The sequence below is a fragment of the Columba livia genome, chromosome 2, assembly GCF_036013475.1.
Source record: "Columba livia isolate bColLiv1 breed racing homer chromosome 2, bColLiv1.pat.W.v2, whole genome shotgun sequence".
In the NCBI taxonomy this organism is placed as follows: domain Eukaryota; kingdom Metazoa; phylum Chordata; class Aves; order Columbiformes; family Columbidae; genus Columba; species Columba livia.
In genome coordinates this window covers 2,569,663-2,713,841 of record NC_088603.1, presented here as the reverse complement: position 1 = coordinate 2,713,841, position 144,179 = coordinate 2,569,663, and the positions used below count along the sequence as shown (strand labels likewise).

At 40.1% G+C, this 144,179-nt stretch overlaps 1 long non-coding RNA gene across 2 annotated transcripts; it reads left to right on the top strand.

The window, feature by feature from the left end:
• Nucleotides 1-63,530: 63,530 nt before the first annotated feature.
• LOC135578390 (uncharacterized) lies at nt 63,531-131,637 on the top strand. Of its 2 annotated transcripts, none has more exons than XR_010469898.1 (3): nt 63,531-64,474; nt 70,844-70,919; nt 131,539-131,637. It is a non-coding gene; the product is annotated as an uncharacterized LOC135578390 (long non-coding RNA). The 2 variants fall into 2 exon arrangements; XR_010469899.1 differs by lacking the exon at nt 131,539-131,637 and adding an exon at nt 107,269-110,735.
• Nucleotides 131,638-144,179: the final 12,542 nt, after the last annotated feature.

Here is a 144,179-nt window from a genome sequence, read left to right as displayed (position 1 = left end):
AGGTCACTCAGGCTTGCAACGGTTTCAGTCCAGCAGTGTATGGGAGATCCATACTTCTCTTGTAATGGGAGTAGTTTCCATGCAAGATACGCAGATGTTACATTTTATTTATAGATATGTGTATATATAGTAGTTTTTCTTGCTACCAGGATAAAAACTACTGTGAAGTTCAGTCACGCATCAGCTGAGGTAATTATTTCAGTCCATGAGGATTCAGTTGTGTGGGGTCAGGTAAGAGCATGGGGCAGCAAGAAACTCTTGTGAACCTGCTTAAGCTGATTTTTCACGGAGAAGGTTAAAAGCAGAAGTGCCAGCAGAGCTTTTGTGGAAAATGGAAAGATTCGGGACATATTGCACCAGACTGAGAAAGGTCAGCATTTCTGGCAGACGGTGAGGCTGGTGTTCTGATTCAACTCAAACAGAACCATTTCTTCCTCAGGCTCCCCACTGACAAATGCAGTAGAGTTTGGATTCGCACGGGGAAAGTGTCTTAGGAAAAACAAGACCTAGCCATCCACTTTTGAACTAAACCTGAACCCGAACTGGACTTGGATTTGAATCTGGAGAAAGCTTAATTTATTTTTCTTCTTTTATCTTTTTCCCCTTCCTTTTCCTTTTCCTGGAAAAACGAAGCAGGAGTTACAGATTTTCAAAGTCTAGAAAAAAAACCTACAGCCTTGGTCATAAGAATGACAAAAGGGCACGGGTTTGGGTACTTGCTCAAATTAATCTCTCATATTTCTAGTTGTATTTGAACTAACAGTGGTGTTTTCTGGTTTGAAAATGACCTACTGTGTTATTTGCTACAAGCATAATATCTGTGCCTCAAACCCAGCATGGCTTATTGTTCTATTAGGAACAGGGGTTGCAATAGGCATGCAGAGTTAGAATCATAGAATCATTTCTGTTGTAAGACACCCTCAGGATCATCAAGTCCAACCATAACCTAACTCTAGCACTAAAGTATGTCCCTAAGAACCTCGTTGAAATGCCTTTTAAACCCCTCCAGGGGTGGTGACTCCACCACTGCCCTGGGCAGCCTGTTCCAATGCCTGACAACCCTTTCCATGAAGAATTTTTTCCTAATATCCAATCTAAACCTCCTCTGGCACAACTTGAGGCCATTTCCTCTTGTTCTATCACTTGCTACGTGGGAGAAGAGACCAACACCCTCCATGCTACAACCTCCTTTCAGGTAGCTGTAGAGAGCCATAAGGTCTCCCATCAGTTAGTGAAAGATTTGTTAAAATTGTACCAAAAGTCACTGCTACACCCCAACCATCAGAGCTTATGCATGAGAAACTTGTGCTTTGTGTTGCCTGACTCCCTCCTCCAGTATCACTAGCAGCAGCCAGGTTTCTACTGGAGGGTGATGGTCTTTCTCCAGTCCCACCTCACTTACTGCTCCCTCCATTTGTTTTTCCAGTGAGAACAAATTAGTAAAAGTGTCTGTGAAGGAACATTATGGTTTAGGGGCCCAAGAATACCTTAAGAGTGACCTCAGTCTGTACGTTTTATTCTTCACACTGTCACTTGTCCCTTTGGCAGGAGAAAAAGAATTGCAAGCTGAAATCCTGACCCCTTTGGTGTCAGTGGCATCGCCACTGTTGACATCTGAAGGAGTAGAATTTTCCCTATTAATTGCACAAGAATCAAATTCACAAAATATTTCCTTTGAATAACATATCTATTTAGAAGTCCAAGATTCTGTCTTACTCTTAAAGAATTAGCCTTTGGAGCAATAAAGCTTCTCTTGGTTGTAGATAGTGGAAGATCTTTCATCAGGGACTGCTTTATCCCTTTTTCACCCCACATAATGAGATCCCTTGAATTTCCTTTGATCTTTCAAGAAAGGGGTAGTTAAGATAGATGTTACTGACTCCTGCTAGAAAACAAGAACATTTATATTGCATAAAGCCACAAATGTATCTGCAGATTCAGTATCTGTGGCACAGTCCAGCTTTGACCTCGTGGTGAAAGATGGCCTGTTCACAGTACAAGAGGGCACAGCATCATCCACTGATGTTCAAAGAGTAAGTGAAGCCCTGTGGGAGGAAGCATTGGAGAGGAAAACAAATAAAGCTCAAGGAAAGGACAAGACGTGATCTCATGACATACATTTTCTCTTGAACCACCTGGGAGATCTCTCCAGAAGCAGATTGTGTTCCAGTCAAATAGCACTGCAGCTGCTTCTTTTGGCTGAAAAAGCCAGGGCCTGCCCTTGACAAGTAACATTCATGAATATAATCCAAAACAAAGCATTTAAAAATAGAAAAGTTGACCTCTGTCTTGTGTGACAAGCTCTGTGATAGAAGAACCACATGTAAAAAGGACTGAGGACTGACTCCTAGACTAAAGGCTTATCAGCATGCCGCATTGAACATGGTGTTCAGCTCTGCAAGCCAACACTGAATGAGCTAAATCTGGACCTAGAGGGAAAGACATTGCCTTACAATGATACCTTGCCCAAGTTAATTAGCCTCTTGGGGAAAAGAAAAACAATATAATTATTCTTCATAAGACAGATGTACAACTACTGTGCTCTGAAACAGTGTCTTAGTACAGTGCCCTTCTTTGCTGCAGGGGATGTTGAGTTTTCTCATAATCTGGGGCAGGTACCACTGCTTTGTTGTTTCATTGTCCAGTGCAGGTTGCACTTCACCCTGTCTTTGGCCAGGGAAATCATCACCATCCCCACAGCCTTGGAAGGATCACATGGAATGGGACACTTTAAATTTCTTTGCTGTGATCAACTACCTCTTATGCAGGAGAAAAACTTCCCCCAGAAGGGTGCGGTTCTGCTGGAAGTCTCTTGGAACATGAGACTCAGACTTTGAAAAATGTGAGTATCCTTCAGCCTTGCCTGAAATCCCGAGCGGAAGCCAGGAGATATTTATTATAAGTGAGCAGGAATAAACAACTCCTTTGCTGCAGAATGGCAAAGACACTGAGCACAGTGCCGCAGTCAAAGCCGCAAGAAGTCAGATAAGTGAGCACCATTAGAAGAGTGTGAGACAGGTTGGTGAACCCCCTGTACTAAATGGGTTATGAGGGACTGAATGATGATGCTGAGCAGCTCATGCAAGTCTTCCATAATCTAGGGTTGCAGTTTTAATCTGATGAGAAGGTAGATGTGGTTTTGGGGTGATGGATGAGTCCCTGTGAGTCTTTCTTGGCTGAAGATGAGCCTTCAGTGGAGAGACATAACACCTGGAGCATATTTGAAGGTACCAAGTCAGGTCTTCACCTCTCATAGTTTGGCAAAGCTCCACTGAAGTTAACACAGATCTCCTGCATTTGCCCCATTTGAAGATCTGGCCCAGACCACTTAGTTTTTCCTACTTTCAATGTAACTATGTGTTATGCCTCATGAAAAAGGTGAACAGTGGCTGCTGGCCAGAACATACCAACCTTTTGGAGTTCAGAATATGAAAATAAACGAGTGATACCCAGATGAGTATGTTATATGTATAAATATATATATCTCTCTTTATATATATATAGATACATATATTTGCACAGTTCTCTGCCTTGGCTGGGACTAATTTTGGAAAGGGGACAGCAGTGAAGTTATTAAGAATCTCCACTCATGTTAAAATACCTCTTTAGTACAACAAAACATTCTATTGTTGAACTGGGAAAAGATATTCCATAAATCTCCTGAAGTCAAACACCATGACGGGAATATGGAAAAACAGATCTATATATTAACTGCTCTTTTAACAGCATTATTTGACCCTTAGAAAAAACAAACAGAGGAAAGAAAAACGTTACAAGCCTAGAAAAAAATTCTCTGACTCTTATCAAAAGCACATTTGAAGAGAGGCCTCGGAGGCATCTATTGTTTAATGGGCTATGCTTGATTTATTGATGATTATGTAGCAAAAAAAATTTAATGCAATCATTCCAAGTCTATGAGAGTTGCAGGTCTTCAATTTATTAGACCTTGGATTCGGCATATATTTTCTTTTTATTTTTTTTTCTTCATTCAAAGAATGACCAACAGTGTGAAACAGTTTGATGGGCAAGTCCCTTGGTGCCGAGCTATACCTCACTCCTTTTCCATAAGTAACTGGCCACACGAGAGCAGGCCTGCAGTTTGAGTTTACACAGCTGTATGCTGGAGCGCAGAGTTCACTGCATTTTTTTTTAGGCTTCTTTTAGCAAAGGCAAGAAAACCACGTCCCTCCGTGCCCTCCTCATCTGCACAGGGGTTCACGCTGCTGGCTCTCCCATTGCTTGCACGCACGTGTGCACGTGCAGACACATATGTGTCTACAGCCCTGTTTCACCCACAGAATTTATAGAGTCACCTCTTTTTAGCTACAGGAAAGGAAAAAATCATCTGAGACAGAAGTGAAGATGAAGCGTCAGAAAACACTGAGAGAAGGTCAATAGCAGTGAGATGATGGTCATTTACATTTGTCATTGATATGAACTGGGCCAATCTAGAGTTCCATCTGTCACCATTTTCATCAAAGCATTGATTTGATACAGATGGACAGGGGCCAGAGGAGGCCACAGAAACAATCAGAGGGATGGAACACCAGAGGAATAGGAAGAATAGGAGACTATGAGGACAGGCTGAGAGAGTTGGGGTGTTCAGCCTGGAGAAGAGAAGCTCCGGGGAGACCTTATTGTGGCCTTTCTGTACCTAAAAAGGGCCGATAAGAAAGAAACGGACAGATTTTGAACAGGGCCTGTTGTGATAGGACAAGAGGTGATGGTTTTAAACTAAAGGAGGGGAGATTCAGGCCAGACATGAGGCAGAAATTTTTTACACTGAGGACGGTGAGACCCTGGCCCAGAGAGGTGGTGGATGCCCCAGCCCTGGAGACATCCCAGGCCAGGCTGGACGGGGCTCTGAGCAACCTGAGCTGGTGAAGATGTCCCTGCTCATGGCAGGGGGTTGGACTAGATGAGCTTTGAAGGTCCATTCCAAACCAAATTATTCTACGATTTTGTGGTTCTATGTTTGGGCTCAGCATCCCTCTTCTGAAATTTCAGAGTCCTAGTCTTTCCTTTCCTCTTTTAAACCCACTTAAAATGCAGAAAAGTTCATTTTCCCTCAACAAGCAGAGCTGTTAGTTAATTTTTGGGGATCCACCAAGATAGTCGACATAGTAGAAGCACATACAAGAAACAACCACCACCTTGCAGACCTCATCACCTGAACAGACATGTCTGGCACAGTTCAGAGAGAAAAGTGAAGGGTAGTGACTAGTAAGTTACTTGCTCCATGTGACACAACTGGCCAGAACAAGGGAAGAAGCCACAAAGTCCTGCTGCTGGTCCTTGCTATATTCCAGAAAATTATTAATGCACGGCTACTTACTTTTCACAGGATGTGAAAAAAGTGATGCTTCTAGTGTGTTTGTAGCACCAAACAAACTTAATGAAATTGAAATGCTGGCTGTTGGCTCAGCCTGAAATTATTTGTTTTGGAAATTATCAGCAAAAAATAGAGTAAAATAAAAGAAAACAAAAATCAGTACAAGTAGAAAGAAGCTGCGTTGCTGCCCAGATGAGCTCTCAAAAATTATAAATGAGCAGGATTAGTCTTTAGTGCTGTGGGAGTTAATGACCATCCGAATCATGGGAGATGTAGTCTGCCTTGGGAGTCTGTCCCGCAAATGAGAACGAGACCAGGAGGTATATACCAAGTAAGCCCCATAGGAGATTCTGGCAGCAGTGCAGGATAAAATTTCTCAGCTGGAAGCATTTCACTTTTTGTATATTGAAGTTTTCAATGAAATGTCAAAATATTCCACAGAAAATAGATCCTTTTTTTTTTTGTGGAAAACACAATTTCAGTGAAAGCTCAGTTTGCTTTTGAAAAATGGCTTTGGCAGAAATGTTTTTTCTGGCTACTATTCAGGACAATGTGGTTGCTCCTCCCAAACTCTTCCTTCAAAATCCTGCTTAAAAGACTGGTTTTCTGGGATAACTACAGAAATTGAATGAAAAGAGATACTTATTGAACTGCTTCTGTGCATGGATCACTGTCTTGTCATGCTAAGAACCTGGTTTCATATATTCCTTATCCTGACATGTTTTTTTCTTTCCAGATGTCTTGTCCCAGCATAGATTACAATTTAATTGAGTCAGATACCATCTCTATGCTTGTATTGTCTTTAGTGAGATGATGTTTATTTAACACCTAGGATGACAGTTCAATAGTACGATAGAAATTGATAATTCTAATGTCAAAACTGTGGCTTGAATTATTGTGGCCTAATTCATATATCCCAAGGTAAGACAGTTGAAATCCTCATCCTAAAATGTACCAGGTGAATCCCAGTCTGATTTTTGGAGAACTTTTAAATGTGTCCTTCATATCTCCTTGGTGAAGCTACTTACTTTTTGTGCGTTGACTGTCAAAGGACCCTTGTATGACACCATGACGTGTTGACAACAGGTGAGATGACTCTCACTTCTTGCTTCTACTGGATCCTGTTGGATGGCTTTGGCCTGGAAAACAAATCAAGCAAAATCCAGCAGCAAAATTTTGTCTTCAGCAAGGAAGTCATAAGTGAAAATATAGACTAAGTGTTCAAAGGAGATAGGATAAGAAAATTTGTTTCAGACCAATAGAGATGTTTACTTAATCTCTACTGAGATTTGTGACTAGGAGAGATGAGCCCGGATTTTTAATCTGGTTGACTTCATCTGTAATGTGATTTACAAAATGTAGACTATTTCATAAGATACCTGTTTTCTGCATCATGCAAATAGAGGATTAAATCATGGAATGGAATGGAATGGAATGGAATGGAATGGAATGGAATCTAAATCTCCCCTGATGCAACTTGAGGCCATTTCCTCTCATCATATTGCATCTTAAAGAAAAAAATAAATAAAAATAAAGTTAAAAAATAATGAAATGAAATGAAATGAAATGAAATGAAATGAAATGAAATGAAATGAAATGAAATGAAATGAAATGACTAAAAAAGATAAAATAAAATAAACATATAAATCTCCATTTAACACTTGAAGATTCATGAAAAGGATGTCCCTGCTGAATTTTCTGGTTAATGACACTTAATGAGACATCTATATCTTACAGTGACTCCAGCAGGCCAGAAAAAAACACATCTCCATGGGCCTCAGGAGGGAAGACAGCTGGACGTGTACCTGGTGCAGAGAGTCTCTGGATGTAGTGATGATGGAGAAGTTACTAGGCATTGAAGAAAGCACAGAATGACTGCCCAGATGAAAATCACTGATCACATGAGTCTTTTTCTGAATAAGTGGAGGAGAACCTAACAAAAACATAGAAGCCTTCATGTGCACCAAAAATCACTAGAGAGATTATGAGAAAGAATAAAAATTTGGAGCCTTGCAGAATAAAAAGTGCGTAGAGTGGAAAAGGGCGATATTAGAAGGTTAATGCTATAAGAAATACTCCATAGACTTTTGGAAACTGCCTATTTAGCCCACTGTTAGCTCCTCCATTATCATAGTCTCAGTAGAAGCTCGGAGAGAATTTTCATCTGACATGTAAAGCCATAAATCACAAAATGCCTTGATGGGCTGGGTGTAAAATTTTGAATAGGAGAAATAGGTATCTCTGATTTTTTCAACTAAGAAGGGAAACTAATTCTTGTAATTTTAGACATCTGAAAGCTGATTTATCATGTAGATAATTTCTAGAGGCAAGCCAGTGAAGAAGGACAGGCACTGCAAAAAGTGATGAATCCTGCTCCTTGACTATACAAGCTTTCATGATAATATTTTTTATGCAATAAAATCAGGCATTCTGGTAAATGGCTTTCATAGCATTAGTAATATTTACAAATCAGACTCAACTTACAGGCTGGAGAGTTGGGTGGGGAATAACCTAATGAAATTTAACAAGGGCAAGTGTAGAGTCCTGCATCTGGGCAGGAACAACCCCAGGTTCCAGTATAGGTTGGGAAATTACATATTAGAGAGCAGTATAGGGGAAAGGGACCTGGGGGTCCTGGTGGACAACAGGATGACCATGAGCCAGCACTGTGCCCTTGTGGCCAGGAAGGACAATGACATCCTGGGGTGTATTAGAAGGGGGGTGGTTAGTAGATCGAGAGAGGTCCTCCTTCCCCTCTACTCTGCCCTGGTGAGACCACATCTGGAATATTGTGTCCAGTTCTGGGCCCCTCAGTTCCAGAAGGACAGGGAACTGCTGGAGAGTGTCCAGCGTAGGGCAACGAAGATGATTAAGGGAGTGGAGCACCTCCCTTATGAAGAAAGGCTGAGGGAGCTGGGTCGCTTTAGTTTGGAGAAGAGGAGACTAAGGGGGGACCTCATTAATGTTTATAAATATATAAAGGGTGAGTGCCATGAGGATGGAGCCAGGCTCTTCTCGGTGGCAAACAATGATAGGACAAGGGGTAATGGGATCAAGCTGGAACACAAGATGTTCCGCTTAAATTTGAGAAGAAACTTCTTCTCAGTGAGGGTGACAGACACTGGCCCAGGCTGCCCAGGGAGGTTGTGGAGTCTCCTTCTCTGGAGACATTCAAAACCCGCCTGGACATGTTCCTGTGCGACCTCACCTAGGCGTTCCTTCTCCAGCAGGGGGATTGGACTAGATGATCTTTTGAGGTCCCTTCCAATCCCAAACTAACTGTGATACTGTGATACTGTGAACTACTATGCACACATATTCCTTAAGGTAGGACATGTGACTAGAACCTGAGATAATTACAAGATGAGAATTAACGAGCGTTCATTTACCAGTCTTACCTCTTTAGTGGCCTCCGGTCACATCCTATCTTGTGTACATGGAAGGTCTTTTACAATGTGGTCTCTAAACAACCCAGTCAGGAGATGACAATAATAGAACCTGGACCTCTGCCAAGCACAATAATGGTATTTCCCGGAGTATTCACAGAGTTTCCAGTTCTTCAGACAGGGTGTAACATGGTAAACCTAAATATCATTATATTTAAATACCCAACTGCAAATATTCTCAAGTGACTCACGGTCCTGGGAGCTTCCTATTTTGCTAAGGTGACCCAAAATACTTTTTCTTAATGAGGCTTTATTGTCCGCAAATCTGAAATACTTCTTCTGAGAACCAGACCCTTTCATGATTTCTTAATTTAGATATACCAACAACAGAGAAATCAAACAGAAGTGTTATCGAAAAATCTGACAATAGTTTTATAGATCAGGTAGTTTAGTGCTGGGAGACTGGTTGTTTTGGAATTGATATTTTGAAAACGTCTGTCCTTAGAATAAGCACATCTATGCCTTGCTAGTGCTTGTCTTATGATGTGACAGGCCAGCAAGAGTTGCCCCAGTGTCTAAGCAAAAAATAAGCATATTTGCTTTTCTTTCAGTGACAGTGCTGATAGAGAATCTTTAATAATCAGTCTACTACTGATACACTTAAATAGCTGCTGTCCTCCAGACCTCTGGTTTTGTTATTTTGAAGTGAAAATATCCTGGGGGTTCAGAAGGTATTAGGGGAAAGGCTGATAGATTTTCAGTGTCAATTCATGTCTTGTTTGTACCTGAAAGCAGAATACGCTGTAGTCCTGAAGGGATTAACCTGCTGTTGTGTTTGCTAATTGAGGGCTGTACTAGCAGTATTATTTCAGATACTCACACCGGAGTTGTATTCTGAGTAAATAAATACACAGACACTGTAAAACCCAGGGAAAATATTAGTAGATTGTCTTAAAATATTATCTTTGATGCTTTGGCTCACAATATTTACACTGCCACCACCCAGAAACTGCAAACTGTTTCCTATTTTCTTTATGACAGCTTGGTGAGGAATCATGGCCATGACTCCCTTCTCAATATTTATTCCATCATATGGATAATGAGACCTGATACCGCTCTCTGCCCTCCTGTAAATATATGTGACACGCATGACTGGGTCCTGCAGGAGCAAATCCCTTCCTCCTTTTTATCACTGCACTTACAGCAAATCAAGATGATTTGCAAGTGTTGTCAGATGGCTGAGAAAACTCTCAGAAACATGTTCTCTGCCACACTGGCCAAGAGGTGTGATTTTTTTTTTTGGTAAGTTGCATTTGTCATATAGTACCATCTGGTGTATAATAATATCAGGTTATTGTAGAAAGGGTGCTGAAAAAAATAGCCAAGAAACGAAATTAAGCTAATTTCTCACATCCTTGCTCTTCAGAATAAAGAAATCTGTTTTAGACAAGAAAGGGTAGAAGATCTGTTGGAAATGAGAAGCTGAATGGAGCAGAAGTGGAAAACATTGATCAAAGACTCAAAATGCCTCTTATTTTATCTGGGAGAGCTGTAACTGTGAGCTGAAATGGCAGAGCAAGAGAAGTTTTCAAAGAGGTTGGATTTAACATAGCAAACTGGCTTCACATGGATAAGACTGAAGTACCCAACTAAATCTCCGGGAATGACAAGGTTCATCCTCTTTCCAGGACTGTTTGACTCTATAAGTGTCCATGTATGTCAACCACCTCCTTGCTTTGGCTGGAAGCACTTGTCCTGGGCAATGGACAGATATTCCCTCCCAATATGCTTTGCCTACTAATGGGCTACAGATAAACCATATTTTATTTCCCATTGATCACAAATCAGCAGAACTCTGGCCTTTAACTACATAATTACTTTTCTTTCACAGCAAATGGTACCTTTCTGACTGTGTTTCCTGTAGAAACACCATCATACCAGCATCTCCAACTTAATTTTCAGTGGCAAGCTCCGTCATATGGGTACGTCAAGGACAGGGAGATTAAAATAACAGCAAAAACAAAGAAGACTGTAAAATCCAGAGCCAAACTCCTGATGTGGTTCAGTGTGGTTTTTGCTTTAAATCAAATTTCTGAGGCTGCTGAGGCTCAAATTGTGCTATTAAACAAGATGCGTCACCCCACCCTACCTCATTTCCCCATTTCAAATAGAAGATTCAAAATTCAACCCACCTAATAAATAGCACTTTATGTAAAGTCTTAGAAAAGCCTGTGTCAGATGCATGCATATAAGAGGAAGAGTAAATGGCCTCTCAATTTGCTAACATGTATTTTCAGAAAAAGTTCAGTCTTTACAGATATTTAGATGCTGACCACCTTTCCTTTTATTTCAGACACCAGCCTGATTTCCCTGAAGATTTTTTCCATATGCTGAGAGGGAAATAGTTGTTTTTTATTCCTCATACCTGTTTCTAAAAATACAATTACTTTGTTGATTTCTGGTGCCTTTTGAAAAACTGCAAAAACTGGAAGTGTGCAACAGTTGTCTTTTAATAAGGAATCAATAATAATTATTAAAGTCTTATTTTAGTTCCTGTCTTCTAATTTTTCAGCTATTTCCATATGAGAAAAAAATCTCACTACCTGGTCTCTCCCTACTACCTTGAGGATCTTTTGGTTAATTTCAAACTTGAAAATGAGGTAGAGATTTCAAAGGTTCTGCAAATGTTGTAAAAATATGTCTAGCCAGAGAAAACAAGGCTGCGGTAATAGTATTTGTCCTCAGGAAATCCACCCAGAATAAAAACTATTACAGCAAGCTCTCATCCTTTGAAGTTTATTTGACATTGAACAATCCAGGAATGGGACTTTCCACCTGTTCATTTTCCTGATGTTTTCCGGTTATGATCTGCAGTGATCACAGATGAGATAGGGGAATCATAGAATCATGGAATCACAGAATCATTTTGGTTGGAAAAGACCCTCAAGATCATCAAGTCTAACCATTAACTGAGCACTGGCACTAACCCATGTCCCTGAGAACATCATCTCCATCTGTCCAACCCTCCAGGGATGGTGACTCCACCACTGCCCTGGGCAGCCTGTTCCAATGACTGACAACCCTTTATGGGAAGAAATTGTTCCCCACATCCAACCTCAACCTTCCCTGGTGCAACTTGAGGCCGTTTCTTTGTGTCCCTGTCTCCCCTCAGCTCCTGTTCTCCAGCTGAAGCCCCCAGGTCCCTCAGCTGCTCCCATCACACTTGTGCTCCAGCTCCTTCTCCAGCTCTGTTCCCTTCTTTGGACATGAAGTCACTTTGAGGACAGAGTTCATGTCTCACCTCCTACTTCCAGAAAGATGATCCATGAACAGTACAAGGGAATGATTGCTACTTAGCTCCCCTATAATTTTTCTACCCATCTCTTCTTTCCCTTCTAAAACACAGATTTCCATGAAAATATGACTTTCCCATGAGGAAAGCTGAGGTTCCTCTACTACTGGTATCAAATGGACCAGCTCTCTTTGATATTTCAGGAATTTGGTTCATGCCAAAGAATATGCTTTTGTCTGGCAATTTGGCCACAAAGGTGCAAGGCTTCCACTTTGATTGTTGGGAATACTTTGTTCTCGGGGATTTAGAGCTTATTTTTTAATTATTTTACCATGCCAGAGAAAACCACAGTGTAAAGTTTGACTACATTGCATTCTGCTGAAAAATATGGTACCCATTACCAGAGAGCACTGCTTATTATTACACTGCCCTTTGCAGTTTTGGTTGGTTTTTGTTTGGTTGTAGGTTTTGTTTGTTTGTTTGTTTGTTTGTTTGTTTGTTTTTTCTTGTTTTACCTTCTTCTTTCTTTTTTCTTATTTCAGTACACATAACTGTTTCACAACACAGAGAATTCTCTTATTTCAGTTGATTCATACACTTTAAAGCAATTACCTAGCAAGCCAGCAAGTGTAAAAGAAAAATGCCATGAAAAAGGAAATTAAAAAAAAGGGTGTTCTAGTATTGAGGCACAGATTTGCAAGAGTGCACTCATGTTAATGGCTATTCATCACGAATCTGGGGTTATGTCCTCATGTTGTATATCAGATATGTATTCGTATGTTAAAATGTAGATAGGGATTAATTCCACTTAACAATTTTTTTTCCCAACTTTTAGACTGATTTAATGTTTTTTTAAAAAGAGAAGAAATGTGAACACAATGCTTCTTAATGAAAATTCAAAGTTTGGAGACACTGGCTGTGAAGCTTTCATGGAGTCATATGTCCCACTTTCAACTGAGAAAAGCAATGACTGGGAGGCACTTTTCAGATTGCTGAATTAGTTGTTTGTTTGATGACCACGTCTTTAACACTGGAACCTATATGAAGGCAAAAAGTCCTTACCTTCAGTTTTTCACAATACAGAACTCTATGGCAGTCATGTGTATACCAGTTTATAGTGATGATCCACCAGCTTCCAAAAGTGAAATTAACAACAAAAAGCAACAACAAAAGACAGGTGAGATTTTCAAAGTAATCTTTTGGTACAACAAAAATGTGGCATAAGGCATTTAATGTTGAGTTCGAGTCTACACCAGGATAACAGTTGCTTTTGTGAAGCTACAACATGATGTCTCACCATGACCTTGCAGATCCACGAAGATACTTGGTGTGTTACTTCTCAAAGCTTGTTGGTCAAACAATGTCATGACTGCTAGATGTGCTGATATGACTTACTTGCTGTTACATCATTTTATTAGCTGCAGTCTGTTTCCCTCTGATTAGTTTTTCTTCTTCATTTATTATCTCCTAAAAGGGATGAATAATTGTTAAAAACACAGTGTTCTCCAGGAACAGTTTTGGGTTTTTTTCTTTCTTCACATGGCATGAGGTGTGTGCCAACCTCAGATGCCATATGAGAGTCTTGATCTGTGGTATAGTTCCCTCTTTATTCTCAGTATCATATTCACATTAATTTATTCTATTCACATCCTTGTCCCATTGCCAACTAAATTAGTAATAGAGCCAGATGGAGAGGAAAAAGTCCTTTAACAAAAATTAATGTGTCCTGTTTGAAATGTTATATCATGACCAGTCTATCCTTAGGATTTAAAGAATGGGTAAAAGACAAGGTCACTCAACCAGAGAGATTTGAGAACAAGTAATGATTTATTGCTTGTATGCATAACAAAGAAAATTAAGAAACTGAAAAAAAATGCACCCAGTGCCTCAGTGTGGCAACAAAAGCCATTCTTCAGAAAACAAGTAATTCAGACGCAATAAGCCATGGATAGTATGTAAAAAAAAAAAAATGAGGGATAGTTAGAGAAAAAAGGGAAGGGAAGGGAAGGGAAGGGAAGGGAAGGGAAGGGAAGGGAAGGGAAGGGAAGGGAAGGGAAGGGAAGGGAAGGGAAGGGAAGGGAAGGGAAGGGAAGGGAAGGGAAGGGAAGGGAAGGGAAGGGAAGGGAAGGGAAGGGAAGGGAAGGGAAGGGAAGGGAAGGGAAGGGAAGGGAAGGGAAGGGAAGGGAAGGGAAGGGAAGGGAAGGGAGAAAAAAAAGAGAGAAAGAGAGGGAGAAGGAGAGGAGAGAGAGAAAGAAAGAGAGAGAAAGTGAGAGAGAAAGAAAGTGAGAGAAAGTGAGAGAAAGCGAGAGAGAAAGAAAGAGAGAGAGAGAGAAAGAGAGAAAGAAATAGAGAGAGAGAAAGATGGAAATAAATAAATAAAGAGAGGAAGGAAGGGGGGAAGGAAGGGAAGAAGGAAGGAAGGAAAAGAGAGAAAGAGAGAGAGAAAGAAAGAGAGAGAGAGAGAGAAATAGAGAAAGAAAGAAAGAACGAGAGAAAGAAAGAAAGAAAGAAAGAGAGAAAGAAAGAAAGAGAGAAAGAAAGAAAGAAAGAAAGAAAGAAAGAAAGAAAGAAAGAAAGAAAGAAAGAAAGAAAGAAAGAAAGAAAGAAAGAAAGAAAGAAAGAAAGAAAGAAAGAAAGAAAGAAAGAAAGAAAGAAAGAAAAGAAAGAAAGAAAGAAAGAAAGAAAATAATATAGTTTTTAATTTATCTTCATGGATTTTTGTCAGAAGGGAGCATTATCATCCTCCACTGTGACCTTCCTCATAACAGGGTGGATAAAATCAAAATTGTCTGGGAAAGGCCTCAAATTAGGTGAAAATGAGCACATCACAACATGACAAAATACAGGCTAAGGAGCAAAGTACTCATTTGCCCTCTCTTACACTCATGATTTATTAGTGTGTGATTAATTTTCTCTCTTGTCCACTTTGTGTATTGTATGACTGCCCTTTTATAAGATTCCAGAGGTTTGTTTCTTTGGAAAAACTGACTCTATCTTAGGTGTCTCAGTCATTAAACTAATTCACAAAGCCAAGTCCAGGTATAAAATGGGAGGGGGAAGTGTTAAAGTTTACCTTGAGTTTGACAGTGAGCATGTGTGTGGGAATGAAGCAAAAATTAGTTCAAGTGATTATAAATATGTATGTTTTATTCCTCAAACAAACTGATAGGCCTATCAAAATAAAGTAAATGTATTTCTGCACCACAAACTTTGGTGACTCTGAGTGACAGTGGTTCTGGTAATGATGATAAAAACTCAGATAATTCCCATCCCTTCAGTGGTGTTGGCAATTAATGTTATTTCTTGGTCTGGAGCTTGAGCCCAGGAGGAATCATTATAATCATATGCTCTGACCTGTTCCATAACACATGCCAGGGAATTTCATGCAGTAATTCTTGCTTCAAGACTATAACTTCTTGAGCTACAGCAAATCTCGCAGACTGATTCCAGTGGTGATTTAAACACATCCAGTCATGGAGAATGCTATGTATTCATTTCAGGAGCAGTTTTGACAACCTTTTTTTTATTTTTAGACTGGTGCGATATATAATAATTTCATAAGTTGGATTACAAACCTGGAAATATTCTAAGCATCTAACTCAAAAAAAAAAAAAAAAAAAAAAGAAAAAAAGAAAAGAGAAAGATTTAGGAGCTGAAAACAAGACTTAAGATTACTTCAGACATGAATGTCCAAACTCTAATCCAACTGTCTCTGGTTGTCCTATCTGAGGATCTGGCTCTGCTGAGTACCTCCTGTTTTGACCTTAAAATCCTCTACAATTCTGCTTCTGGGCACACCCAGAGCTCCCTTAGCTGGAGCGGTAAGCACTATGGATGGGATTCATCTCAGATAACATCAGGAATGTGAAATGTTGACTTCCAAATCTGAACTTCCCTTATAGACATCACGATAAACAGGCAATTCCAGAAAGCAGATCTGACACTTGTGTTTAATGTTTCACTTTCTGGATCTTCTGTTTCACTTCTGTTACTGTAAAGGGATTGTGGGGTGACTGGAGCAGATTTAAACGTCTCATTCTGAGACGTCCTTTGTGTTGTGACATGTATCCTGTCACTACTGGCTGTCTTAAGTCCTGATAGAGCCCTAAATATATCTAGAACAGTATTTAAGGTGCAGTGATTGTGCTCTGGGCCTACCTTCATCTCTCCTGATGGACACAGGACCTCCACGGAGCTGCACTGGGAAAGTGCCTATTCTTGCATAATAGTGAAAAGGTTAGAAATAAAATTCTTTCTGCTGTCTGAAGAAATTAAAATCCTAGCATATTAAAAAGAATTCTATTTTGCACCCTTTCTTTCCAGCCTTAATCAGCCAGAAACCATGGGTACAGAATTCAAGGATAATGTGCAAGGAGAGGGAAGTTTAGTCCTGTAGTCTAATGGTTCAGATTCTCAGCTGAGAGAAGCATCCTACCTGATATTTGAAAAAAAGCATCTATTTTCCTCAGATATTGCATCCTAGTAGACTGCTTGTTTGTTTGTTCATCCTCCCACTCAGGAATATCTGGCTACAGATGCCATGAATTTCTATCACCTCTCACAAACATCTAAGTGACGCTTGTTCCTGAGCTGCCAAGATATATGTATACTTTCAGTGGGGAGTGATTAATCTCGATCTCTGTGGTATTATATGTTTCACACACACTGGCAGGAAGTTCCCTAAATGACACAAGTTCCTTTGCCCTGTATCATGTGCCAGACACGCCGACAGCTGATGCTGAAGCAACGTTTACAAGGGATTGCAAATGGCTTTTTCATGCACATTGACCCAACTGAATCACCAGGGACACCAGCTCCTCGGAATAAAATTGCCTGTAGCCGGAGATTCCCTGCAGTCCACCAGAGCAATAAATAACCTGAAATTCCAGTGCTGGGCACCAGTGCCTAGTGTATTGCTTTTGATTGACTGGTCTTAACTGTAAAAGGCTTTTCATTTGAAATTTTTCTATAAGGTCATCCAGATGGTGAAGAGTATGGCAGGAGATTTGAGCTTGGGCATTCTCATGTTAAAGTTCGTCGTACTGGGCTGAGGAAGTTGAGCAACGTGGTTTGTTAAGGACAGCTGGTCTGAGAAGAACATGTATTGACAAAGAGGGCCAAGATGACTGTTTTGCCTGCAGGAGTCAAATGCCAGGAAATGAAGAAAAAAAAGACAAATTGACTATTTTTTTTCCATAATGCTCCTCAGCTGGCAGAGTGAGGTATACAAAGGTAATCAGTGGGTCAGACCATACAGATATCTGTTAGTACTTCACTTCTGTCTACCTTTAATTTCTTTTGGGTTTTTTTGTACTGTCGTGGTATCTTGGGTGGTAGATTGCAAAATGAAATAGACTTTGCAGAAAATAATCCCAAAACAAAGAACACATAAAAGCTTTCCAGGTGAGAAAGAAGCTATTGAAATATAATGCTCTGGCAAAGCCCAGTTCTAGTATGAGAAGGACTGTATCAACATAGACCAATTTCTGTTCCATTGGGAGCATTGACAAAGACACCTGGCAGAAAAACACAAATAAAAGTAGATTTGGACGCAATGTAGAAGCAGTGTAGTTGCTAGCTCTAGAAAACCAAGACAGGGGAATAACATTTAGGAAACACTGACGTCAGTTTTAATCGCCTCACAGCAAGCTTAGGAAGTCAGAACCAGAAACACACATAGAGAGAAGGTTGTTGGGGGAAATCTTGAAAGTTTCTCATTATTCAAACCAACAGTGGTGGATTTTAAATATTTTGAACATTTTTTTCTGAGATTGTTATCTCATGTATTGTGCTCTAAGAAACTAGTTGTTACCAGCCAAGAAATGAAACCGAGACTTAACTGGAGATCTTCCTGTCTTCCTTTCAATGTACAGAATGAATTGCACACACTCAAGTGTTATTTTATTCTGCTTTTTGGTTCAGATTGACAGCCAGGCTACCAAATGTGCTACCCAGCAGCTATTAGAGGTAAGTTTTCAGGTCCTTTCTGAATAATTAAAGTAGAATTGAGCAGAGGGCCTGCACACTAAAGAAGACATGTCATTTTGCCAGTCTGTGGTGGATTACTTTACAAGAGCTTTCCATCCTGAAGTTCTTAACCTATCACTTCAGCTATCAACATTCAATATCAGTGATTATGATATTGACTATTCAGAGACTGGAAATGGTGCCAAAGACAAACCTAGTTAAGTTCAGCCCAATAGAACTCTGTTGGCTGGATGAGCTACTTCAAGGTCACTAAAGAGTCAGAGCCCACAAATGCCTCTCAGGGACCAGTCAAGAATCAGGCTCCAAGCCTCTGGAGTTTAAAGTTTTATAATCTGGTTATTTTTGCCAGAACTGTGAACTTCTTACCACGTGGTTGGTAATAAAAATAGAGCTATTTCGTTTCTTCCTTCTTCCCAGACTTATACAGTATTGTCCCATTTCTTGTCCAGCTTTGCTGTTTGAGAGAAGCTATTTTATCTTTCAGGGTTTTAAAGGGGGAATTCTCCAAAATTATTTGCTGGGAAAATGTAATCCTTATCCCTCTTCTATTGATTGCCAGACTTCTTCTCACTTGGCTTTTTATTCTATTTTATGAATTTTGTTTTGTTTTTCTTTTATTTTCTTTTTTTTTTTTATTTTTCTGTTACTCCCAAAAGTACTCTTGTGTTGTCACCCTGACTAATCCTCTGAGATATCTTTTATTAAAAATTGACTGTTCAACCAGTCATACACAACCAGGTAAATCCTATTAATTCATCCCCTGACTTGTTAACATATCCCCATCACTCATCTTTAATTCAGACATTAAAACCCCTGACTCTTTCAGCCAGGGGAGTCTTCTTTGACACAGCCACTTTGCTGCTAGCTTTGTTTCAGCTGTTTTCTAATCCAAGCAAGAGAAGGAGGGCATGAGCAGAGAACAGACATATGCACTTAGTTACATACACCCTGCAAATAAGCAAAAGGAAAGAGTATAGAGCAGACTTGAGGCTAAACAGTAGACCTGCATGCCCAGTCGATTGACAGAATTAATCTTCAGGGCTGTCAGGTTTCACATTTTATTTTATGATGACTATATTCATCACACACACAAACCTTCATTACATTGCTGTTTTGGATACAAGTCAGACGGAATGAACAGCTTGACCTTGGTCATAAACCCCACTACTGAGACAACCTGAAACAGACCAGAATTAGTTATGAACCCTTTAACTCTCTCTTTCATTCTTCTGCTCCCTCTCTGGCTTGATTAGTTTCCACCTGTTTAGTCTTCATGGAAATGTTGACTTTTATACTTTCCTGTCTGGCAAAGACACCTCCCTTTTCCTTTTTTTTCTCTCTTTCTTTCCTTCTTTTTCTCTTTCTCTCTTTCTGGGAACTGAAAATTAAACTTAATGGTGCAATTTTAAGGTTCCCAACAGACAAAACAATTTTATGGGCCAAATGAAGTAGTCTTCCTGTGGAATACTCTTGTTTTGAATGGAAAGCTTCAGTTAATGTGATAAAGACCAAAGAAAAAGTTAATGGTATGCCAATATTCCTGTCCACTTTTCTTTTTCCAATAAATAATAATACAAAAAGGTAACATCTGAGGCTTGCCTAATTCCTCGACTCATTGGCTTTGCTGTCTGTAAGGGTTTTTTAAATTGTTCTCTGGCCCACCTTTTTGCCCACTGGGCCACTATGCTTGTGACTGGCGTTCAGCACTGAGTTATACCTCTCAGGAGAGCAAGTCTTGGCTTTGGCAGGGCCAACAGGCTCATTAATTATGCCGTAGCAGACATTTGGCAGTTTCTATAAAGAAAGTTCCAGGGCTGACCTAAATTGGATACGTAAAGGTTCCTCAACCCTAGGAAGGGTGTATCTTCTGTAATAGCATGAAGGTCACTGGCGGGACAGTGCCTCTTACTGTAAAGGTCTGAATTGAGCCTGGGAAAGATGAATAAAACCAAAGCCCTGTGGCTCAGTGATGTGGTCCTTCTAAGCCAAACATGATTGGATCCAAGCAATAGTTTGGTGGGAGATCTCCAAAGACATCCCGGTCTCTACACAAAAAGCCTAACACATAAGTCAGAGAAAGCCACTCCTTTTCTTTGAATGACTGTTTCTGTAACTCCTAAAAGCAGTGCCTTTTGGATAAGCAAGTTTTTGACCAGATGTGCAAAAATAGGGATGTATAGAGAGGGATTTATCCAAGTAGTTTTAAACATTTCTATTCTGCGTATTTTCAAGTGCAGACAGCATCTATTCCTAGGGTTTCTCCAGCAGTTTCAGGTGGAGGTAACATCTCACAGGAAAACCTCCATCACAAATTTTAGGAAGGGAGCTGACAGTGTAAGATTATCAGGTTCAACAAGACCGTTTCATGTCGTGAACTATAGAAGAAAATTGTTGTACGATTAACAAGCTGCTGGGTCTTGTTGAACAGGTGGCAGAACCTCACTTTGCCTAGTCCATAAAGTGCTTTGAAATCCTTTGGGGAAGAAGGTGCTATATGTATGTCAGATACATAGCCTGGAAAACTTGATGGCTTGGGGTTTCAGTCCCTTAAATGGTCTCTGTTGGCTTGTTGGCTGGTTTATGAGGAGGGTGGAGAAAAAGGGAAATGTTCTCCACTCACATTCACTCACATGGAAACATAACTGACAACTAGATGACTGGGCTTTTTGCACTGGCTGTTTTACACCCATTTATCACTGTTATTTTTCGTCCAATTGTTCCCCAAAGATTTTGATCTCCAACAGATAGAAACACAAGCATATGTTTTTTCCTTCTGCCTCCTGGGAGGGTGGAGGTCAGAAAAACAGAATTCTTATTTTCTTTTCTGCTTCCAGTACTATATCTAATAGCTTGTCAGGAGAATAAATTAAGATCAAATTAAGTCTGTCCTGTTGATCAGAGTCCAGTCATACTCTGTAATGAGATGGCTATGGAAAAAGGGAGTAACCTGTCAAGGTATTAAATGCTACTGTATTTCGTATGGTGCCAAACTGTACTTGGACTATAGATACATTGACGCTGTTGCTATAGTAATAAGAACAACACTAACAATAATAAATCTATATCACAGTGTCATGGACTGGTGTCACCGTAGGGCACTTTTAACTCTTTCAGCAAAAGCTACAGATTGTCCAGTATTTCAGAGGTCAAAACATTAGCAACATGAAAAGCATCTTCAAAATAGACAGTTACGCTGGCATGTGGGATTATGTAATCATAATTACTCTATTTAATTAACCATTGTATTTAACAAAAATAATAGCAATGTTATTAATAATAATATCTACCCTGCAGTGGGAAGTTATGCTACACATTGTGTGTAAGATTGCTGTTTGATGCAGACCAAAGACCATGCTGGGGACTGGGGGATAGTTAAATAGTCTGGATTATGATGGGCCATGACTCAAAGTCACACCTTCTCTTTAGTGCAGCTATAACATAGAAGTCTTTGCTAACACTGGAGACTGCATTGAATTTGTTATGGTGTAAGGAGAGAACAACCTTCACTTCCAAAAGTCTATGTTGTCCTCTTCCTTTGTCTGCCTCCACAGATTTCAGGTCTAAATCAGGCTGGATTAAAGTGGGTGTAGTAAAAAAGTGAAATTTCTGCTCTCCCTTAAAGGCAGTAGCAACAAAACCACTGACAGGATTAATCTCAAAGCTTTGCCTAATTATAAAGTAATTTACAAGCCCTAGTTGTAGTCTTTCTTATGTGCACAGAAAAATATCTGTACACCAGTAAAAACTGATAGGAATGTTTTACCTGCCATCTATGTGTTATTATTAGATTTTGTCAAATATGAAAAAAAATTAATAATTTGAACTTTCCCCCTTATTCTGCCAGTGAAATATAATATTAAAGAAAAAGGCCAAATGTCTTTGGAACATAAAAATTTGAAAATGGTCTGCAGGCATCTGTATAATCTAATACAACTTAAACAGGAAAACAATAAGAGAATTATAAAGGTTTACTACATTTGATAAGAGAGAAAGAGAGAGAGAGAGAAAGGAAAGGAAGGAAGGAAGGAAAAGAACGAGAGAGAAAGAAAGAGAGGGAAAGGGAAAAAAGGACCAGAGTCTTCCTTGACCAGAGGGAAGAAGGGTTCATAGATTTGAAAATGCATGCAAAAATGTATTAAATAGATCAATATAAAGAAATAATAGATTACTTTCCTTCAAGTGTTTATATATGTGTGCATATGCATGTCTATATATGTGTTGACATCAGTACTCTGACTGTGACAGAAATGACATCCAGATCAATTCTGATTTTTGTTTTTTTTGCTTTTTATTGATTTTCCATCAGTATGTTTCTAATACCTTCAGTTGATTTATTTCTGACTTACAATATCAGAATTGTTCTCCCTTTTCTTATTAATTACTATTTTTAAAGCTTTTGGTATAGTCAAATAAGCTGTATTCATTTTGTTACATGTCCCAACTGTGGTCAACCTCACTTGCTGGAGGGCTTAGTAACATTTCTGTTTGTGCACTGCCAAGGCAAGTTTAATTGTCCTTCAGCGATACTGCACACTCTAAGCAATTGTGTGAAGATTCATGTAAGTACAAGCACCACAGCGTATCTAAATATGGATTTAAAACCAAGACCAGCATAGAGGCAGTTATTCAGGTATTCCTTTAATACACTTCATCGCAAAGTTTAGCATTCTGGGCCACAATAAACTGTCGTTTCTATGTTGACATCACATGTAAATTCTCCATAATCTCTCCCTCAGACATTAGCTACTTGGAGACAGAGTAAAATACAGTTACACTTTTCCAAGTGTATTTACTGCCTGCATAGCACCAGAGGGATTAGCAGCGGCTCCCTTCCAATACTGTATCTGATTCAAAGGATATCCAAGGAAGATCTACTGGCAAACCCACCCCTGGCAATCTCTCCTCCTTTGCTGTTCATAAATCCTAAAGACAGAGGATTGTATCTTTCCCTCTGTGCTCAGAAAGGCTCTTTCGGAATTTCCGGATTTCCTTTTGGCTTCATTGTTGTCCTTCTCAGAGGACACTCGAGGAATCCTGGTTTCACTGGTAAACTTTATCGGTTCAATCATCTCTGAGGGATGAATACGAGACAGTCAAGCATCACTGAGCAGTAAGCTCCTCAGCATGTAGCCAAATCATGAATTTTGTTTATTGTCACTGCTATCTTCTGGTTGGAGTTCAGTTACAGCATCCAACCAATATCTGGAAAGATAAAGCCAAAGTAGCATTGACACTGTATGTAAAAAACAGGTAGCAGTGAGAGGAGAGCTGAAGATGATGAATAGTAGAGATTAGAAAGGAAAAAAGGAAAGAAGAAAAAAAGGAAAAAACCCTTGTGTGTAAGTTGGCACCAGTAACCTGTGATGTCAGAGTGATGTCAGTTCAGCAGGCGGTAACTTTTTCCAGTTCAGCCACAAACCAGGCAGGCCTTGTTTTTGTTTACTTTTCCTCTCCACTCTGAAAAGGCCAGTGATCTCTTCACAGATGGGGGCTGTGAATCACACAGCCCTCCAGGCAGCTCAAGATCTGCCTTGCATAGGTGGGTTTGAATATGCAGAGATGAGGGCCTTGGTGTCCCAAAGGATGGACAGGAACATCAACAGTGGATGGGAACATCAACAGCCATGGCTTCATCTGTTCTGAGATGACTTTTTCCCTTTCCCCCCCCTTCCCCCCCCTTCCCTTCCCTTCCCTTCCCTTCCCTTCCCTTCCCTTCCCTTCCCTTCCCTTCCCTTCCCTTCCCTTCCCTTCCCTTCCCTTCCCTTCCCTTCCCTTCCCTTCCCTTCCCTTCCCTTCCCTTCCCTTCCCTTCCCTTCCCTTCCTCCCTTCTCTTCCTTCCTTCTCTTCCTTCTCTTCTTCTCTCTACATTTCTCTTTTTGAAAAAGATAAAAATCTCTACAACTTGAGACAAAAGATTAACTCAAATAAATGATATCAGGAGTAACAGTAGAATCACATACAACTGTTTTTTTTTTTCTTTCTCTTTTCATTAATCAAGTCAGTTTGGCTTACCACAAAATCACTCATTTATTTGTGCTCAGAGGCTCAGTTTCTTAAGCTACATCTATATTTAGAAATGAAGCATGCCTACAAACTATTTTCTGGCCTTGAAAACAACTAATCCAGAATAGTTTGCATCCCCTAAGCCCTCTTTTCATCCCCTTTGGGATGACCACATCCACAATCTTTGTTAAGAATAGTTTCTGCCTCATGCTAACTCCCAAATCATGCCCAGGAATTAATTTTGGAGATTGATAGGTGGTTTGGGCCAACAATGTACTAAGGACATTATTAACAATTTAACAGTGTGGGTGATTGAGTTCCATTGCCTATGAAAGTTTCCTGGCACTATTTATTACTATTAAAGATGTAGCTTCGCAGCCCAGTCTTTACAAAGACATATAGGAATGACATGTTTCTACTTCATTGACCAGTTAGGAAAATAATGTCATTAAAATACCAGGTGGGGCTCAAAGAAGAAATTAGGGGCCTTAGAAGCTGGGTTTGGATACATTTACTTAAAAAAGTAAATTCTTGTGCCTCCTCTTCTCTGTTTCTTTTAAACATAGATCAATATCTGCATATGCACTGTGATCATTAAAATATAACAAGATGCAGTGAGTGTACTCAGTGCCTCCCTTTGGTGGCCTAGAAGAGACCATACAATAGTCTAGACATGAGGAAGAAATATTTTACTCTGAGGGTGGTAAAACACTGTGCCGTGTTGCCCAGAGAGGTGGTGGATGCCCCATCCCTGGAGACATCCCAGGCTGGATGGGCCTCTGAGCAACCTGAGCTGGTGAAGATGTCCCTGCTCATGGCAGGGGTGGCACTGGATGAGCTTTGAAGGTCCCTTCCAACCCAAATTATTCTCTGATTCTCTGCTTCTGTGATTCAATTCACAAGGTTTAGAAGCTTCAACCTTCTGCTCTAGTGTCAAATGTTAAGACAAAAGGGGTATCATTTCCCTGCACGAGACCTTCGCACCTGATGAACAAGGGCTCAACTTTAGTAACTGAGAACAGACACGTATCAGACCTTCCCCTCAGTTTAACCTCATCCACAGGTTGTGAAGGGCACTTCACAAGCCTGGATGTTGCAGCTTGTGACTGCAAAGGAACATGACACACGTTATTACTCAAGGAGGAGACATTATTTAAAAAACAGGAGCTGATATATTTTGTTTTCTTTTAGCGAATGTTATTTAAACTGGACAATGGGGAGACTTCCCCCACACCCCAGAGGATCAGAAATGAAATTCCTTTCAGCCCTTAGCTCTCACATTTGGGTATGACTCAGATGGTTAAAGTCTCCCCTCCCTGCTTTCAGCTTCTCAGCCACAAAGAGCTAAGAAAAAAAAAAAAAAACAACAAAACAAAAAAAAACAAATTTGTTTCTAATAAGGAGGGAAACCATTCAGATGCAGTAAGGAAAGAATCTTATTCCAGCAATATGATCAGTCTCTTGTTTCATATTTATTTTTTTAACAAAGATTTTTTTACTTTTTTTTTTTTCCTGTCCTTTTTACACATCTCACTTTTCTGGTTTCTCCTTCTCTTGATCTAGTATTACTTGATTTTGTTTTACACTAATTAATTACTTTCCCCTAGATTCTCTTCTCAGCACAAACTTTTTTTATCGTCTTGCAATAATTTCTGTATTACTTCAGAGATATATTCCATCTTCAATTATGTTCATCTTCCTCTGTTATCTTGACCATCATGTCTTTCAATGGATTTAAAACTTTTGTTTTCTTGTTTTCTGTCAAGTTCATTTCCCTCAGTTATTTCGCTCCTTCCTCCTATCTTTCAAATATTCAGTCTCCTTTTTATTCCTTACATCAGTGGAGACAAGTATCCAACTCAGATATGCCATCCAAAAAACTTTTGCAGCACTGGTATCAAAATATTCATTTCAAACCACATTTCATGACAGAAGAAAGAGATTTTCACAAAACTTTTGAAGTTTCATAATAAGCTTTTGTTTTCCACAGACAATTTCAATTTCCAATGGAAAATAAAATTAAATTCTGTTTAGTTAGAATGTCCTTGTATGCTTCACTTCTGAACTGAGCTTCAAATACCATATTTATTTATTCATTTAATAACTCTAAAAATAACAGTTATTTTTTTTTTCCTCTGGCAAATATACCAGTTTCAGCTCTATATTAATTTACTCAGCTGAGAGTGGAATGTCTGATAGGCAGCACAGGAAGAAAAAGTGTGAGAAAAAATAGACAATAGGTAATGTATTTCAAGAGGATGTGAGAAATCCAGAATTAAGTCATTCTAATGAATCAAGCAGTGTAGGTCCATGAATCTAGTTATTTCACATCCTCTTGGTGAGGAAGCATTTCATATCTCCTTCTCTTTCCCCACCACTCTTTCATGGATGTTTGCAACAAATTTTTAATAGGTTTCAGGTTTGCTCTGCTTTCACTATTTATCAACAGAACTGAGATTTTCTAGCCAGGCGTTGTTACTTCAACCAAAATACTGCAAATATTTGTCTTTGATAGGAAAACAAAGGGTGTTATTTTACTTTTTCTATAGATGAAACAAATCTAAAAACTTACATGGAAAATGTCATGTCTAATCAGCAGCTGAAAAACCTTCTGCCTCAAGAGCTGGGAAATAAAAAGTCAGATGAGACATGCTGTTTCTGGACCAGTATTTCCCAGTATGCTACTTTTTAGTCTGCTGTTTTGACAAATGCTACCAATAAATGCATGCTGAGATAGACAATCATTATGGTCTTTTGGCTCCAGAGAATACAATTTTATTTTTTCCTTTTTAGGAACTCCATATCTATGTTAAAATTACATTATTTCTTATTACTTTTAATGGTCTTTTAGACTATTATATAGATATAATTATTTATTTAGTATATTAACTTTCTTTTTCTTTGCTCTACATCTTAGATTTTGTCCCGTTTTCATTCAGGGTTCACTTCATTGCAGTCCAGGGATGTGCTAGTGCATGATGGCAGACAAGAGGAGGTCTGCAAGACCCATCTCATTACTTGGTCAGATAAATGTCTTCAGCAAAAACCAACATGAAGAGCAGGGAGAAGTGGGTCTGTGAATGGAAAGTGTTTCTTGCAGGCTGGGATGTCCAGTGAACCTAGAAAGAACTCCATTTTTTTTCCACCCAGAATACTTGGAACCGACCTCACCTTTAGGAGGCTGCCAAATGTGTTTTTCAGGATGACGCCACGAAGACTTTCATGGACTTTTAATGTTTTTTTTTTTGTATTTGAAGGTGAACTTTCCTTTGACAAACAGCCTACGTAGCCAGAATAACTAGTGAGAACAATGAGTCATAAAAAGACTGTTATTAAAAATGTTTGCTTTGTTCACATCCTGAATTGATTTCCTCTAATGATTTCCCTCTGACGGCTGTGGTCAAAAATAATAACAGTAATAATAAAATCAGAGAATATGCACCTTCCTGGTTCTTCTAACAGAGGCTTTGCTCTCCATGTGTTGACAGAGCAGCTCTGCAGACAGACCAATATGTGAATTCAAGTAATAAAACTCAAGGAAACATTAGGATATTACTGCTTTTTTGTTACTACTACAGAGCTCGCATTATACTGGTAACACAGAGGTTATAAGTGAGATCAGGGTTGGAGGTAGTACAGGGACTATTTATGGGGGGTGATTGTTTTTCTCTTTGTGTGTTTGCAAAAGGATTTTGTTTACTATTTATTAAACATTTAACTTTACTATTTGCCATGTAATTGTGTAGAAAATTAGATTTTTAATCTGCCTTTTTCTTCTGCAAAATTACATGTATTGAATTGTCACTCTCTTCCCCCATCTATTTTTTACCATCTGTAAATATACAATTACTACACAATTATATAACTCTGCAATAGCTGCATAACATGAAGATATTATATCATTTACATTATTGCTAGAGCTCTTCAACGACAATTAATAATACAAATTATTTTTCTTTTTCTCATTATGTGGAGATCAAATAAATCAATAAAGATGCATAAAAGTTGGTAGATGCATAAATAAACACATAAATATACAAATAAACAATTTAAAAAAAAAAAACAAACAAAAACAAAAAAAATATAACCCAAAACAGACTTGTGGCTGTATTTTTTACAAATACCTAATACTTTAGTTCACTTCAGTGTGTTGTCTTATTCAATATTTAAAATTGGATGTACTGTAGCAAATAGTATTGTGATTCAAAAATTCATCTGAAAGGGTATTACTAACTTTAATCTTCCATGATTTTTCTCTTGAAAAGCTTTGGTCATTATCTCAAGAACATAAAATAAGTTGGTGTAATCAAATCAGTACTTGCAGTGAGAAATACTCAAAGAGAACAGTTCAAAAGCAAGTTGTCATAGGAAAATCTTAGGGTCTGAAACACCTGATCACCTTCCAAAGGATATAAGCAAATTGAACACAAACAGTACTGTAGACATGTGCATTAATTTCTGGAGGGCATGACTATTTTAGTAAAACTCACAGAACAGCAAACTATAACATTATTAAAATCTAACTTTTTTAACACACAGTATGCGTTTATCCTGTGGAATTCAACTGCCACAAAATAATATACAACCAGAAGATTTATAAGATATCAAAGAATCTTGAACATAGAGGATATTTAGCTATTGAACGATACTCATTTTTGTAAATTTGCAATGCTCAGGAGCAAGGATTTTTGAGGAAATATTTTGCCTTCAGACAATTATGTTATCCCTTTATCCAATTTCTTGCTTCTCTTAAATAATGTTCTTACTGGCAATTGGAGCACATGGAAAAAGTGATTCTTCATCTCCCCTCAATTTTAACATTTGCAGAATAAGAAGAACAACTGAACTGTTTTTAAAGCTGCTTTGTTGGTACTGGGGATGGTTGGTATATTCATAATTCAATGTACCTGCCTTTATTTTAAATACTGGATTAACATGGGATAAAATTGTACCCCTAGCTCCCACATCCAAGTTGCTCACATCTCCATTGACTAGTAAGAGAACCTGGATAATATCTTTACATGTACAGCCCTGTATTTAATGAGAGATTTCTGTTTCCACCCATAAGACTGAAGCACTGTAGTGACCATGATATATTAAACCTCGCCAACCTGCCCTGTCTCATACCCACATTTTCAAGTCCTCCAATATATGAGGAAGGGACTTTTGTGATGATGAGGAGAAAGTAGGTTCAAAAAAAAGAGAAAAGAAAAAAAAAAAAAAGGAAAAATAAAGTGAGTCCGTTGCTAAGTTTCAGGTGGATTTATTTCCGCTGGCTAAGAGGTTTTCTGAGGCTGAGGAACATACAGCTCATTATCTAGATTAGTGTTATTACCTTCATTTTTCAATAAATATACCATGTCAGGATTTATAGCTTTTCTGTTCTTTCTGTGAAATGCAATATTTCTATCTGCAGGTGCCAGTGCCTCGGCAGAGCGACAGGAACAGCGCAGGGAAGGAAACGCGCCGCTGCCTTCTGCAAAGTCTTGCTCCTGTTTTGGGCCAGGGCTGGGACATTTTTTGGCTAACCCTGAGCTGAAGCGAATGGGAATGAAATAGCAGACACCTCGTTTTAAGTAAATGACCTGCTCTGGATTTCTTTGATATATTTACTTGGGCCTCAAGAGAGATTGAAATGCTGCAGAAAAGAGCTGACTGAACTTTTCTTTATATTACAATAGCTGTAAAAATGCTTGTAGTGCCTTCTTTCGGAGGGGTGTAAGTAGAAACTGCCCCTTTGTCCCCTTCCTCATTTCCAAGGCCCATAGAAAAGCTGCCCCTCATTCAGCTGGAAGATCCCATTTCATCCTTCGCACTTCATTTGTGCTCTAACCCCTCTACTAAATCTTGTAACATCAAAATCTTGCATCTGAACCATGCAGAAATTGAGCCCTTGCACTGTTACATTACAATTATTAGTGATGATATTTTTGGAAGTATAGAACTTTTAATTAAGTGCCATTTTTTCACCAGCTGCCTGGAAGTCTAAGAGATAGGAACAAATTTAGTATCTGATGCAAGGCAGTATCTGATGTGTCCCTCTCCTACGTGCTTCTGGTTTCTAGCTTGATACCTGTGCTGTTGGCGAGTTGTCCATGTATTATAAAGTTCTCCCTTGCTGTGGTCCTCATAGAAGCACATTTGCTGTCCACAAGCCTTTCTGAAATAATGGTTGATAAAACTTATTTACTCCTACAGAGCATGGTTGTTATCAGAAATTTTAGAGTGATTTTAGTGCTGGCAAAAACACCAGGATGACAAGCTTAGAAGAAAAAAATCCTCCTTACCAACCCAGACAAAAAGTAAACAAGGAACATGGAGCAGACACTTACCAGTATAAGGACTTTCAAATACATCAGCAAGTCAGAATTAAAGCTTGGCCTTGCCAATATGGAGCCCAGAATGGAGATCAAGCACTGTAGAAAACTCATATTTGGAATAGATGAAGAACAGAGAGGCTAATACAGTATTTACATGGACCAGAAGGTTGAATTAGTGCGCCCAGCCTGCGTACCGACACATCTCATGCAGCATACAGAGATGCCTACTAAGGGTGACAGAATCATATTTTAATTCCGAAGGGCAGGACAAACAGTGAACTTAAAAGAGGTGAACCCCATGGCTGTGGCATAGGCTTATAAGAGGTTCAGCTGCCCTGGTCAGCTGCTGGGTGCTGGGAAAAACAAGACTAATGCATCTTAGCTGGCTTCAACATCTCAATTTAGGCAATGGAGTTGATGCCATATTGCTAATGGAGAAGACAAAGATCCAGTGATGGTGACTCAACTCCCTGTTGAATCTGAACTAGAGAGACCTACCTGTTTCCAGTCCTTGTAGATGGTATGTAGTAGCTGAATTCCTAATCTAATCACCAGAGTTAGGTGGAAGAGTTAGAAGGGGCTCATCTAAGATGCGAGGTTCACAGTATACTTCAGAAAAGCCAGACTCTGGGTGTTTGGTAGTGGACTCAGTTGCTGAGAAGTTTGGTCTGCTCAGGCCAAATCCACCCAAAACACATGAACAAGAGTTTGGACTAAGGCATCAAATTCCCTTGGAGTTTGCTTTTGTGGGAAGATCTGGAGGTCTACTGGAGGTGGCCTCTTGAAGTGATCTTTATTGTAAAGAATGTGTATAGCAGATCAAGAGGCTCAGGCCCATGGGTAACTGTGTGGTGAACTTGCCAGTCTTCCTTGCCAAGCAAATCTTTGACAACTGTGTAATGATAAGCAGAAACAGTGCTAATTGAGGTTGTATTTGTAGCCATGGGAACATCTTTGTAATGGGACCTTGTGCTTCCATGAAATGCCAACAGAGAACAACAGTGCTCGCCAACGTCTGGCCTGTCTACTGCAGATGATTTTAACTCCCAAACCACGTTTTCTATCTCTGCCACCATATTTCTGTGGGAATTTCCTTGCTATTGATTAACTTTCTAGCATATTTCTTCTTCTGGACAGGGATATAGATTTGAAAAAGCAACCATAGATTATCCCTGGGGCTGATTTTCACTTGTTCCCTGTGGCATGTGGGCGTTAAAACAGACAGAATTTGCCTCTCCCTTTTTCCAGTAATTCATCTAACCCCACTGGCTTTTATTAGGCCGATAATTTTTTTCCTCCCTTCCCACTCAATTTCAAGTGGCTGCTCCCCCATCCCTAGCACTGGCTCACAAAACGTATATGGAAAGAGAAAGAATTTACGGTTAAATTCTTTGCTTTTCTGTTGGTACATGCAGTGTGTTGACTTTTGTTTGGGCTTTTTCTTCTTCTTCTTCCTCCATAGCATGAGGGAAAATGAACAGTTTTCCTTTTGTATTTTGACTTCTCCCTTTTATTTTCCACCTTTGGAGAAAACCTTTCTGATCTTAACAAATATGTAACACGTCTACAAATGAATAACCAGGCTATATACTAAATGTTTTCCTGGGTGTTCCCTTCTGTACCAGACAATTTTTCCCTAGTTGCAGGAAGGCAGCCAAGATAAGGAAATATTCATCATTTCTGCACTGTATTATTTCAGTGGAAACAAAGAATCACACTGTGCGTTTTGTGTCGGCATGCGTGGATGTGTACATTCATTGTAGGCGCTGTCTTTCTGAGTCCAGGACTTCAAAATAGCTTTGAAACCTTCCAGTTCTTCATTCGTTCATCTGAAAGATACCCAGATAAATTAGGGAGACTGTGGTTACAAGTTTTGTGTTATTGCTCTTGGCTGCTAGGCCAAATCTCTGCATTTCTGCACCCTGTATCCACAACCTTATCCCCCCCGCCTCAGACACACACACTTTGTCTGCACAAATGTTTCTGTGGCCACTCCTTGAACCTGGCGAAGGAATTGATCCAGCTGAAGAAGAATCCAGGAAAGAAAAAAAATGAAGTCACAATTTATTTTTTCCACTGGATCAGTTCTCTGTTTGGGTTCACTGCATGGTTATGAAAAATGTTGTGCAGGAAGAGCTCTGGGGATGACTTGAGGGCAAGAGTGAGAAAAGCAGGAGGGGATGTTTAAACTGTGATTGACACCACACAAAAAAGCTCTTGCAAAACTTCACCCTAATTCAAAGTCATCTGAGTTGACCAGCTATGGGCTACCAGAGATTGTGATATAGGAGATCATTATGGAAACATTAGTATGTGTCAGACAGCCTCTCACTATAATGCCTGCTTGTATTGGGACTCATGCTCTGGGATTTGTTTATATTTGAGCAAAGGTCTCCTCTGAAAATTATTGTTAAGTTTCATTGGGTTGAAAGGCAGAATAAAAAAGTTCAGACACCGCTTAAGTCAGGTTAACTTCCAAAAATGGCATCTCCTAGGTCCTGCATTGGAAACAAGAGCAAAACCAGGAAAACAGAACCTGTTTTCCCTGAAATTTTCCAGCCACTTGAGTGCAAATGCTTCTCAAAACTTGATGCATTAGGAACAACATCCACAGAGACAATGGAGAGACAAAGCAGAAATCAGTCAGACTTCTTGTATACCTCTATGAGCTAAATTCTGCTAAAAATCTTGCTGAAGAATCACTGAAGTCATCAAGATATTTTGCATTTGCACCTTGAAACAGACATTGACTTTTCCAGCCTTACCCAAATTACAAACCACACTCCAGGTGAGAGGAATCTAAGATGAGCCATGGAAGAACAGCGTGAGTGAAAATTACTGTCTCATAGGACAGAAAATGTGAAGGAAAAAAACCCATGATGTAGTAATCATAAAGAGGGGCAACCAGATTGTGCTTAAAGGCAAGATGAAGAGTTGAGTATCCTCCCAATCTCATTCACTGTACAGAAAGTGTAAATGAAATGCTTTTACAGTGCCTTGAACAAATAATCAATAATTAGCAGGTGTTACCACACTCTGGTAGTTAAAAATGTCACTGTGCATGAAAAATATAAATAGCTCAGTATTTTAACTCAGGCAGGGGAAGTTCTCTGCCAATTTTTGTCTCCTTCCCATTTGTCCAAAGACAAACTCCAAGGTTCTACTGGCCCAGCAATTCCCGGCCTAACCCTCATTTATGCATTTTCAGTGGTGTTACCTAAGGGAGTAAAGGTTGTGAGATCAGGACATTACCAGTGAGTAAGAAGGTCTAATCAGGAAGGAAGGCTGTGGTAATGCAGTTAGTTCGGCCTTTAATGGCTGGGCAGGTACAGAGCAGCAATCAATGAGATCTCTCCAAGGACTGGAACCATATGTGAAAAAAATTACACATACTTCTTCCTTCCTTGAACATCAGTTCATAAATGCTCTTTAATTTCTGGCCAAAATAGAAGACCTTTACACTCCTAAGATAGCAGAAAGGAAAAGGAGAGGCAGTAAGCAGAAAAACTCCCATGATATATGTCATCCAAACCCAGATAAAATTTCTCTTACATGAGAACTATAATTACAGTGGTCAGACATCTTCAGCATCCTCCAGCTAATCTTAGCCTCCTGTAATGAACACAGGACGCATAGTAATGTGACTGACATACTTGGAAGGGAACCATGAGAATTAAACTATTTGTTGTGAAGAAAATTAATATGGCTTCTATGTAATGGACTTTGGTGAAGCTATATCCTTTTTTCATATCGTCTTGTCACATTTTTGAGAAATAAATGTGTTTAAGGTAATAGACCACAGAGCAATATTGCAGTCAGGCAGTGGAAACATGGAAGAAATGCATAGGATGGATGGTTATGTAATAAAGAATCGTAAAAAGAGAAAATGTTGTAGCTGTGGATTAGTCTTCGCAGTTTTAGGAGTTTGGGGTTTGTCACAGAAGACATATCCATACATAGAAAGCAGATTATTCCTCCGGTGGGATGGCTATACGTTAATCAGCTGCAACATATATCCTATATGACATTCTGTTTGTTGCAGCCTGGCAAAGAGAGGAGCTATGGCTGGAACAGAAGATGCTTGCATCTTGAGCTGCTTTGTTTATGCTTAAAATGTGTGATCCCAGTTATTACTAAGGTGTCCCTTCTACAGTTGGACAAGCTGTAGAGGACTTCAGGATTAGTCTCTCCAGAAGTCACGGTTTTGTCACCATTTTTTTAATGTATCTGGCTTGGTACACTCACAGCTCTCACCAGCATCAGGGATGAATGAACTGTATTGCCCACATACCACGGTAGATGATCCAAGAACAATCCAGAGGTTAAGGTACAGAGCTCAAATATGGTTTTAGGCTGCATGAGAGTTCTGGGCATGCTGTGAACACATGCACATGCTCCAGATTAGAAGCCAGCTCCTTGCTAGAGTTATAACTAAGTTTTTTCCCCAGCACGAATCAATCCATTCTTCCTCCACAATACAGTAACATTATTAAATTTCTTCTCAATAGCTGAAGGAGATTGTAAAAAATCTTAATGAGTACAAATGGGGGTTTTGACTCAGAATGTGGAAGGCTGGCGGTGAAGTAATATGAAGCTTGTAGAGTAGAAAAGAGATATAATGATGCCAGAAGTAATGAGAAAGGAAAAAGCAATCTCCTTTACTGGATGAAAGTTTAGAAAGGGGCATATTTAGGTCAAGACTTGCAACAGTTGCTGCAAAATGAGAGCAAGTGTTAATACAGCTGCTTCTGGTTCGTAGTGAGATTGGATGCTGGTCTGTATCAAGCAGGGATGTTTCTTGTGCCTGAACCATCTCTTGGGCAACAGTCTCATCTTGACTTTTTTCAGCGGTGCCCAATGACAGGATGAGGGGCAATGGGCACAGACTGAAACACAAAAGTTCCATCTGAATATGAGGAGAAACTTCTTTACTTTGAGGTGCCAGAGCCTGGCCCAGGCTGCCCAGAGGGGTTGTGGAGTCTCCTTCTCTGGAGACATTCAAAACCTGCCTGGACACGACCCTGTACAATCTGCTCTGGTGACCCTGTGTTAGCAGGTGGGTTGGACTGGATGATATCTGGAGGTCCCTTCTAGTCCCAACCATTCTGTGAACAGTAGAAACAGCTTCAGTCAGAGTTTATTGTAAAACAAGTAATTTTATCTGTCAGGAACAGCTCGTTCATGTCTTGAGAAGTACTTTTAACGGGCAGACAATCCCTCATACAACAGTTTGAACATTTAGCACTGTCCATAGGGTGAGATTGGTCATTCAGGATTGGGGGAATCTCCAAATTTCCATTGGCTGAGAAGTTCCCCTGATGCATAACTGATACTGCTTATAGGGGTTTTGTGTCTTTTTTTTCTTGGCACTTAAGAAAATATTGTCCCTCCCAACACCATTTCTCTGCCCTGGCAAACATCATGACATCGGGCTTCAAAAACATGGGTGTGGTCTAATTTATTCAATTCTTCTTCTCTTTCCTCTGGTTGTTCCTGAACATTAATTGTATAGGGACTGGGGTAGGAGCAGTGCGTGCTCTGAAGGCTGCCAAATACAATGTAACCAGCCAAGTGAAAAATCAAAAAAGGTCAAGTTCGAAAGTCTAAGCAAGAGAGCTGGAGGTTTTCTGATGGGTTTGACATCTCAAATGGTCTGATGGATGTTTCCTTTGTTTGTTCTGTGACCACGCAAAAGGACTATAGAAATGCAGGCAGAACCCATGATCTACTATTCTTGGCTGGTCTGTAGCTAACGTATCTGGTATTATTTATACATTTTATTACTACTTATGCCACATTAAAAGGTAGTCCCTCCCCATGAGTTGCGCCCTTGACGCTCTTTAGAAATGTAAAATACACACAACTAATAAACAACTAGCTTCCATTATTACTGCAATATCATCTTCCAACTATGGAAATAAATATAAAGGACTTCAATTCTCCACCCAAAAGTCCACCAGAGACCCCTCAAAACAACCTACCTCTTAAACTGTAGTCAAGCAGGCATAGAGAAAGTATGTCCTCTACTTTTAGAGTGAGTCACACCATGGAGCACACTGCAGATAAAAGTGGGTGTGGTGGCTGAAGAATGGAGGGCAGGAAACAGATGTGTCTGTGGCTTTTCTGTCTGGTCAAATGGGATTGCTCAGGGACTGTTAATGAAGGCCTGGGATAATTCTCTAGCTGGTGTAAATTAAGGAAATCTTGCTGAATTTGTGCTGATTTACTCCAGGTGAGCATCAACCCCAGTTTATGTTTGCATAGATAATTTGGAGTCCAATGCTCGACCACTGTGAGGATCCAAATCTTTCGATGGTTGGTCCTTAGCTCTTCAAATAAACGCTCAGTTTAAATCATTATATTTATATTTCTTCTTTATCTGAATCAAATTTGGTAGTTTTCTGAAATAAGAGAGATTTAAGGAGAGAGACTGAAAATCAACACCTGGGAGTTCAGGGGCAGCTGTATCTCCTTTCCAATACTGAAAACAGGCTGCTTGTCTAATTGTCAAAATAATGAGGCAGTTTCTTTCCACAAGACATCTACATTTGAAAATTACTGGATAATTGGTTTCATTCAGGCCGCAGGATCAGCACTGGAAGGAGAATATAGTAAGTCTCAGTTCCAACTTCCCAGAATTGGCTCTCCAGCTCCTCCTTGGGCAAGATTTCAGGTTCAACTTCTGCTTTTTCACTGATTATTCCATCAATGGTAAGGACACTGGGAAGCACCTGATGAAGAAACACAGGCATAAGAAGGAAGATCCAAACTAAACAGAAGTGGGAATAGGGCAGCCAGCTCTGCAGAACATTGTACAACTACAGTCTTTAATTTTTTTAAGAAAATTTTCCACTTCTTCACTTAAAGGACACATCTGGCAAACATTGTAGGAGTGTTAACAATTACAAAAATGAAATATCTTTGCCTTCAATTTTAGTTGACAAAATAAATATAAGAATTCCATTGATCCTTTTAACAGGCTATTGTATTATTCTTTGGGATATAGTGAATTTCCAGCCTTCCAGCCTATTCTAATCTTATACAGTTAAGGGAAACTAAACTTGAATGGCAAATCATGAGGTCTCTCCCCACTCTGTATCCAAAAATACTCTCATAAATACCTCTAGGAATTGTTTTTTATCCTCTGGTGACTCAACAGGATCCCCATAAAAACTGAGGGCCACATTTTAGATGACGTACTATGCTGTTTTATGTGGATGGACATCAACACTGAGACTAGTCACAAGGAACATTTGTGCAGCCTTTATTCCCAATCACTGACTATATTACCATATAAAGCCTTTTAGCATGGGGCAGTAGGAAATCTGAATTGCTTAATACACCCTTGAACTGTAGGTCCACCTTAGGCATCATAGTAGGTGGTCTGAAAAGTCCCTTTTTGATGTTGACTTAGGAGAAATAAGAGACAATTTCTGAGGTTATTCTTGTCTGTGCAAAGTTTTCCAGAGCATCTTAAGTCTTCCCCAAGCTTAATCAGTTGCTATGAAGCTTTGCTAGAAGGTAACTGTGTTTTTTGTCAGAGTACACTTCACAGAAGGAAGAAAAATCCACCAATTTTTTCACGTAGTCATTGTGTTACCCTGTACCAATTCCTCCTTTAGCTCTCCTGAATCTACAAGATGCCCACAGAACTCTAAAAATGCTTAGACATCTGGCTTTCTGAAATTCCTTTTGCATCGTGTTGACTAGCGTACCCTCTGATCACTTGAGCTTCCTTAAGTTTTACATTCACTCATTGCCAATACTTGTCCAATAGATTTTGGCATAGGAATTACTATTTTATTTTTTGCTGTAAATTTGAATTAGACTGATGTAAAGAAGACCCATTATGTAACACAAAGTCACAGAATCCTCGCAAAATTAGGGCACTGAATATTTCTGCTGCGTAGGCCTTAATTTTCTTCTCACTTACCCCAATTATACAGTATCAGCAGGGATACTCTTTGCTTTGCACGTTGATGACAACAGCCAATCCTAAAGCTGTCTTTTCTCACACAACAGGAGAGGAATTCACATCACGGATTTCACTGTCTTGCGAGCTGAGTGTCTCTTGTGGCCGATGAAGATGTGGTCTAAATAGCACCAATTTGCAGTAGAAATGTGCGGAGTTTTAACTGCATCTGAAAAAGACATGTTCTAGTTATTTGGAATTCTTGAGTATAAGGGGTTGGAATTCCAAGAACCACGTTCACGACACATAAATTTTGCTGAATTTGTAGAAAATGCAAATATGTAAAAAAATATTTTAAAAAGTTTTCTTCACTATGTCACATGGTGTTTCTTTTTATTCTGAGATATTTTAATTGAAAAATCTACACTGAAGCAATGAGGAAACTTTGGATACTTCAAAAGGTCTTTTGGAAAATTAATGTCTTGCTTCAATTTACAAGAACAAATTTTGCTAATTTTTACAAAAATAATTTGGGTTTTTTTATTTACTTACTTATGTTGAAAAATCCAGAAACATTAAAACTAAAATGAAAATCAGAACAAAAAAACCCAGATATTTTTCTTTCTAATAGTGAAGTAAAAAATGTTTGAATATCGAGAAAAATATATAAAATGTTTCAAGAAATAAAACTGTAATACACCTTACCCTTCGAAACATTCCCTGAAATTTTCATAGAGTAAGAGCAAGCTAAATAAAAGAAAAATTAATAAAAATCTAGCCTTCCTTGAGTTACTTAAAAAACTACATAACAATTCACAGACAGCTTCTTGAAGCATGTGCCCAGCTAAACTTGCCCATGGTCTGCAGGTATGGTGTCAATACTGTAATTCTTCCTCCCCTCCAGCCTTTCATTTCTTTTTGGAATGTCTCCCAGAACATTTTAACTCTTTTCCTTGATCCCATAGCAACTCTGTGATTGTTTGCAGCTGACAAAAGTTGAAGACAAGAGATGGAATATCATCAGAGGAAACTGGACTTGAAAAGCAAAAACCTCTAGTGCTGTAACATGTCAAGATTGCCCTTAGGAAGTCTAGCAGGTTTTCTACACCTTACCTAAAGGAGATATAGGTTGAATGCAGTATAGTAGGTAAAGCCACCAATAGGTAATCTTCAGAAGGTCCGTGTACCTCCAATCTGGACATTTGACAGCTTGCATGCAAGCTAAGTAAGCAGTGTCCACAACAGAAATTAAAATGGACAAGTCCCTTTTTACCTTTCTCTACCTAGACACCTGAGCTATCCAAGAAACACAAACTAATGCCTGTATCTGGGGTGATTTCTATTCCCATGTACAATGCCCAGCCACAACAGACCATGTCCTTATTCCACCCACTCTGTTGGTAGCATCAGAGCAGCCAACCTACAGCCTCACTCAACCCCTCCACATCCCCTGAGACACTGCTCCTCTGCTCGCCTTTTCTTGTCAGTCTTATGATGTCAAAAATCAGTTTTGTTTGCTCTACTGAAGACCACCAGCTGCCTAGTTTTCAGACCATCAGTGCCTGCTTCATTTGTGCCCTTTTGTTCTCATACAATAAATGGACGTTTGTGTGGATAACCTTCTCCTATTTTTGGAGATTGTTCCCCAGCCCTGATACTAGAAAACAAATCTCTCTTCCCATATTTTATTTGGGAGTGCTAAAAAGCCATGATGTCTGATTTACTTCCCTGACAGACTTACCATTCCACAGTTTATCCTACTGATCAAGCCCAAGGTTTGGCACCATCACATACCTACAGCTGGTTGGTCTATATACAACCCACAAAACAGCCACATAGTCAGAAATAATCAGGTTGTGTAGTATATTACACATAAGCCCTGGGTTCATTGTTGACTTTAGCAAAGGTACTACTGATACTACAGAGCAAGTGTCAAGCAGAGCAAGTGTGGGGAGCAAATGGTAGGAGTGGAAAGGACATGATTCCAGTACATCACTCCAGCTGGTTTCCTCCTTGGTGCCCTCCTGTACAGGTGTAGAAGGGGAAGGTTAGTGAAAGGCAATAAGTACCTTTTAGTAATCCCAACAGGTGGCCCACCACCTTATTTACAGTTTCTTTAATAATGCTTCTAACATGATGGGTCTCCAGGTTCCCATAAGAAAAACTCACCCCACCCTCTGTCTTTTCCAAGAACACTGAAGCAAAAATAACGATAAAAACAAAACAAAAAAGAAAAAGCATACACCGCAACCACAACCAGAAACATACCTTTTCCATCTCCTCACTGCTGCCTCACGATCATAAAAGTGGCACTTCTTATATGCCTATACCGAATGGTTTAGCAGCCATACAGGGATAATAGGAATTACCCTTTGAACTTCGAACTGACTTCTAAGGCAACCTACCTGGGTGTTTTTCAAAAGGCTACGCAATATTTGGGTAATGGAAAGGATCTAGCAGAAAGTAGTCAGGTGCAAATGGCAAAACAGGAGAAGACATCTCACCCATGTTTTACACTTCTTTTGCAGGTCACCCTGCTGACAGAATAATTCAGGAGGTGAGGACTGCTCAACCCAAGGAAGGCAGAAGAATCCACTCCTCCAAGGTTATTTACGGAGGAACACACAGGTGAACGTACGGAAAGAGTTGAACTTTATGGAATAGGGAACAATTGCATTGACTAAATAAAACAATTTCCATCCTGTGACAGAGTGATTAATAGGCATTAAGGAACTTCACGAAAGTGGAAAATTCACTCAATAGCACATACACGCACACAATGCTAAAAGAGGAAACAGGGAACTCCCTGCAAGTAGGGACATCATATCACTGCACACTTGAACAGGGGAGATACTGACTTTGCAAATAAGCAGGAAATCTGGGCAGAGATGGAAGAATAAAGAGCATCAACTTGTGCCCTCAGTTACACCAATGTAAATTCAGTGTCATGCCAATGGGGTCACTCGAGATTTTCCAGTGCACAACTGACAGAGGTGAGATAAAAAAGAAGCATTTTCTTCTGGTCCATGGTCTGAATGTGGAAGAGATTAAAAAGATTGGCTTCATTGTTTTAGTTTAGACACCCTCTGTGATCTAAGGCATGTCATGCTTTCTCTTGGCCTAGGTTCATCCTACCCTATTGAATGGAGATAGCCGTATTTCACTGATGGTCTCAAGAGACTGCAGGATTTTGGGGCCACAAAAGTCTTATGCAAGTGAAATCTCCTTCTGTGGAGACATTCAAAACCCACCTGGACACATTCCTGTGAGATCTTCTCTAGGTGAACCTACTTTAGCAGGTGAGTTAGACTAGATCTCCAGAGGTCCCTTCCAACCCCAACCATTCTGTGATTGTGTGTGATCCTGTGACATCTCTGGGGAAAGTGAAACCCTGATTTTAAGTCAGGGTTCTGGGGTTCATTGCAGGACAAAAATAGGTTGCAGTCCTAAATTAAAGTTGCAGATCTTACTAGAGGTTCATCCATGACTAGCTGTGGAAATGGCAGGGCGCTTGTGACCTTAGATGAAGAAGATCAAGAGTAATTGTATTGAGTAATTTCTGATTCACATCTATATAAGTCAGAGTTATCTATCATTCAATTCCTGCTTTGTGGTTGACAGGACTGTACCAGTCTAATTATATGGTTCCAATAGCACCTTTAAATTGCATTCTCAAGAAGAGGAAAGAGATGTTCCTTTACTCCTCTATCCTAAGTGACATATTCTTCTCCATTAATGAACTTGAACACATTAATGAACTTGAACTTCCAGCCTTTGTTTGAGGTACTTAGGTTGCAAACTTGAGCTGTCATTCAGGTAGATGGCTTTCAAAATGTGGATTTATGTGACTATATGAGAGCATACAAGAGGCTTGTTCCAAAACAGCTAGATCATCCTCTTCTATTTCTAAAAAGACTTGCTTTGTTTCCATCTATCTTTTACAGTGAGGATGATGCAATAATTTGCCTGGTCTATCTTTGTGACATCGCATACAGATGAAACAATCATGGCTTTTCAATGAAATGTGTTAACTGCCCTCAGACTGGTTAAGAAATAATTTCTGAGGTTCTTTTTGTGAGAATTTTCAAAGCTCAAATTCTGTTGTTATAGATAGCACAAAACAGAAAACAAAATGGTGATAGCAAGTCCAATTTTGGGTATACCTGCTGTTTAAAACCAAAAGTGATGTGAGCCATTAGGCTAATTGACATCTTGGCAAGCAATTTATTTTATGATCTTGAGAAACTAACACACAATGTAGCAAAAGTAGCAGGCTAGAACCACGTCAGTTAAACAAGGCCAGCTGGAAAGCTTGTCAACTCTGTTGCCTGCAGAGGAGGAGATTATGGAAAGGAAGATCTGGAGTGTGGTCAAATGATTTAATGTTACAAACAGCAAACATGCAAAATGTCAAGGAAAATAATTTGTTTGTCCTTTCAGACTGCCATTAAAAAATAAAAAAGTCATCTTGTAAGTCAAAACAAGCGATGGGGAGATGGTGTTTTTCAATACAGTTTGGGAGACAAAGATTTGGAAGAAGTCAGGGTCTATTTGTCAGTCTACATCAGAGAAACTGGCTGATCTGTTACTTTTGTGGGAATGATCAAAAGAAGAAGGAAACAGTGAAGAGGAAAGACAGCAGAGAATGATAATCTTCCCTTCGATGTGAAGAACTTACTCTAATTCCTCATCATTGGTCAACATCGTTCTCCAGAGCCCAAAGAATTTTAACATAAAAAAAAATCCTGCAAGGGAATAAGATGGAAGAGAAGGTCTGTCTTTTGTCCCTTCTTCAGTAGTCTACTCAGACTTCCATGGAAGTCCAAACACTGAGCTGGTAATAGAGAGTCAGGGAAAGCCTCAGGACCTGCTCTGAAAACATTTTTCCAGTAAACAGTGAAACATGGGCCTTTTCAGAGGGTTTTAAGTAACATTATCTCAGCGGAGAGTGATTCTAATATCCTCCCATCCTCAAATTTCCAAGAATAGAATAGATATCTTGAGGACTTGATGTCTTGCCTGCTTTTGTCAGGATAAACTCAAAGTCATCAGTATCATGAAGTTTACATAGAATTATACTCATACTGTGTCAAACTCCCTAAATGCCACTGCAAGGTCTGAAATCATAAATCCTGCCCACACAAGTGAGCTAGGACTTGAGCAACCTGTCTTCAATTCGTGCGAAGAAAAGTGTTTTTCTTACTTCACTGTCTCACTAGCATTAGCAAACTGTTTGTATCTCCTAGTAAAAGTTTTATATAATATTTTAAAGGTCAGGGTTTATGGGTAGACGTCTTTTGTATAAAATATTACTTTGTGTTGGCAGTACTATCATGAAATAAGTTGTTATTTTGTAACTTCACTAAGTAGGAGGAAGGATATTAGGGCTGGATTCTGCTTCAGATTAAAAAAAAAAATAATAATAATTTCCATGACACTTTATGTAAAAGCTTGTGACTCTCATTTAGCTCGGGTTAGCAGTTTGACAAATTCACCTTTTTAACTGGTCTACAAATATTTTGGGTTTTTTATCTTCCAGGACACAAAACCTTATGACTTATTTTAGGCTTGGAAAAATTGTAAGACAAGATTTTCCCATAGTAAGAAGAATTTCAATATCCATACACACATACAGAAGAATGCTGGGTTATTCAAGAGCTAAATAATTTTCTTGAGCTTTTATAATCCTTGTTCTTACTTATCAGTTCATTCAGGTCTGATGGTGGGTTTAAAAGCAATTCCTATGGAGCTTTATAGGGAATAGCTGTACCTTTGAGTTTAAAAAATGCAAATGGTAAAAGATCGTTGTTTATGAAAATGGGGAATGATGACCCAAAGTGAAATCCCACTAAGAACAAGCCCCTGATGTCTTGAAATAAAGGCAGTGTCAAACGGGTACCTAGGTTATCTGTTAGAAAACTTATGCTAAAGGGATAAAGTCAAAGATGAGCTATCCTACCTATGGAGTAGGAAATATCAGTTGCTTTTGAATAATTTATTGTCATCATTTTTAAATGACAATTTGTTAACCTTAAAAGTGGTTCAGTTGACAGGGACTGGAACCTGCAAAATACAGTACTTTAGCAAGATACCAACTTTAGCAAGATGAGTGTGAACACACATAAGCACAAATTAACAAAGAATACAGGTCTTCTAGAAATCTGAATACTTACTTTGTTTTCCCTCTAATTTAAGAGCACAAGCCACCATTCCTCACCACAGAATCACAGTATTACGGAATTGCTGAGGTTGTCAGGGATGTCTGGAGATCATCTAGTCCAACCCTCTGCTCAGAGCAGAGTCAGTTACAACAGATTGTCCAGGGCCCTATCCAGTTGGGTTTTGATATCTCCAATGATGGAGATTCCACAGCCTCTCTGGACAGACTGGATTAGTGTTCAACCAGAGATGAGCTTTCAGATGAACTTTCAGACGGACTTTCAGGTTTCAGTTTGTGCCCATTGCCTTTGTCCTGTCACTGGGCACCACTGAGAAATATCCGACACCACCTTCTTTATTTCTTTACTCCCCCCACCATTTATTTGTACACATTTGTAAGATACCTCTGAACCTTATCTTCTTCAGGATGAAGATTTCCAATTATTCCAGCTTCTCTTCCTATGATAAATGCTCCTGTCCCTTAATTGTCTTTGTGGCTCTTTGCTGGACATGCTCCACCATGTCCATATCTTTCCTGGGGAGACTAAGACTGAGCACAGTGCTCCAGATGTGTCCTCATCAGTGCAATTATTATCAGTTCTAGGGATCTAAGTGCATTAATGGATAAACTACTAGACCAATGAGCATCAGTTTTCAAAGAGACACGCCAAATACAGTCAAAGAACAACAGGTCACAAAGAAAAATGGGTAGAAGAAGACAGAAAAAGGTCATCTACTCCAACTTCTTGCTCTGAGAAAGAAAACACTCTACTTACACAATTTCTGACATAGGATGGTCTAGAATTTTTCTAAAGCTCTCTGATGAAGGAATTTTCACAGCCTTTCTGGACAACCGATCTCAGCACTCTACTGTCCCTATTGTTTCTCATAATGTTTTATTTAAATCTTAAATAAGCTGGGATGACATAAGCGCTGACTGCCAGCCCTATTCTACCTCAGAAAAAAAGTTGTCTGGGATATTAATGAGATTTGTGGGTAAAATTCAGGCCCTAGAGCAAGCAATTTGCTGTGTATTGCATGCTACACCTACACTGTGAGAACATTTCTGTGGGTACGTTAGTATATTTGGAAATAACTAAATGGAACAAGCACCTACATGTTTCATTGTATACATACATACATACTTAACACTCTTACTGTAGACAAAAGCAGATAATTTACTGCCAGAACCAACAATGAGTTTTCAGGAATGAATCATTAGATAATTAATCTTTATTACTTGTGGGCAACAAAAGAAGATTTCGGCCGGTAAGTCTTCCTCTAAGCTTCCCAAATTTATGTTTGACTAGTTTCTCTTAGGAAAAGTCTTTACATGAACATTAAAAGATGACTAATCCTCATTTGATGTTGATGAGTGGAAGACAGGCACATCAAATGGGATTAATCTGATTAAATATATCTGTATGCTTTATGGTGCAAATCAGCTGTCTTGGAGTGAGTATTGTCTGATATTTGAAATTTTCCAAAGACACCTGGGGTCAGCAGATACAACACAAAAACACCATTTCGGGAGCCTATGCCCCTCTGGAAGGTGGAGGATTGAGGCAATACCCTCATGCACATAATGTGTCCATGTTTAAATGGTGGATCACATCAGAGGGTGCTGGATTGTGAGGATTTCAGGATGCAGGGGCTTCCTCCTGCCCCAGTCTGACAGAGGAAGGCAGCCTCTGTGGTTCTGTGTGCCCTGGTTCAGAAGGTGGCCAGGCTATATGATGAAAAACTGCAAATGCACTGAGTCCTTTTGTCATGTTTCTGCTTGTTTAATCTCTTGAAGGACATGTAGTACAGCACCTGTAAATTTAGGGATCTGTCAGTGCTGGTATCTTTTAGACTAAAAATCATAATTCTGGGAGTGGGTCATATAAGACAGGCAAAAAACACTTTAAGTGTCTTTGCATTGCCCAATAGCAATCTCAATCTCTCCTCAACTGTCCTTTGACATGGAAAAGTTGTGTTTAATTGGATTCAGGAGGACTAGCTGGAGGAAGTTCAGATGGGATTCATCCCAGCTGATTATACTCTCAGTCTTTTTGGTAAACTTAAAAGGTCAGTTAAACCTCAAAGTAGATTATTCTCAGGGCTGTTCCCTTCAGCACTTCCAGTTTTAATTCCCCCATTTGAACATGATTTAGTATATCTGTACAAATACACAGTACAGTGACATAGCAAGAGAATTCCTCTCTCCACCAAAATTTATGTACTAAGTAGAGCAAATAACTTGTATTTAGGAAAATAAGAGGATTGTTATCCATACTTTGTAGGTGAGAGGTAGAAACGGGAGGAGGATGCTATGATTTATCAGAGTTGCAGGACAGTCTATAGTAGAGTGAGAAGATCCATCAAGACCTCTTAAGGCCTTGGAAGACATGGTAACCACATGTTCCCCTCCATGTGGTTGAGTTTCACTTCTTTATTGAAACTAGTGCAGGTTTCCAACATGCAGCTGATTTCAAGTACCCTGAGGGTTGAAGTCTGACAGATCATGCCGTAAAACAAAGAGCAAACCACTTCACAGAGGGCTGTGGTTTTAATCATCATTATGTCCCGTGCTGCCCTCATCTTTCTACACCAGCTCTAATCTGTGCTGCTGCATCTGCAGATAAGACTTAGCAGAACCACTGGTTTTGAAGGATAATCTGAGAGATGAATTCTTCATGTTGAAAGCCTGGAAAGCAGTCCCCTGTGTGTGTCATTAAGCTGTAGGCAAAAGCAGATGCAAAGGTTAGATTATCTTTCGGTAACAGCCTAAGTAAAATGCAACAATGTTCGAGGTGGGACAGATGAAGAACTGCTGTGCAGTTGAATCTGAATGAACAACGACTGTGGTAGAACAGAGATTCTTCTGAAAAAGTGAGTTTTGGAGTTTCACTTCTCTGCATAGGAAACGAGTGTGAGGATTACACCATCCATGCCTCCTGCAAATGAAGATGATGACACTAGAAAGAAAAAAAATTATACATATTATGTTTGCACTTTTTCCAATTATTATTTTCACTGCTGAACTAGTACTTTATTTCTTGGCACATAGGAAGAAATGTTGTCTCTGGAGTTTCTTTGGATGTTTACAGGAAATAATATTTCTGTGAAGTCTCCTTTCCAATCACTGACTAGCTCAGACCTACTTCTCTCCTATTTATTTTTTTTATTTTAAGTGAAGAAGAGTAAGACCTGTCAATGTCTCTCAGCAGTCAGTCGACAGGACAAATGCTAAAGAGTAAAACCAACCAACAAAATGAACAAAGTTCTTGAAGGTCTTTGTCACCCACCAGTTTCAACCTTAGGAAGCATCCCTTCTGATTACTGACCTGACATTATATCCTTAACCTTTCCATAGGTGCTACTGGATAATCAACACAGCTTATAGTTGCTGTCATTTTAATGGTAATTATGTAGTATGTAATGTATGATTTCTAGGAACAGGCATTGTGGATAAGTATTGTTTGTTTTGGCTCTGTTTCTATGGGGATAAACAGAAGTAGTGTGATTAATTTCCATTCTGTTGCCATGGTTATTAACAATAATGAGGTGATTATTACTGCACTGTAAACCTTACAGCAATTCCAGCACTGCTATAAAATAGAGAGAAGGAGAAGGAGAAGGAGAAGGAGAGAGGAAAAAAACAATGAAAGAGCTGTACCATATCCTCAGCCTAGGCAAATCAGCACTCACACTTTGCCTTCGATGAGAATCAATGAATTAGAAGATGTGTTCTTGGAGAGGCTGGACTTGTAGACAGAACAATGTTAATAAAACAAGTGATATATGAGAACCCCTCACTGGCTTCAGCAGAGCTGTGCTGATTTGTACCCACTGAGATTTGATCAGGACAGAGATTTACCAGCACGAAGGTCCCACCTGGTTCACATGGTCCATGGAAACACACCATAATGCTCTGAGTATTTTCTGGATCAGACTCTATCTTATTAGTTTCACTATAAAATGTGGTGGTAGTGTGTGTGGGGGTGAGAAACACAGGCAAATAAAAATAAAATAAATTTTTAAAAAGCAATAGCTCTTCCTTCTGTGCGACTAATAAGCAACTCCCACATTCCTAGTACCTGCTCAGCTGGCTCTATCGCATTGCACTAAATGATTTGTATTCCTTCTGGAGACATTGCCATGGTGTTGGAACAATAAGTAATGCTCATTTAATCAGATTGTCCCCGTGGGTGAAATTACATTTTTCAAGGATTCTGCAGTCTTAGCTGGGATGTTTTGCAGACTTCCATCTTTCTGAGTCCTGGTATAGGTGCAGAAAGCTCACAATTGGCAAATTGCAGCCACTGGGCAGAGTTGTTGTTATTTTATGGCTAACTGGGATTCAGCATCAGCCTTTTCACACAAGTCTTGGAATGACAGAAACAGGATGAGAAATTGACTGTTCACATTCTTTCTCCCAAAAGCCACAACCTGTGCTTTGAGGCTGTTAGTTTTCCATGTTTCCTTTTCCAAACCAGAGGAAATTATTTTGTATATTTGTTTCTTCCTTCCCATGTGTCTCATTTCTGTTTGAAAGTGCAGAGACCACCCTTCCCATGCAATCATTTACCTTTTATGTGTTCAGGATGCCAGCATTTAGCAAGACAAAAATCAGAGCCTAGCTGCTTCCCAGCGTTGCTTGTCTGCTGAGGCTCCTTCAAAGTAAAGAGGACAGCAGGTCAGATGTTAGAACTGGCTGTCAAATGCTCACATAGAACCATGGTAAAAAAAAAAAAAAAAAAAGGCTGTGTGGAGGTTTAAAAGCCAGATGGGGCCATCAAGTGTTTTCCCTTTCAAATGGGCCTCTGAGTGTTTACCTCCAGATCATATAATGGCCCAGTGCCAATGGGAAAGAGCATCATCACCTCCTGAGAACACATGGTAGACTGGGCACAAGTCACTTCTCTGCAGACAGACTTCATTGTGGGCATCCACTTTTCTGGGAGACTCCTCACACTTTAAAAAAAGGATCCTACAAGCCAAGTGTGCAAGAACAACCATGAAGGGCAGAAGGTGAAGTGTTCGTCTCCAGTGCCCTGGATATAAGGGTGGTTATCTAATCACCAGACCAAAGTTAACAGATACCAAGTGATGAGCTTTAGTGTGGATGGCTGAAAGGGCCACTCAAGTCCATAGCAAAACTGAGGCTAGGGTCTTCTCTCCTTCTACCTTGCCACCTCTGTGTATCTTCTTCTGTATTTAGAGGATGAGGATAACATATGGATAGCAGCAGAGTCAGGGAGTGATACTGAATGTAATACTGAAACAAGAGGGTTACCTCCAGTGCTACAGTCCACCAATGCTGCTATTGACAGCACAAGACCCCGAAGACCTTTTTCTTTGGAGGTGTGCAACAGGTACAGCTTCCTCACACTCCTGTTAACCTCTCACTAGCCCTCTGTTTCACTATGAAAATGTGGATATGACCAGGTACAGCTCTGGTCCACAGCATCATATGAAAGTGAAGGATCCTATCCAGAGGCACAGTTGTGGTTGTGCCGTCGTCTTTCTTGGTCATCGAAACATAATGTCAGAAAGTTGCCAGCAGCTTTAAGGCAGAATAAAGATTCACCTGCTTTTGTTACAGGGATGTGATAAAATGGGAGAGAGATTGTATCACTGTGTAATGCAAATGTGGGGTCTATCCACATGCAGAGAAACGAGGGTCAGGCTCATGCCTGAGTCCTCTCTATTCCTCAAACAAAAAATACATCATTGATAACCCTCAGGTGAAACTCAGCACTTTTTAGGATGGACCTGTATCTTAAAAAGCCTAGAAACTAAGTAGATCAGGAGAAGGACCGTAAGAGAGATTAATTTTAAACCATAAAAACCTACAGTAACAACAAATAAAATGCACAGATATTTACAAGTGGTGATGCAGTTCCCACCTGCTCACAAGTGCATGCTACGACTTTATACATGCCCACACGTAGGCACATTACAGACACACACACACACACACACACTCTGCCTTTTGTAATAACCGCCCTGCTTTGTTGCGAACACATGGAAATGAGAGAGACTCGCAGCCTGTTTCATTTGAAAGGGAAGGAAAAAAAAAAACCCAAACTTTCCAAACCAAACTTTCAGAGCATTTATTTCTAAGAGATGCAGCACGATTTTTCTTCTGGTTGAGATGGGGGAGGGAAGGAGATGGGGAAAAGAAAAGAAAAAGAGGGGGGAGGGACGAGTTCGTGGTTAGATGGGAGCTCCCACCCATTTCCTTTCCTTGCCCTTCCCAGGCATGTCAGAGCTGGGAGCCAAGACAAATCAAACTCTCGGGAGCTTGCAGACAGACAGCACCACTTACCGAGAGAGTAATTACAGCCCTTGGAGACGCATGAGGGAGGGGATGAGTGTGCAAAAAAAAAAATTAAGAAGGGGGCAGTGCCCTCTGCTGCCAAAGTAAAGCTGTCGATGATGAGGATTTTGAGAAGTGAGCGGGACACAGCGAGAGAGGACCTCTGGGGGTTTGCAAATAAACAGTCAGAGCACATGGCAAGGGGAGAAAAGTTGACTGAGGTTCATCTGAGTTCAGCAAGGTTCATCTGAGGTCTCTCCTCCCTGCTCAGCTTACCAGAAAGTGAAATGGATACTATTATGCCTCTTGCCCTCACGTAGGCATTAGCTTGGATTCATTAGCTTGAGCAAGCTAAGGCCCTTGGAGAAGTGGAAAGAGCTGTTGTTGCTAGGGAAAACTGACTGCAGAGCAGCAAAACTCCTGTGGTAGGTACGTCTGGGGCTTGCAGTTGCTGCTTTGATGGAGCCTAGAAAGGTCCAAACAGCACAACCAGAGAAGGGTAGGTTCCCATCCTGACTGCACAGGGTGGAGACTGTGAGGCCACCTAATATTAGCCCTCTGAGTGCCCATCATCCAGATTGTTCCTTCAAAACAGGGAGCCTGAAGCCACCAGCCACCCCAGACCAGAATGAGATGATGTCTGGAGGAGACAAAGGGTGTCAGATATCCCCATTCTTCTGTACCAAGTTTTCCTTAAAGGTCTTTCTACCAGTGCCACCAGCCTAAAATCCCCTCTCTTCTCTCTCTCAGCTCGTGGCTTCTCTCTTTAGAGATGAACTTTCTTATTGGCGTTGCAATATTGCTGGGAGCTCTCTTCTCAGCTATTGCAAAACTGAGCAAGGTGCACTTGACTCCTTAGGGAGCAAAGAGACAATTTGCATCATGAGGGCGACATGATACCATGTCAACAGCTGATCACTGACATGTACCTTTGGTTACAGTTTGTCAAAATAGGGAATTCTAGCATAAAAATAAGTCTACAAGCCCTGTCACCAAACACCCCAAACATTACAGCATTTTGCTAATGTCCTTCTATGACATAAAATTATAATATCATAAAAATATACATGTGACCAAAATATAACATGTACAGCTGTATATGAATAAGGTCATCATAGTACTATTGTCTGTTCAGTTTTGGAAGTAATTAGAATCACATTTTTGAGACCTTTTTCTTGACACCTGGGGAGTCAAAACTTTTCTTCAGAAGATATTGGAGGCAGATATGACTTCCCATGACATTTAGGAAAACCATCAATGATAAAGAGAAGTGCAACAGCGTGTATAGAATTTTAGATAAGTCATACAGGGCAGTGAGAAAAAAATAACTTATTGAAAACAGTTGGGAGCAGATTTCAACAGATATCAGGACTAGCACATGTTGAGCTGATGTTCTGGCTGACCCAGGAAGAAATTTCCAGTCTGATCTTGCTGTCATTAGGTGTTGAAAATCCTGAAAATCTACCAAATTTTCTGATGGATGAAATATTCCAATGCACAGGTGTAAATAGGTGAATCCCTTATTTTCATATCCTCATTGTCATTATCGCCACCACTAACCCCTTGCAGTTAAAGGTTCTAGTTTTCCACATTTTTTTTTACAATGTGTCTTATCACTGGCCTTGTCCTGTCCGTCTTCTTCCTCTATTGATTCCATCATGCTTCCAGACCATCTGGTTTTCCTGTCTTACTGCACACCTGTCCAGCTGTGAGTGAGAGGAGTCCAAGGGTTGTTTTCTTTCTCCTCACCAGACATGCACTAGGAAAGGAGCCTGGTCTATATGCTACAATGAAAACAAAACAAAACAAAATGAAATGAAACAAAACAAAACAAAACTGTCGCTTTTGTCATCTCTCTTTTGCAGGCTACTAGATAAACATACATATACCAAGTGTGAAAGAGATTTCCTACCCTGGCCCCACAATTTTCTATTATACTGAGTCATCACACAGAAGACATCTCAATTTTCTTTTTCTTTCCTTCTCTCCCAGTCAGTATTGCACTCCTGGTTGTCACATATGCCTTACTTGGTGTAACTCTATGGAGTATCAGACAAAACTGCTTGTGCACCCAGTAAAAGTGCACTCAAGAGGCTGTTAGGGTGTTCAAGAAGCAGGAGGGTGCCTTCTTGCTGTATCCATAGTCTCTGAGCTGGTATTGGTCTCGTTTAATCGCAATGCACATGCCTAAGGATAACAACAGACAATCTCCTCCATGGCGTATTTTCTATAAAACCAGAGCTGGCATCCTGCACCCAGAAGGTGTGGTACTCTAAGTGCAAAATAGACAACAAGACACAGATGAGTACTGTTGAAATTGATGGTTGCAGAACAAGGTTGGAACCAAAACTCCCATTTCAAGGGCAATTCTGAAATTTCAGGTAACACCTGCTTTGTGGTGGTGTGAGCAAAGCCACGAAATTTCAGGGCACTGCCTGCTCATCAAAATCAACGTGATGAAAACTGAATAAGAAACATTGGGAGTTAAAGCAACTGCAGCCAGAGCTTCTGTTCACACCTGCAGCTTCACAGTTCATATGCTCTGTGTGACAGGTTTCATCCAGATGGAAAGACCAGGAAGAAAGTAAACCCCTAAGCAGTAGTTTACACTTCTCTCTCACTCATGGATATATTCAGAACCATGCCAGCTGACAGGCCAGAGAAGAGGATTCTCAAGTTTTGATGTCCCTTGCATGGCATGTCCACTGCACACCATGTAAGGAGGAAAGGACTTGAACACTAAGTTGAAGTAAGGGAATATACCTGCTCAGAGGGATCTATTAAGTATAGGATCTACTAACTGCTATTTAAGGCCAAGGATATTGTGCTATTAAGTGACTCCTGTGTGTATACAAACCCACTTGAAGAACAGATAAGTACATGAAGCCATATTAAAATTCTGTTCACTGCCTTGAGTGAACAGAATGAGCTGCTTCTTTTTTTTCAATACTCTGACACTAAAGCCACTGACCACAGCCTGACACCCCTGCTAGCGAGTACTGTCACAGACATACTTTCTTTTCCACAGCCTGCAAACGTTGGGCAAACCTTATTTAACTGCAATCGTGGCCGGTCAACAAGGACCTATTGCTTGGCTTTTCCCAAGCTCTCTTGTCTGGAGCTGCTCTCTTCACTGCAGGGTGCCCTGAGCAGCTCTTACATGTTACTGGAGTGGTGTTTTCATGTGTCCCTGCACGGACCAATTGACCAGGGCAGACTTAGGATGTTGCATAGCTGGCCTTTTTCTTACCAGTAATTATCCCCAGTTAGGATGTACCTGAATACCCTAAGGGGAGTAATCTGCAGTGCTGCTGGAACTTTCTGGCTGTTAAATCATTAGTCGTGCAATAGCATTGGGCTGCCCATTTTACTATCCCTCTCCCCATGATGAAAAAAAAATCTGTGTTGCATCTAATTCATTGAGTCTTACAGCATGGATGTCATGCCCATTAATGTCAACCTCTGTCTTTCCCCCTATTCTTTCCTTAGCATGCACAAAGCAGAAATAGTGGACACTGTTTGTTTGTGGTTTTGCTCAAAGGAAAAAAGTTCTAGTGTAAGAACAGTCGTCAATGGCTCACAGAGCAATGACCATTGGATAACTTGTTTGGAAATTCTAGCAAACGGTCCTGGCAAAACAGAGTTTCGGAAAATAACAAAGAAGGGCACAGGATGCAACGTCATGATATATCCCTCTATAAAACAGCCTTGAAAGGCTGGAAAATTATTGGCATATCCCTCCTGCTGAAAAGACAATAGCAGTGAGGGCTTGGCATGATGTCCCCTGAAAAAACATGGAAACTAGACATAAGAGCAAAAGTTCTGGCAGCACCATGTTTTCCTTCAGCCGCCAAGAGCTAGCGGTATTTGGAACACACCACAGCAAAATATAAAATACATATATTCGAAGAAGGAGAAAGTGGTATGATTTTTTCCCTTGTTTCAAAAAGGAGCAAAGAACAGCCTGTTACAGCTTCTCCTGGAGCTGAGTCAAGAGAAAGCAGTTAATGGTCTGTTACTATCACAGTACAAATACTCATCAATCACCTTCGTAGGTGGCAGACTCACATTATGTTAGATGCTGTACAAACACCAAATTAAAAAAAGAGGGTGTCTGTACTGAAAGCGCAAAGACCACGCTCGTTAAGCCAGAATCTTTGATGTGGGAGGGCTGCATTGTACGGGTTCACACAAATACATCTGGAGCTTTGAGATGGATGCCAGGGAGAGGGTCACAGGGCTCAGCTTGGAGTGGGGAGAGTCAGGAGTGGAGAGCTTTGGGTGGGAAGGCAGCACAACTCCCTACTGCAGTACAGGACCACTGCATATTTTGAGATTTCCCAAAAGCAAATGCTGTCAGTAGCTGGATTTTGCATCAGAACAGGTTGGCGATCATGCATGGGGTCCTGTAACAGCAGCAACATCACAGCCCTGTTTACAAGTTGCAGAGGAGGACCAAGAGAAGAAGGGTCAGGGATGAAATTACATTCTGTGTGGGAGACTGGGTTGAAATACTAGAGCCCTTGGAAGATGTGGGGTTTATGTCACCAAATAATGTTTAGAGGATCTGCTTTATTAGCACTGCAAGAGAAAAAAGCTCAGTTTAATTTATTCCTTTTCCTCTGGAGTACAGTTTAGGATTCATGCTGTTCCCACAGGATGCCAACTGATAAAACAGGAGAGGTACTGGAACATGTTAGCATCAGCAAAACAGAAGTTTCTCTGCTATTACTTGTTTGGTCTCCACACTACAGGTTGCCCAGCATTTCAAATCTCTGTATTGTGTCAGTTCTGGACACCAGTTTTGTGCAATCTTTTAGCTACTGAGTTTAGTGAAAATCACCTTTGGGATCTTTTATTATACAGCTGAGACTTCAAAGGCTGCATGTGGTAGCTATTCTTTAAATGGACTAAAACACTTTCTTACCTTTGAGGACCTGAGTCTAAGCAACTTTGTGGACTTGTCTGCCAGTTAATATTATAAAAAGGGAATATTTCAAGCCCCTTCTGAGCCCTTTCCCAGGATAAACGTATGAACATCACTCTCACCTTTCTTCTTCTTTGTCTGACCACTCTGGTTACAGCTGACTACAGCCCATTCCCCAGGAGACTCAGGACAGGACTGGAAACCCAAGTCATGGTTTCTCCACCCATCTGGGATAAGAAGGAGTCACACCAGTTGCTTTTGGCTGCTCAGTGTGCAACTTGGCTACAGCCACATTTCCGTGGCTTGTTCTCTCCCGTCTGTCTTAGCTCTGACACCTCTTTTTTTCTGCTTCTTCCCAGGCCACCTAACTTTGTTTTGTCTTGTGGGATCCTTGTCATGTTTGTACACACAGTATAGACACTGTGGCTTCCCACTCTCTTGTCTTGCACTTGCACTGAATCATTCCTTGGCTTCTCTGGTTTCTCATCTTGGCTTTTCTCAACTATCTTATTTGGCCACTGTCTCCTAAAAATCAGGTCTGAGTCCCTCACTCAACCTCAGCATTGGTCAGATAGGACAAAGCCTGAAATAGAGTTTTTGTTTATTTTCCCAAATGAAGATGAGATGAATTTGATAAAGAATTTTAAGATGAAGTGCCCTCACATAGGTGATCACAGGATGACACAAATTCATTGTATGGCTGCGGTCCTGTGCAGTCAAATCCTAAGAAATGCAAGCCTTATCCCAATGATGACTGAGGAGACTGAAAGAGATGGAAATATTTTTGCTGCAGTGACCTTGGGCTTAGGTCAGCCTCTCCTCAAAATCAATGGAAAAAAAAGAAATTATAAACTTAAAGATCACTGGATTTCTTCTAAATCCTGAAGTTGAAACACTTTAGTGAAAAGGATTTCCTATGCAATAAGTCTGAGACCTATAGAGGGGTTCCCACATATTAATGTCTCATTGTTTCAATGACATCTGGCCCCCGTGCAGTTTAGACACATGGTTGCTCTCAGGTTCCTTTATCTAGAATCCTCCAACCAGCTGTGTCTGGTGTCTCGATACCAGAGCAGGCTCTGCTTGCTTCTGAAGCTGGGGACACATCATGTAATGAGATCGGACATGGACCTGTAGGAAACGGTCCAGAGGAGGCCACAAAAATGATCAGGGGGAGGGAACACCTTTCCTATGGGGAAAGGCTGAGAGAGTTGGGGGTGTTCAGCCTGGAGAAGAGACCTTACTGCAGCTTTTCCAGACTTAAAAAGGTCTGAGAAGAAAGATTGGGACAGACTTTTGAGCAGGGCCTGTTGTGATAGGACAACGGCTGATGGTTTTAAACTAAAGCAGGGAGATTCAGGCTGGATTTGAGGAAGAAATTTTTGACACTGAGGGTGGTGAGAGTCTGGCCCAGGTTGCCCAGAGAGGTGGTGGATGAACCACCCCTGGAGACATCCCAGGCCAGGCTGGACGGGGCTCTGAGCAACCTGAGCTGGTGAAGATGTCCCTGCTCATGGCAGGGCTGGCACTGGATCAGCTTTGAAGGTCCCTTCAACCCCAACCATTCTATGATTCTATAATCTCTGTAACTGTGAGATCCTTCCCTCTCTATGCCTTAGAGCTGTACAGATGAGATCAGTGGCCTAAGTAAATAAAGACTAGGTAGGAGTTGGGTTTCATACACTGCTTAAGACTATGTCTGATAATTCCAGTTCCACACTGAAAGTGTTAGCTTTGTTATCTTCTCAGTCTACCCTGTTCATAATTTCCTAGATTTATTATGACAACCTAAGTATTAAAACCCTTACTGCAGTCACATCTATATAATCTACTGCTTCTTTAAATCTGTCATAGAGGGTAGTCAGGCTGTTTTGTCCTCTTATCATGATAAGGCATCCATGATATTTTCATTAGCCACTCATTATGACACCAACACTTTGTGCCTTTTGCAAATAGTTTATATATGCATAACTGAAAGTATATATATTTTTATATACATATGTATATTATATACATGCAAGCATAGATATATGGTTGTAGGTATATATGTCTGATAATGAAAGCCTAACAACAGAACGTATTTCATCAGGGTCCTCATTTAACCTTTAGAAAATTAAGCCTTTTCTTTCTCCACCACAATTCAAAGCTAAAACCAAAATGGGAATCTCTGCAGAATACAGTTGATTGTTTAGACTTGGATTTCTAGGCCTGACCCCTCCACATACCTCATTGTCCTTTCTAGCATCCTGTATGCCACTGGAGTATGTTTATTTTATTTTTATTTAGCAGTGAGAAATTCGACATCCCTGTTAATAATTAAAAAGTAAATCTTTCTACAGCAATGTTAATATACAAATACATAAATTCTGTGATTCTTAAACAAGATGTTCAAGCCCAACAGGGGCAAAGCTAAGAAAAACTTTGGATTGTGAATCATAAGCAGAAATACATCCTCTGCCCTGTCCACATGTTGAGCAAAATAAATCTGTTCTTGTGTGAAAGACCTACACACTGAGTTTATTTTTGAACTGCAAAACATCCAGTGCTGCATTACAATGTATGCATCTCACCTTAGTCTGGTAGCTACTTTTCTCAGACATTAACTAATTAAAGCTCTACTGCCAGAAGTGATGATTTTCCTTTTTATTTTGGGAAAAACATCCATTAAAAGGAAAAGAAAAATAGTTTTTCAATCTTGTCTCCCATATCCTCAAAATTCAGAAAAAAAAATGTTTTCTGCTTCTCAAAAATATTAAGTGCATGATTCACAAGAAACATGAAATAAAGTAAACCCAACAATTGATTAATAAATCTCCTTGTGCAGCTTTGATCATCAAAAACCTAGTGCAATATAAGACTTTTGTCCTTATTTACAGAGAAAGAGATGATAGAATTAGTTGATAAAGTAGTTGTGCCAATCTTCACAATATTTAATAACTTTTTTTGCAGTTACACCTTAAAGAAATTAGTAATTTTATGGGAAATTCACCTCTTTTTAAAGCAAAACAAACAAACAAACAAACAAACAAACAACTAGTTTTTAGCATTGTCTTTTTTAGTCTCACAATGTTAAAACAAAACCTGAGGAAGTCAAACATAAAAGAAATATAAATATCTCCTATTTTTTGCTATCTATGAGTTAGATTTGTTCTATGAGTCTCCCCCTTGTTCAATGAGAAAGGTATATTTATACAGAGAAACTGGTCCTCCTTAAATCATAAGGGATGAATCACCTTCTGCATTCTTCACTTTCTCTCATTTAACTGTAAGAGAAGAATAAGAATTCAGATGAAATACCTGAGCTGGATTTATGGAGACAAGAATCATCTCACTAGATGTAAAATGCCGTGATGGAGTCTCTTTTGGAAGTGGTCAGCCCTGGGGTAAGAAGCACATTTGGTTGTGGAATATCTAGGCTTCCTTAAACATTTTTACTTAGGCCCAGTGTGATTTGAGAATCTCTGAGATAAAGGTTTAATAAGAAAAAAACAGTAATTTCTTAGTGTTACAAGGGGAAAACTGGGCCACAAAATTTATTAATAGCAAACATTTTCCCTGCTGAGCTTCTAATTTGATTGAAGGAAAGGGGTTTCTGCAAATTAGGACATTCAGAGTGAAATATCCTCACATTATTCCCTTAGCTTGGCTCTAAGTTTTTAACATTTTACTGAAAAACCCTTTTTTATGTCCCATAAATCAGCAACCTCATTAGTGGAGGCAGTAACAAGGATTGTCCTTGTTCCTGTGTTCAGGCATGGATAATACTCTTCCATGTTAGCTGGAAATGTCATCTACTGGATTGGAATCTCTGAAAGACCTCTTCTGGAAGAGGAGGCAGATATTTGTGCAATATCTAAGATACCTATCTTAACTATTATTTGTTATTTTAGTGCTTTGTTAACATAGTTATTTGGCTATAAGGATTTATACTAATATTTCCATACATTGTGCCTGTAAACACATCAAGTGAGAAGAGTGTTAGTTCAGTATCACTTTCTGCTACATGATGTAATCATATTCAGTGGGGTTATTAACCAAAACTTGAGGTCTTCCTCTTACCTTTTTATCTTTCAGCACTGCCCTGCTCCCTTAGAAGAGTGATATTATTTCTTTGCATGAGTTTAAACACAGAGTGATTCTACCTTTATATAATTTAACATGTATTAACGAAGACAGGGGTAAAAGTAAATTTGATTGCCCGTGTCACCATTAAAAGAGTAACTCAGACTTTTACAACGAAGACATTAGAAAAAAATCAGGGATTTATTTTGCCCCACTTCCTTACCGACCTTAAGCAAAAACATAGTCTGTCTAGACCCTAGACTCCTTTATAGTCTTTGGAGACACAGACAATATAGAAAATGGAAATGAGGATGACACTCACTTTATTTTAAGATAACCGAATGAAACAAGCAGGATTTTTTGCTCTTACAAAGTATGCATTTCCCTTCACTGATGATAAAAGGAGGCTGAACTGTTTGGCTTAGGTGCAGTTATCAACACTGCAGGTAGCTGGGGTGACATTCATACCATCAGTGCAGAGAAACTCCCACTCCTAAGCTTCAGTGAGATGATTCCCCTCTCAAATGTCCAGTTTAAGACAGTTGCATAGACAACTTCTAGACAGTGAGCTGTCTTCTTCTTGGGTCTCTACAGGTATGGTGGCATCTCCTCTGGAAATGCATCTCTCCACAGAACTCAGCGGGAGCTGGCTGTGATTAACCTTAGGTGATGTCTAGAGCCAGTCAAATAAAATCTAATGTCAAGGTTATGAAGATGAATTAGTGACACAACCAAAGGTAAATCTCATCTGAAGTCTCACCTGTTATCAGACATCCAACCTGTCTCTCGCCACATATGTATTCTTCTCAATTTTACCAGTATTTTACCAATGTAATATTCCTTATAAAAATCTTGAACTTTGAAGGATACTGTGAATGTACAGGGTATTTTTATAATTCTTGACTCTGTATTGTCTGCAAACAGTAGAAGAATGGGACAGCTGAGGAATGCAGCCTGGAGACACAGTAGTCATAGATACGTTACGTTGGATGTAGGACAGAAATCAACCATGCTCATTAGTACTTAAATTGGCAAAGTGCTACCAAGGTAACGGCTGTCTCCACAATATTGTTGTCTTGACTAAACAACTTACCCTAAGCTCAGTTGAAATAATATGTTTTTTCACCTGCAGGAGTGAAACATTCAAGACGACATTCCAAGACGGATCTGGTTAAGGTCATAAAAGTTTTGTGGTAACCTATATATTATTTTTATGCATATGCTTAACACGATGTATTTTATGAATGTGCTAAAGTGCAATAAATCACCTAAAACATAGTGTAAAACACTTCAGACTCTTACCAAGGTATCAGATGCTCACACATATTCCATACATCCATAGACTCATGCAGATGCACAAGCATAGAGACCTGCCACCTCCTGAGTACAGTTGACAGATGGGAGTACTGCTTGCTTGTCTTCTGTGTGGGAGGTCATGAAAGTAGTCGCTGTGTCTGTGATGGATTAGCAGTCAAAAAGGAGACAGACAGAGCAAAGGAAGGGCACAAGTCCAGCACGACTCTGCAGATGACCAGCATGAGAAGTCTTCAGGAAAACTGAAACCATCAAATAACTCTGCTTAGGGTCAGGATGCAGAGTAGGTGAACCCCTGATTAATCTGCTATCCCCAGTTACTTTGGTTTTATGATTCTGAGACTTGAATGATGTAGATTTATATCTATATAATGAGTTGGCTTCATCTGTTCAGGTATGCTTTTCAGATATAGTAAGTGTTGCATAAGTTTAGAGGTTTAAGTCAGGGTGGAAAAGCATTCAAAAACTGTGTTTATAGGACTGGAAATATCTGGAGATGAAGGTGATCCATAAGTTTTCATATCTTGGACACTTATCATACTCTGCAAGATACCAGACATGCTGGAAAAATTGGCATGAAAGAAATTCCCCTCTTTCATTCAAGATATCAAATTAAATGGGGCCACAATGATCCTTTCTGAAGTTAACATTTACAAAATGTTACAAATAAGTTAAAAGGAAGAACTTGTTGTAGGATATTGGGCAAATGTTCTGCAGGTTTGATATCCTGCTCCAGTGATCATCAGTGAAGAACACTTATCAGTGATATAAACACTAACATAAAACCTGGCTGAATGACATAGAACCAGAAAATTCCTTCCTTGTTCATATATCTTTTTAATTTCACATAGTTCGTACTGAGAGCTGTCTTTTTTTATACTCCTGAAGCATATCCATGACAGTTTCTTGTTGAATCTCAGAAATTTGGGTTGTCATCACAAACAGTATTCAGTCTTTTTGCATTTCTACATCTGAACCAAAACATGACCTCTGTGTTCAGCACAGCTTTCTCAGAAAAACATTCATCGTTTTGTAGCATGTGAGAACACTATAGAAAGATTATGTCTTAGAGCCCTAAATGTGTAAGAACCAGCTTAACAAAGCTCATGAAAGGAAAAGAGCATTTCTTTTACCATTTCTACAGCACTGCCTTTTGACTGACTCAGCGCTTGGTAGTAAGCACAAAATTAACATGACAGCAACTGGCACCAAGGAACAGCTCTTGAGATTGCTACTGATGATTATGGTTGTCCAGGAACTCACAATACCCATACCATTAAGTTTACTATATTTATGGGAGGAATGATAGAATCAAGGAATAGTTTGGGTTGGAAAGACCCTTCAAAGCTCATCTATATCAACCCCCTGCCATGAGCAGGGATATCTTCACCCAGCTCAGGTTGCTCAGAGCCCATCCAGCCTGGTCTGGAATGTCTCCAGCGACTGGGCATTCATCACCTCTCTGGGCAGCCTGGGCCAGTGTTTCACCACCCTCATTGTAAAAAATTTCTTTCTCATGTCTAGCCTTAATCTCCCCTCCTTTAGTTTAAAACCATCACCCATTGTTCTATTGCAACAGGCCCTGCTCAAAAGTCTGTCCCCATCCGTCTTATCGACCCCTTTTAAGTCCAGAAAGGCCGCAGTAAGGTCTCCCCAGAGCTTCTCTTCTCCAGCTGAACACCCCAACTCTCTCAGCCTGTCCTCACAGCAGAGCTGTTCCAGCCTTGGATCATTTCTTTGCCTTCTCTGGCCCTTCTTCAACAGCTTCATTTGTGTTTTGTGCTGAGGACCCAAAACTGGACCAGCACTGCAGGGGGGTTTCACCAGAATGAAGCAGAGGGACAGAATCACCTCCCTTAGCTTGCTGACAAGGAAGACAAGGGTAGCATGCGAGAAAAGGAAAACACCACCTCCTATTAGCAGAGTCCAAAACGCTAAACATTACCCAAGCTTTCTTCTTCCAGAATAATAGCTGCTCCTTAAGAGTTGAGGTCTTAGTGGCACACCTGGATAGTACTAAAGCAAATGCAGCAGTTCAAAGAGCTTCCTAGGTGCCATAGGCACCTCCCCACATCCTGCTTCTCCAGGCACCTTGCTCTAACAGGCTACAGGCTTCATGTGTCCCCGAAATCACAAGCCAGCCCCAAGGGAAGCACAGATAGGTGAGGTGGTAGGAGAGCTGGAAGATAGAAATGTCCCAAAAAGTTTCATATCCTGACAATGCTCTACCAAAACCAACACATTTTCACAGAGCACTTAACTCTCACCCATAGTTGATTTCCAATGGAAAAATACTCCACAGGCAAACTCGTGACCACATCTTGTAAAGGGCCAATTCAGACACTGGTAAAATTAATTTGGGTTCTTTTAAAGTGGGATTTCCATAGAGAACAACTATTTTTTCCTTGCTAAAAAAAAAATAAAATAAAATGTTTATTTTTCCTAGAGGAAACTCCCATTGACTTTGGCTGACCTCAAGTTTAAGCCCTCAAAGAGGACAGTCAGAAAGCTCTAAAGTACAGAGTTCTACACAAGTTAGAGAGATAGCTCTGGGTGGATAATTAAAGAGTGAGAGGTTCTTTTCACTGGGGGTAGGAGTGAGTGGAAAAGGAGAAGCAGAATGACAGAGTTAATGGCATAAAAGGGTCTGGAGAGCAAACACTGCGGCTCCGCTTTAGGTGAAATCAGTGCTTAGGCCTGTTCCCTAGGATACCGTGTCCCTAAACTGTGCTCACTCATGGACCAATTTAGCAATAGTCTCAGGTTTTCAGTTCCTGCAAAACAAAAAATCTCATAGATTCCCAGACCCACAAGGGCCAGCAGAGGGTACGGAGTCGGCAGAAGTGTGTAATATAAGACAGTGTTTGCTGGTAGCCTGGGATAAGCCCAGATATTAGCCCTGCCTGTCAACTCAGAAACTACTTGTCTGAACACAATAAGAAGGAGTGATTTACTGTACATCGATGGTATCACCAACCCAATGAAGGGATCACCACGTTGATTTGGAGTCACTCTCTCCATGCCAGCAAAACTTTCATCTGCAGGCTTTCTAAACACAGGAGGGGAAAAAAAAAAAAAAAAAAGGAGAAATAAAAAGAGAAATACAGTACTAGGCGTTGGTGCCAACAGCTGACGCTTGGGGCTGGGCTTGGGACGTGGCTGGTAGGCGACATCTACGTGTGCACAGACAATGACGCAAGGAGGAAGGAGACTGCGACAACGGCAGGATGTTGTGTTGGTGAAGAAGGGGAGGAAACCCCGTTCTCCCCCTTCTTTTTGCTTTTCTGCCGTTCTCGCCAACTTCTCAGCACGTCAGTCCTAAATTTCAATGAGAAAGAAACTCCTGGCAGGAGCTGGTAGGAAACTGTTGACCTTCGCGAGCTGCTGACAGGCTCTAGCGTATTTCCAGGTTACCCATAATGGTGTGGGGCTTGGTGTGAAGGATTTGCCTTCTGCCATGAAAGCAAGACATGTGAGTATATACTTTTGATCTGATTTATACTATAGCATTTTATGAGAGATCCCTGACTGAGACGAAAAGCCCAAGAAGGAAGTTTTGTGTGCCTCTTTTGACTGACCATGAAGCCACATTGCCTTTAAAAAATAACATCTGGAGCTCCTTTCTGAACTGGATTAACTAGCATCACACTTCCCCATTCCTGAATCCTGCTGTAGAAGCCCATGAGTTCTTGTTTTTCTGTCAGCAAAACAACCAAACAAAACCAGAAATGTTAGTAAAGAAGTTTTTCTGCATTTACCCAAACATTTTTCATCTTTTAGATTCCTCCTCCCATCCTCTTCAGTCAGAATATTTTCTGGAGCAAGATCCAATGACAGAAAAGAGGTAGGATTCATCTTGCCTACACTGAGATACAGAATCATATAACTTTAGTTGGCAAAAACCCTTAGGATCATCAAATCCAGCCATTAACCCAACCCTGGCACTAACCCATGTCCCTGAGAACCTCACCTCAGTGTCTGTTCAACCCCTCCAGGGATGATGACTCCACCACTTCCATGGGCAGCCTGTTCCAATGTCTGACATCCTTTTCCATTAAGACATTTTTCCTAATTTCAAATCTAAACCTCCCCTTGTGCAACTTGAGGTGATTTCCTCTCATCCTGTTGCTTGTTACTTACAAGCAAAGCCTGACCCCCCTGGCTCCAACCTCCTTTCAGGTAGTTGCAGAAAATGAGAAGGTCTACCCTCAGCTCCTCCAGGCTGAACACTCCTGGTTCCCATCAGACTTGTGCTCCTGACCCCTCATCAGCTTCATTGCCCTTCTCTGAAGTCATTCCAGCACCTCAAAGTCTTTCTTGTAGTACTGTTTTTTCTGTAACCCAGTTGTCTAAAACTCTCAGTCATCAATAGAGTGAAAGTTGCCTCCAGCAAAAGATTCATTTCAAGTGCCTGAGGATGAGGTGGGACTTCTGAAAATACCAAACACCAAACTCCTACATTTGCTCAGCTGAATCACATTTTGTGTTCTATTGACTAGAATTATGTGTGCCTCAATTCAGTTGCCTGCATGTAGTCATCTAGTGATATTTTGGATGCCCTAGTACTACTACTTCCCACATTAAGAAGGCTGGGAAATAGGCGCTGTGGAACATCTAGTAGGCTCTCATTTCTTCACAAAATGGAAGAGTACAGGCAGGTCCTTATGCTCCTCATCAATCTTTGCTGTTGCCTGAGCTAATATCCTCTTGATCACAAATATTTCAGCAGTTGTGAAGCTTAAGTAAGACACCTGTAACAGGTCTAAAATCAATTGATGTAGGTGTCAGGAGAGAGGTGTGCAAAGGACTACAGACCTTTCCGCAAAAGTTTTAAAAAGGGGTTTGATTGAAAAACCCGTATTTTTAATGCTAGGAATGATAGCACTTCTGTTCCAGGTGATCCTGCTCTGCTCTGGAGCAAGGTATGTTTAATTCTTACCGAAATCTTATTTAGATTGCTAAAGTTTGTCTCCTCTTCATAAAAGTATAGCCATAGTATCACAAAGGCTGTTTTTACTGGTGTAAATTGGGATTTATTTTGTGTTTCTGTTGTTGTTCTTGTTGTGTTTGGTTGATTGGTTGGTTTTGTTTTGTTCTTTTCCTTCAAATGTTAAAAATAATGGAAGAATAACTTTTCCTTTAGCTGGCCCATGGAAATCCAGTGCTAATGCAGTAAACATTTTGCAAGGTGATTAATATGAACAATCTCAGTTTTCCATTTCAGTTGGTTCCCTGTGTGCTGCCAAGTGGAGGGGGAAAGGGAAGGATCCTTCCAGCAGGAAGAGCACAGCAGGCCCTGTCCAAGGTTCTAGCCCAGCTTCCCACCAGCAGAGTTTCCTGATAACCCCACTCCAAATTTATACTAAATTATACGAAATATAGATTATATTAAAAATATACAAGATTGTGTATATATATATATACACGATATAAATTATGCGAAATATATACAAATTTATATTAAATATGCTAACCCCACTCAAAACTTATACTAAAGCCATCTCAGAAGTGGCGTCAGGCTGCACTGTGGTTTCAAGTCACACAACTGAAATCCAATCAGACACCTTCTTCTGGGATTCAGAATCAGTATTTATGCATTATGGGTTTAGCTTCATACGAACTGGCAGTGTCTTTAATGAGCTGGCTAAGGATGGGCAAAGGAGGAAGAAGAACTGAAAGTAGGACCTTCTAGTTTCTATTTCATCTCTGTTGTGTTTCTGTTGTTGTCGTTGTTGGGTTTTGCTTGTTTGTTATATATATATACACATATATTTTTATATATATATATATATATAAGGAAATGAAAAATAAGGAAAGATCCCAGCCAAGAAAACAATAGAAATCTTGACAAAAAAAACCTAATTACATGAATCTTAAATCAATATTTGCAAACAAAGAGAGGAAAGTGGCATTTCCTCACCAGTGGTGACAAGCTCTCATGGAACTGGAAATGGAATAGGATGTTTTGATAGGATTTAATGATTAGCATCAAAATCTGTCGTAGCTGTCTGTTGAGAGCTTACTTTTGGACTTGCGACACAAAAGTCCTCTCAGTGACTGGATTTTCAGGAGGGCAAACATCTTTGGGGGTAGTCCTCTCCTAGTCTGGAGAGGACACTGATCTTGCTTCCACGATTGCCTGCTACTGTTTCTTACCAGCAATTCCTTGGTTCTCTATGGCTCCTTGGTTCATCCAAAACCACGGTAAATATCTATCCATGCATCCTCTTGTCCCTGCTGAGGTCCCTGCCCCTAACTCTAGCTACTGTTTCCTCAGATTTGCCATCTGAGAGGTTTTGGTGTAAGATCTCTGATCTATCTTAGGTAAAACAAGCCATTTCACTAAACCACTGCTGCTTAACCTAACCCAGCTCATTTTGACTGAAGTGAGTTACAGCATGATAGAATGGGTAGGTTGCCTGGCAAACCTAAAACATCAGTAATGTCCAGAAGGATGGGATTGATTTTCACCTCAGGTGGTCAAACTGCTCTTGGATGCAGTTTCTTTTTTTACTGCTGCACTATGTCTCCTGTTGAGATGATGGTGGCTTCGGGCTGTCCCCAAGTCATCCCTTTTTTCTCCTGGCCAGAGTATGATTGGCTACAAGCACCTGAATTAAATAATGTGGTTGATATTGGCTGTGTTCATTTCCTCTCCTAGGACGTAGAGCAATTGATTACCTCATCACCGAGCAGAAACAGCCTTGTTGCTGGATTTACACAAGCAAACCTTTCATAGTGCCTGGAGGTATTGATGTTCAGGAAAAAGGACCAAAGCTTTCTTAGATTTTCCTCTTTTATTCCATGTCCTTGTATGTATTCTGATACACAGGCAATGGAAAGAGTGAGGCTGCCAGAAATATTCAAGCCTCTTTGCTGCAAAGTCATCTTTCCAGGATAATCTCCCTGTTTCTGCAGTGTGGGAAGGAGCAAACATCCATTTTGCAGAGCGGTGTTTAAGACTTAGGCTAATTTGAGCCTTGAGAAAATGAGCAGAAATCTGTGAAGGAAAAGGTAATTTAAGTTTCCAAAGCTCACTGTGGACATCTCCAATAAATGACTGTAGGCTGTCACTGTTCCTCAGCATTAAACCCTTTTTATTTCTTTATATTTTACTTGAATTATCTTGTAGTATAAATTGAGTGGGTCTGGATTAAAAGTTGGAAGAAAGCAAATTTTTCTTTCATATACATCAGGAAAGTATGGTGCTGTTCTCCAGAGGCATGATTCAACACTTTTTGTTTGCATAATTATGTGTCAGAGCAAAATCAATGTATGATGCTACTAAATAGTACATAGCTGACTGTAGAAAAATTGCACTCAGAAAATCTTTGGAGACAACATCTTTAGCAGTCAGGAATTAATGAGCATTTCTTAAAACCACCACAATCTTGGACCTCCCAAGAGTCAGAACCAACAAAATGTCTTATTGCATTGACAGGTACAATTAAACATATTACTTTCAAGGAAGAATGATTTTCTGTTTCATAGAATCATAGAATTATTTTGTCTGGAAGAGACCCTCAGGATCATTGAGTCCAACCATAACCTAAACTAAGTCTAGCACTAAACCATGTCCCTAAGAACCTCAGCTAAACACCTCTTAAACACCTCCAGGGATGGTGAATCCACCACTGCCCTGGGCAGCCTGTTCCAGTGCCCGACAGCTCTTTCTGGGAATAATATTTTTCTAATATCTAGTCTAAACCTCCCCTGGCACAACCTGAGGCCATTTTCTCTTGACATACCACTTGCTACTTGAGAGAAGAAGGTTGCAAGGAAAGTCAAGTGATGTAGGACTTCTGATCTAAATAATTTCCCATGAAGAACTGTAAACCAGCCGAACTTGAACTAGAACTGTAAACAAGCCAAACTCTGTTCTTCAGTCCTCCAGCAGTTCAGTTTGAAAATCATACAATATTAAATGTCTCTGATTCCAGCATCTTTTCCAGCCTCTTTCTTTATATCATAATTTTCTGGATTTGCTATTTAGTGCAGGTTCTGAAGTGGGACCTAGAAGTCTGGCTGATAATTGTCTTGGGTTTGTAAAGGTTTATCTGCAATGTACGTATCCACTTTCACTTTGCTCCAGTCTTTGGGGTAACCTGGTTGACGAGTTGCCTCCATTAGGATGCAGGATTGTTGAAGCATGCAGGTTTCACAGCAGCTTCTAACGAAAACATGCTTCATTTTAAGTAGGACCATGAATAACCAACCACAGTGACAAAGGAACTATAGCTCTTCACTTCCTCATGTTATTACCCACTTTGAACACACCTTAAACTCTCTTTTAACAGAGACTGCCTTAAGAAATGCAGATTTCCTTATCTTCTGTTCTCTCCATGCATTATTTATTTGAAACATGAGATCTGAGTCTTACTCTGTCCAGCCATATAGAGAATCCCTCTTTAGTAATTTATTTCTTCTTAAGCTATCTCACAGTCAAGTACTTAAGTGTTCAGAAGCCATAGCCAAGTGAGGCATCCCTTAGTTATTTTTTTTCTACCATCTTCAAGAATTCAGGCTTGCAAAGCCTGTTTGTACAATGAGTTCCACAAAAGCTGGTGCTCGCTAAGCCTGGATAATTTCCTTCACTAAGTCCTAAGGATGTTTGTTTTTTTGTTGTTTTGGTTTGGCTTGGGTTTTTTTTGGTTTTGGTTTTGGTTGGTTTGGTTCTGTTCAGTTTGGTTTGTGGGTTTCCTCTGTATAATCTCATGTAAGGGTAAATGTAATATGAGGAAAAAAAAAACAGCTAAAGGGGCAAGAAAGATTTACAACCTCTGTGAAGTTCCTAGTTTAGAAGAAAAAAAAAATCAAAACAACCCACTTCTTGATAAGCTTATGAATTTTCATACTCTACACAACATGCTAACTCAAATTATTGTGAGGCAATTTCACATTCTGCTTAACAACTTCACTAGGCACAAAGCAAAAATTAATTGACTTCTACATTTTTACTCATTTGCTAGTTTGTACATCACAACAGGACGTTCATTTGCTGAGCTGTGAAGTTCCAGTAAATGAAAGACGTGCTTCTCTGCTGCCTTGGTGAAATGCTAGAGCTTTTCCAGCTTGAAATAGTGTAAACAGATTGACAGCCACCATTTCTGCCGACACTCTGGGAACTGAACAAGTGGCCTCTAGAACTAAACCCAGAAATTTCTACAAGATGAGCTCATGCTCCCCAGGTAGAATTCTTATGAATGCACATTCTCTGAGCATCAGAGCTCACTAAAGAGGTGTATGACACACTTACCAACAAGATACCAGAAGGAAAAATTGTGAAAGGGAATGATGACTAATAACATTTTCTTTTACCTTGCCATATTTCGGGGACTAAACTGGTGCTGTGTTGGAGGTGCATAAGTGTTTTCTCTACATAGAGGAGATGAAGAACAGGTCTAGTGTCATAAAAGAACAAGTAATTAATCGGCTCAGAGTGTTTTATGTAAGCATTAAAGTTTTAAGTGCTTCGTATTTGTAGGGCTTGTTATTCCTGGATATTCCTTCCAAACCTGTTGAGAGACATGAAGCAAATTTCTGGAAAGCTTCCCTAGATTTTCTTAATGTAGAGTAAACCTCGTTGTGTGTCTGCTTGGCTTCAGTATCCCAAAGATCCTGTACTGTAGCAACATGAAAGGTGACTGGATTCCAACAACCTCTCATGTTTGTTTAAGGTTTGGGACTAACACACCCATCTGACTTGACTTAGTTTTTATTCATCACTTCCCTACACGTTACACCCACCTCTTGCATTACACTCCCTGTATAGGCCAATATTGCTTTCAAAATGGACATTTTTTAAGACAAATAGAATGTGTTTTTATTTTCTCTTCTCCAGTGACACTGGTCAGACATGGGCTGACGTGCCTGAATCTCTTGGGGCCAGAGAGCTGTGCAAGAAAACCCCAAAATGAGTAAGTCTAAGCCCACCCAAATAGTGAGGACTGATATTTATCTGCTGCTGGTTGAGGTGAAGCAAAAGCCCATTCCCCAAAATGAATTACAGATGTATTTGTTGGGATAGGATTATAAAAAAAAAAGACAGAACTGAGACTATATCTCCAAAATGAAGGCTACAGACATGGATACCAACCTCAGAAGCAAGAAAAGGGTTCAGATTGGGTATTAGGAAAAAGCTCTTCACAGAGAGGGTTGTGAAGCAGTGGAACAGGCTGCCCAGGCCAGTGGTGGAGTCACCATCCCTGGAGGTGTTTAAAAGGCATTTAGACAAGGTTCTTAAGGACATGGTTTAGTACTAGAGTTAGGTTATGGTTGGACTCGATGATCTTGAGGGTCTCTTCCAACCTCAATGATTCTATGCTTCTAAAAAGGACTGTGTTTTCCATATGAAATTAAATAGTCAGTGCCTGAAAATGTGAGGGCCTTGATTCCATTGCCTGAGCAGAGGTGTCTGTAATGCTCTACTGTACTTCACTTGGCCTTCAGCATCTATTTTCAATCCCTCCATCTGCCTGTGTACTATGACCACATCCGTACTCCCTGCTGGGATGAAACGTAGATGTACGCTATTCTACCTTCCCTCATTTCTGTGAAAGGGAAATGAGGACACACAAGTCGTAAAACGTGGTCTGTGGACCAGGGTTTTAGATCACACCTTGGAATGTGTCAGTCTCGAATTTTAGGCATGATCTGGATGACCAGCTTAGTAAGTTCCAGAAGAAAGGCTTGTTATTTAACTTTCAAAGGTTAATAAATATATTTATAGGGGTTGCTTTTGGTTTTATGTTTATACATTATGATTAAGTGTTTTATTATATGATCACAGGCTTTCCTTCCTTGCTCACAGGATTTCTGACTCATTCTGGCAGCAGGATTGATTTAGATACAGAATTGGTTAGTGAAGATTACTGTTAGTAAAACCCTAACATTGTTTGAGTCTTTATTTTGCAGAAACTAAAAAATATACAGAGTTTGAAACACAGAAAGAAAAGAGAAACTAATTTAATGTTGCAACTAACAAGAAACTAGATTTTGCCCCTGTTTATGCCCAGAATTCTGATATGTTGATATGCAAGTGACTTAAAGCTTTTTTTTTTTTTTTTCCAAAGCTGGAGTCTTGATAAAGACTTGAGATTTACTTTGCAGAAACACCACGAATTCCTAGCAGTTGTCAAAATCAGGGAGAGATGTTCTTGAAGCAATGCTGAACAATGGCAAAGCTTCTGAAAAATCAAGCTGCAAGAATCAGACCTGTGTTGTTAAGTACAAATACCTCAACTAGAGAGTGTAGTTGTATCAGAATCTCTCTGCAGTCAAAGAAGAGAGGCACAGACCTCCAAATCAACCCGGCTTAGTCTGTAGAGAGTCATGTGTCCTTCAACTTACCTTTGAAAAGCCTACCAGATTTCTAATTTAGGTAAATCAGTTCAGAGTGGATTAATTCAGGTCATAGTGCTTCAATCCAGCCACCATATTCAATGGAAACTAGAGTCTCCTGTTTCCTTTTGCCTTAGTTCCTCACTATGTAATGCTGTATCTTCATGTGCCACAGAAACTATAAAGGTATTATCTTTAAGATTTCTTAAACTGTTTTAATAATGTATATGTTATGTGATAAATTCCAGCTTTAGAACAGATTTGTAGTGGTGTATTGTGAAAGAAGCACAGGACAATGTGTTGCACACAAAGAAAATAATGGAAAGCTGGTGACTTAGTCTTTGTCAGTCTCACATTTATGAGGTTGATACGTATAATGAAAAACTCTTTTAAAGTAGCTCACACGCATGCATGTCTCATACATACCCTGGCACATGAGTACACAGAGAACAATTACAATTACACAGAGAACCTTACAATCTAATGTCTAAATTGTCTCGTTTCTATTATTAAGGAACATATCTGTACCTATTTCCCTTTAACTCTAGATTGCAGCCGAGAGCTGTGTCACACCATGAGGAATTCCTTATTCAGTGATCCATATATTGCCCTTTTAGCTAATTTGGAAAGTCTCATCAGTCTCAAAATTAGTACCAATAATAACACTATCCTAAAGTGTTTTCTCCCACGTATCAGCATATACACACCTTTCCTTGGGAGAGTATTTGGCTGTCTATTTCTGCTTGCACAATATCTCTGAAGGAAGGTTTACTTTTTTCTTGATGGTGGCATTATCTTTTGACTGTTGTCATGCAGAAAGGATGTCTGTTAAAGGTAAAATGTTTCTGTAGAGCTGAAAGAGAGTGATGGTTCTCACCCTGGAAAAAGTCCCACTAAAATAACCTTCAGGAGGTCACTGTCTAATGGTTTACTCAGCATTTTAAACAGAATCCTTTTAACGAGCAAGCAAGCTCCAGTAAATTCAGCTGCTGCCTCTTGGTTGTAAGTTTATGCTAAACCAAACTCCCACATGCACACATGGGAATTCCTGGGGACTGCCTCATGCAGGGGTTCAGACACTGTTTTGGGAGATAAAGTTCCTGAAGCCATAGTCTCTGGTACAATCGAGCCTTTTTACTTCAGTTAGCTGGTACAGAATAGCTGAGTCTTGGCTGTACTAATACATCCAAGAATAGCTTGCAGAGAATGGGAGGAGTGTAAAGCTGGCAAAAATGCCTTTTATGCCAGTCATCCTCTATTGCTGTATCAGCAATGGACATGTACGCAGAAATACTGAACCACTTGCTCGTGGCTATATCTTGTTGAACCTCTGTTATTCTACAGCAAATGAGAGATGTTATAGCAGGCCTGGGATTCATGGATGTGCTAGTACAGTTCCAGGAATAAGTAATAAGATCTGCCATTCTTTTTGGTGACATCATCCTACTTGAATCTGGTGGCATATGCAGAATATATAGCTATTTGAGGAAATTAGGATCCTAAATTTTAGTATTAGGGATTCGACATGTCAGCTGGACAATCTTGGTCACGTCATTTCAACTCCTCAGTGCCTCATTCTTCCTCCTTGGGGTAAACACACGTTTCCTCCTTTCTTGTGAGAGGGTATGGACAGTATTGGCCAGACTAGAAACAAGAAGTGGAAGTGCTCTGATTGTCCTGTCAACAGGAATGGGGTGACCCTGGCTGCCAGGCAGAATAATTGCATTTCTCAAGCACTTCTTGAGAACTTGTAAACTCATTGCTGTCATCCTCATAAAACTCAGTCCCTTTCTCAGCACACCCAGCAGCCCATGAAAGATCACCTTTGGCTGCTTAGATGGTCCTGCTTTCCCACCTCTGTGGTGGCATAAAGTTGTTTTCCCTCATTTAATTATCTCAGATTGGCAAGAACTGCTGGTGCAAGTAACCAAGGCCTTATTCAAAGCCTGATGAATTCACACTGGTTGTGAAGGTCGGAGTTAATAAAGCAGTGCCAAACAACATCTCTGTGCACTCAAAAAGAATTGCCTGTGCTCTTAGAAAAGGCACTAGTGTGATTTTAGTCCAGGTCAACAGGCACTTTCCAAAACAATTGGTGGCCCTGGTTCAGAAGGTGACAAGACCCTGGGGCCGTTTCTAGTCAGTAGTTTGCATGCAGCCTCAGGGCTTTAGAACTGAAGACACTGCCATGGTGTCATGGTCATGTTGTGGTTTGCGCTGCTCAGTACACCAATGTAGGTATTTGGGGGGGGCGAAACAGAAAAAAAGTAAATAAAAACCAAACCCAAAACCAAGATAAAAATGTCTCATGCTTTGTTATTAAAAGCTTGCAGATTAGCTAAACTCTCTTTTGATTTAGTGAGAAAGGACTTTGCAAATTTCATTGAATAATAGTTAAAATCAGGAGCCCAGCTTGCAATAATTGTGGTTTTATCTTTTGAGTTTCTGTTCCTTTTGAGGATGGCCTTTAACAGAACCAGTAAAAAATTATTCTTGCTAAGACATTTTCCGGGCAGGAAATGTGGGTTTTATCTAAATTGACAGCCTTTTCATAGAAAATATCATCAATGATGAACCCTTTCAATTTTCCGATGGGATTTAATTGACTTCTCATCTATTTAAATTCAACCAGGGATTTAAACACTCTTCTGGAGAGTGAGATTTCTCTAGGATGGAGATTATGCTCCTGTCATGCATTTTTACAGCTACCCAACAAGTCTCTGATGAAAGATTCTCAACCACAACACAATGCACACAACAAGTACAAAGAGCTGATTGCATTTCTCTGTAATGAGTTCCAAGGAGACAGAAAATTTAAACATGAATTATCCAAAGAATAAGATTTAGACCCATACTAAAATTCCAATTTAGGACCCTTTTGCCTGTACCTCTTAAGGTGGAATACTTCTCATCCCCAAGCAGGCATGTTTTAACTAACTTAGCTCAGGTACTTTAGTGACAATGAAGACTTTGCCGAACTTAGACATCTACATTTTAAATGTTTGTCTTCAGCTCCTTTTAAATATGTCAAATTAAGTTTATATTTTTAATTAGACAGTCTTAATACTAAAGACTCGGGGCTGATCACACACAAACATTACCAGCATATTCCAAGACAGATTTCCATGAACAGCTTGTATTGGTGCATTTCTTTTTCTTTGTAGCTGTGATTTACATTCTATTTCCCACTACCTCGACCAGAGACTGAATATATTGTATGTTCCACTACGTTTTGTAAAGGTTAGGAGATGAGGGTAGTCTTAGCATGCAATCCAGGTGTCACTTTAGGTGTTCTTAGCTTGCAGCTTCTCCAGTTTGATCCTTGATGCAGCAATCAAGATGGTGACATTCACAGTAAAGCATTGAAATTCTCTTTCAGATTAATAGTTTGTTTAATTTACTCTGGTTTAAAGCATCTACGTGCAGACAGGGTTTTACAGTATCCCACCCATGTTGGCATGTTCTTCCCATAGCAGTTAAATAGCTGTAAATGAAGCCAGGTTTTCTTTAAACATCATCTATAATTATTTTGTATGAGTTCTCTGTTGCCTGAAAGATCCTCTCTCATCCTTCCATTATTTTTTTACACCCTCTCCTCTTTTCCTCACGTATTGTGTGTAATGGATGAAGCCCAGACCAGAACAGGAAGCCTCTTTTGCATGTCTACAGCAAGGCTCAGCCTAACCCCCACCAGACTGCAAGCGGTTGGATCCCCCACATTGGTGGCTTAATCGTGTTATGAAGGGAAGGCTCTATATTGCTCTGACATACAATACAAAGGAACGTTGGCACATCAGGAAGTGGAAAGGCAGTTTTGGCACCAAACTTGGTAAAAGCATGTCACATTGCTGTCTGCAGCTCAGCCTCATGCCCAGACAGTGAAGACCTGAAATCATATCTGTATTTGTCTGGCTAGAGCCTGAGGTATGCAGTGTATTTAATGTGGATGAAGTTAGAGGCACGGATAACACGCATCAACTCTGCTGATTCCAAACAAGGAATCTCCAGCTTACAACAATTTAGTAGAAATTAGGTTAAAACTTTTGAACTAGATGATCAGAATTTTAGAAATGAAAAGCTGTCTGTATTAAAAAATTGCCATCCCCCTGTACTCAAACATTTCTTGTTCCTTTGTGATCACTGAAACGGTCTTGAGAAGTGGGCTGACAGCATCATTTCTGACAAAAAGAACATTTTATAAGTGTTTGTGAGCCTAAAGATAGGACCCTGGGATGGCTCTATCAATGCCTGTGCATATGAATGTCTCTGAAAATTTTGGAGAGTTAGGAATGAAGGCAGTCTTTTTTTCAAATTCCAGGTAAAACTGCGTTGTGTTTAAACACTCATTGGCAGAATTGTTGAGTGGTAGTTATGTGCTTATCTATGTGTTTTTGTCCATATGTATGAGTCTTTCTGCATGACAAATGTTATACCATTCTCAACCCAAAGAATCCCAAACTTTTCATACTGCTGTCAGCATTCAGAATCTCTATTTGACTAACAGACATCTTTATTACCTACATTTAGCTGAGAAAAATATTAGTGAGGTAGTAAAAATGAGTGACAAGCTGCTAACCACTCACCATGGCCTGGAAGACTGTTGGTGGTTTATGGATGACAAGCTAGTTTTCCTCAATCTAAGCTATAATTATCCATACAAAAACGAGCTTTCAAAGCTAAAGAATGGACTTTCTTTCACTTTGACTTAAAAAAGTTTGGTGAGAAATAATACTTCACAGTAAAATTTCTACTGGAATAAACTTTTTTTTTAAATTATTTCTAAGCATGTAATTTTTTTATTTTTAATAAGCAACCTTTATAAGGGGCAAATGTTTATAATTCAAGTAAAAAGTTCCTTTTCACTTCAAGATGTTGACTAGGAGGGGAAATTTTAAAATTTCCCACCATGAATTTTTGATGAGAAGCCATTGCTTTTTCAGCTGACAAGTCAAAGACTGGACCCTTATTCTGATGAAGCTATTTCATTTTTAGTGGGATGATCTTACATTAAGTCACCACACTGTCAGGATCCAGAAATTGCATGAATTAGCAAGTGGACAGAATGTGCCGCTGCAGCACTCTTAGCTGACCCTGACCACATGCTATACACATGGATATAGGTAACAACAGTCTTCTTAGTTCCTTTAGTATTTATCTACCTGTTCAAGGAATCTTGATCTTACTTGATATCTTGAAACTCATATCTTACTTGGATGTTTGGATAAGTCATGAAATCTTTGTAAGGCAGAGCTGAGTGTAGCATTATGTGTTTTGAAGAGAAGAGCAACCATAGACATAGTGGTGAAAGATTCAGAGTTAGTGGGGACAGGATTTATGTGATTGTCTTGAATTTGATGCTTTTGAATATATCACCTCTGAACTGATGTTTAAAAAGTCCTACTAAAGCTTCTGTGAAAGACAGGTGGAAGACAGCAGGGGGACAACATAGATTTCTTTTTATTTCTCTCTCAACACAGCAAACTGTCCATTAGAAACTAAGTTCCTCTGAGCCAAGCAGCCACAGTTCTGTGAAGATTTCCTTCCCCTCAGAACTGCTCCATCCACAGGAGCAGCATGGCGATGAAAACTACCCCTGCCTGAAGGGCAGAAACAAGCAGAGTTTATAACCCATCATAAATAAAGCCCTGTTCATTTTGCTGGCTTACATGTGTTTTTCATCTCAGAAGGCTCATCAAATGGCACATTTCATGGTGTAGTTTCTCAGTCCAAGGGAAACCACGTTTAATGTTGTGTGTTAAATAAAGTACTTCTCTGACTCAGATTTCTCTTTCTTTCCAGTCCATGCCAGTTGGCGTGGGCTGGGTACTAGAACTCAGATGGGCAAAGCCTGTGCATGTTGTAATAACAACTTTTCTTAAGAGCTACTCTAAAGTTGTGAAGCTCCAAAATGAACTTTCTTCAAGAACCTATACTGTGAGGTTAATTTGCTTTAAATAAGAACAATCAAGGGTTTGTTTTGGTTTGTTTTTTTTTGGTTTTTTGTTTGTTTGTTTTTGTGTTTGTGGGTGTGTGTGTTGTTTTTGGTTTTGTTTTTGTTTTTTGTTTTTGTTTTTGTTATTGTTTTTGGTTTTGTTTTTCAGCTGCCCTTTGACCCTAATAAGAATGATAGAATAGCTTGGGTTGGAAGAGACCTGTAAAGATGATCTAGTTCAAACCCCTGCCATGAGCAAGGACATCTTCAATGAGACCAGGATGCTCAGAGCCCCGTCCAGCCTGAGCTTGAACGTTTTCAATGACGAGGCATCCAAAATTTCTCTGGGTAACAATTTCCATCGTCCAGTTCTAGATGAGTAGATGACTAGATTACTAACACACTCCAGTCACACAAACTGATCTTGACTTTAAACTGAGGAAAACATTATGCCATAAACAAGTAAGCTTTGAGTCCAAACTTTGTGTTTTTACCTCTGTGCATAGATCACAGTTATAACTGGTGAGAAAACAAAACAGAAAAAAACATTCATGGAACTCATAATTATATTTCTCTGAACATTTTAATTTCAATATTCTCAAACTTGTAAAGAAACAATATATAATGCCATTTTTTAAAGAAACCAACTCTGAATATTCTAAAAGTTGTTTTCTTGTCTCAACAAAAGTAACACCCAACAGTTAAACTTGTTCACTGAGATACTTACTGTCACAGAAGCTATCATTGTAAATAGGCAAAACAGATGAAAAAAATACCATTTTACCCCTTTAATGACTTAGAAAAATTCAAATCTTGGCCACTGTCACAGGTACTGTGAGCCTAAACCAGGAACTCAAGCCTAGCTTAATCTCTGTGAGGCCTTACCTCACCCTAAAATAATTTTTTGTCAGATTAAAAACCATATTGCTGGGACTAATTTAAAAGATCACCTGTAGTATTTCTCCCAGAAACACATCTAGATTTGTCACTCCAGTTCTATGAAATAAAAGAGAACACAAAGCACACAACTACACGTTTGGCACAGTACAAAAGCCATTGTATATTTTATTTATTTGCAGCTCACATACACACTTACCAACATGGACACACATACTCATACCTCTAATCAAGGGGAAAATAAGGCAGAAAATATGTTGGGTTTGGTACCATGAACCACTTGTTTGGAGTTACCAGTGAAGAAATGAGGGAAGTAGCCTCTAAACTTCAGTTAGGTCTGCAGTTTTAAATAGCTGTGGTTATTAAAGCTTAAACAGTTTTTAAATTTTAAATATCCATTCTCAGCAGTTAGTATGAAATTGTAAATTATTCACACTAGGACTCTTTCCTCCATGATGTTTGTACAACACTTTTCTAAAGGGGACTATACTCTTGCTTAAGGCCTTAAGGTCCAATTGCAATACAAATAATGAGTTATTATTTTAACAATGCTGTTTGGTTTTTTCCTGGGAAGATGCCATGAAGAATAGCCACGTGTGATAAATCCCTCTGCTGTCAATCCTGGGCTCTTCTGAGTGAGAAATGACAGCAAATAGTGTCCCATAAAGAAGTCAGTGGTTGGTTTCCCCAGCCAGCATAACCCCAGGATAACAAATAAAATAAGCATGGAGGTGTTATTGTATGAGTTCTCAAGGCCGGTGTGTGGCCATGGCCACCTCAGTAAGACTTTCCACTGAGTCTGACACCAGGGGTGTGTGTGGTTTCCTTGAATAATAGTGTGTTGGTGGGGCGAGGTGACTATTAACTAATCTTGGGTGTGTCTTCAAAGGAGTGACATGCAGGGAGAGAAGAACAGGAGCTGAGAGAAGAAGAGCAGAAAGGAAGGAGTTTCTGGAAGAGACAAGACTAAATTATCAGAATGTTCCCTTCTGGCCTCAAAAAGGCATCTCTCCGGGACAGGCAGAAGCACAAAGAAAGGCTATTTAAAGACATTTAGCTGATATTGTCACATCTCCTGGGATTTATTTGGTACTTCTCCCTTTATATCTTTGTGAAGTAGATAAAATGTTGGTCTATGGTGTGGTGATCTAACTGGAAACCCGTGACATTTGTTCTCATTCAGACAACATGGAGTGTTCTGAGAAGAACTGCTGGAAAAAGGAGAACAGCTTTCTCAAGGGAAAGCATAACTTAGAGAACCCATCTGTGTTTCTTTCCGTTAAAGGTATCTTCCTGAAAACATTTTCTGATGAAAAATTGAAACTCAAGCCTATATTTACTTTTCTAAGTTAAGCCAGTTAACATCATCCAGTTTCACTGAAAAATGTTGTGAGTTTGTGTGTTTGTGTTTATTTTATTTATTTGTGTGTTTATTTTATTTATTTTTTTGTTTATTTTTACCAAAATTTTAGGCTCACAGAAAAATTCAGATTGAAAATGATATCAGGAAGACATCTAGACAAAACTCTAGTTTTTCTGGCAACATTCAAGTATTTTATTTTTGTTTCAAATAGAGAAACTTATTTTTCATTATTTTTTTCCTTCTAGGGTACAAAGTAATTTTTAATCAAAGAAGTATTTAGCAGCTATTTTATAAGAAAAATATTTGTCTCTGAGTCCAGGTCATTCATGCATTTTCAGAAAAATATTGCATAATCAGTTGGCTCCAGGTCCGTTACTGAATGATTTCACAGATATTTTAATGCTGTTCACAGAGGTTAGGTCAAGTAGTATGTTATTGAAGATGCATACATTTAAATATTAACAAGTAGGAGTCAATACATACATGAGTGTTCAGATTTTTCTTTATAGTCAGTGGAGATCGATGCATGTCCAGATATTCGATTGCAATAATTGCAAGCATTGCCAGGCCTAACAAACAAACTCAGAAGCAGAGAGAGGTTCCCACCTCCATCAGTTTAGATCCAGCCGTTATAACCTATTAGTTAATTATTTAGCCTTCTTTGTTAGTATAAAGAAGCACTATCCTAGACTGGCCAGAAATGTGACAAGAGATTTATAATTTTATGGGTTTGGTTCTTTGGGTTGAACTGCAGCTATCTTTTTCCTTTTTTCTTGATAAAAAGAAGTCATTCACTTTAACATCATTGATGCAGTTACCCCCCATGTGTCCCTGTGAAGAAGGACTTGCTCAGTCCCCTCGCCAGGATGAACTTAATAGTATGACTGCTGTTTTCCCATTACTAGCTCAAATCTTGATTAACGCTGCCTTCACCTGGGATATCAGGTGAATTTTGTAGATATCATAGAAATGTACTAGACAAGGTGAATTCTATCTTAGAATGTTTATTTCTTCTCATGGCTCCAGGTAGGTCAGATTTTAATATTTACATTTGATGAGATGAACTCCTCTTATTATGCTTATGTACAACCATAGGTAAGTCCATGATGTTCACCTTCACTCCTTAGCATAGCAGCCGTGAGATAACAATTATCTTGAGTAAGAGTCTCGATTCCTCAAACACATAAAATGCTCTTCACTTCTACTATGTTATTCAACAAGAAGAGAAAAAGTTCACCAAAATTAAACTGCATGGTCTGTCATGAACAATCTTTTAAAAAAGTCTGAAACTGGCTGAATAGTAAGAAAACCCTCTGTTTGGAGGATGACACAACATATACCTTTAGCAAATATGCAGATGACATTAACTCTAGATGAGTGGTTGATACGCAGAATGGTTCAGCTTCATTTCACGCAGATCTTGAGAAACTTGAGGACTACACCTACAGAAGCGTCACGAAATTTAAAAAAGGATCAAAGTGTTGCTCTGAGACAGAATGCCCCAAAGAATCAACAAAAGCCTGAGACACTCAGTTTGGACATAAGGAGAAGCTTCTTCTTTAGGAGTGTAGTTTAGCACTGGAAAAGGTGACGTGGAGAATTTGTGGAATCTGCATTGTCAGAAAATTTTGAGACTTGACTAGACAAAATTAAAGCCTGACCTGATCTAGTACTAGTTGCCACTTGGTTGCTCAAAGGAATTGAAGAAGTTTGGTCTAGAGACCTCCAGCTGTACCTTCCAAACGGCATTTCTACAATTACATAATTTGTAAGACAAAGAAAAAATCAATTTAATTTTCAAAGAGTCATACAGAAGTTTTTCCTGTTTTTTTGGAAGAAATGAGAGAAACAATATCTCAGGTCCTCTCTGCTTATCTAATTTCCACAGATTCTTGTGAAAATCCCACCCACTGAGCCTGCAGTATTACGGTGAGATTTTCCATCTAATCCTAGCAAAGTATGTGCCTAAACCCCACCTATATCCAATGTCAATTGGATATACTATTTCTTTTGAAAACTCCAGCTGACATCCATGGCTACGTGTGTATATATATATATATATATATACATATAGTCTACTGTCAATCAACCGCTTACAAAATATTAACATGAAAAAGAAAACAAGCTTTATGGGATGACATATGGTTTCTTTAGTTCAAAAAAAATCTAGGACTTGGAGAATGAGGGTTTGAGAAGAAATGAGGGAGAACAGACTCCCTAGGAAAATTTTACCTGTATTCTGCAGAGAAGAGAATTAAAAAAAAAATATCACTGAGCTATAAATCAGTGGTCTTTGCCTTACTTGACGGAAGAGTTCAGTCACAAGAAAGGAAAGTCGGTGCTTCAGGAAATATTTAATCTTTCTTTCTCTCTCTCTTTTAAAAAATAGTCATTTTTCTCTCTTTTCTTCTCTCTTTCTCTTTCTTTCTCTTTCTCTTTCTCTTTCTCTTTCTCTTTCTCTTTCTCTTTCTCTTTCTCTTTCTCTTTCTCTTTCTCTTTCTCTTTCTCTTTCTCTTTCTTTTTCTATTTCTCTTTCTATTTCTCTTTCTCTCCCCATTTTATCTCTTTTTCTCTTGCTCTCTTTCATAAATCTTACATCACAAAGTCTGATGACCTGCCTGCAGCTGTCTTTCCTGAGAGTCAACAACAAGACGTATTTCAGGACCACTGTTATTTACATGACCATCAGTCATGCAAGAAGCCCAAGGAGCGCACAAGACCCTATTCATGAGATGGGGAGTCTAATGTTTGGAATAGCTAACCGCTGAGAAAGGGCAGGTGTCCCTTCAGCCCTCACACCTGGTGTGACCACGTCAGTAATTAATCATTGGAAGGTAAAGTGGAAGGCAATTAATTCCCTCCCAGCTCATCATTATTGCAACTGGAAATTTGTGATACAGGGTTGGATGCTGAAGAACACAATATGCCAGCTGTTTGGAAAATAAACATCAAAAACTGTGTGACATTTCTACAAACACATGTAAAAGCAGCAAAGGAACACATATCGCACTGAGAGGTGAGCTCCAGCAATGAATTTGTTTATTATAGCGCAGCCATTTTCCATGCAGGCCTGAGCATAGGGTCAGACTTCCCATAATAAACACTTCTTATCTCCAGCACTTGAAAATTCAGTTGCTAAAATACATACGACATGCTTGTAACATTAAAAAAAAAAAAAAAACAACAAACCAAACAAACAAACAAAGCACCACCACAACAACCACCACAAAACCACAACAACAACAAAAACCAAAACATACCACAAACAAACAAACAAAAACCCCACCATTAATACCATTTATCAGGAGGAGAGGGGTCTTGTTAGAATGAACAAAAAAAAAGTTAAAATGAATATACCTCTATGCCTTCATAATACTATGAATTCTTTCATTATAAGCTTTTCCATATGAAAAAAAATCCTTCATTTTGAACATAGATGTTGGGAATTCAGCAATGTATATGAGTGACATTTTCCTTGCCCAGAAGAGTTTTTAATGCCAGTAGACAAGACAAAAGAATGGTGTAAGAAAACAAACAAACAACAACAACCTTCGATTGCCCTTAAATAGATCTGGATTAAACCACAGAGGATTAAAGGTAGTCACATATTTCTTTGTTTCTTTGTTGTGAGAACACATTAATTTCTTGCAAATGTATTTTTATAGAAATGAAAAAGCAACAGAAAATCATCAATTGAAATTTCACAGGGATGTTTTCTAGGGGGGGAACCAGGGCAAATAATTTTTTGAAATGTAGATAGGGAAAGTGTTTTGTCTGAAGTATTTAGCAACAAAAACCACAGTTGCCTATAGGAGACACAGGTTCAAACTCTTCTTTAGCTGCATCAGGGAGAGAAAAGACCTGGATTTAGGTCATACCCCCACTCCAGTCATGAGATAATGTTCTGACCACCAAAACACATCCTTATGCTCTGTGGTTCCATTAATGTTGTGATTACTCCCACAACGTAGAAAACTTTTAACAGGAGCACCAGAATTAAAAAAAAAAAAAAAAAAAAAAAAAGAAGAAAAAAGAATAAAAAAAATAGAAAGGTCTTTTTTCAGTTCAGCAGTTGGAAAAATGACCTGGAAGACTGGAGAATCTTCTCTAGATTCATTCAGGCAAATCAAGGAGTTGAACCTAAGCTCCCATTCCTGGAAGTTTCCTCATCACTTGTATATTCTAGGATCCATGATCCTCTCTTTTTCTTTCTGTCTCCTTCTCTCTGTTTGTAATTTGTTTTTATATTTTCTTTGCTTGAAGTAGCTCATTTTTCTTCCAAACTGGTATGAAAATGTGTTCTCAGCTTGTCAATACCTTTTCCCACTACTTAGTACAATTAATATTAGACTATTAATAAATGTCAGATTTTCAAGATGGCAAGAGCATTCCTGGATCTGAAATTTTCCCTCCATTATTTCAGTTCTTATCTCAAAGTTGTCTGAGAGTAATGTAACGTGAACAGTGATTTTTATAAAAGTTTCTCTGAAGACACTCAGAAAATTTTCTCAGATAGTCTTCTTGTAGTCTATGAAAAAAAAAAAAAAGAGTAAAAGGGCAAAAGACTAGAAGCATAAAAGAGTAAAAGAAAGCTTACCATTCCATAAATAAACAGACATGAGTATAAAGCAAATTATGCTGTTGAAGAAGAAAGTTAGGATATGCAAGGAGGGAGAAAGCTGGCTAAATCATGGGCTTTTTATTTGTCTCAAACACTAATATCGCTCAGCAAGGGGAATTAAGACCAAATTTCTGTGGATGTACAAAAAGAACCCAGATGCCCAGTGAGATAAAGTCAGAAAAACCAAGGGAAAAAAAAAAGTAAGAGTTGACATGTCAAACCAACCGTCTCTCTATAGACAGTAATGAGTTTGTAGCTACAGAAGGAGCTGTAGCTGCCAATACACACATTGATTTTTATTAGAGCTTTTAACACTGTCTCATATGACGTTCTCAGAAATAAACTAGGCAAACATAGTATAGAATAAACTGCCATGGATTAGAGGCAAAAATTTCTGGAAAAGCTACTGACAAAAAAGGTACAAATGGTAACACATATTAAGTGGGTCCTGCAAGGGAAAATTCTAACAACAAATAATGAGCAGTGATGAATCTTCATCATCGTTAACGGTTCAGAGTGGAATAGAAAGTACATTAAGATTTACGAAACGTTGAGTAAGGACAGATCAACACAAAATTGTCATAATCTGGTAATTTATAGAGAAATAAATAAGTTATTATTCAGAGAGAACCAACAGAAGGTAGAATGGGGAGGTGGGGGTACGCATCTGTGCAAAAGAGGAGACCCTTGAAAAGTGATTACATGGCATTTCTGCAGAGTAGTTTCTGGGTGCTACAGTGGATCCTAATTAAGTGAAGAACCAATTTCATTTGCCTGTGGCAGAAATGACAAAGACCGTCTGAGAATGTACAAACAGGCTGGTAAACATGGAGGAACACTGCACTTGATTGCTTGAGGAATGTTCAGGGATATGAGGAGTTTCCATCATGGGTGATTCCTGACAGTGAGTCAGACAAATATCTATTTAGAATGATCTTGGAAGAGTAAATCCTGCCCTGTTTTTCCTTTTTGATCAGTCTTCTGTGATAGAAGTTGTGAAGATATCCTCATCATGTTGACGCAGGACACAAAGGATGAGTTTTCATGACTCCCAGCTCACGAACTTCTAATGCCTATCAGGAGTGCTTTCCCTAGGAGGACAGGAGATTCAAAGGAAAACATTGTGCTTTATATTCATGTGGGATCCTATGTCCAAGTAAAACACACAGCTTAAAGCTCATATGAATTTGTAGATATGGATAGTCTGGATCTGAAATCCATGGCTCAGACCCTCTCTAACTGAGACTTTTAATGTTGTGAAAAATCCAGCATTCCATCTGCTATATGCAAATCCCTCCTTATATTTTCCTTGTGAGTGCTCTTAAACCAGCTGAACTTCTTCCTGAAGAACGCTGTTTACACTTTGCCCAATACAGTTTCAACCTGATATGTTTCTCTCAACGTGGGACACTGAAGTGTGAAAGCAAACAAGCCAGCAGGTTTTATTAGATTACCTTTTATTAGAAGAAATCCACACAAACCAACAACGATACTTTTTACCGCAGCACCGTCCAAACAGACTGTGTTTCCTTGACAGCTAATGCTTGCTTCTGCTTATATGTCTTTCTCTCTGTCACTCAGCCTCTCAGTGCATGATCAGTTGACCCACTGCAGTTTATCCACTGTAGTTTATGCTGCCACCTGAAGGTTATCGTGAAATGTCTTGGCTGCCTACAACACTGTGAACTACAACTGCTTTACACATAAAAAATCTCATCGGCTGGTTTCTGAAGCATCCCAAATCTTCTTTCTATGGATCATGACAATGGGTGCTCCAGAGGAAGAAGGTTGGAGAGAGGATAACCATGTCTTAATGTGTCCTCCCTCACATTCTCTCCTTTCTCCCAGAACAAGAGAGATCTGGGCAGAAATCAAGTTACTCATTTCTAACAGGAGCGCAGCTGAGGGCAAGGTTGCAGTGCAGGGGTGTATATGATGCAAGCATAAAACATATGCCAGGCAATGCTTAATTCAAACACATCTAAATGCAGGATATATCTTATTTCAGTTTGGATGCAAAACACAACTCTGAAAGAAATGTGATACTGAAAAATGAAAAAAAAAACCCTCATCTAGAAAGGTTTAATTAAAGCTGTCTCAGATCACTCAAGATAAAAACACTGTAAGGTCTAGGGAAGAAGTTTCGGAAGGCAAGAGTGAGAAGAGAGTGTGACGGACCTAACCATGATTTTGAAAAAAGGGGTCAACTATTTTCAGGAATTACTATGTTTTGCAAGGCCTGGGTGGTACAAGATGTGCAAGAAACCCTTCCTGGGAGAACACAAATGAGGCAGCTGTTGACTACAACTAACAGTTTGACAAATGGACTCTTTGGAAAACTTTACATAGGGTGTTACAGAGAAACGTGACATGAAAACCCATGCCAAACTGATGTTCACTTTGTCTGTGCTTTTCTTCATCTCTGCACTCCAGCACTTGGGCTCCTCAGTCAGTGTAAGAACAAATCTATAATATAATATATCTATAGGTTATTTCTGGAGACAAACAAGGAATCAGTTCAGCTTTCAGTCATGCAGGTACTCCTTTCTAAACAAAGTCAAGGTCCTCACCCCTAAAAGAGAGAATAAGACCCATAAAAATGGAAAATCCCACTCCACAGACTTAGATTATGTGGCTTTAAAACAGACATTTATGAGGGATATAAAACTGTAGGCGTGTTTATGAAGGAATGCAACTACAAAGAGTTATAGAATATTGTCTGTGGACCTTAGACATATTTTCTTGAACATCCTCTCTTCTGTGGAACTGGTTGAAACAAGACAGAAGATCCATCAGCAACTAAGAGGGGTTTTTTGGTGAGAAAGTTGTCAAAACTGGAGTCCAGGCATGAGTCATTGGAAGATGAATCTCCATACTTTGTTTCCAGGCTTATTTATTTCAAAAGTACCGAAATGTGACAGAACCAGATTTTTTAATTTTTTTTTACTCCAGGGTGAGTAACAGAATGACTGAAACCAGATCGTAGAGTAGCAGGAGAGAATAATGTTGTAAGAACTTCCTAAAATGCAAATGCTGTTGTCTCCTAAAACTATTATGAAGAAGAAATTTACAGGAATAGATGATTCCAGGAAGCTTTACTGAACTCCAGTGTAGACAATACATCTTTGATATCCAAAGAGGTCTGTGGATTTGGCCCCATAGTTATCCAGCATCATCACTGGAGCAAGAAAAAGAGCAAAAACTCAGTCATATACTTTTGACCATTAATTTTTTTTTAATTTGGTTTCATTTGAGCTGTCCGATGGTTGGCATGTAGAAGATGCCTAAATTTCTGATTATGCAGAGCACTCTCCTAATAATTACGTTCTATATCTCTCTTTGCCCTTGCAAAGAAAAAACATCACCTGTAGTTGCCAGTGAGCATCAGAGCCAACATGTCATAGATTACTGAAATCGTATGCTCAAGAAGGCAGTAATTGTTATTAAAAGCAACTTTCAGCTAGTATCCTTCCAATTGCTGGATCTTTTTGTGAGATTGAGACCACCATCACTGCTCGAGAACATAAAACAGGGAAGGGGAGGGAAGTAAGAAAGAAAAAGAGGAAAATACTCCCTCAGTAGAGTAGGAGTTTACTGTGGATGTCGTCCTGGGAGTAGCACTCCAATGGAGGTCTTTTTTATAGCAAAGACAATCCTAATTGCTTCTTGTTAATTCTACGTTCTTACATTAATAATTTAAAAAAAAAAAAAAAAGAAAGAAAAAAAATAAGAGAATGGAAGAAAGGAGGACATAAAAAGAACAAGGAAAGGAATAATTAAAAAAAAAAAAATCCTTGTGGTGAAAAAGGAGGAAAAAAAAAATCTGGCGCTAACTCTAAGCAATTTGCACCTTGTGCCCAGATCATAACTCTCTGCCTCCACTGCTTCCACACCCCATGATTTATGTTTGACAGTCCCAAAGTGGTTTGGAAATGGCACAGCACCGAGACCTTGTGGTGAGGCTAACTGATGTTTGAAAAAACAAAAATGAGTTAATTTATGGGAGCGTTCCTTTGGGCTGGAATTCCAGACCAACACAGCTCTCCTCTAGTGGAAAAGTTTTGCACGCACATACACATAACACACAAAATCTCCTCTTCTTTTTCTAGTTTGATCTCTCTGTGACTCTTTCTCTCTTTATTCTCCCTGTTTTAATTTCTCATTTTTTCTTCAGAATCTCTACCCAGCTGAAAGAAAACCACATTATGTTATTTTGTATTTAAATTCAGCTAACAACAATATACTATTCTTGCATTTTTAAGTCTTCTTCACCCTGTCTCTTAACCTGCTTACTCTGATGCATTTTGTAGATTTCCTTGGACAACAGAAACACACAATGACTTAAAAAATTATAAACAGTGATTCCAATCAGCCAGCTTCAGACATTTTGAGGTTGCTGAATTTTCAGAAGATCAGGAAGATCATTTTACTTCTGATCTCCAAAGCTGGATCTTGGAAAACAAAAAATATAGAGGTTCTTCAAGTCATTATCTACACTGGAAAATTTTACATACTGTCTCGTGCTAGACAATTTAATGCAGGAATTTAAAGCGGCAAAAGAAGGAAATCAGGACAAGAAGGAGTCAACATTTTAGTAGTTGCTAACTGCCTGTCCTATACATTAAAGGAAACAAATCAGCTGAACCACTTTGATTTGAGGGACTGGATTAGAAGCAATGAATATTGACATAGCTCTGTTGACTGCAGTGGAGTTAAACAGGTTTGCACCAGTTCTGGATTTGGCCCTTGGCCACATAAGTGCCTGTGTCAGCTTTTCTCAGATACCACCTTGTCTGGGTCATGGTGATAAATAAGAGAATTGAAAAATGGAGAAATAAGGATCTTACTAAGTATATCATGTGCAGTGGTGCATTGTATGTTACTGCACACCAGAAGACATTGAGAGGAGGAAGAAGATTTAGTACAATAATAAATATAAATCCCTTATGCGTTTTCCAACTCTTACTTCTGTGATGGATGTTGTTTTGGCCAGAATCATGGTATCCATGGGTTATTATGAGCGTTCTACAACTCGCGATAGGCAGCAAGAAATCTTCCTACCTCTGTCAGATGTTCACAGCTCCTGTGGATTTAATGCAGGAAACAAGGGGAGGTGGAGGGAGGCAGATATGAAGCCACTGGATTATGCTTCTTTCTGCATACTTTCTGTATTTGTGACCCTGCCAGCTAGAATCATCTGGGTTCTCACATTTGCACCAGGAGAACTGAGATGTGGTAATATTTGACCACAGTAAAGGAGATAGTGCTCTCAAGACTCTCCTGGGGATCCTGGCACATGAACTAGTTAAATAAGCCACACAAACTGATTAACAGCTTATTTTTGGTGTTGCAGGTGCAAGTCAGATGTGAACAATGCGGGTGGGCCATAAAAATTGTCAGCTTTATCAATATCTGGTAGTTCATGCTTTGTCCCCTCCTTGACAATATCCTTTGCCCCAGGTGCCTGATTTCCTCTCCTGCTCTCTTGCCTCTATCCAGGAGGAGATTCACAGTTTGTTGTGCCACCTAAATTACCAAGAGACACACGTGCATTGATTACTCGTATGAGATCTATGCACATTGATTGAGCAAGTGAGAGTAAAAGGTGTGCTGACTCACTGCTCTAAAGACCAAACATAACCTGTAAAGTCTATTTGCAACCCAAGAACCATGTATTTTGTGGGCTTGGCAGAAATAGTGGGCATTGTCTAAATACCAAAAAGGTGTAAATATTGCTTTTGCAAGCAGTTCGCCAATTTTTTCCAAATTTAGAAATTTTTCACAATGAGGGTGGTAAAATACTGGAAGTATTCAAGGCCAGACTGGATGAGGCTCTGAGCAACCTGATCTGCATGAAGATGTCCCTGTTTATGGCAGGGGGATGGACTAGATGAGCTTTGAAGGTCTCTTCAACCTCAACTATTTTGTGATTCTATGATTTTGTGATTTTACCGTCCTGATTGGAGAACGAAATATGAGAGAGTGTATTTGGAGCTAAAGGGGAACGTATGAACCCACCAGGCAAAGATCTTAATAGCCAGTTTATTAGTTACCTTCTTTTTCTACTTTTCTGAGGACAAATGAGTGACAGCAGTTAAGGGACTTGACATAACATCTTTATCCAAGAAAGCTAGTAAATACTTCTGTATTCCTAACTCATTCCTTGTTGCCATCTCTCTCTCTGTTCCTGATCAGTTGTGTTAGTGATGTACATTTTTCAGGCAACTCACAGGGAGACCTGTCTTTGCCCCCACCATTCCTATTCCATGTTATATCTAAGAGCATTTAACAGATACACACAGCCACCTGGTCAGCAGTGCCAGCAAGCTCAGCTGCTCTGTCCACCTCTGTGGCACCTCACTTTGAGGTCTTCCACCAACCCTCCACCATGCCAGGGGAGCAAAGAGCCTGCTGGCTATGGATACCTTCATCTGAGAGTGAAACACTTCATAGCTATAACAAGCAGCCTTCCTGTGAGAACCACCCAGATGATCCTGCCTTACAGTTTCCCCTTCATCCCGACCTCCCTTGCTGACTATATCTGGCACCAGAGCTTGTGCTCCACCATGGCCCTTCCTCCTTCTCTCCTATCAAAGGGAGGATGTTAACTGAGGCCAGAGCTGGGTGTAAAGCCTCAGAGATAGCACCACTATCACCTCTCTCTCTGGGTGAGAAGAGGCGGTATCAGCCTGTTCAGAGATAACTAGCTCTGCAGTGAGTGACGTGGAGATAAATGTCTCTGCATTGGCTTGCTGATAACACCCCGCCTTGTCTCCAAAGGAGCACCCTGATCCATGAGCTGAAATACAGGCAGTGCTGTGATCCAGGAGAGCGATTGCCGTGGGCTACAGCGGTTATTTTTGAGCACATCTGAAATAGCTTCAGAACAAAAAGGGTTAATCCACTTTTGTCCAGTGGCAAGACTTAAGCCCTCACTTTTGCATCACCTAACGTGGGATGCAGAAATCAGTTTAGGTTGCCGGGCCTTTAGATTCTCAGTCATCAGGATGGATTATGTCAACCTGATCTTGGGAGACAGAGAATCCCACCGGATGAATGTGAACTCTGCCGTGACTCTGGCTCTTCGGGCCATCTGACTTTGTTCAGCTCACCAGCAAACACACAGTTTTACCATCCAGTCTGGCTTTCAGGATCCCAGACGATACACTGCTGTCTCTAAAAAGTTCTCCTAAAGATCTCATGTGCTTAGAGGTCTTACGATCTTCCGTTCAAATTTTCCATTTCTCATCCCATTAATTCAAATAATCCCCCTACGAATAACACTAAACTTCTCACCCTCTTTCATGTTCCACATTCCTCCTGGATTTTCAGGGTATTCTTTCTCTCAGTTTCTTGCTGTCACTCTGTGTTGCGTCTTTAGATTTTTCAGTCTTTCTGCACAATCTGAGAGCCACTGATCACCTCAGAATTCAATCAGATATAGTGCATGGGTATAAACCACATTCGGTCTTCATGTAGAGCATAGAACCGAAGGAGGTGAGTTTGGTGAACACAGGTGATTCACAGACTTTAAGGCCAAAATCAAAGTCCATTGCAAGTTTTTGATCATGGTATGATCTGATTAGAAACTAGTTAATTAGGAAGTAACTGTGAAATTTTGCAGCTCAGAGCAGACTGAAAAAAACCCTGTAGTAGTCTCAGAAAATCCCCAGAGAGCTGTCCCATGAAGAATTTTGCTCTGAGGCAGCTGCACAGATATTGGAACTCTTTTAGAAGGCACAGATTCCTCAATAATTCATGCAGCCATGCCACAAAAAAAAATAGTTAATTTATTTTTTCCATTTAATGAAGACTTGAACAGCAGCGCAAACTTCTGTTGGACCATATTTCCTCCAACTATTAGGATCCCCTACTGCTTTGCTCCCAAAATGTTTGTTTTGTGGACCACCACAATGGTCTGTATGAGTTACTGATGGTCTGTGTTCTTTAATGTGGGGAGTAACTGCTTTATAGTATACTACTAGTGAATTTATATATTATTTTAATATTATATTTTATTTTTTACCAAAAATAATATTATTAACTCCAAAAATGCCAAATTCAATGAAAAGACTTAATAATTATGAAGCTCTCATTTCTTATACTAACATAAAATATTAGTTTTAAGGAAAAATAAAAGAAAGTACTTTGTGTTCAAAATATTTTTTGAAGCTACAAAATCTTTTGGTTTAGTTAAAATCTACCTTTTAGACAGTAAAAAAAGAAATTGATACCAGTTTTAAGAAAAGGGAAAAATTAAAAAATGAACAGGCAAATTTTAGTAGAAAAGATATTAGAAAAAGGGAATTGGCTTTCGACACTCTAAGTGGTAATAAGACGTCAATATTGAAATTATTCACATCAGTTTTGCATTTTTTTACTAGGTCTGATTGCTCATTTGATATGATCAGACATCTTCCACACATTGTATAATCAACAAATGGTTTTTCTTTGATTAGTCTTCTACAATTAATGCATAGGGAGAGAAAAAGAGCTCTCAAGGGGAAAGATGATTCATTGCTCCTATAAGGCTCCTGCTCTGAATCATCCCAGTATAAGCTCAACGCATTTGTTGACAACAGGAAATCTCAGCAGCTGAGTCAGCTAAGGCAGGAATCGAAGCTTTGCTGTTGTGAGTACCCACTTCTTTCAAATTTTGGTCCACATTTATCCAATGTGAAATGCTTATGAAAAAAGGATATATACACACATATTTTTACTGCAAATATTAAGTGACAGATTTCCTCTATTCATTAAGATAAATATCTAAATTTGTCCCATATATCAATACCTTGATGTCAATGAATTTACCAGTGGAGTTGAGTTTTGGGGTGTGTATGCATGTACGTCTCCATTTAAACAAGGCATAAATATGTGTGTACGTGTGTGTCTTTCATTGCATAAATAGACACATGCACACATATACTGTGTTTGAAAGCTTAGGCAGAGCAGAAAGGTTGGCTTTCTAAGGCATTTTCTGTGTTTTCTGGCAGTCAGCTATACCCAGGTTAACCTGATCTTTACCACATATTTTCGGTCCAGGGAACGTGATTATAAAATTTCCCCATCCATGCAGCTCTTTAACCCAAACTCATGATACTGAAGGATGGATGGATTCCATTCTCAATGTGTATGTGTGTGATGAACCACCATAAGACATTTTTACTACTTCTTTTTTTTTTTTTTCTTTTTTTTTTTTTTCTTCCACAAGTGTATTAGCAGAAGAGTAACCATTGGCCAAAACAGCTGGATCCATCAGACCTGACTGGGATTGATCTCTTAGAGCCAAATACGAGAGAGACCCACCACAGTCTTACATTAAAACAAAGAAAAAGGAAAAAAAAGCTCAGGAAAACCCTCATTTTTAATGGTATTTTGTGGTACCCAAAACATAGCAATGTAAGTGCATAATTCTGAAAAATAAAATCAGTATTCACAGAACAAAATATACAAGTGGATTATTTAAACAGAGCTATACATTGCTCCCTCCAGGTTTAAAGGTCTGAGTGAAAACCGTAAAAAACAAAAACAGTCAAAGAACAATTTTCCCCCCAAGAACAGGGCTTCCTAATCTCTTTTCTAAGCAGACCTCACATGAGAAAATTGATAAAGTACTGCAGCTCCCTTTGGTCTTTGGATCCACCACAACGCTGGTGGAAATTATTATATGGATGTGTACGTCATGTCCTACCTATAAAACGCCTGTCCCACCAGCACAGCCTGGATGCACACAAGTGTCCTGGAACTCAAACAGAGCAACATTTGATGTTCAGTGAAATTACTACGTGAAATATGAGTCACTTCAGCTACCACAGAGACATGTCCTTGCATCATGTAATTAAATAAATACAAAATTTCTTTGCTTTTCGTTTTTGCTTTGAGGAATAAATGCAAGATGGAGCCTGGAAGAGCTGTGAACCAGATTTGCAATGAACTCTATGCCCTCCAATTTATTTGGAGTATGTTTGTTTTTTTCTTTTGAATATGGAAGGAATAGTAATTCCACCTAAAATAATCAGCAGTTGCATTGCCATTTACAACAACACTTAACAATGTCTCAGTAGAAGAAAAGCCTTAATGAAATCTCATCTTCACTGTGCTTACTGCTGGGTCATCCATCGGGGAGGAGTCAATGCGTATTCTGATCTTAATGTCCTAAACAAGCATAACTAGACTTTTAGCTGAGTTATATACAGAGATCATCTCATTTTTTTTTTTCTCTGAGTTGTTCAGCCATACTACATGCACCACATAACTTTCTGAGTTCTTCCTGATGTTATCTACTTTTTGACAAAACAACACCAAAATTGAAAGTGACCAATTATAGCAAATAATATGTTAACAGGGTTCATACATGGGTATCCACTCCCTGTTATTACTTCAGCATTTTAAATCTGTTGAAATGTTACACTGATCAATCCAGAAAACTGAAGCTATGCTGTGTATTTAAATAGATTTTTTTTTCCACAGTAATTCTTAGAACTGACTGGGAAATTGCATCCAAATATTTTTCCTCCTAAAAGGCAAAAATCCCTCAAAAGGAATTCTCTACTTTTACTTTGGAGAGATCTTGAGAATGGAAAGTGAGTTCTTAAAACTTTTAAAAAATTTCTGGACAAATATTTTGACATTTGAAATTAAAGATGTCCAAAGGCAGCAGCCCTGGTTCTCATGAAATTCCCTTCGCCATTCCCACAGAAGATCAAGGAGAACACATGGGGGAAATTGCCCTTTTTTAATATTTATTTTTAAACATCTCCTCTGGGTCTCTTCCTAAAGAGTTTTTTGGTCTAAGCTGTTATGTCTTCACATATGTTCTTATTGAAATAAGTTGCTTCAAGATTATTTTGGCCAGATTTGGGGACATGTAAAAAAATCTCAGGAATAACCACATGATGGCTGAACCATCTGTCTCACCTCTTTAATAATTATTTTTCAAAAGTGTGATAAAGTTTTCTAGATGAAGTTGTGGGGTTTTTTTCCTAACTTTAAACTTCAGGAGTGTAAATGTTCCCAGAGAAACCAGCTACTCCATAATCTTCCATTGTAAAAGCAGAAGATTTGGCTTTAGAGAACAATTAATGAGCTCTCAGCTTCATTAGCTGATCCCAAATCCTCAAAGGACCAGAGGATGAGTGGAGTGATTACTTCAGATGTACAAAACTCCACCTTGTATCTCTACCTTTATACAGATGTCTCCCAACCAAACAGTATCTGATATCTCACTCTGAGCTGTCATGGATTACATATATAGATCTTCCAGAAAAACAAAACAAAACAAAACAAAAATATTAAATTAAAGCAAACCAAGAAACATACCACAAGAATAACATCTTGAATCACTGTCTTGAACCACTGTAGCATCCTACCATTGCTTTTCAAACTTGGACTCGGTTTCCACTTTACATTGAATTTTGCTTTGGAATTTGGTGTTTCACTTCCTTCCTTCCTTCCCTCCTTCCCTCCTTCCTTCCTTCCTTCCTCTCTCTCTTTCTCTCTCTCTTTCTCTTTCCCTCTCTCTTTCTCTTTCCTTCTCTCTTTCTTTTTCTCTTTTTCTCTCTTTCTCTTTTTTCTTTCCTCTTTCTCTCTCTCTCTCTCTTTCTCTTTCTCTTTCTCTTTCTTTCTTTTTCTCTTTCTTTCTCTTTCCCTCTCTCTCTTTCTCTCTCTCTCTTTCTCTCTCCCTTCCTTCCTTCCTTCCTTCCTCTCTCTCTCTCTTTCTCTCTTTCTCTCTCTCTTAAAAAAAAAATTGTTCTGAGTGTAAATGCACATATCAACAGAGAATTACTGTAAGGAATACCAAAAAATATTCTCAGTGGGAAGGCAACTACCTGTAGAACACGTCAGGAGTGTCACCAGCATATGGCCTATCTCTCTTTGACTTCCTAGCCCAGATCACCATTTTGAAGCATCTTGATATAGATCCAGTGTTTTGAATTTGAGCCTTGCAGTGCACTTGTGCTGTTGATTCAGCTGCAGTGGGTATCCGGTCATTTGGGCTGAGAAATTGGAGGCAGATGGCCATCGTGCTAGCCAAATCACTCCCTTCTGTGCTGTTGGCCACAGAAATTGGCATTCTTCAACCATAGTAGCTCAGCAGGCCGTATGGATCCAGACAGACCTTCGACCCTTTTTCTGGCATGTCTAAGCATTGTAAAACTTCATTTGTTGGCAGTCGGGGGAGTTTCTCATGTATTTTTTTTTAAACAGATGTCCCGAGGAACCATGAGCTGATGTTTCATTCACTGCCTAGGGTTTCTTTGCATCTATTTCAAAGACTTTGCAATGTAGACAGCGCTGTAAAGTGGGTTCTCCTTTGGAAAACAAAGCCTGGAAGTGAAAATCCAGGAGTTTATTTCATAGCCAGTTTTTCAAAGCATGCACAGCAATCTGGCCCTAGAGATGGGGCTGTCCTCCCTTCACAATACTTTGGGCTCTGTTTCAGGTGGTAGAGATCTCATAAGACAAGAGGAAATGGCCTCAAGTTGTGCCAAAGGAGGTTTAGATTCGATATTAGGAAAAAATTCTTCACGCAAAGGGTTGTCAGGCATTGGAACAGGCTGCCCAGGGAAGTGATAGAGTCACCATCTCTGGAGGGATTTAAAAGGCTTTCAAACAAGGTTCTTAGGGACATGGTTTAGTGCTAGAGGTAGGTTAGGTTATGGTTGGACTCGATGATCCTGAGGGTCTCTTCCAACCGAAATGATTCTATGATTCTGTGACCTCTGTACTTGAAAACAGTGAGTGGGAGCCCTTCAAATGAGGCTCTACATTTAAGGACCCAGAAGCAGATGCAGTGGAGATGGTATGAGTTGAGGAATACAAGATAAGGAGAAAAGGCTGTGTATCAGGAACCTCCATTTTAAACTCACAATCTTCAAATTTTAGCCACGCTCTTGAATAATTTTATGGATCTAGACCATTGTTTTTAGTGAAAAAGAAGCAGAGATTGCACAGTGAATTATCTCGTGAAGTGGTAAAATCAATGCATGGGGTTAATTAAAATAAGGCAGAAGAAAGGAAGATGAATGAAAATTCAGCTAGTCATCTACATGGAGAGCAGGGAGAAAAAAAAAAAACAAAACATATTTCCTGCTAGCTGGACCATGGCAAAATTTTCTCTCAATGAAAGTAACTTTTATTCAACTTTGGTGCAGTATAATACATTATACCAGTCCGGACAGTGTCACGCGGGAAAGGTTTATCTCGCGGGGCAAAAGGATGCTGGGGCAGGAATTAGCTGGACTCATTTGGAGAGCTTTAAACTAGGCTCGAAGGGGGATGGGGTTGTAGCTGGGCTTGTCCCAGTGGGGCAGCATTCTAAAACTGATGAGGACTGGGTGGCCTCCTATGCCCCTAGGGAGAAATTGGTGTGCTCAGTTCGCTCCCTGAAATGCCTGTACACCAATGCGCACAGCCTGGGGAACAAGCAGGAGGAGTTAGAATCCTATGTTCGGTCGGGAGATTATGATCTGGTGGCAATTACAGAAACATGGTGGGACAGTTCACATGACTGGAATGTGGTCGTGGATGGCTATGCCCTTTTCAGGAAAGACAGGCCAGCCAGGCGTGGTGGTGGAGTTGCTCTCTATGTGAGAGAGCAACTACAATGTACTAAATTCTGCCCAGGAGTGGATGATGAGCGAGTTGAGAGTGTATGGGTCAGGATCAAGGGGCAGGCTGGCAGGGGTGACACTGTTGTGGGCGCCTGTTACAGGCCACCAGATCAGGCTGAGGAAGTTGATAAGGCCTTCTATGGGCAGCTGAGAGTGGCCTCACAGTCACAGGCCCTGGTTGTTGTGGGGGATTTTAACTTCCCTGATGCTTGCTGGAAGGACCATTCAGCCAGCCAGCCACAGTCCAGGAGATTCCTCCAGTGCATTGGTGATAACTTCTTCATGCAGATGGTGGAGGAGCCGACTAGGAGAGGTGCACTACTGGATCTCATCCTCACTAACAAGGAGGGTCTGGTCGAAGCAGTAAAGGTTGAGGGCTGCCTGGGTTGCAGTGACCAAGAGATGGTGGAGTTCAGCATCTTGTGTGGCAGGAACAGAATAGCAAGTAGAATTGCAACCCTGGACTTTAGCAGGGCTAACTTCGGCCTTTTCAAGCAATTGCTGGGGGAAATCCCATGGGCAAGACTGCTTGAAGGTAAAGGGGCCCAAGATAGCTGGCTTGCACTCAGAGATTTCTTCTTCCATGCTCAGGATCAGAGCATCCCTACACGTAGAAAGTCAAGGAAGGGAGCCAGGAGGCCTGCGTGGTTGAATAGGGATCTGTTGGGTATGCTCAAGCAGAAGAGGAGAGTTTACAGGTCATGGAAGCAGGGGCTGGCCACTTGGGAAGAATATAAGGCTGCTGTTAGAGGATGCAGGAAGGCAGCTAGGATAGCCAAGGCCTCCTTAGAATTACAGCTGGCGAGAGGGGTCAAGGACAGCAAAAAGAACTTTTTCAAATACATAGCAGATAAAACTAATAGCAGAGGCAATGTAGGCCCACTGATGAATGGGGTGGGTGCCCTGGTGGCAGAAGATACAGAGAAGGCAGAATTACTGAATGCCTTCTTTGTCTCTGTCTACTCTGCCGGAGGCTGTCCTCGGGAGCCCTGTACCCCTGAGACCCCGGATGAAGCCAGGTCAATGGAGGAGTTTGCTTTAGTTGATGAGGACTGGGTTAGGGAGCAATTAAATAGTCTGGACATCCATAAATCCATGGGTTCAGATGGGATGCATCTGCGGGTGCTGAGGGAGCTGGCTGAAGTCATTGCTGGACCGCTCTCCAACATCTTTGCCAAGTCTTGGGAAACGGGGGAGGTGCCCGAGGATTGGAGGAAAGCAAATGTCACTCCAGTCTTCAAAAAGGGCAAGATGGAGGACCTGGGTAATTATAGACCGGTCAGCCTCACCTCTGTCCCTGGGAAAGTAATGGAACAGCTTATCCTCGGTGCCATCTCAAGGCATATCAAAGATAAGAGGGTTATTAGGGGCAGTCAGCATGGCTTTAGCAAGGGTAAGTCATGCTTGACCAAACTCATAGCCTTTTATGAGAATGTAACAAGGTGGATGGGTGATGGCAGAGTGGTGGATGTGGTCTACCTTGACTTCAGTAAAGCCTTTGACACAGTCTCCCACAGCACCCTCACAGCTAAGTTGAGAAGGTGTGGTCTAGACAATAGAGTAGTGAGGTGGGTTGCAAACTGGCTTAAGGAGAGAAGCCAGAGAGTGGTAGTCAATGGTGCAGAGTGTAGTTGGAGGCCAGTATCTAGTGGAGTGCCTCAGGGGTCAGTACTGGGGCCAATATTATTCAATATATTCATTAACGATTTGGACGAGGGAACTGAGTGTACTATCAGCAAGTTTGCTGATGACACTAAGCTGGGAGGAGTGGCTGACATGCCAGAAGGCTGTGCTGCCATCCAGCGGGACCTGGACAGGCTGGAGAGTTGGGCAGGGAATAACCTAATGAAATTTAACAAGGGAAAGTGTAGAGTCCTGCATCTGGGCAGGAGCAATCCCAGGTTCCAATATAGGTTGGGAAATTACATATTAGAGAGCAGTGTAGGGGAAAGGGACCTGGGGGTCCTGGTGGACAACAGGATGACCATGAGCCAGCACTGTGCCCTTACGGCCAGGAAGGACAATGGCATCCTGGGGTGTATTACAAGGGGGGTGGTTAGTAGATCGAGAGAGGTCCTCCTTCCCCTCTACTCTGCCCTGGTGAGATGACATCTGGAATATTGTGTCCAGTTCTGGACCCCTCAGTTCCAGGACAGGGAACTGCTGGAGAGAGTCCAGCGTAGGGCAACGAAGATGATTAAGGGAGTGGAGCACCTCCCTTATGAAGAAAGGCTGAGGGAGCTGGGTCTCTTTAGTTTGGAGAAGAGGAGACTAAGGGGGGACCTTATTAATGTTTATAAATATATAAAGGGTGAGTGCCATGAGGATGGAGCCAGGCTCTTCTCGGTGGCAAACAATGATAGGACAAGTGGTAATGGGATCAAGCTGGAACACAAGAGGTTCCACTTAAATTTGAGAAAAAACAACTTCTCAGTAAGGGTGGCAGAGCCTGGCCCAGGCTGCCCAGGGAGGTTGTGAAGTCTCCTTCTCTGGAGACATTCAAAACCCGCCTGGACATGTTCCTGTGTGACCTCACTTAGGCGTTCCTGCTCCAGCAGGTGGATTGGACTAGATGATCTTCTGAGGTCCCTTCCAATCCCAAACATACTGTGATACTGTGACTATGTGTGTAACCAGAGACATTGGAATAGATAACCAGGTAAATTTTTACCTTTTTCTTTTTTCTTTTTATCTTTTCTCTCTCTCTTTTTTTTATTTATTTATTTTTTTATTATTATTTTTTTAACAAAGCTACACTGATATCGTTGTCCCAGACTTGGATAACAAAATGTTTTATTCAGTTATGAAACCACATGCTCTAAAGCTCATGAGATGACAGCCATTAGAGCACAGCATGACTGAATGCTATTCACCTAACATAACATTATCCATCAAGAATCCAACACACACACGCACAAATGGCCCACACCCAGTGCACCCAGCCAATACCTAATCTGTTGAAAATTAAGCTGGTAATGTATGTTAAAACATTTTTGGGAAGTTTGGATCCTGAGATATTTTGCTACAGTCTACAAGCCTTTCAATTAATTCATTACTCATTTTCCCCACTTGCTTATTCATAACCAGAGGCTATTGTCTTGTGTTTCTGACATCACAGTCCGTTGCCTTAGGAACAGTGATGATGTCACAAGGCTAGAATTAGCACCTATTAATACGAACAGGCACACAGAAGAGATGAATAATGAGTTTGGGGACTGAATTAGACACAAATTGCTAGGAATTTTTTGGACAGGAAAAATACTTGAAAGGTAAATGGGGCTTATATTTAAATATTATGTTTTCATTGCATTTGGACAGTGAACAAAAGTTGATATTTGAGTAATAAAATTGCAAATACTGGGGTGAGAACAGCTGTAGGACCATGAAAGGTTTTTTCCATGCAAATGAGCCAAAAAATTTGACTTTATTTTGAATGCTAATGGATAAGAGCATGTGCCCTAGAAGCCAAGAAGGCACTGGGCTCAGTAACATCCGAGTACTTGAAGTTCTCAGAGTATGACAAACCGCGACTCGCCAGGGTATTGCATTATGTCTAAACCACACTTTATTTCCCACTAAGATGTCTTTCCACCAACACTTGCCTTTTGTTTCCTGGTCAACATTTTTTATTTTCTGTTTTGTTTGGACTCAAATACTTTTTCTTCTGAATTAGGCTAAATTAGCAGCATAATCATGCATCCACCTGCTAATCAGTGTGAATGAAACAATTGCTGAAATATTGAGTATTATGAGTAGAGCATATGTATTCTCGTCTAGAATAAACCAAAAGTGTAAATACTGTCCTTTTCTTATTTCTGTTTTCTTTCTTTTCTTGGGAAAAAATGCTCTGTCAAAATAACTTTTAACTATGCAGCTTTATCGTATCACCAGGTCTGGATGTCTTGCTCATTTGTAGCTTAATTTAGGACTAGGAGACCTTTTCCACAGGTTAGATTAATACATGGGAAGAAGAGAAGCAAGAGTGGGCAAAAGGCCTTTCTTTCTTCCAAGACCTGGGCTGTGGTGCTCTTGCAAAGGACTCCTGAATGTTTCTTGGTGAGACAAATTGCTCTGACAAACAGGTGTTACTCCCTTCTTGATTCTCTTGGTTTCTTGTTCTTCGACTGTGTTAATTGTTTGGTTTTCTGAGCCCAGATTCATCTCATCTATACCTTGGGCATCAAACTGAAGTGTTTGAATGAGCTGCATGACGTTCTCCCAGAAGTCAGGAGAGGAAAGCAGACACCTCCAGAGGCTGATTCTTCTGATGCACGGTTGTTCGTGTGTGGACAATTAAGGCACATGAATCTCAGCCCTGATAGCTGAAATGCTTTGGGTTTAGTACAGGGTATCTGACAAAATGTGACAGCCAATCTTATCCAAGGAGAGGCACTTGAGCATCGAACCACCACCTCTGACCTGCAGTTCCACGAAGTTCTGAAACAACTTCTTCACTGTGCAATCACTTTTCCACTTGTCACACTTTGCTTGCTGGCACTCTTCCTCTCCGCTGTCCTCAATTTATGGTACTTCTTGGCATTGTTGTGACATTTTCCTACTGCTAACAAAAAGGGTTTTTTTGTTTTGTTGTTTTTTGTGTTTTTTTTCTGTAACAAAATAATGATAACGTACAGTTTTCTATTTTAAAACCTTTCAAAGAATCATAGAATGTCCTTAATTGGAAGGGACCCACAAGGATCATGGAATCCAACTCCTGTCCCTGCACAGGACACCCCACAGTTCACACCGTGTGTCTGAGGACATTGTCCAGTCTCTTCTTGAACACTGTCAGGTTGGGGCCGTGACACCTCCCTGGGGAGCCTGCTCAGTGTCCAGCACCCTCTGGGTGAAGAACCTTTTCCTCATGTCCAGCCTAAAGCTCCTCTGGCACATCTTCCTGCCATTCCCAAGGGTTCTGTCATTGATCACAAAAGAGAAGAGTTGGGTGCCTACCCTTCCTGCTCCGCTTGTGTTTTTCTTTTTCTTTTTTCTTATTTTTTTAAATGAAAATCTAACATTATTTTTCACAGGAAAAACAAACAAACAAACAAACAAAAACAAACAAATTAGGACAACCAGCAAACTCTCTACCAATTCAGTTATAATATGCAGTTTTGAAGGTATGCCAAGCTCTGAGATTTTAGGTGGAAATTGCCTAATCTCTCTACCCTTCCCTTGGCAAAGTAACACCTCCAGTGCAGTCAGAGATGATTCGCAATCTGCCCAGGAGTTACTGATGGCAGGAACACCCTGTTCCAAGCACGTTCGCTCACTGAGTGTTTTTCCAGAGGCGGCAAGGTCTTCCACTCCATCTTTTGGCAGGTAATACATAACACCAAACCTTACAGGCAGGAGGGTGAAAGCCAAGTCTTGAGGATGCTGTCAGCATGGAGGGATGTGCTGTGACAGCCGGCTCAGTGCCTGGACCCCTGGGTCCCAGGAAGGTGGCGAGCGCTGTGTTTTTGCTCCCCGCTCTTGACACGAGGATCAATCTGCCCATTTGCTTCCGTCGTGGGCTCTGATACTGGCCCCCATGGACTCAGTGTGGAGCCACACTGGCTTCACCGGGGGAGATAGTGGTGACCCGGTATGTCCTCAGCTTGTCACTCTCCATCCCTACAGTCCTGAGAAGAAGCAGCTGTCCCTGTGACAGGAATCTCAGCTCTCCAAATTGCCTTTAATTTACCTCTTGGAGATTATAGACACATATGTGTTCAACACATCTCTTTTTCCCATCTAGAAATCATCTAAAATACATATATTGATCTTCCCAAGGTGCTGGAAGGCTGGGCAGATGCCTCAGTGCTTCATACATAAGACAGAGAGATTTAAAAACTCAGTTAATCCATGCTTGTTTGTGAGAAGTGTTTCTCCCTAAGAGGCCCTGCGCATATTGCTTTATAAAAATATATATGTAGAGCATGTCACAAACACTCATACATGCTCATGCATGACTCCATGTGGACAAACACATACAGACATTTAAGAGACAGCCACAGCTTTGATCACCTTATGTTTTAAATAGGAAAAGGCAGCATCAGTTTTATCCTGTTTTACAGATGAGATGAGATGAGATTAAGGGTTGAGTTTGGAAAAGTGTCTTAGCAGCCATGGCTGAATGAAGCCGAAGTACCTTCTTTTGATAATTCTTCCCAACATGTCTCCGAACTGCTGGAATCCTAAACCAGCCTGACTCTCTCAAGGTCACTGTTGCAAATCTTGGTTCTCCCTCAGAGATGCTTTCAACACCAAACTGTCTTCAACAAGCTTTCGTTAAGTTGTGTGACCGCTTATAGGTAAGACATAGAAAAAAGTATTTTTGAATAACGAGAAACACACAGACTAGAAAAAGTTCAGTTTGGGGCAAGAAGCACATGCAACACATCTGGCACATCTTCGTAGCCATCCAGCAAAGACAGAGCATGCAAACACATGAGAAGCACCAAAGAAAACAGCAGCAGCCTAGAGTCCTGGGCTGATCTCAGCCAGACTCGACTGCTGCTTATGTTTTTATGGAAGGCTTCCTGCCTCTACGCTGAGAGTGTGGTGGCTCTTCCATGGCGGGTGACTCACTCCAAGTATGAGGAGCCAAAGTTCCCCACCTCTCAGCTCTTCATTTGTCACATCACTCCCTTCCTCGCTGTCTGCAACTGTGCAGGCATCATCACCACAGATCAAGCTGGGGAGCCAACTTTGCTCCACAGAAGACAGAAATGGTGACATGAACAGTATTTTTGCTTGTGTTCCCATGTATCTACATCTGATCTTGTACTTAACGCCAGACTAGATGGTCAAGACAAATCCTTCTGGCTCTAAAATCTGTTCATTTCATCAAATGCACTATATGGAAAGTATTCATTCTTCTTTGCCTATATAAATATACAGGTATAGATAAATATGTACACATACATATGTATTAAAGTATGCACACTCACAGCCTACACACACATATGAATTTTATAACCCTTCACCTAGATAGCTATAAATCTCTAACCTCATCTGTTTAAACTTTCCCTAGAGTTAAGCAACAGATTATTATTGACAAAATATGAACTAATGCTCATAACATCCCTGTGTATTTAAGGTGAGGTTTCATTTCAGTTAATGTTAGCCCATGAAAAGTAAAATTTTAAGCTTAGACAAGTTTTCTGGGCTTCTTTATAGTCAATAAAAAGAGACAAGCACAAGATGGCAATTTGGATAATGTGTTTTAGTATTTATTGGCTAGATATAGATGTCAAGTGCAAAGCAGGGTTGTTAAAAAGGGAGGTGAAATGAGTCAGGAATGGTCGGAATGGAATTTAGATACTGGTTCAGAGTCCTAACATCATCTGTCTTCATTGCTGGTGTGTTCATGTGAGCCAGATGTGCAAGTTCCCTTTATACTCATTGGAGAACAATTATGTTATTGTTGCTTACAACTACCTGAAAGGAGGCTGTAGCATGCAGGGGGTTGGGCTCTTCTCCCAAGTAGCAAGTGACAGGACAAGGGGAAATGGCCTCAAGTTGTGCTGGGGGAATTTTAGATTCAATATTAGGAAAAAATTCTTCACTGAAAGGCCGTCAGGCACTGGAACAGGCTACCCAGGGCAGTGGTGGAGTCACTATCCCTGGAGGTGTTTAAAAGGCATTTGGATGAGGTTCTTAGGGACATGGTTTAGTGCTAGAGTGAGGTTATGGTTGGACTCGGTGATCATGAGGGTCTCTGTGAACTGAAATGATTCTATGATTCTGTGATACATAAAGAGGGCAAAACAAAACACCCACAGATACTTTCCTGGAAGGTCTCTTCTTTACAATAATGAGAGAGTGTGGACAGCTTTGGACCAGCAGCAAGTTCAGACAAGCTAACCGTGAGCTGAGGAAATTTAGGATAACCTCAGAAGAATATGTTGAAGCTTTGATGGCTTCTCCAGATCACTAAAGATGATGGAATACCTTCCTTTCACTGAAATGAGTTTTGACCAGGTCATCATACTGCAATCATTCTCACTGTATTCAGCATCTACTTTAGTACTTGCTTCCTCACAAAAAATTCTACAATGTTTGCAAGTGATTTCTTCCAAACAAATAATCAAGAGTATAAATGAATGTGTTGTCACTATGAGGAAAGCAGATTGTCATGAGAAACAGCTAATATTTAAAAAAAAAAGGAAGTAAAAGAGCTAAACAACTTGAAAGATTTAGTATTCATGTCTCCCTTAGATACTCACTATCCATTGGTCAAGATAACTCTTGCTTTCTAGCAGTTATTGTTTATATTTTGGACTAAGTAGCTGGATTGCTAAACAGTTATTATTTAGCAACAGTTATTATTATCATACAGGGAAATGAGTAGTAATATATATGGAAGTATAACCTTTTTATTTGATTAATTAATATTTTCATAGCTCTTTGAGATCAGAAGATGGAAAGTTGCTTCTACATGCAGAGCAACATAGTAAGTATTTGGGAGAAGAGCAAACACCTCACTGTTTCTTTTCCTGGGTCTGTCCACCAGGTAGAATGACAGTCCTTGCACTCCCCTGCTTCAAGGCACAAAAACTATGGAGGCTCCACTCTTTCCTTCCCCAGGCAGAAGAATTCCACAGTCATGATGTCTTCGGTGCAGGAGCTGAGGTCATGGGTGTGATTCAGCGGCTACGAATTTTGCAGAGCAGAGCAGGACTCTCAAAAAATTAAACCAACAACTGGGTAGAAGCCTATAGCAATTGGAAAACCACACGTTTCTCTGCCTGACCTGCTGGCAGGAGGACTTCAGTGTGGGAGAACCAAGGCTGAGCAAAGACACGATGCAATGGGCAGGCAGTCGTGGCAAGTGTGGATGTTTCAACCAGAGCATGAAGTTCACCTAGGGGTCATTGCAGCTGTCAGCTGCTTCTGAGGCTTGATCTAAAACCCACTGACCTCAATACAAAGCCTGCCATTGCTTTTTTTCCATTTGGCAGGCTCTGAATTAGTCCCTCGGTGCTAAAGTTTTGAAATGATTAAAAAAAAATTAACAGTTTCACCTGTGGTTTGCCCTGCTTTTGTAACCTGAAAGCACTGAGACTAGCTGTGTGTTTCCGCCTTGCATAGTGGTTTCAAATCCCAGTTCAGGCATCTTTGTGCCCTATTACATAAATGAATTTCAACAATAAGGCAATAAAGTATCTAGTAGATTTTTATATTCTCCAAACTCAGCCTCTTGGGTAGAAAAAAATCACATGAAGCCATCCATTTCACAGTGGCACTGATGAGCCCAAGTGGCAGCTCAAGACGTCCATGACCTTTCAGTTTTTCAATTTAAAGATTTTCAGACTTAATCCTAATCTGGACATGATAACCGTGCTCCTCGTACGATCCTTCTCTTTGCAGAAAGATGTCTTAGTCTAAGTCAGAAACAGAATTTTTACCCATAACTGGATGAAACATTAATTAATTCAAACATATTTGGAGTAATTTTTATCTGATTTATGGTCAAATAATTTGGTTTTGCCATTGGAGGCTACAACCTGAGTTCAGATCCGACAAGAATTAAATCTTTTGAACAGTTCTTACCAACTGGCTCTTGATAGTAAAAACTCCATGTGAACAGCTCTTCAACATTTCAGAGTGAAATGACCTGAGAACTTTCAGAAACTTTAGATGATCTGGCCTGGATCTTATAAAAGAGCTGTTAGTATGAAATATGTGCCTCCTAAAAATTGTCTGGTCAAAAAGTGTCCGTGGAAAAAAAAAAAAACAAAAAAAAAAGAAAGAAAAATAAGTAAAGAAGTTTTATTCAATAGAGTCTCTACTCACAAATGTTTATGTGTGACAAATGTTACATAAAGAGAAGACTTCTCTGGAACACACAGGTTTTCCTACCAGCCTTGGCTCAGATTCTATATAAATTATGCTGCTAAAAAATTGCAGTCATCTTCACCATAAATTAAACTAGATCATGTTATTAATATATGAATGGTGGGATAATGAGCCTACAATTAGGTGTACAGGGATCCCTCCCTAAAAGTGATGTCTAGTTGGAGGAATTTCTTGTTATAGAAATGAAATAATCACCTTGTTTGCTACAAATTGAAGCAGAATCTATGTCTGTATTGATTAGGAATAGACACTTGCCTTTTGCTGCCCTGACGAGTCAAAACCTATATTGTAAACTTAAAAAATCATTATTCTCACAATTTTGTGTCCATCAGCAACTATTCATTTTTTCTCCAGTGCAGGCTGACTCTGAGTCTGATTTCTATCCAGGCAGGTTAGAAGCATTTTTCCCATTCCCAGAGAAATTTCTGAGAATACAAAAAATGCTACTTTTTTTTTAATAGGGAGACAACACTTGAAATCTTAAAATTGTTTCATTTTCCTTCATGGAAACTCAAGAGATAACAACCAAAGTGGTTAATTATTTTCCAGAACTATGAGAGATACGCAGCTTTAAAGTGTTCTTCAGCCACCATTGAGGTCTCCAAGTCTGTCACTTATTCCAGGATCTACTCATTATAATGAAAGTATTATGTCTGCTGAAATATTGCACTGAAAAATAGGTACAATACCGTGAAGAAGGTTCTGTCTTTTTTTGGTTGCTTGGCTGTTTGGTTTTTTTTTGAGGGGGGGCAATGCACTGTTTTCCAGCAAAGTGTCATTCAGAGGAAGCTCAGACACTTCTAAATGCAATTGGACACCAACAAGGGCACTAGAATCAGTGCCAGGTATCTTCTGTCTTGCAGTTACCAGACACACCACAATCAAATTAACACACAGCCAGAATGCATTAGTAAACTACTTTGTGAAAAGACCAGAGTACTTGTGTTATAATTCGTCTTTAGAATCACTTAAATCCCTGACTTTGCACAATAGCTTCATCAACCTACTCAATCTCATGACCTGGCCTCCAAAGTATTTCATGGTGACACTTCTGACAGTCATCTGGGGTGTCCACCACACACATACTCACACACACATATGCAGAAAAACACATTCCTGCCTACAGGCAATGGGCTTGCAAACTATGAAAACAAATTGGAAGCCTGACTTAAAGCTTTACGCTCACTGAGGCTCCATGCTATGCAGTAATAATATTTACAAGGTGCGTGGACTCCGTTGGCCCGGCTGCCTCGCTCTGTTACCCGCCGCGCTGACGTACATTCTGCACGGTTGGACGCGTGACGTTACCCTACAGCCCAGGTCCTTGATTTATAGTGTCTGGTAACGTCTCCCTTGTGCTGAAATTGAAATGTCTGTGATTTTTGGACACTAAAGGAACATTGGGTTTGCTTTGACCTGTAAATGACCAGGTGGCAATCAATCTTTTTTTTTTTTTTTTTAATGAAAACCTCTTCTCATCTCCTCCCTATTTTTCTGCTGGTATCTACCATCCTCAGAGTTTTTCAGCATTAGTTGAGCCAAAACCTCAGTTTTTCAGACACTGAAAGTGAATTTAAATGCTCGCTAATGTGGCTAGATTAGAATCAGCAAGAGATTATCCACACTTGAAAAGGACCAAAATAAAGACAAGTGGAACAGAGGACTGGATTCACTTAATCTGGCTTTTATTGACTAAGGGTAGACTTGTGCACTTGTATAGGCTAGAGTCAGTGAGGAGGATCAAGACCTTCAGATAGATATCATACTATGCTGAGCTAGGTAGTTAAGAGGTGGGAGATGGAACTCATGCTTTCAAGGTGCTTATCTTTCTCTTTTTACCATGGACTAATGTAAATAAATCATTGGCTTAGACCAGACATCAGACTTAGAGATATCTAAACTGTGACTTTCCCACCCAAGGCTTTTCATACCACTTAAACTTTCTAGTAACGTCCTTCAGGGTGCATTGAAGTCCTTTGGTATAACATGTACATGTACACTCCAAATCTTCCTGAAATGAACCTTTTTTGTAGAGGAAGAGCATAGCTTCATAAAGTATGAAATAACTATATCCTTAAAAGTCTGTATGAAAATTCAATAATAAATCTTCCATGAACTGTCTCCTACTGACTTTGGCCTCTGATTAACTGTCAGATTCCCATTTCAAATTTTGAGAACACAGTATATAGACATTAAATCCCGATTACTGCATGCAAAAGTATCCCCTGCTCTCATTCAAAAGAATTCAGAAGACCTCAGATTGCACAAAAGACCTCAGCTCTAGCCTCAGATACTTGTCAGGTGAAGTTAAAATTATTCCACTTCAAATTTTCTCTGCTAGCTTCAGAAATTATTTCTCCTTTACATCATATGTTGTTTCTGTAGCTTCCCTTAGTTTAAAAAGCTGTTTATATAAACCTTCACAAATATAGAAAGGTGTCCATTCACTTTCTTTGGAAGTTTTCTCATCTGCCTCTAATGTCAAGTGATATTCAAAGAAAGTATATATTAAAAACAAACAAACAAACAAACAAACAAAAAAGTAGTATACAGAAATTTAGTGATGGGATGGTGAAGAAAAACATCCCAAGAGGCTCCCTCGATAGCTAGAAGATACTGGACAAGGTTATTAGTGGCACAAAATTATTTTGCTACTTTGGAATCTCTTAGTCTGAGAGAAGAAGAATTAAACTTCACACACCCCTCCTATACCTTAGAAGAAGGAATCAGAACATTATTATTTTTGTGTACCGTTTTGATGTATGTCCTTCATGCTCAGGCTTCTGGATGTAGAGTTTTCTGTTGCTAGGAACTGCTTGTTGAGATTTGCACACTGACAACAAATTCCACGATGGAAGCTTTACTAAGCTCTCTGATTTGAAAGTTCCAGTTCATATTCCTAAACACTAGAAGATAAGCTGTTCACCTATCCATCCATGTGTCCATCCATATTACAGATACACACTCAAGTTAAAACCAGTCTTTTCTTATAATATTTTTTTTAAATTTGCTCTTCATTTCAAACTTATTTCCTTTTTCAATGGTAGAATTCTTCCACCCATATTTTTTTATGACCTAGTTTTTTGGGGGGCAGTATTTTTTGCTATTTCATTTTTCCATAGTACTACCTACATTATTTATTGCAATATGACTTTATGGACTTCAAGTGCACTGTAATGATGATGCAGAAGATAACTTACAGGCGCAATAGTCCGAGTTATGACTGCTAAGAAATATTCAAGAAGGACTTTTAGGATCTACATCAACCTGGGACACAGTGGTATACATTATCTGAAAAGCTGCTGTGATATGTCTTTTTTATTGGCAACGTTCTGAAACACTTCAAAAATAAATGTTAATTCCCAGTCTAGTGCTTCAGGACAAAGCTCTGCCCAGGAAAGGATTATGGTCCAATCCAAAGAGCTACTAAAAGACTCCCACAGGCTTCACTGGGCGTTCATACTGTCCCTAATGACTCCATCAATTTAATGTATAAGGAGGCAGCACTTCTTAAAATGAGGTGAGGAGGAAGTTTCAGTATAGATTTTGTCAGGGTGCTTCTTCCAAATTATTTGGGGCTTGATTAATCCTCAGGGCTCAGCCTGACGTAAGACATGCTGGATAATCATGGTACATATGGTACATTGATGTGGTCTTTCCAAGGTTTCTTTTCTTGCTCTGGGTTTGAGGGAACAGTAAAACCTGCAACTCATGAAAGCCAGTGGCTCATTTCTTCCCTTGGATTTCCTCAGGAGAGCTTTTCCAATGAGTTAAGAGGGAAGAAAAAGCATCTACAAGGCCCTTGCTTGAATTCAAGAAACATACAGTTAGTTGTCCAAAACTGATGAAAATTTGAGTAAGTTTGGTATATCTTTACTTCTAGATATGTTTCAATAAAGCCAGGGCACAGGTTGCATAGAGGAAGGATTTGGACCCTTTTCCTTCTGCTTGAGAAGAATCCTGGGACAATTCTCCTATTCCCTGCCTGCAGCCACCTCATTCCCTCCATGAGGAAACCTCTTTTTCCCCCAAGAACAGCACTTCAAGCCTTTACAGTCCCAGTCACTGCCACGAATCAACCACTTTTACCAAAATTCTTATAATTCAAATAGATAAGAGAGATAAACGGGGTGGCAGGGACAGAGTCCATTGCAAAGGACTAAGAAAGATTGGAGACTCATGCCATGGAAAAACTGCTACAACGTAGGACTATTCAGATTAAAAGCACATATTTCCTTGGTACAGGGGGTGTATCACAGCTGTGTGGTGCAGAAAAAACTAATTCAGCTGAAAACTGTGCCTTTTCTGGTACTGCTCACTGTGGCCAGGAGACACAAGAAGAAAAGGTGCACAGAACATGCTAAGTCAAGAGAAGAGACAGGGTGTGCAACTTCATGTTGCACATTTCAGCATGTGTATACCTCCAGACCCTTCTATTAAGCGCCCCATCAGAAAGTCCTTCATACTGGATTTCAGGTGCATCTCCAAGGAATGATTATTGGATCTTCTCAACAATGCATTGCCAAAACTTTTTGGCATGTTCTGTGCTTTCAATGCCCAAGACATGCAGTTATTTTTATAGAATATTTATGCCATTCCTTCACATGATTTGTGCTACTATATGCTATGAGAATGGATATATAGTGTCCACATTATCTATGTAAATAATCCATTTTTCTAACTTTTTCCAAGAGGTTAGCACCATTTTGCCTGAAACATCTCCTCCAGCTCATTTTCATCCTCCTCAGGAGAAAAGTGTGAGGAAAGCATTTGCAACTGAATATGTTTTGTGACATGGAAAAGTCTGGAGGGCCTTCATAAAAATGTAGGTACCAAGCCAAACTACAATATTCCTCATTCAGAAGGTTGCTGTGAGACAAAGCTATTATTCACTTTAAAGGGAAGAGCCTTGAGACGTTACAGAATGGTTACTGTCTGAATTATTTAACTGCTTCCAATTTAAAACAAAAATTCATTTATAAGCAGCTGTGTCTTTGATAGCATCAGAAAGAAATGCTGGGGTCAGAGCATAAAGCTGCTGAAATCTGTGGGTTCCTCACCTGGTATAGGTTGATGTGTCTTTACTGAAGGTAATAGATCAGCTTCTGTTTGGTGTTAATTAGCACAGCAAAACTGCAATCCGTGAGGTGAAATCTGGAAAAAATTATTACCAGCATCCTGGTAAATTAGCTGGGATGAGATCTTCAGCTGTTAAAAATAATCACAGTCAGGTCTCATGGGGCAAGAGTCAATCCTGCTTAACAGCTCTCCCTGAACTAAGCCTGTTTATAGCAGTTTCACAAAAGGCTGTAACTCCACACTACTGTGTAGATGTCGACTGGCAGAGCTCTGCTGGAAGATACAGTCTGTGTTGTATCTCCATCACTTTACCTATTGCCACCCCAATCAGAAGATCCAGTATTATTATCTCTCCCTTGTAAATACAAAGGAAGCTGCAGGATTGGAAGGAATCTTCACAAAACCACAGAATGGTTTGGGTTAGAAGAGGCCTCTGGAGATCACTTAGTCCAAACCCCTGCTAAAGCAGGTTCACCAGAGCCGATCACACAAGATCGCATCTAGGAGGGTTTTGAATATCTCCAGAGACTCCACAGCCTCTCTGGGCAGCCTGTTCCAGGGCTCTTGCACCCTCAAAGTAAAGAAGTTTCTCATATTCAGATGGAACTTTCATGTTTAAGTCTGTACCCACTGCCACTCATCCTGTCATTGAGCACCACTGAAAAGAGTCTGGTCCATCCTCTTGACACCCACTCTGAGATATTTATAAGCATTGATAAGATCCCATCTCAGCTTCTCTTCTTCAGGCTGAACAAACCCATCTCTTTCAGCCTTTCCTTGTAAGAAAGACGCTTCAGACCCCTTACCATCTTAGTAGCCCTCTGCTGGACTCTCTCCAGTAGTTCCTTGTCTTTCTTGAACTGGGGAGCCCAGAACTGGGCACAATAACTACATAAGGAACAGGTCGAACAGAGGAACTATCTAATATAATTCAAAACCTAACTGAGCATCATCCTGAGCACGCTGATTTTAATTGGCTCAGTGTTGAGCCAGGGACTGGACTAAATGCTCTCCATAGGTCCTTCCAAAAAACTATGTTATGGTCCTGCTAATTTGGCCAAGAGACTTTTTCTGGATCTGTGATAGGCAAATGTCTACTGTGTGTTTGTGTGGCTTTGTCTGATGTTGAGATGGGAAGGATCACAAGTGCATTTTTCACACATACAGGGACCATTTCAGGCCTCTGGAGATCTCCCTTCTTTTCCTGTTAATCACTCTGGAACCAGCAAAGGGAATTCCAAAGGCCAAATCTTTAACTGGCATAAGCTGCTTTGGCTTTACTGATTTCAACAGAGCTTTGCTAGTTTGCAGCAGCTGGAGATATGGCCCCTGTCAGCAGGATTTTTCATAGAAATCTGGTACTTAATGCTAGTCATTTTAAAGGAGAGTCTCTGCTCCTTGGGCAGTGTGGTTACAAAGATGAAATATATTGTTTTAATGTACATTTTAAACATGCTGGTAATTTCTTTGCCTTTCTTTAAAAACAAGGCAGAAAAAAATAATAGTAAGTGGAAATCCATTTTGCTGTGTAACAGTAATACACTGCATGTTATTACTATCCTGCTATTCCACGGGGAAAGTAAATGCCAATAAAAGGGATTATAAAGCAACATGCATTTTCAATTAGGGCCTGCAGTACTGCTCAAAGCAAGCCTTGCCAAACATCTAGCTGATGGGACATAGCTCGCAGCACGTTCTGGACACACACTGAGCAGAAGGGGAGAAGAGAAGGAACCCCTTTGCTGCCTCGCAGCATGTCTGGTCAAGGACATGTTGAGAGGTCCTCCTGACCATCCAAGCAGGGATCCAGGTACCAGCAGGGCAAAGCAAGGGCCTACAGAGACTGTGACTTGTGTATCCCATGGTCAGGTGAAAACAGAGGTGGGAAGGAGGGGTATATCATGTAGCATGAATAAAAGGAGGTTTGATCTTTCTTTTTTTCCTAGCTGCCACTCAAATAGCTCTAGGAAAACAGAATCACAGAATCACAGAATGTTAGGGATTGGAAGAAATCTCAAAAATCATCCAGTGCAACCCCCCCATTGGAGCAGGAACACCCAGATGAGGTTACACGGGAAGGTGTCCAGGCGGGTTGGAATGTCTGCACAGAAGGAGACTCCACAACCTCCCTGGGCAGCCTGTTCCAGTGTTCTGTTACCCTCACTGGGAAGAAGTTTCTTCTCAAATTTAAGTGGAACCTTTTGTGTTCCAGTTTGAACCCATTACCCCTTGTCCTATCATTGGTTGTCACCGAGAAGAGCCTGGCTCCATCTTCCTGACACTCACCCTTTATATGTTTATAAACATTAATAAGGTCACTCCTCAGTCTCTTTTTCTCCAAGCTCCAGTGCCCCAGCTCCCTCAGCCTTTCCTCACACGAGAGATGCTCCACTCCCTTCAGCATCTTGGTGACTGTGCTGGACTCTCTCCAGCAGTTCCCTGTCCTGCTGGAACTGAGGGGCCCAGAACCGGACACAATATTCCAGATGTGGAAGCTTTTTTTTTTTTTCTTTAGTCTCCACTGAACATGCAAGCTGAACTCCACTGAGGTCTTTTCATAGGATGGGATATGTATAAGGATGAATCTTTTTACGGTGAAGGTGATGAAACCTTGGCCCAGGTTGCCCAGAGAGATGATGGATGCCCCATCCCTGGAGACACCCCAGGCCAGGCTGGACGGGGCTCTGAGCAACCTGAGCTGGTGAAGATGTCCCTGCTCATGGCAGGGGTGGCACTGGATGAGCTATGATGGCCCCTTCCAACCCAAACTATTCTGTGATTCTATGAGGGTTACTGTCTTGAGGTCGATTGCGTTCTCCAGAGTGAAGAAGCAGACAGGGGCCATCTGTGTCATAATAAATCTCCTGGTTCTCACTGAGTCTGTGCAATTAGGAAACAATAATCTTCAAGGAGGCTGGAGCTATCTGTAAATAAATGAATACATGCCCATACACACTCATAGTCATTGTATCTCCTCTCTTATATCTACAAACAGTTTACATGCACTATGCACACATATAATGAAGCTATTCACCACAGTGTTTATGTATGTATACAAACAAATACAAACAGGTATGTTTATATATATATACATACACATTGTATAATATATACTTAGACGTGTGTCTCCTTCCTTCTCAATCTACACACAGAACCTTTAATTATGTAGAGTGCAAGAAATCTGTAAAGCTTATCTATACACACACATATATATATATATATTAATATGAATCTAGGCACAGAATGGACAAAACAGGAAAAGGGAGTTGTGATAGGAGGTGGGACAACAAGGAAGAGAGACCAGTGTTTACAAATAAATGGACTATTGAAGATGTTGTCTCTAAGAAATTATTTGTTCTCCTCCTAATACACCCACTTTCTTAATTAAATATAAGTAAATCTTACTCTTTTTGCTCTAGGAATGGTGAACCATTCTTATTGCTATCTGGTACAGGATTTGACAGCTTACATCAGGAATGGGCGTGAAGTTGCCCAGATGTGTCTGCTGAAGGAACCATTTTCCTGGCGATGACAGAAGTCTGGCAAAATGCCCGATAAAAATCTCAGGAGGATTTTTTTCCCCCCTCTTTGAAAACAAAAATGAGAAAAAAGAGGAACCTGTATGGCCCAACCACACATATATAAGAAATCTCCTTTTTTTTTTTCTTTTTAGGTAAAAACACTGAGGTCTTCAGAAGAGACAGGAAAGCTTAACACTACTCTCCCCAGAGCCTCATTTATCAATCAAGCCTTTCCTTTTCCCCCAGAATGTTCGATCTCTCCCTCCCTTCCTCAATTTGTTCTATCTTGTACAGGAACCTAAGGCCATGTTTAATATGTTTGTTTTTTACACTGACAACATAAAGGTCAACATTTAAGTTAGGTTACGTAGCCAGATCGGTCCCCTGTGACTATCCACAGAGCAAAATAATTCCCATTTAATTGTCGTCTTCTCCCACCCCCTTCCTTCTGAACAGCAAAGTCCTATTATTTCTTTCTTCCCTGTGCCTTGGAATTACTTCAGGGCTGATCTCAGGTTTATATGAATCTGGGATCAAATTTTCAAAAACACTTAAGCAAGAAATAAAAAATTGAGGCATTTGGGAACAAAGACTACTTTTTTTTTTTTTTTTTAATCTTGCAATGGAAAAAAAAGAAAGATGCAGAGAGATCCTTAGTAAGAGTTAGACATACTGGCCTAGTTCACGTTTTTATGTGGCAAATATTCCTTATGAGTGTTGGCTTTTCATGGTGAAATCCATGGGGGTCTCAAGGGCCTAAAAGGGGTTTGAGCTCCCCAGTGTTGTAAGAAAGAGATAGGAATAAACATAACATTAAAGTCTAGCTTGATATTCAATTAGAAATATTTCTGATTTTGGAAAAATCAAACTGAATTACTGCCATGCGTAGTTATAGACTGGAAAATGACAGGCTAAATATTAGCCTGGAGAAGAAGGACCTGGGAGTAATGGTGAGTGCCAAGTTGAACATGATGTAGAAATAAATCTCAGTGCCACCAGTTCACTCCTACTGTAAATAAGGCAAACCACATAATACTGTAGCACATTAGAAAGTGCATGCCTAGTCTACCAAAAGAAGCAGTTATTGTGAACTCAGGGCTGTCGAGGCTGAATCTGTAGTACTGCGTTCCATTTCATGTACAGAGTACAGGATGGATTTGGAGGGGTGACCTACAGGCCTCCCAATACACCATAGAATCATAGAATAGTTTCAGTTTGAAGGGACCTCCAAAGCTCATCCAGTGCCACCCCTGCCATGAGCAGGGACATATTCACCAGATCAGGTTGTTCAGAGCCCCGTCCAGCCTGGCCTGGGATGGGGCATCCACCACCTCTCTGTGCAACCTGTTCCCTCACCACATATCCTATGAAAAGACCTCAGTGGAGCCAGGCTTACATGTTGGGTGGAGACTAAAGAAAAAAAATAGCCACCTTTGTCTTCCCAATTCAAAGGGTCACCCACTCATTTATAGCTGAATTATCTGGGGCAATCCTTGGAACAAGTCCTATGCAAGGCTAGAGCATGCACCCCTGGATCTGTAACAAAATGTTTTAATAGCTGCTCCAGCCAAAACTCTATGTAAGTAGGTACTGTTATACCTCTAAAGAGGTGGGTAATCAGAAATTCTGAGCAGCATTAAAATTCCTCTATTCGTATACAGAAAATAACCTCAAGACAGTTTAATCTTTCATCTTCAGGTACCAGTTCCTTAAAACTAGCTTTGACAGCTGAGCAGTTACTCCTAAGCTGAGCTTTCATAGACAAAAGACATCTTGATTCAACACAGTACTAAACCAAAATGAATTATCTGGATCCTTTGATCCCAGAATTCTCTGGTATTACTAAAGTCTGGATTTTCTTCTTAAACCTTAGGTGCCTGGTGCCATTTGAATGCTCTATAGCATGTCTATATAGGATTGGTAGATGAGACACAAAGTCTGTGGTTCTGTGCCCTTCTGGAGCTAACATCCAAAATGGCACTAGATGCTTATCAATGAGCAACTGAACTGAGCTTCTGGTGCACAAGTAGACACTCACATGTAGACTTCTGCATCTTGAGCTGAATCACACCTAATACAGCTTTCTGAGATGGGATCAAGAGTTTAAAAATCATAGTAATTCATGAATAGCTGCTTTCATTATTTTCAGTCCAAATTATTGTCCCTAGTGGGAAAATTTTTTCTAAGAGGTCACAATAGGGGACTATTACATTTACAAGCAATAAGCTACCTTCGTATTTATGAAGTATAAAACCACTATAACTGTCAGAAGGTAACACTGGAGTTTTACTCAGATTTTTTTGCATTAAGCCCTCATCTTGGGGTTAACGTGTTGCATCTGAAAGAAATGAGCCCTCTGCTTTCCTTATTTTTTACATACTTTCCCCGAAATACTTTATTGCAAACCAGTTTTGGAAGAAGGAGACTGGACTACAAAGGATAATTATTCCCATCCTTAGGTTCTCAAGCACTTTGACTAATTGGGAAGGAATTAGGAAGGAAGCCACATGGCCTAGTGAATGAGGAAGGGACTGGAAAGCTCAAGAGATGGGATTTATGCCTCAATTTGCCCTCAGTGGTACAAACTAAGTGAGTTCCATGAAGTACCCAAATCTCATCATCTTTAAAATCTAGAAAGTAGTGGGAACATTCCTTCTGTTAAAAGAATAATGTATATAAAGAGAAGTGGGTCTGAAATTCAGCACACTGCAGCTAATGGCATCTTTATGTGAAAGTGCAAGCAGCTGCTCAGGCTGTAGAGTATTGAAATTTTATTAATGTATATAAAGCATATAACAAAAGTTACTGCATTTTATTAACTGCTTCTTAGACGAAATTTAAATGAGAAGATGTGAGAGCTGTTGAGGAGTACAAGTCTCTGCAAACATGGTGTGCAGCTTTCAGCTGTGAGGCACATAACACTGGATTTCATCCATTATTCCCCACTACAGAACATGCTGCTTTATCATAAGCAATGGGGAGAGAAAAATCTGTTGACTAGCTATAAACTGAACAAAAAGAGGTGCATTCAGCACCCCATTACTGTAATGCTGCAATAGGACTGGAGGATACGGAGAAGGATTAAGCATTCTGGGAAACAAAAAAAAATATGAAACACATAGAATAACAAAGAAAAAAGAAGAAAATAGGAAAAAAAAAGAAAAAGAAACAACCTTTCAGACCATACACAGAGTAATTCAAAGCAAATGTGAAGCCATTCTTTTCAGCAAGACAACCACAGTAGGTCACATGAGTGCTCATGTGCTTTTTTGTTGTTGTTGTTTCTTTTTAATATACAACATTAAGCTTGTGGTCCTGGACAGTATTAGTTGGAAATGTTGCTTGACTGACTGTGCTTGCCAAGTGGCTGTTTTGTATTTATTTTGTAATTATTCTGATTATTTGATATATGTGTTCTGTGCTTTTTTCCCCCCTACCAGGAAAATAGAAGCATCAGATCCCCATACGTTTCTCATATTTGTGATCAAATGCATTCGTGGAAAATATGGTTTGCTGAATCGCTGTGGGCAGGACTCATACATACTTTTCTAATGCCGGATGTTTGGAAAAATGGTTTTAAATACACACTCAAGGCTCCACATTTTTTGTGAATAAACCATACCCTGGCTAAAGAGGCACCTGACTGGCCCTAAGCTTAGCTTTGGCAAGGCCTTTTAATGCAGAATACAGCTTTACATGGTCCGTAACCCACTGCAAGTTGGCATTTTACTGCAGAAAGAAATGATTCTGTCTCCTCCCACCAATGACTGCTCCTGCTCCCCACTGCCAGCCCAAACATTTATGTATCTACGAGGTGGAATGAGAGAAGAAGCTGAAACTAATCCTGAGAAAAATATAGTGTTGACCCAGATTGTCTCCCAGAGTACTGTCATATAAGTATTTGCACTGGATTTGGCTCACAAATTTAAAAGATGCAGGAAGGTCTTGACAAGGTTGCTCTGACCATACGTCGCTTTCCATGATGCCTTTCCTGAAATGATAGACTGTTCTAGGACCATAAGGACATCAGTGCCAGGACACCCTATCTGCTTCTGGACCACTTCATTTATGTCCAGATTGCTTGGATGTTATCCGTGATATTTAGTACAAGAACTGCACCCAGAACTCTGTAAATCTGGCTTCTTGCCAATTAAGGTAAAAGAAAACCACTCTTAAAGGAGAGTATTTATTTTATATTCTCCTTATTTTCTTATCTTTTTGGATTTTGGGAGAGTGAAACCAGTGCACAGGCCATTTCTCACTCTTCCTTGCTCTTTGACTATCAAAAAATATGTCTTCATGCTGCTTATGCTAAATCCAGAATTACTTCTGGTATTCTGCAAGGGACCATGGTATCTTTAGATCTACATCTCTTCCTCTGATTTATTTTCTTTCTCTTAACCATTGTCATGGTGCACAACATCAAAATGCATAGCTCAGTCTTTGGATATTCAAAGAACAGGTGTTGTCTATAGAGAAGGAAGAAAATAACGAGAATACTGGAGGCAACTTGATCAGTTCATGACATGCAGAATCAATTCCATCTCTGAGGTATTTCATTTTGATTTGCTTGTGCTCAAGGCTAGCAAAGGGTCTTTATTCTTACTAGGACAACACAGAAACTGCTTTAAAATGCACTGATAGAAGGCTCCTACCTCCCTGCTACCAAGTGGGAGGAGGACAGAATGCTTTCCCTATCATGGTACACCCAGTCTAGCCCACAGTCAAGCATATAAGGAACTTAAATGTTTCACTTTTAATTCAGTAGCTTCAGAAAATACAATACAGAAAGCTTACAAAGCATGGTAACATTATGCAAATTCTGGAATATAAATAGACAACAGCTACCAGGCATAAATAAAGACTTTATAGAAGTAGGAAGAGAAAGAGGGTAAACCAAGCAAATCCAAACATGGCTTGGACATCTTCCCTTTCTATTTTGTCTTTCTCTGTTTTTGTTTGTTTGGGCTTTTTCATTTGTTTTGTTCTGTTTTTTTCTTTACTCTCTTTATATAGCTGTTTGTTGCCTCACTGGATATTTCCAATGGTATTCATCCCACTGAGCAAGTATTTTCATGGATTCACTTCAAAGCAAACAGAGAACTACATAGGAAAGAAAAAAAGAACAATCAGATATTACAGAATCCCAGAATGTCAGGGGTTGGAAGGGCCCTGGAAAGCTCATCCAGTGCAATCCCCCCATAGAGCAGGAACACCCAGATGAGGTTACACAGGAAGGTGTCCAGGCGGGTTGGAATGTCTGCAGAGAAGGAGACTTCACAACCTCCCTGGGCAGCCTGGTCCAGTGTTCTGTCCAGCTAAGGCTTGAATCCACAGAATCAGATCAGAGGCTTTTCCAGCTGAAAATTCCCCTTCTTATCATTCCTGCATCCTTCCTACCTTTCTCATTCCCCATTTTTCAATTACTTACAGGTTATTTTGATAACTCCCATGATACTTTACAGCTCCAGGCAGGGTTATACAACATCATCCTTTCCCCTGCTGTCTCTCTCCTCCTCCCTCTACTTTAGAACGTTGTGGTTTCCTTTGGATTGTTGTATGAAAATCAACAAAAACAGAGTGCTTTGATTCTCTCTCAGCTGTGACTATGATGTTTCCAAAATGAAAGGAACAACAAGAAAAGGGAATGAAACCAGAAGACAAGATTAATTCTTATGGCTTTTTTTTTTTCTTCTGTTGGAAAGGAGAATTGAGTGGAAAAGAGGGGAAGAAACCTAATGAAAAAACACTGACAATAAACATCTAAATGTTCATGGTAGATCATCTATAACCAAACTTTCCTGGAGCATGCAGAAACAAATTCCCACTGTCTTCTCTAGCCAAAACCCAGGGAGAACGTGAATCTATGTGCTGTAGCTCTTGCTCAAACAGAAAGGGGAAAGTTTATTTATGTTTTGCTAAATAAAATTTTATCTGTCCCTCGCATGTATTTTCTGCTGGCAAAACGTCTGAGGATTTTTAACCTTATTAAAGGAGGTACATCCCAAGCCAGGATACAACCACAGGACAATTAACGATTCTTTCTAAGAACAATCCTTAGAGGTTAATAAAGCACGCTGGACACCAGAAAGAGTGAATGGTTTTAAAAATAAGTCAAACATGCAGCAGGAGTATGGAAAGTTTTCACTAAGAGATCCACAAAAAATGGGGGAAAAATTACACATACATCTACATGAATGCATAAATGTGTGCCTGCAAGAAACAAGAAAATGGCACAGATACAACTTCTTCAGCTGTCAGGAAAGGTCATGGGCAGAACCAAGACTAGAAGCTTGGTCACGTTGTTTCCTAGCTAGCAGTAAATACATTAGAAAACTGCAGCTAACAGTTGATTTTTTCCATAATCTTTGCAAGAATGGGCAAATTCAAACATACAGGTGAGTGTCTTCCTCACTCTAAGCACCCATTTAACATGAATGCCTATAAAATTAAGTTTCTAATCTCTTTTTCTAGTCAATGATGAGTTATAAACTTCTGAGGAGGATTCAGATGCTCACCTAATTTGCCATCATTTTCTGCTTCACTGTCTTTATAGTAGGAGGGTCAAACCCATTTTCACTGGGGGCCACATCAACCTCACTGTTGTCTTCAAAGGGCTGAATGTAATTTTAAGACTGTATAAATGTAGGAGTAGTTACATTTATACAGTCCTAAAATTACACTCAGCCCTTTGAAGGCAACCATAAGGCTGATGTGGTTCTCTGTGAAAATGAGTTTGACACCTTTGCTTTATAGCAAGAAATTAGGAATACTGGCTACCTAATTAAATGCTTGCAGCTTAGCACTATTAATTGTTCCATCACTGCTTGCCTACCCAGGTTTCAAAATTTTCAGCATCAATTTTTTTAAATGATTGAAATTTTTGAAACGCTTGAAATTTTTAAAACTTTCTTGGATTTTTAAAATTTTTATCATGTTTTTTTTTAATTTTGATTCAGATAAGTTCACTGTAAACGGGATCAGAGGACTATAAAGAGACTCCCCCCCCACTATGCTTTATCCTAAGCCAACTTGGAGATGTTGACTTTGCAACCAGTTTTCCATCCCCTCTGTTATTTCTGGTTTCTCGTGGTTCTTCATTTCTTGCTTTGTATCTCAGAGCATAGCTTCACTTGTCCAACAAGCACAGTGGACCTTTGGTTGTATTGAGCTACCAGAAGTAGCCATGGGTACATAATCTCTCAACCCAAGAGGCTACAGCCTTCTGTCTTGCACCTAGTGCCTGCCCAATGGCGTTGCCTCATATGCTTCCTGGAATGAGTTGTCCAAGTTAAGTGTGGTCAGTCTGCTCACAGACGCAGGGGTCCTGCTTTGGCCTGAAACATTCCCTGCAAAAAATGGCCTTTGATTTGACAAGCTCCTTCTTCAACCTCTGAAACAGTTTGCCGTGGCAAGGCAATGTGCTGTGTTGAGGGTGTTTCTATTTAAAACTGTTCAGAGCTAAAAGGAGCTGAGGAAAGGGAGGAGAAGGGAGGTGGGGGGTGGAAGAAGAAGAAAGAAGAAAAAAAAAAAGAGGAGAGCTGGTGAGTAGATGTTGTAGACGGTTTCCATGACACATGAAGTGTGTGGCATGTGATATAAATACCATGACCTGGTACCACACTGACAATTGCACTTCTGGAGCATTGGAAATAGTAGGTCAAATCAACATTGTAAGTGGAGATTAGGGGACTGTGACAATTTCCCCCAGCTAGCTCCTTACCCTGAGCTTTTCAGCAGACCTACTGGGTTTTAAATATACATTATGGTTCCCATGACCTGCAGATAACCCAAAAGAAGGTGTCAGCATGTCAGGGCATGCACAGATAGGGGAGCATTTAATTTTCTAAGCAAGCACACCAAAGAGATCTGTGGGGCAGCTCAGGGAACCACTCTGCCATCCTGACTTTTCTTGGAGACAGGAAGATGTTACTTGAATACCATGAAAAATAAATGAATTATACATGAAAGAAGAGACATGAGTATTGCTTATGGCTTCACTTGCCGTGTAACAGATCAGAAAGCCCCTAAACTGTCCCAAATGAGCAGTTCAAACTTTGCTGCTATTGCCTGAGAGTTGCGAGCTGAGGACTCACTCTGCAGACCAGCTGAAAACTACTTCTGTATTACCCACATGTTCAGAAGCCGATGGTCCTCCAGGATTCAAGTGTTTCCACATGCTGCTGGTACTTCATTCTTCTGTGGACCACAGTCCACAGCAACTGAAACACTGTGCCATTATTAACCCCAGGAGGCATTTTGTGTCAGGTCAGACCTTTGATTTAAAGTCCAAAAGAGGGTAAAAGATTGTGTGTTCCAGCCTTTCTGCTGGGTGGGGATGGCAACAGAGCTACAGATGTGAAAACTGGGTCTGTTGTTTATGACATTCATGAGATTTTACATTTTTACAGCCTAAAATAAGTCAAGCTGGTTTTCCTAGCCTTTTTTTTCCATAGAAATCTAGGCCTAGTGATCTGTACATCAAGCTCCTTTTTTGCAATGAAGACCTCTTAAGCTGAAATGGATAGCCTGTGTTACCTTTATGTTGAATTACAACGAATGGGAGCACTTTTGAGGAGCTGGTTCCATCTGAACAGTTTTGATTTACTTTAGGATGAGATAAATTATGTTCTAAATTATGTTGACTTTAGCAGGTATATCTGCATAGACTACAGGAAGGAATATGGGTGACTGTCCCAGGTGGAGACATCTCCAGAGAATCCTATTCTTTGTCTTGATACATAAAGGATTTAAACATATAGTGTGAGACATTCTTCACTGATAATTTCAGAAATGTGTCTTAGATCCCTGTTCAGGCATGTGTATGTGTCTGTCTGTTCTTTGGGTGTCTGAGCTCATGTTATAATCAATTAGTATCTTGATTAGTATAGGCAGCTGGTTCCCTTTCAGGCACAGTAGGGTATCCCACCTGGTCCAGCTGCTGTTTCAGAAGGGACATGCAGCTTCTATAGCTTGCATGTCACATCCTATAGTGTTACTGTGAAAATGTCACAGAAATGACAAGGGAATAACTCAGTCACACAAATGTAGGCATCAGCCTTAGGGGAGATGAATCCTCTGACCGTAGAGTACTGTCTGAATTCAGTTGCACAAAAACAGGTACTAGGTCTCCTCAGCATATTGTAGGGATATCCTGGGTATTCACACAGGTCTGGCACACTTGATGTGGGATTTGGAGAACTGTCCTTTGCCTTCTCAAATGGCATTAGATGTGTCCATGTGCTGGACTAGGCTCCATTACCTACAAGCTCTGAGTTTAGACATCTAATGAAGAAGTAGAGAAACCTCCCACACCAGGACGTCTAAATTAAAGTCTATAGTCTGAATCCAAACAGCATGAGGCAAGAGGAGTTTCATGACAATTCATGTCCATACAACAAAACAGAACCGGGATTCAGGTGCCCCGAAAAATAATCTGTCAACCTTTGAGTTGCCCCTGTGCATTGAAGACATCTGAAAACAAAAGACACATATAACACAAGATCAAGCAAGCAGTACAACTCTGAAAGGACAGCTGAAACATTGGTGAGATATCTAGGCTGTCAGAAAACCTAATGCTTAACCACTGGGGTCACCTCAGAGGCACCTACAAATTCATTAGATGTGTTATTTCTGTCTGCCTTGACTTTTTTCTGATGAGTATCATTAATTCAAAGGCATGAAAATTCAGAGATTTTCCTCAGAAACAGCATGGACCATGGAGGAAATTTATAGGTAAAAAGATTCATGAAAATTAATCTTTTCAATGTGCAACTGGACCTAGCTCCCGTTGACTGCAGTGAACAAGGAAGGGCTGTGTGTATCTCAAGAATAACACCTAAAAGGAAGGAATTTTGCTCACACCTCCCAAGTGTCTTGCCTGGAGCTGGGACTGGCCATGCTCAAGAAATGTGCTTAATGCTTTGGCATAGAATCTGCTCCACCTGTATTTGTTTTAAACTCTGCTTCACTCTGCCTTATTACCAGCTTAATAAAAATAATATTAACGTCTTCATTTCATTCTGCAGGGTTTGAGATTATTAGACTGGCAGCCAACCAAGGTCTTTTCTGTAAATTACAATGTGAAGGTTATGTGCAAAAGATATCTTGCTCCTTGGGTTACAAGTAAAAGGAGTTTTCATAGCCGTACAAGGGAAATAACTATGCTTTTTAAATAAGAGGTTAAGTAAAGTGCTACCTTTTGGTGAACCAGGCCTGCTCAAAAGAACAAAGGTTTGTTGATAATTTTGGGCGAGGCAGGGCAGGGGGAGGGTGTTTGGTTGGTTGGTTGATTGGTTTGTTGGTTGGTTGGTTTGGGTTTGGGTTTGTTTGTTTGTTGTTGCTGTTCTCCTCTGACTTGGTGTTGTAAAATATTCTGCTATCACAACATACATGCCACTGTGAGTCCAGTGGTGGTGATAACTCTCGTGGGTTTTTTTTGGTACTGGGTCCCATATTTGGTGTTTTATTTCCTGAATTCCCAGCTAGAAGAGTCACGTGATCATTTGAGACACTCAGACTGTTATTTTTTCAAAGGTTGTATTTCTTCCTTGCAGGAGTAAAGAAACACTTGAAAATGTGATTCCTAAAGGCTCTAGAATCAAAAGTCAAATAAAAGAGATGCTACTGTTACTAGTGATTTTTCTGTTGATCTTTAGTTTTTTGAGCCTCTGACTCATTTTTGAAAGCAGATTACAAAACCACACCAATGTTGTGCCCAAACCCTGCACCAACCACACAATCTTCCTGAGTTCAGCTGAGCAAATACTTTTGGATCAGGCCCCCATTTTTCCAAAAAACTTTACTAGGAACTGGTCATATCAAACCATTCTGCATGTTTTTGCTGTCAACGTTCTGTGTGTTGAGGTTTCTGAACTCTGAATTTCACGCTTTTATTTCCAGTACTAATGACCCTGGTTTGAACAGCTGGATTTTTAGGCTGATAGTAACCAGGTTAGTGACACTCTAATTATCAAACAAAAATGTTCTATTTCTGTTGACTCTTGCACTCAGTTTAAGAACATGAGGCTCAGCCTTTGGTGCTACAATCAATAAGCTCTCTCCCTACTTACTGTGATTGCATTACAAGTCTGTGTGCTTACATATAAAGCACTTGAGTTATATATTCTGCTTTAAAAGCACAGGATCAAGCTCCAGTGCTGTTCGCTTTTAGTTTTGGAAATTACTGGATCTGTCAAAACCCTTGTTTTTCATTAGTATCTTGTCATTTTAGATCAATTGTTGAAAAGTATTGAGTCCTGATTCTACAGAAGGTTTGAGTTCTGCCCATCTCTTGTCTAAATTACTGGGGACTCGTGTTACTGACTTCAATGAGGGCAAAACTGGGGCATTGAGAGTTAAATCTATTAATCTCCCTGCATTTACCTCCTCAAGAAAGTTATAGTAGCAGACTAAAGAGGCTATAAAAGCTTTTGAAAGAACCTCAACTGTAAATCTATTGAAGCGTCAAAACTGCAATTCACTGAATGAGAAACAGAGCAGCCACCTTCATTTTCAGAAAGTGGCTTTCTGAAGAAGCCCTCTGAAGTGGTTGGCTTCTTCTCCAGACTTGATTAGTGCCTTTCAAACTTCTGTTTGCAATGAGTATAACGTATGTTCCTCACCCACTGCTCTTTCATTACCAATTTGGGTTTAAGCATAATAAAAAAAATAATAATAAAAAAAAATGCAAAAGCAAAAGGAGTCCTTTGATTGAATTTCCTTTTGTTAAGACTTCCTTAAATATTATCATTAGTTGCTGTTTATTTTACTAGCATTGGAAGGGGCAATTGCGGTCACACATCTGACTGCTGGCATAACTTAGACCAGACAATCGCTGCCTGTGATTACTGGATCCTGCTTAAATGCCTGCAAACCAGACTAAAGCAAATCTTTTATAGTTTCTAGCTCCATTAATCCTCCTGAAAAGCTGTGATCTTAGCTGACTACAGCTGCTGCCCTCAATGCTGCTATAGATTAGTATCACTGGGAATACATCTGCAAACAAACTGGTTTGCAAGTTTTGTTGTGCTTTCTACTCAGGATAGAGTTCTATCTGCTGGTTCCCCAAATGACCCAAGTCCTCATCTGAGTAAGCCCTTTATTTACAGCACAAGGGTTGGGACTGCAAGAATATGTAAAATACAACTGATCCTGTCCTAGAAATATTCATAGAGCAGGAATTAGATGGATGTGGTTGAAATGCCCTAAGTTGCTCAATGTGAAGTTACCTTGACCATACCAAGTACTGGATTTTCCCACATCAGCTGCCTGGAATCAAGGATGACTACTCAGTTTTATTGCTAACACTTTATTGTGAGACTTAAGTGTACCAAGGTCTTAGTCCAGAGATAATAATGTACCCAAAATAGCAGTTTACCTAAATGGAGTTAGGAAAGTCATTTCCTAAATGTGGACAATCTTATCCCATTGAAAATCCTGTTTAATTTTTGTTTAGTATCTACTATTCAGAGATAACAAAAATATAAAAAAATATACAAAACTAACAAAAGCTGCAGTTCTAAAATATGGTACTTAATCTAACCAGCTAACAGTTATTCATCATATATCTCTTTAATCCACTGGTAGTTTATTAAAATTTTTTATGAAATGGGATACGGAAATAAATCTTTCAGTTTGTTCATGCAAATTAATGCTCATACTTATATGGATTGTTTTTGGTGTCTGTATACAACTGATAGAAAAAAATGCAAATGCAAACTGGAATATACAAGCGAGCATGTCTTTGCAACTATATATACTATAGAATAATAATAAGCATTTAACCTTCATTCTCCTTAGTCCCAACTCCCCCTACTATTTTCTTCATTTATGTTATTTTTAGTTGGAGGGTTTAAAGTTCAGAGAGTTCAGTGTGATATTCAGAAAGACGCTTCTCCTGGTATTCAAAGCAGAGGCCTGAGCCTAAAGATATATAGAACTGTGGGTAAAACTCCTTGTCAAGTTCAGTGTACTGTGGCTGAACTACAGCCTCTGGATCAGTCTCACAAAGCAGCACAGTTAGAAGTAAAGGGACGGATTTATCTACAAAGTCACAGACCCAAAAGCAAGTTTCTGGCAAAGGAGTTTGTGCATTAAATTGATGTCTGAGTTCCTGCTTTAGTCTGCAGGGATTTAGGGTAGGATTCAGCTGCTGTGATAGACACCATTGGATACATCTTGGCTGGGGAAGTATGTCACGTCATAAACTGATCTGTGTTGGAGACAACCTTGACAAGGTGTCTAGTCCTAAATTCTGGTCAGACCAGGGTCAACACCAAACTCAGGACCAGTTGTTCAAGACTTTGTCTAGTCGGGTGTTCAAAATTTCAACACCCCCACAGGAAACTTATTTCAGTGTTTAATTATCCTTATACTGTTGTTGGAGGTTTGTTTGTTTGTTTGTTTCCCCCCCCCTTATAGAGAGCCATAACCTTCATTCTTTCAATTTATAAGCATTGTCTCCATTTCTTGCCTTGGTAAGGAGCTTGGCATCATCTTCTCCGCAACCTCGCCTTAGGAACAGGAGCGCAAGAAGACTTGTAACTGTGTGAATGTGGTGAATATTTTCTTGATCAAAATATATCATCTTCCCATCTTCACCTCCATGGGTGATGAGTCCCCTTTCCCCACTGGTCCATACAAAGACGTGTGGAAAGATTCAGGTTCAACCCGTGGTCTGATGGACAGCTCAGGGAGTGTTTAGGAGGCCATCTGTGTTGGCAGTTTCAGGGCACTAACTGGAGAGTCACTCTGAGTTCACTGTCCTCCAGATTACATATAATGGCAGTCCTAGGGTCTGTTTTTTGCACATACACATAAATAGTCTAACACAGCAGCATGGGTGATCTTCAGACTTCTCAGAGGGCCCTGCCAGGGTTAAGTCTGTGTGGCAGATCAAGGAATACGACCTTAAGAAGGCCCCTGGGTTCGCTGTAAAGTCAGTCCAATATATTGTAGATGCTGCTTCCGAGCCCAAGGTATATCTGGGCTGACAGCCAGCACACAGGTTAAGAGGCTTGGTGTGCTCAAAGCCACTCAGATGCTTACATTTCAGTTAGGAGTGAAGACATAGTCAATCTGCCATTTTTGCTGAAACAGTTTCTTGTCTTTACCTCATAAATCAAGCCAGCAGACCTTGGCCCTCTGCAACTCCAAGTATTTGTAACAGTGAAACCTGAAAGCATTCAACACTTTTGCCTGAGGCCTTCCGGCACCATGTAGCTGTCTGAAGGGATGGGCAACCACGGGGATAGAAGGAGAATGGGCTATGAAAATGACTGTGTTTAATAGTTAATGCTACAGGTTTTCTTTGTACCGCACAGGGGGAAGAGGCCAAGAAACAGCAGCGGTTCATCAACACATCAGTTTTTCCAGCTGAAAGCCACTCAACCTGAAGAACTGATGCCAAGCGTGAAGGCAGGTCTGTCAATACACACAGCAGATGGTTCAGCTTCACAGGGGGTGGCGGTGGGAGCTAGCAGGGGAACAGGGGCCTCAGATGCGATCACAGGAGGAAGCAAAGAGTAAATGAATGTCTGGGCATGCACTATGGCAGCCAGCGTCAGTGGTCAAGGGCGCAGGAGGAACAGCTGTGGGAGATCGGCAAGAAGGCAATGGCCTCATGATCACGAAGGACGGATGGTGTTAGAGCCAGATAGGGAAGAGCTCGTGGTTTATCACTTTGGAGTCTTGTGATGACAGGGATCAAATAGTAAACTTTATTGTGTTCTTCAGTTAATAAGAGTGCAAAAATAGCCATGATACAGGGTCACATCAACATCTTGGGTGACTGGGCAGTTCCAAGCATCAGCTGAGCAGTGTCAATTTTCCACAACTGAGAACCTGGGCAGCTGACCCTTACTACAGCTGAGTTACATTGCCAGAAAAACTGTCTTATTTTCTCTATCAAAGCTACGCACACTTCCCCAGATAATAATCTACCTTCTTTATTGTAATGGAGTTGTAAAGATTTACCCACAATGAGAAGCTGAGTTTGCTCCAGCCATGGTGACATAAACAGCAGAAGTGACTCCAACTCTTTTGGTTCACCGATCTTGCTTTATACTTGCTGTGGGTCCTGCCCATCCTTTCACAGCATATGGAGACTTCTGCTATTTGAGGCATTCAATGATATTGCATCCACATTAGAAGAAACCACAGAAACAGAAAATAACCCCTGTGATACCTACCAAGAACACCTCATCCCAAAGCAAGGCATGAGGAAGCAGGATATTTAGGATGTTTCTTATTAAGAGCACCCATGATCAGCAATCAAAGAGGACCACAACCACATCAAGGACAGCAATGATTGCTGTTTCCCTTCCAGGACGCTCAAAAGCTTATCTCATTGTATGTCTTGAAATCACACGAAACCCACAACCTCACAAATATTTAAGGTGAAAACAGAAGGTAGATGTCTAAAGATCTTGGTAGACATGGGCTTTGATACATAGCACTGTTCCCTAACTGCAAATTAGAGACTGTGTTAACACCTCAGGCCATTTTCTAGAGGTCAATGAACACTTCTGATATAGGTTGTGTTCTGTTTTTTTTTCTCCCTAAGAATGTCTCCAATGTAAGATGTATCTGCTTCTTGAGGGTAAAAACTGTGGGAAACAATACCCTTCTTTTTTTCAGGAACCCACACATCGCTCCTGCCTTCATGTTTCAAAATCCTAGGACTGCAAAGAGCAAAAAGGCACAAGTGTGATTTTGTTTGTTGAAGGATTTTTTGTTTGTTTTTTTCCTTTGATTTTGCTTTTATTTTCTCTGTTAAGAATAATACTCTGGTTGCTAAGGCTTAGGTTCACAGTCAAGTTGCATGTTCCCCTGTAGCCCCATGGCATCACTCACACCCCATGCAGAGCAGCAAGGAGTATTGACTCACTGTAGGTGACACTTTTTCCTGTTAGCATAGCTTTCTTTATAGAAAAGCAAAGGTAAAAATGTCTCATTTATCTCTGGCTAAGTTTTGGATTATTTATATGTATTATTTGTACATAAACATACACATACATACACATTTACCTTATGATGATTACACTTCTAATTACAGCATACAAGTCTTGGATTTTTTCTGTCAATACCTGCAAAACAGGCTCTTAAAAAAGGGTGGGTCTGTTTTTCATGTTATGTGTGTGTGTTTTGTTTTCCAAACCAAGCTGAAAACCTTGTTGCCTGGGCCTTGCCCTTGCCCTAATGGAGAGCTTCTGAGAAAAGGCAGGAAGATAGGAGCCTTTGTGAAGGGAAGCAGCACTGCTGATATACCTCAAACTACACAGCCCGACAGTGGAAAACATTGCTGTGCAAACTGTCATCACCAGAGGCTGATAACGAAGATGCAAATTGGAGTTTGTAGAGCATGGAAGGCAGCAAGCAAAGAGGAAGGGCAGCACTGAATGCTGTACCAGGGACGGGCTGGGTGGTTAACTCTTGCTGGACTCACTGCCTGGAGCACTGTGTGCAGTTGTGGGTGTCACAGTATAAAAAGGATACGAAACTACTAGAGAGTGTCCAGAGGAGGCCATGAAGTTGGTGCAGGGTTTGGAGAGGAAGCCGTATGTGGAACAGCTAAAGTCACTGGGTTTTTTCAGCCTGGAGGAGACTGAGGGGAGAGCTCATGGTGGCTGCAGCTTCCTCACCAGGGGAGGAGGAAGGGTAGATGCCAAACTCTTTTCTCTGGTGACCAGTGACAAAACCTGAGGGAATTTCAGGAATATGTGCCAGGGGAGGTTCAGGTTGGACATTAGGAAAAAGTTCTTCACCCAGAGGGTGCTGGACACTGGAACAGGCTCTCCAGGGAGGTGTCACATCCCCAAGCCTGACAGTGTTCAAGAAGAGACTGGACAATGTCTTCAGACACATGGTGTGAACTATGAGGTTGTCATATGTAGGGACAGCAGTTGGACTCAATGATCCTTGTGGGTCCCTTCCAGCTCAGGACATTCTATGATTCTACTTCTCAGCCCACCTTCTGAAATAGGGTCCTTATCCCACGATGCTCATGACACCCACCCAAAACAGAACTTTCTGCTATAATCCCTATCTTCATCACACACCTACTATATATCCATGTCTAACCAGAGCTCTCTTCTCCTCATTGAATTTCTTCTAGATGCATGGCACAAAACAGGTCCTTAACTCTATCTACCATTCTCAATGCTTGAACTGTTAGAAATTTAGATACCTGGTACTGTAGGATTCCTCTCCTGCCCAGATGTCTGCATCTTCCCAGCCCCTGGTCCAGGGATGATATAAGAAACATCATAAGATAAATCCATACAAATTTGTACACTCCAGGATAGTCTATTCATTCAACACATGGGAACAAGAGAACACTCTGTCACGACATTATTCAGCAGAAGGAATTTGTTTTGGTGAATCAACATGTGAAGGATTTGATGTAAAACACCGACACCCACTCAGTTTCAACAAGCTACATTTGATGTAGATGAGGTAAATACTAAAACAAACAAAAAGACCCCCTCCTGTGTTCTATACCTTGGAATACCTCAAAAGGACAGAAAACAGCAATTAAACCAAGTCTACTTTGGACTTCATCCACTTGGCAGATGAAAAACTGAAATATTACTATGTGGCTTGTCAGCAATAGTTGTGGAAGAGTCCAAGTCCTGAATTATGTCAATCAGGAGCGATGCAGATCACCACTGACAGCAGGGGTGTGACACTGGAGTGCTTCTGCTGTAAATGAACTTAAAAACCTGACTTGAAGGCACTGGACACATCTGCACTTCCTCTTGTTTCATTAAGAAGACCGTCACAGCACAGTTTGTAAGCAACTTATATTGCCTAATAAAGACCTTTGAGGTGAGTTATGGAGAGAAAATAATGAAACTGGAAGAAGAGTTTTTGGGTTCCTCATGGGAGAAGGGAGAGAACTTCATCTTGGCAGAGGTTTCCTAAGTTATAATTTTGTTCTGCTTCACCTTTCTGTGAGAGTACCAGAAAATGAACAGAGAAATTCATATGATGATCATAGAATCATAGAATGGTTTGGGTTGGAAGTAACCTGAAAGATTACGTAGTTCCAACCCCCCGCCATGGGCAGGGACATCTTTCATTAGACCAGGTTACTCAAAGACCCATCCAACCTGGCCTTGAACACGTCCAGGGATGGGGCATCTACCAGCACTCTGGGCAACCTGTTCCAGTGCATCACCACTCTTATGATGAAGAATTTCTACCATCTTCCAGTCTAAAGCCATGATAAAACATATGGAATAGTTTTTACGAAGAATGAAGAACACACTAGGAAATCAGCAAGGAAGATAAAGATTTGATGATGGATATGACTGAAGGATATAAAATCATAAGTGAAAAGGAGAAAATGAGCAAGTAATGATAGATTCTTCCAATAGGACTATAATTTAATAAAATGAATGGGTGTTTCAAAATAAGCACATGGAAACAGTGCTCCATACAGCACGCAGTTAAGCCACTGATCTCCTTAGGATAGGATATTGTGGCTGACTAAATTTTATATGAGTTAAAAAAAGAAAAACTCAAACCCACTGATTCATTGATTGAAGAGAACGTTCTTTTTTACTGAATGACATTGTATTAGTTTCTAGGAGCCTCATATGAGATTAGGACCCTGGTTACTAAGCTTCATGTACACACAGGTACAAAAAGGTAGTTTATACCCTGTAGTGTGTGGGGAAAAGGACCTGAAGCACAGAAGAAATGTTAGATTGCCTTTGGAGGAGAGACCCTCTTCCACATTTGTACCCATATTCTCCACATGCCCAGACTCAAGCCCATTGCAGACCTTCAGTAAGCTCTAGGGCTCACTGAAGAAGGCGGATGCCACCTGGTACCACCTCCACACCAGAAGCAATACTGAAGCATTGATAAGAGACATTTAAACTGGATTTGGGTCATTCCTGAACGATCTGTTGCAAAATCAGCAAACAAGTCAAAGCTATAGGGAAGATGTTTTAATTCAAGAGGCTTTTAAAATAGCATTCGACCACCAGACATCCTAGTACCAGTTGTGTAGCTGGACTGCCGTTGTAGGACAAGCACAATGCTTTTTCCCATTCGAGCCTATATTTCAGCAAATATTATTGATTTGTTTGGATAGACAAATACGATTCAAGTTTATCAGAAGTTTATAGACACATAATCATCAATTATTTCCCATGGAATTAGCTTGCTAAATATTTTACTATTGATGTAGGTGACCCAGAGAAATTATTAAGGAAACAGGTTTCAAAACTAAGAAATGATGGCATATTTCCTAATTCATTGCTGATATGTTCCACCAAATAACCAGCCATTATGCCATGAAACAGGAAATAATTAAGCATATAAAGAGCAAACAGTTCCACAAAAATTAAGATACTATACTATGTTTATAAAACCATCTATGTACTTAAGTGTTTGAAAGGTCAAGGATGAATGTTGCTGTGATGTTCTCATGCAATGACATTTTATTCCTGGAGTGATAGCAGGAGGAATTTGGAAGACAAATACTTACACATTCACCATACTGCTTCTATTTGAAGTGTGGAGTTATGTATTGGATGTTATGAAAATCACCCCTCTCACAGAAACATGTATACTAAGTCAAACTGATCGCATTTCCTTCCTTCCCCCATCTGAATCATTACTGTTTATTCATGAAAACCCATTGCTCTTTGTTCATTGTTCTGGCACACCAAAAAAAATCAGAGAACTTCACTCTTTCTCATAGCAGCACCCACTGTAATTGGTACAAAGCAAGATAACTGGAAGCTGTTAGACCATATGAAATATTGAATGATTAGTCTCTTAGCTGATGTTCTCTGCACAAGCAAATTAATTTGCTTCCTCGTGATAGACAGGTATTACTGGCAACAAAAAACAGCAGTTGGCTGTCAACTGGAGCTTGAAATCAGTTGAAAATTATGATAGCTCATGTTATAAACCAGAAGGCCTGAGAGAGGAAATTCTGGTTTTGTTAATATGGCAACAGCAGCATAGCCAATCCAAAAAGGGATCAGGGGCATGTCAAATCATTAGGGAGGGCCATGTTTTTTTGTGAAATGGTCAAGAAGGAAAAGGAAAAGAGTTAAGAGAATGCTGGGATACCCTATGAAAACAAACAACCAAAAAAGAAAAATCCTCCCTCCGGCAGCAACAACCTCAAAGCTTTATATGTTCAGGCTATATAGGTGGCAAGTTGGTAATTGAAGCCCATGCCAAGACCAGAAAACTTCCAGCCAAAACAGATGTGGCTTTATAGAGGCAAAACAAGACTTTAAAATGGGTCTAGGGAATTCCAAATTCAATAATATGTCGATATAAACCCAAAGACATGAAAATGGGATCTGAGCTTTTAAAACAAAGAACTAATGAAGTGGCATTTTTATGTGTTGCAGCCCACATTTTGCTTTATCAAAACACACTGGTCCCCTCAAAGCATTAACCCTGATTTTTCATCTGCGGATCACAGGGATGTGGCCTGAGAAATCCCCTCAAAGAACAATTCGGCATTCTGACATCATCAGCATTGTTACTATTGCCTCAAGGTATTATTTTGTGCTATAGTTGGACCACACAGATCATATTGACTCATGAAAGCTGGGAATAATATGTCAGGGACCAGATTTACAGACTTTGTTACGTGTGTGAAGTCTGTGGGGCTAGGCCAGGCACACACAAAGCAAAAAAGGACAGACACACGTGAAGACAAACACATTGCACATCTACACACACACAGCTCTGCGCTCCCACAATGAATAGGTTTCTCCAGTACAGCACAGCTACTGGTTTGCCTACTGATGCTTAAATATTTTCACCACTCTCTTCATGCATCACCAAGAAAATTATGGTCTGTCTTTACAGCATTTTGCACATCGTAAAAATGTAATCCCTGCCACAAAGATCTTACAGTCTGAGTGTAAAAATAAGGGGAATGTGGAGAGGACTCAGCGTTCATTGAGAAGTGGAGAGAGAGATAGAAACCTTGTCCATCTTCATTGCCTAACATTGCCATTGAAATGCTATTTCAATACCTTTATTAAGTATAGATTCACAGAACAGTCCAGGTTGGGACTTCAGAAGATCACCTGGTCCAAGCTTTTGTGGTAAAGGAAGCCTAGATGAGATTACCTAGGAACCTGTCCAATCACAGCTTGAAAATCTCCATCGTTGAGGACTCTACATTGTCCTTGGGAAGGTTGTTCCAGTAAATGATTGTTCTCACAGTAAAAAATTTGTGAGAGTATAAGAGTACATTCTGAAAGTCCACCACACCCACGCAGCTCTTCCTCAGTGGCAACACCAGTGTTCAGACCATATGAAAATCACCATAAGAGTCTTTCATCTAAGATCATACTTTGTGTTTCAATAGAACCCAGAGTTTCTTTCCTCATTCCCTACCTCCATTTTCTTTCCCCTTCCTGCCCAACACTTGACTGTCTAGCCACAAAGAATGTTGAGATATTCTATTTACTGTCAAAAAGGGGTTGTGTTTATACTTCTGTGAAGCGACAGCCTCTACGAAAGCTTTCAGCGTGGCCCATCCCGTGTCTCACTTATCTACCAGCCAAACACCTCCCTTCACAGCCACTCTGGGACTAGTTCCCTCACAGGACAATGGGTAATACTTACAGCACAGTCCAGATATTCTTGTACCTTCATTGTGGAAGGAGGATAAATCTTGAAGTTGCCTCAAGACCACTTTAAATAGGTAGTGTAGACATCCAATTAAATTTTTAAGGGGGCAAGAATTCCTGCAAAGTCATTGATTTCTGTCTTAACATGCTGTCTGAAGGGTATTCCAGGGCTTAAATGTATCCCAAGAAAGGCTGGGATGATAACTATCTTGTCATGCCAAACTGCAGAAATCACACTTGGAAAACTCCAGATTTTCAGCCCTGGTTCAACTAATGAATGTAGGAACAGTTGTCCAAGGTTAGAAGAAAGGTCAGTCTAGCCCAGCACCCTATCTATCAAGAGGTCAATGATCTTTTTCTCTTTACTCAGCTTCCGGGGAAAGAGAACCCCTGACTTCAGTAGGTCAGTGGAGATGGAGACCAACACACACAATGGCTATGGTTACTCCATTGCAAATGATTGAGTTAGAAGACTCTGAGAGGTTTCTGAGGGGCTGCCACAAGGAATATATTCCCAAAACACTGCATATGCAGTGTAAATCAAATTAATGTAAATCATCTTTCTAGGTAGCTACCACTTCCTAGAGGATGAGGTCTGCTTTCAGTTTCACAGAGAACACAATCCACACTATCCCACCATCAAGTTGGTCAAATTTATCCATGATCTGGTGTTGTCCTCTTCAGCCTGTCAAAGCAGGGTACAAGTAGCACATCACTCACTTCTTGATCTTTCTGCATAAGAGGGGGACTTCATAAGCTTTCTTAGTCATTTATAACATGTACATTCTTTACCTAACAGCTGTAAAGGTTTTCTCATTGGAAAGTATATATATAAAGCAAATATCTGCTCTCTTCCTTAGATTTTAAATTCTGTTGACTTTGTGAAGTTATTAGGAAACATTCAAAAATCTATGACAGACTGGAGATACAATTTTGACAGACCATCTCCTGTGGCTCTCCTGTTAAAATCTGTAAAAAGGGTCTGTACATACTTGTTGCATCTATCTGGTCTGCCCCAGATAATAGAGTTCATACAGCTCATACAAAAAGGCAGGTGTCATGCCATTTCCTTGTGCAGCACTGAGCACAAGACCTTAGCATTGATAAGCGTGTGAAATGCTCGCTCTTGCCCCCTCTTAGCTTATGTGAGAGGCAAGCATGACTTCAGTGGAGAAAGAAAGGGATCACAGCCTCTCCAACTTAAATTTGCTCTTCTTTGATCTTTTAGTAATTCTGGAGTTTCTGCAGACACCAACAGAAACTCAAGTCGCTGCAGTGTTCTTCTGAAGTGCAGTGGTTGGTTGCAAAACCCACCAAGCAGTTATTCTGCTTTGGCAGGAAGAGGAAGAAGACAACAGCATTGAGGGATGTGCAGATACTCTGTGGTACAGCTGAGCGGGCTGCAGGTTGGAAGGGGATAGAATCATAGAATAGAATCATTAAAACGTTTTGGTTGGAAGAGACCCTTAGGATCATCAAGTTCAACCATAACCTAACTCTAGCACTAAACTATGTCCCTAAGAACCTCATCAAAATGCCTTTTAAACCCCTCCAGGGATGGTGACTCCATCACTGCCCTGGGCAGCCTGTTCCAATGCCCGACAGCCCTTTCCAGGAAGAATTTTTTCCTAATATCCAATCTAAATCTCCACTGGCACAACTTGAGGCCATTTCCTGTTATCCTATCACTTGCTACTTGGTAGAAGAGACCAACCCCTTCCATTCTACAACCTCCTTTGAGGCAGTTGTAGACAGCGAGAAGGTCTCCCCTCAGCCTCTTTTTCTCCAGGCTAAATGGCCCCAGTTCCCTCAACTGCTCCTCATCACTGCTCCAGGCCCCTCACCAGCTTCATCGCCTCCTCTGGACCTTCATCACTCTCTCTAGTACCTCAATGTCCTTCTTATGATGAGGGGCCCAAAACTGAACACAGTATTCAAGATGGGGCCTCACCAGTGCTGATGAGAGGACGACAGGACAAATACGAGTCCTGCACCACCCTGCACAAGGCACATTCAGCCATTCTTGTGCATTTTGAAGCAAGCACCAAGAGAGAAAAAAATTCTCTACCATGCACACAATAACATGCACTGTTTCCACACTAATGGCATTGCTTTCTGTACCCATACCCATCCCTTTTCTCACCCCCCGCTTTCATTTATAGGTAGTCATGGGCATGGCTGTACTTCTTTTGGACTCAGTCCACATCCTGAAGTCAACACAGTGATTATGGGGGTCAGCTATTGGTATAAACATCGCCTTCTCCTTGCAGGGCTGTTTCAGAGGCCCTTGCCCTATCCCACCATGAACTGCAGCAGGAAATGCTCCTGAGCTATCTGAGGGCTAATTAAAGGAGCTGCCCAGAGACCCTGTAACCTCCTGAGAGTCCTGCAGAACTGCTCTGGCCTCTGTCAATGCACATGACAAGGTTACTGCTGCAGAAGGCGGTCGGGGCTTCCTCAGTCAGATACCACTGTTGTATAGAGCCCGGCCAAGAATCGTTAGCTGTAATAAATGTGCTTTCACCATGACAAGCTAAAGCTCTCTCATTTAGGGGTCTGTGCGCTTCCTGGCAGCTCTTTCATTAGGACTAATGATCACTTTCTGCTGTCACTTGCATGTTCTGGGCAAAGCTGCTCTGGGTTTTGTGCAGTATTAATTAAAAAGAAGTTGTCATGTTTCTTTGGTTTATATTATGTGCCCTTTGTGTTGCTCTGCTCATTAATGTAAGGGGTGCCTGCACTGAAGAAATGTGAGGGGTTTTTTCCTTTTTTTTTTTTTTTTTTTTTTTTAATACTACATGTTTAGAAGTCAGTGTTACTGTCAAGAAGACTTTAGCAATGTTGAAGTTTAATATGTTTTTAGAACATGTTCAGTGGCTGACATGTGAATGAGAGGGAAGAACTATGGGGCTGGAGAGCTGCTCTCATGTTATCTGATCAGCAGCTGATGTAACATGTTGGATGCTGTGTAAGCTTAGTGGTTGTCATCCACCAGGATCTTCTCATTTCCCTGTTAGATCTGTTCCTTAATGCACTGAAATCACCTCAGCAGTCTTTACCATAGATCATGAGGTCCAAGAGCTTTGGTTTTTAATGGAAAAAAAAGGAATTTCCCACTGTCATAAGAATTCAAGCTCTGAACACTTGTCGAACTCATGAAAAACTGCAATTAAATCATAAACACTAGGAACACATGCAAAGATGCACCACAGGGTCCAGAGTAACTCCATACCATGTAGAACAGGTGGCTGCAGAGCACCAAGGTAATGTCCCAAAATTGCCAGATACTTTCAAGTAACTGAGAGCATCCCTGGCTTATGGTCCATCCTACAGACATTGCAAGAAAATTAAGCCCTGAATAAAACACCTCATCAGCTTTTTCTGTTGAGCAGTTTACTTATGTCCTTCTGTAGACTAGCTAACAGTTCTGTGATTTCTACAATTTCCCCAGTCTAGAATGAACCACCGGCAAAATGAAATCTGAAAAACAACCAAAACAAATAAAATTTCCAAGGCTGAAACAAAACATCACCCTGTCTCAGTTCACAGGACTTAAACTCCATAAAAGTATGTTAAATTTACATTTAGTGTTTAATTTCGTTTTGAAATAAAAATTCTCTTCTGCACCAGCAAAATTTTATTTTTGCACAAGCTAAGATGTCTGACCTAGCTACCATAGCTGAATGTGCAAGAAGTTTTATATATCAAGAAGCATTATTCAGTTCTCTTTCACATCATTTGCTCCTTTGTAATTGCTGGGGGGCAGCACCTCCAGTTTTCTGGGCTATTTCCAACTTTTCCCAGTAAAAGCCTGAGGTCATTCAGTCCAATGCATCAGTGCATGTATTGGTGGAGAAAGGCAGGGAGGGGGAAGTCATGTAGTATTCAGGAGTCCCATATAAAGAAATTGTGGTAATTACCCTTCTAATAAACAGAGAAGAGGTAGTCTTAGGAACTGCAAAGAAGTGGGGTAAAAGAAGAGGAAATTGTGCAGGAAAGAGTCTAAATTCACCAAATTACTATGCAATTGCCATCATAAACTGCAGAACATTGCTCTGTCTACTCATAAAGCTATCTTGCAACAAACAGGCTTGCTCTGCTGCACAGCAAACAGTTTTGTCCTCTGCAATACTGTTTTTAATCCCAAAGCACTCTTGGTCTGATGATTAGTCTTGCAAAGTTCTTTTAGCCCATGTGCCATGTATTTTCAATAATGCGTTGTTACATGCCTTTATTTGTTTTGTGAGTTCAAGTAGACAGGGACAAAAATAAAATTTTCCCTTTCCAGCTAATGAATCTTATCTGGCTAGGCAAAGTTTTATTATTAGAAGACGAGTGAGTTTACTTCAGCAGTTAAATGTTAGGGAATGGGACTGATTTTATCTCCTTAATACTTTTTGAGATCCTACTTGCCCAGCCATTGTCATCCGTGTTATTTTTGTTGTTACAGCACAGGACTTGGATTCTGAAATAATTAATTTATTGATGGTTTAAGGCAGCTGAATTACACCTCTGTCAAACTAATCAGCAAATACATTAAACCCAAAGGGTAAATGTGAAATTGGAGTAAAAATAATCTCTTCTTTCCACTTCTCTGTATGTTGGTTAAAATATTTAATCTGATGCTGAAGAGTCATTAGTATGTCCTCTCTAAGGCACCTGGAAAGTCTGATGTCAAGAGAGTCATAACATCTTATGTACTCCTAAGAGTTGAAGGAGGGACCCTAAAAAAAAATAATCAATCACAGTGATGAACACCAAAGATTCACTAGGGGTCCCCCCTGCTAGAGGATGGGGCTGGATTGGTTGAGGACCTGGATTCAAGGAAAATATCTTAGTTAGGGTTTCAGCCGCCTCTGTCTATGAACTGCCTCCCTACGCTGGGCATTTGGATAATGAAGAAGATTTTATGCAAGCACCACCTTGTTATCTACCACATGATACCCACCCCACAAGGGAGCTCTGCTTGAATTTCTTGCAAGCCACAGTGACTCTGGAGCAACCATGTTGGCACTTTGATTTACCGACCATTTCCAGCAAACAGTGACCAGTAAGATTCATATTTCTCACTACTGCAACCAAAAATGTAGTTCACTCAATAGTTCTTGAAAAGCTGACACATGTATATCTAATAAAACTCTAGAAGTTGTTTGTCTTTGATGATGCAGACTTCCATGGCACACAATTTTGTTCTTAGTCTGCTGGTCAGAAAGCGAAGTTGGGGTGTTCATGAGTTAACATTGAGAAACCCAGACTACAAACATTTTCACTGAAGATTCAAAAAACATTAGATGTTTAGTCAAGGCTTAAAAATAAAACACTCCATTAACAAACAGGTTCAT